The following is a 121,331-nucleotide window of genomic DNA, read 5'->3' as shown; positions in this document are numbered from 1 at the left end:
AAAGCCTCCGTCCGGCGGGGCGGGGCGGCGCCGCGGCTCCCCGCCCCCGCCGCCGGCCCGGCCGCCTGCGGGCCCCACGCGTGGGGCCGCCCCGCCTCGCGGGCCGCGGGGCGCCCTGGGGGGGTGCAGACCCCGCGGCACGGCACACTGGGCTCGCAGCGGTGCTGCGCACCCCAGGGCACCGCACGTGTGGGCTCCCAGGGCGCCGTGCACCCCGCAGCATGTGGAGGGACACGGGTGGGCCACGCACACCACCGCACGGCGTGCGCGGGGTCCCGTGAGCCGCGCGCCCCGCAGCATATGCACGGTGCAAGGCATGCCGTGCACCCCACAGCACTTGTGGGGTCCCGCTGTGCCATGCACCCCATGGTATGCGTGGAGTCCCGGGGTGCCACCTACCTCGACGCTGATGCACGGCCAGGAGGGAGCCAGCCCTGTGCATAACCTCCCAGTGGGGGACACAGACGCGCAGGGAGGTTTTCACCCTGCTGCACTGCAAGGAGTTGCGCGGGCAGGTTTTGCGCCCCGCTCCGGCCCCGGGGTGGGGGGGAACCCTCGAGGGCTGCCACCAGCCCCGGGGCTCAGCCACCAGCCTCCAGCTGCTGCAACAGCCTCCTCGGGAATCTCCGCTCCCGGCTGGCATCGCCCGCTGCAGCGACATGGAGCTGCCCCACGGTCCTCGCTGCAGCCTGCCACGGCCTCTCCGCAATGCAGCGCAACTTGAGCACGACTGGCTCTTCTGGGGGCTAAATCAGGTGATGGAGGCAGCGCGGGGCACTAGGTGGGCACAGGGTCTCGCCCTCACGGCCGGCAGATGTGCGAGTGCCAAACAGCTGCTTCTGGCCCGGGGGCCGGGGCAAGAGCAAGGCCGTGCCACAGCAGCGCCAGAGCTGGCTCGATGCAGCGACGGGAGCTCGCGCACTCGGCGTGGGACGTGGGACGTGGGACACCTCAGCCAGGGCAGCGAGGCCCCCGCGGGGCTGAGCCCCCCTCGCAGCCAGCTGCCCCTCTGTGCCCCACTGCAGAGCAGCGCTCCGGCCTCCTGCGGGAAACAAAAGCGGCGTTAGCAAGGGGATAAGCCGCTGAATTGGAAAGTGTTTCAGGACCGTTTGCTCCATTCATACTGCTAAAGCTTGCAATTTCCCTTTCTCCTCTCCCGGCCTTCCTCCCCGCCGCCCTCCTCCCCCTCGGGAGGCTGCAGCGCGGCAGGACTGTGCCTGCGGCAGTCTCTGGGCTGGCGCTAGCTGGGGGGAGATGCTGCGGTTTTGTGGCAGGGTGCATTGGCCACCCCACAGGAAAGCTGGCGAGGATCCGGCCTGCTTGCAGGCAAGCGCATCCCCACGTTGTCCGCTAGACGAGGCGCCCATCCCTAAGCGCCCCCCAAATGCACCCCAAATGCAAGCTGCTGTCTGTGTCCCGTTGCCCCATCAGGCGTCTAAGGGACATGCGCAAGCACGTGCAGGCGCACAAGCCCTACGAGGTTCACGGTTTTAGAGGATCCTACCCAATTCCTAGGAGTTAAAAAGACTAGAAAGGAAAAACAAACTGGAATAAGAACCTAAACCTGCCCACGTCAAAATGACTAGCACATTGACGGCACCGCGAACCAAAGAGCAAGCCAAAAACCGAGCTCCACGCTGCACTTCCCCCAGCTTGTCCTTGGAGCAGCTTCTTCCCTGCAAATCCGATGGCCGCGCGGCCCCAGGGCCGGCTCGCCGGGGTCCGCACTCAGCTCTCCCCGACCAAGAGGCAACGAGGCGCCGGGGAGGGGAAGCAGCTCAGGGGTGACGGGACATTGGGGACATGTTCGGAAAAGGCACAGCTGCCCGGAGCAGCTCTTATAAAAACGTGGCCGGCGTTTTCTCCTAAAACCCAATGGGGAGAAGAGGCGCCTCTCGCGCCCGTGTTCTCTCGTGGTGCCTGGCCATGCAGCGCGGGTGCAAGGCCGCCCCGGTGCCGCTGAGCGAGCCTCGGCGTCCCCACGGCGGCCAGGTGATCCCGCTGCTGCTGGCATGGGGGCCGGCTGCACGCGGCACGTCCATCCCGGTCGCGCACGCACGACGGGCGACCTGCCGCTCCCGAAGGGGAAGTCGCTCCTTGCTTGTGTGACAGCCTCGCTCGGGACCGGCAGGAAGCAGCCGGCTCCCGGTGGTCCGAAAATAGCCGAGCGGTACGGGCACACCCTTGTTTCGGAGGGCAAAACCTGAGAGGGGAGCCCGGCTGGCGAGGAAGCGGCAAGGTAACCCAGGGAGCGGAGGACGCGGGTGTATGGTCGTTACCCCCCTCCATAGGTAGGATGGGGCTCGCAGGGCGTAGGGACACCTGGTCCCAGCTCCTCCCCGCGGCTAACGGGAGCCCGGTGCCGTGGCTGACGCCTGCCCAGATGCCACCGGTCCGGCTCGTAACGAAGCGATGGGGCAGGAGCGGGAACATGTCTCCTTCCCGCTCCCCCAGGAGGTTATCCGGCTCTGCCGAGCTCGGGGATGGGGCACGAGCCGCTTCAGCAGGTCCCGGGGGAAGCAAACACCTTCTGGTCCCAGCCCCATGAGAGCATCCATCTCGGCTCCAGCCGGGGCTGGCCAGCCCGCTCCTGCCTCTGCCCGCGGCCGCGAGCGGGTGCCTGGAGGCCGAGGGGCCGCTCGTCCCTCCCCTGTGCGTCCCCTCGGCGCTGGAGACGCGGGTCGCTGGGGCACGCGCGTTGAGCTGGTTTGCGACGAGAAGCCTTGGCTGGATTTTTTTTCTTCTGCAAGTTCGACTAACCGCTTTTTAGACCCCCATAAGCTCTCAGCGCTCATGCTGTTGCGTGCCAAGGAATTTCACAGCTTGATTTTACAGCATGCAAAGCTGCTTTTGTTTGTCTGCTGCCTGCCGGCCTCGTTCGGCAGCCCCGGGCTCTTGCATTGGAGAGACAGTGAGCAATCACACCCAGCTGCTCCTCCGGGCAGCAGAAACTTCCATCATATTTCTTGCTTGTCCTGGAGTTTGGTCCGGGACTGGTCAGAGTGGGAGCATTTCGCTTTTGAAGCACTTCCCCGTAAGCACCTTCATTGCACGGCCGGGGAGGGGAGCTGGGCTCTCCAAGTTTCTCCTTGCAAAACCCCTTGAGAGAAGGGTTTTTTCACCTCTGCGCTGGCCCCAGCACCACCCCGGCATGCGTCCGGCCCCCAAAGTCCCCGGCCCGACCTGCAGTCCCAGGCGTGGGGCGCCGACCCCCCCGTATCCTGCAAGCCTGCACGCATCACACAGCAGCTGCATCCTCTGCCCAGGAACAGGCAACAGGCTAATGGCCAGGTGACCTCGGGCTTAAGGACAGACTGTGCCTGGCTCAAGGTCTGGTGAGCAAACTTAGGCAAAACCCCCCCTGAGGGCACCGCCGGGGTGACCCCAGCAGGTCCCCGCTCCCCGGCATCCCTCTGCCACGAGCCGCTGTGAATCAGTGCTTCCCTCTCCCATGGCGAAGCCCAGGGGAAGGCGCTTCCAGAAGGGGTGCCGCAACCTGATCCGAGAGTTACTCAGCGGCTTGTAGCCATCCGGAGAGAGGAACCGTCCCCCGGGTTATTTATTCCCTGCTTTCTGCTCTTGTGCAGCGCCGCAGCCCCGGGGAGCTCCTGGGGTTAGTGAACGCAAAACCAGCCCGAGGGCCGTGAAAATTACTGCCAGGGAAGAGCATTTCCTGGCCCTGCTGCGAGCGGGGAAAGGCTCCGCGAACTCCGAAGGGGGCTGTGGGGCCGGGTTACCTCCTGCCCTCGCACAGTGCCAGCAGACCCGGAGCAGCGCAGGCGCTTTCTTCGCCTGGGATGGAAAGCGGAGCTGCCGTGGATGGGATCGCTGGTGCGCTGCCTGCTGCGCCGTGTTAACCGAGAGGCCCGGGATGGATCCGCGTCCGGCCACGCAGGCCTCCCCCTCCGAGCGCCCCCGCCCGCAGCTCACGCCGGGGTCCTCCGCGCCCCGTCTCGCATTGCGGGATCGCTCCGGACTGTGAAACGTCAGCTGATGCGAAACCCGCTGCGGCTCCAGACGCACCATCCCCCAACCCTGATTTTGCTGTAAAAACACATTCTTTATTTACATCCCGAATTCGTCTGGCTTCAATTGCCAAACACTGAATGGTGTTGGGCTCTGAGGGGGGCAGCGACGCGCACGGCGGAGGCTCGGCAGGGCCCCCTGCCCGCCGCGAAGGGGCCCGGCAACACGGGACATCCCGGTTTGACCTGAGTTTCCCCCACCCGCTGGCAGTGGGAACGGGCAGGTCACGTCACCGTTCTCTGCCTCGGTTTCCCCCGCAAGCCGTCACGCAGACCCGTCCACGGCCGAGCCCTCGCCGGCTGCGGTGGGAGGCAGCATGGAGGAGCTGGGCACTGCTACGCCAGCCCTGGCAGAGCACCGGGACTAAACCCCGCCGCTCCCGCTTCTCCTGCAGCTGGCGCCACGGGGCCTCTGCTCCCGCGGGAGCCCCAAGGGGGAAAGGCGCCTTCTGGGCGCGTGGAGACAGCGGCTGATCGCTGGGGACGGACCCGGCCTGGCATGGAGCGAGCGCCCGCGGGGCTCGTCACGGGGGGCCTTACCTGCCGCTCTCGCAAGGGAAAATCCTTGAGATGTGGAGCACGTGCGGCTCTGCCTGCGTGTCAGCAAGGGAGAGACGGGAGGGGAAAAGCATTGCACCAAGCGTGCACGAGCAGACGTGCAGAAAACGCAAGGGACGTGGGCTCTCGGCGGCGGGGGCCGGGCATTTCTCTGTGCTCCCGGCAGCCGGTGTCCCTAAGTCGTAGGTGGCTTTTGTGGAGTTTCTCCTGTGTCAGTAGACAGATCACTGTCACGCAGCTGATGAGCAACATGCGGTGGCTGCGCATCAGGTGGGGGCTGCATCAGGCCACCTAATGGGGAGCCTCGAGGGCGCGCTGGCGGGAGGCAAAGCTGGGGCAGGTGGCTGGCACGTCCCTGCCCCTGCTCTCGCAGGCAGCTTGCACGTCCCTGCCCCTGCTCTCGCAGGCAGCTTGCACGTCCCTGCCCCTACTCACGCAGGGGGGTTGCACGTCCCTGCCCCTGCTCTCGCAGGCAGCTTGCACGTCCCTGCCCCTGCTCTCGCAGGCAGCTTGCACGTCCCTGCCCCTGCTCTCGCAGGCAGCTTGCACGTCCCTGCCCCTGCTCTCGCAGGCAGCTTGCACGTCCCTGCCCCTGCTCTCGCAGGGGGGTTGCACGTCCCTGCCCCTACTCACGCAGGGGGGTTGCACATCCCTGCCCCTGCTCTCGCAGGGGGGTTGCACGTCCCTGTCCCTGCTCTCGCAGGCAGCTTGCACATCCCTGTCCCTGCTCTCGCAGGGGGGTTGCACGTCCCTGCCCCTACTCACGCAGGGGGGTTGCACATCCCTGCCCCTGCTCTCGCAGGGGGGTTGCACGTCCCTGCCCCTGCTCTCGCAGGGGGGTTGCACATCCCTGCCCCTGCTCTCGCAGGGGGGCTGCACGTCCCTGCCCCTGCTCTCGCAGGCAGCTTGCACGTCCGTGCCTCTATCTTTGCAGGCAGCTTGCACATCCATGCCTCCACTTACAGAGCAAGTCGCTGGGATCCAGGCCTTCTCCATTCACTCTGTGGGAAGTGTGATGGTGCCTGCTAAAACACAAGCTAAAACACAGAAAAACTTCTTCCGAAGCTCTGTCACCCACTAAAGTGCATCAGTGTGGACACAGCTCCTCTAGCCGAGATAGGAGCCGGCAGGAGAGAGCCTCTGCTCGCCCAGCAGTCAGCACAAAGCTGAGCATCATTTCAAGGGCTGGGTTTGCCCCGATGTACTTCCCTTCCCTGACCTAGTTACATACTGACTTGCTGGCTTGCCTTGTGGCTGGTGTTTCGTGCGCGAGGCCACACCAGGCTGGCCGGCACCAGAGCTCGCCAGCGCCTTCCCCGGCCCCCACGCAGTCCGACCGGTGCTGATAGACGCGAGCTCGTAGCTGCTCCATGGTTTGGAAGGGCGGCGGTCCGGGCCCCTCCGGGTACCCTGCACCCAAGATCAGCGCACAGCCCCTCGGGAGCTTGCCTGCTGGCCCTGTCGGCCTTGGAGCCAGGGGGGACCCCGTTTTCCAAGCTCTTTCCAAGAGTAAGAAGGGGGAACTTGCAGTGGGAAAGGCCCCATCCAGTGCCCAGGGCACAGCCGGGCCCCGAGGCCAGACGGCGCCCAGCAGAGCACCACCACCCGGCAGCAAACGGGCGGCATTTCCCGGGCTGCCACTGGAGGAAGAACTCGGGGTCACAGCAGGGAAACGGAGAGAAACCGCATGGAGCCTGGGCAGCTGGACCTGCCTCGCGCCACCAGACACACGCCCAACACCGGCACCGCGCGGCCCCGGAGCCCGGCACTCTGCCGGCAGCGCTGCACATGAGGGATTGCCCTTGGCCACCCTCCTCACTGTGTTTAACCCGGGCCGGAGGAGGGGGGAAATGCATTTCCCCGCGTGGCAGTGTAGGATATGGGCAGCTGATTCGGCCGGGTCTGAACTTTGGGACGGGAGGGCTGTATAAACAGAAAGGATATTTTTATGGGCTGCGTTGTTCCCGGCACAGACAGATCGGGAGCACGATGAGCCCTTTCCCCTGTCAGTTGGCGTTTTCTCCTCCGCACCTTGGAAAGGCCCCAGAGAGCAAACGGCGACTCCTGCCAAACTGCAAGTCTTCGCAGCCACAACAAAGCGCCTCAAAATACAGCGGCGGCCTGCTGGGAGCAGCCAGCCGTGCTCCGGGCGGCTGGGAGAGGCTGTTCCCCCCGCGGCCAGCCGGGCCCGAAGCTCCTTTGCCCTCCCGGGGTCGGGAGTCTGACGCGCACCGCAGCATCGGGCGCCCTGGAAGGGTTCAGTGGAGGAGCCGCGGCCCGCGTCCGCCCCAGGCTTGGCTCGCGCCCCGGGCGTCTCCCTGCCGGTGGCCCAGGGCACCCCAGCAGGGACACAGCTCTCCAGCTCCAGGGAGACGGACACAGCCACCAGGCCTGAGCGTCCACCTCGTTCCTCGTGTCCTCGCCCAGCCTCCCACCCTGGCCACGAGGAGGAGGAGGAGATGGTGCCGCTCTCACTCCATCCGCTTCTCTGCACAGGGCTGTGGGCTGATAAAAGACAAGAGAAGCCAAGCCAGGAAGAAGAGCTCAGATCTGACCACATCCTGCTGCTTTTCCCCTCTGCTGGCTGCTCCTCTGGGCAAGAGCAAGCAGGTGAGCGTGCAAGCAGATGGCTTTTGGAGGCCCCATGCTAGGAGAGCTCTGGAGGCAAAAGGAGCTGATGCTGAGGTGCATTTGTACAGAAATGCAGCGAGCCCTGGACAGGGAGCAGAGAAATAGGAGGGATCAGAGAGCAAGATGGTGACAGGGGCCACATCATTTGTTGGCCAGGAACAACATGGGACATCCCCAGCCCAGCAGCAGGCATTGCCTGCTCCAGCAGAGGCTGAGGATCCCAAGCTCATGCAGTGCCAGGGACATCAGCCCCTGCCATCAACCCCCCGCTCTCCAGCTCCTGGCACTCTGAGCAGTGCTTGGGCACCTAACAGCAGCCCCACTTCCCCACAGCACCATCTGCCCCCCAGCACCCAGCCCACCCGCTGCACACAGCGCCCAGCCAGGAGCACCCACTCTGGCTCCCCACCACAGCTCAGGGGTGACTGGCAGCCCTGCCTTGGTCCTGAGCACAGCTCCTTCCCATTTCTCCATGGCCACCTCTGCTGCACTAGGCTGAGCCCAGGGCTGTGATTAACCCGCCCTGGGCCACAGCGAGGACTTGGGGAAAAGCTTCCAGGCTCCGGAGAGTATTGCACTACAGCCTGGGCCCAGGAGATCAGTGCAGAGAGCGCTCCCATTAGCAACATGGAATAAAAGGACAGCCCAAACACTTTGTGACGGCCTTCCCCTTGTCTCCCGGGGCTTTTAGAAACTCAGCTGCAGCATGTCCTGGCTCTCCACAAAGGGAGCCTCTTTTAAGGAATGGGAAGGGAAAAACCACCACCTTGCCACAGGGCCACCCCAGGCCCAAACAAGCACAAGCAGCCCCTTCTCCCTGCTGGAGATCAGCCTGGCTGTGCCCATAGCTCCTGATACCTCAGGTGATTTCCCTAAAGTACCAGCCTCAGCTTCCAAGGATGCTTAAAGGAACCCCAAATACAGACACAAAGCCACATTCACGGTATCGCACTAACCGACAGTTAACAGTGCAAAAAGAGCATCCTCTGCTTGGCATCTGCTGTCAAAGCTCCGGCTTGACTGAGAGCAGGCTCCTAGGCTTGCCAGGCAGGCTGCGTCCAACAGGGCTCAAACAGGGACTAAGCAGCTTCTCATTAAAAGGTAATAAAATCCTTCAGGCAATTCCTGCTGGGGCTGGGAAGGGGAACTCCTGCTGCCCAGCAGGGCAGCTCCGTGCTCAGAGCTTGGAGATCAAGCTGCTGCTCCTGAAGCGCAGCATTGCTCAAGGGGAGTAATGGGGGAAGACACAGACAGACACAAGCCCCAGACGACCACGCTGCCATCTGTGCACAGGGAAGGGCTCTGGGGACCAGGCGAGCCAACGGGCTTCCTCAAGCCTCAACTTCACAACATAAAGCATTAGCTTGAGCTCATCAGCAAGCATCAGGATCCCAGCTCTCCGTGCCCCTACCCAGGGCTCCAAAGTGCCCTGTGCTGTGATGGGTCCAGCTACACAACCACCCACGTAGTGGTGCCACACCAGAGAGGAAACTGCTGCTGAGCCACCATGACCCCACACAAGGCAAACACTGATGGGAGAAATACTCAAAACACTAGGGCAAATGCTTTCAGCCGCTAGAGAAAGCGTTCCTGCTTCCCAAGGCCAGTCATGGCCAGACACTTCATTTTAGATCCCTGGCATCGTTATGAAACCCCATCAACTTAACTCATCCACAGGGGGGACATGCCGCTGGGTCAAATCCCAGTGCACCTGGCTCTTGACAGCATCTTCTGCACCAGCTCTGCTCAGATGAGGAAGGTTCAGGGGTCTTGCCCTGGAGGTAGCACCCTGCGGTAGGAGGCTGCAGAAACACAAGGGCTGAATCCCCTCCCTCCAGTGTCCACAACAGGGCACCAGCCCCCCCATACTCCCGAACTAGGGACAGGATCAGGGACCTCACAGCCCAGGGCCTCACAACCTGCTGCTCCGAGCTGAAAAAACACACAGACACCAACACTCAGTTAAGTTGTAGGAATTTATTTTAAATAACCTACAGTTGATTAAAAGGGAATTCATGATAAAAATAGAAGATACTTGTTGAGGAAAGGCTGCAGGAAATGGTCTTCGCACACACACTACGCTAACAATGCCTCTAAAACTAATGATTATAGCAAAAAAAGGTTTCACATTAAAATTCTGCTTTTTAGTTTTTTAAAATTTTTTTACACAATTACAAAAGAAAAAATAAAAGCCCTAAAATCTTGATTATTTTTCCTTTTTGGACCGATGCTCATTTCCCTCGAAATTTATTGACCTGTGAAACTTCTTTTTACACAATAAAATCTTTCAAGTAAAAGAGGGGAGTGGGGCTTAGAAAAAAAGGCGGGAAAAAAGGTAAAACAGTCTGACAAACCTAAAAGGTAGATATTCTTGAAGTGTACAGAGCGTGCTCAGAACAAGGGGTGATGGGAATGCCATTTGTTGCCATTTTCACTTGTCTTCAAAGTCCGCATTCATCTCCCCATCACACAGCCCTCTCCCCCCACCCGCTCCCCAAATCTACACGATCTTTAAGATCAAGAAGAAAAAACTGTTTAAATATTTTAAAATAATTAAAAGAAATAAAAATTCACATTTAAAAAAGGAACACTCAAGTCAGGAGGCTGATTTCCCATCACGCTTTGCTTTGAACAGATGCGGTGGATATTTGTAATTCATGTTCCAATGCCACGACTGTTTCAAGTGACAAAGAAAAAAGATTTGGATATTTCCATGACAATAGTGACGGCTGTAATAGGTGCGTTGGGTTTCTTAAATTTTATTGGCTTGTTAAATTCTGAAATGGGGTGGGAGGGGGAAGGGAAGGGCAGGGGATAAGGAGTCCATTTTCTATTAAAATATAGAAGTTATTGCAAAACCCTAACTGTAAAAACGCACCAATATAATTGGATTTTGTATACAGTAGCTAAAGATTCCCACGCTCTCAGTGTGATGGTGAATTTGCCTGGCGGAAGGTTGACAAATCCCCCATCCACTTGCCCTGCTTCAAGAGGAAAAAAAACCACACAAACCAGACAGCTAGAATTTGGATCTCTGAAACATTTTTAAATAAGTTGTCCATAGGACAACTGGCTCAGCTCCTTTAAGATATTTCCAGGTTACTCTTTCTCCAAGATGTTGGCTGTTTTATCTGATGCTCACTTGCCCCTTTCCTCCCCCTTCCCCAGTATCCAAGGACAAGTAAGGCTCACAGTTTATCAATCTCCCTAAAAACCAGGCTACTCCCCCTTTTTTCCCATAAAATTCAGCTCATTAAAAACAGGTTAAAATTCATAGTCTTCCTCTGCCATGTCGATAGCCCAGGCAAATTTCTCTCGTTGGGTTTTGTTATAAATCTTCTCTATAGGGATTCCCCACTTCTTACACCTGCAGAAGAGGAGACACCGGTTAAGAGTCAACATGGCACAGGTGTCCAACCCCTTGCTGTCCCACTCTCTCTCAGCACCTTCCAAGCTCTACCCATGCTCCGTCAGGAGATGCTACTCAGCTGAACAGGACCAGCTTCACTGTTAGACCCCTGCAGATTTCCTGACCCATCACCTCCCAGAGCAATGCTAGTTTTGGCTGACACATGACACTTGCCTCAAGAGAGTCATTTAAAACTACTGTAAGCTGTTTGCAAATATAAGGGATGGCCACAGAGAGACCGACCTCCCTGACAGCAGAGGGGCACTGCTTTCAGCCACAGCCCTCATCTGTTAGTTGGGGAACAAGACACAGGTGAAGGAGTGGTTCCCTCCAGCACACCCTAGGCAGACACTTACCAAGCAACAGAGATCCTGGGATCCAGATAGTTGAGTTTGGAGGTGCCCAAGGCAATCTGCTTGTTCTCCTCCCTATCTGTAGCCTGAACCTCCAGCTTCATCAGCTGCTCCTCAATCCTCTGCACAGCTTTCTTCTTGCTCTCCACTGTCCTGGGGGGGGGGAAGAAACAAAACATTTAATCCCTGATGCCTTGCTGAGGCTGAGACTACTGCACTGTGGGAACCCAAAGGGACCCTGCTCAAGTTAAGCAACGTGACCAGCCACAGAAGGCAGCCGTGTCAACATGTACGGTGACACAAACCACGCAGCACATGCAATTAAAAACTGACATAGTCAAAGGCAGAGCAGAGCTCCTAAGCTGGAGTTTTGTTTTAAGGGGTTGGAAGCAAGAGCCTCAACTGAAGCACTGACACTACACACGCTTTAAAAACAGCCCATCTATTCCTCTTTAATAGTCATGCTGCAGTTCCATCTTCAGAACTCCCCTGACTCAGCACCCCTGTATCTATTCTGCAGAGCACACACACAGAGTCTGCGTACAGTGCCTGCAGCCTTGGGCTTCCAATAGTGCAGAGTAGGACTCAGAAGTGCATTTGCATTTTCTAATTCCCAGCTTCCTGGCTCCCCATAAAGATGGGGATGCTGCACACTTGATCCATTACTCTGCTTGGTCCTGGGTAGCAGGGTGGTTACTATGCCACTGGCTGGTGCTCAGCTCAGAGGGCTGAAAGACACAACAGAGACTGATGCTAGTGACCACATCAGGAGCTGCAGTGTCAGGCCACTCTATGCTCCTCAGCTTGAAGGCCACTTCTTCACACATAGGGCAAAGAGGGGACCAGAAAGCCTGAAGAAGTCTTCCCAGCTCTCTTGGATTACAGGCTGGGGAAGCAGAAGACAGTGTGAAGGACCACTGGAGCTGATGGTACTGGGAGCATTGCACAGCCTAGTAACACCAGCCTTACTTTTTAGACTTCTCATCCCTCCGGACCTTGGCATCAGCTTTGGCGCTTTTCAGTTCTCTCCTGGCATCAGCTAACTGCTCCTTCTTGGCATCAATCTAGGAGAGGCAAAACCAGAGGGCAGCACTGTGAACAACCTGCAGACAACTGTGGCAGTCACCCCTGTGCAGCATGACCCAGCGACCGAGTCTGTGACCATGATCAGAAGGTATCAGGACTCAGAACCACTTCTGCAAAACAATGAGGCCACTGGTCTTCCAATGTGCTGTGGGGTCTAATGCAGGGAAACGTTCCCTCGAAGAAACAGGGCCCCAGACAGTTCCAAAGACAAGGTGGCAGCTGGAAGCAAGCCACTGGGAACCTTCTCACAGAGCTACACCCAAGCAGGGGAAGGGATTGGCATGGCCTGGGACTGGCCAACAGCTTGTACAGCCTGCTTGTCTGTCTCCACAGTCTCCCACCAGTACTAGCTCCCTGATGGTACCACAGAAGGATTATCCTTGTTCCCTCAGTGGGCATCAGTTCTTGCCCCAAATCTTACACACTGAAAGCTGATAAGGGTTCAGGCAGCTCTCTTCTGGTAAGCTTAGGATTCAGGGAGATTTAGCATCTTGCAGCTCCTTCAACCATTCCCCTTAAGCTTCCCCCAAGCTCTAAGATCTAGGGTGGAGGCAGCCATGTTAGGTGTTACAGAAGCAGGGGTCACTGCAGTGCCAAACCAAAAGTCCTTATTGTGAAGGTTATTCTAAAGCCAGACCAGGAACAGACCTAGCCCTTTTGCACCTCATGGCCTTCACCAGAAACAATCTGCAAAGGAAGAGGTCAGGTCAGAGGGGCGTAATGTACCACGTACACAGCCTGCACTGACAGTGGCCTGGGATTCTTGTAACAGGAGTGGATACCCACTCCTGTTTCTTTATGGGGACACAAGTCAGAGCTACAGACTGTGGCTCTTAAGTTTTAATAGCAGCAGAACATGCTGCCTGGTCATCTGTCAAATGAAGGGCAGCTAAAAAGGGTCTGGTCTTGGTCTCTATGAATAAAAGATGACTCAGACTGAAAGGCAGCACTTTCAGCTCGATACTATGCTTCCAGAGTCCTCCTCTCCAAGCAGGCCCATTTCTGACACAGCACTAACCAAATCCTGACAGGGAAAAGCTGGCTCCCCTTCCATTTTACCCCAAGTGAAAGGAAATGCAAGTCCCTGGATGCAGAACTCTGAGCCCTGCCCCAACCAAAAAACCAGGGTGGGGGTACCTTGCTCTGCAGATTCATCATGGACTTCTCAAAGGTCTTCGGTGGAGCCCTCTGGTGGTTACACAAAATGGCAACCGCTCTGTTGGCACGGTTATAGGAAAGGATCTTTGCTGGGATGTTGTCATCCGCTGTGAATTACAAAAAGAAGGTGAACAAGTGGTGTCCTCTGGGGCTTAACAGCCCCAACCAGCGTCCCACTGACTGCCAGCTCCCAGTCATGGGAAAAATGACTTTCCCCTCTAATGGGCTAGTCTCAGTACACTAATCACAGCTCTAAGAGCCTGACTACTTCTACCCTGGACCCTAACACCTTGTGGACAACTTCCTTTGATAGCGGCAAAGGCACCATTTGCCACTCATTAGAGGGAGGAGAAGCACATCCATGCTCGGAGCAGGGGACAGTAGGACCACACAACTCAAGACACTGTTGAGCTACACCGGTCCCTCCACAAACAGGAAGGGATGTGCCTGCTTTGTAAAGCTGATCAAAGTACAAATTACCAGTGCTCAACACAGGGATTGTGAATGAGCAGCCAGGAAAGATGGGGCTGTAACAGATGTAGCTGCCTTGCCTGCCACCTATAGCATTTTACAATTAACAGGAAACAAATGAGAGATTTAGTAAAGACCAGGTATGTCCTAGCATGCACACTTTGGTGTGCTCGTTAGTCAACTCTGCACTACCCCAGTGCTGGGCTGCTCAACTACCTCCAAAAGATTGTCTTGCAGTAGATTTTTGATCAGACCTTAGTTGTTTGACATTTACACTGGGAGAACAGCAAACAGGAAATACTCAATGCTAAGCCAAAGAAGCCAGGTCTGTATTGCAGGATGAGATCCATTCTCCCAGACCCACCACAGTTGCAAAGACAGGACTTACGGTTAGTGAGCTCCTTGAGCTGCTGCTGTAGCGTGATGGAGGCATTGTAAGTACGGAATACCTTGGCTGTCAGTCCCTCCATAAGGTCTTGAAGATGTTTATTTAAGATACTGGTCTAAGGGAGCAGAAAGCGGATGACAGTTAGCACCAGAATCAACCACAGCATTTGTGAAGTTTCTGGACACACTGATGAAGACATGCAGCTCACAGCTAGACTCTGGCTCGTGTACTCAAGCCTGACACCCAAGGCCAAATCTTCACTGAAACCACAGGAAAAGTGAACAAAGAAACATAAAGGGTTAGACCAGTATCAAGTACCATGAATGGCCAAAAATGTTTTCTTCCAGCGTGGTGCTTTTGGTTCCCAATAGGTGAAAATGGGCCTGTCTCACCCCAGGGGAGGTGCCTGAACCACCGCAGTGCTCCCACAGAGCCAAACATGCAGTTAGGGATGGCATCTGAAAAAATGTCACCTCACACAACCATCTTTGGATTCTGAAAAGAAACCTCCCCAAGTCAGAGCCAGTCAGGTTCCCCAGGACCAATGCCCATCACTTCAGGAGCCTGCAGGCACAGTGAACAATATGGACACCAGCTGGAGAGAGACTCACTGCCTCCAGGCCACTCAGACCAGCTCTGGAAAAAAAATGCCACAGAAACCATTTCTGGAGCAGGGTGGCAGCTATTGCCTGGTTCAGAGCGAGCGTGTCCATGGTGCTCTACCACCCCCCCTCACCATTATGTGCTTACATTGAGGCGATCAAAGAGGTCGTCCTCCGGCTGTTTGTTCTCCATGAACAGCTGAAGATTCTTAAACACCTGCAAGAAAAGAAACCCCACACCTAAGGCACACAGACTGGACAGTGCTGGGAAGCAGTAACTCCTAAGGAGGTCTCCCTTCCAAGATGCCAGTTTAAACCTGTTTTCAGGCAGCACTGAGGAAGAAGCTGGATGCAGCTTCCCAACAGGCAAACGCTTATCTCTGAAGATAACACTTGTGCTGAAGGTTCCTCCCCAGCAACAGGAGTCTTGGGCATTTAATGCCATTTATCCTTATCCTCCAGGTAAGATTGCAAGAGACCTGCTTCTGCTCTGGCTTAGCTGCCCAACAGAGAAAAAGATCTCAAAGCTAGCATTTTCCCCTTACTCTCCAGCATCACTCCAAAGAGACCCCTGAGCCATTTTCCATGGAGTGAAGCATTCAAAAGCCAGTTCTTCTCATTGCTGCATTGTTTCATACAATTCCACCACAAGCAAGTATCACTGGGGTAGGGGGAATAATCAAAGCCTCTTGATTACACAGCGATCACAAATCCAAGCTCTGTTTTCTAAAGCCCCAATTCTCAGCTTCTCATCAACACACATTCTTCTTCTATAGAGACACCTAATATACAAAGATTCCTAGCTCCACAACAATCAATTTCATTGTAAGTACTGAAGAAGAGACACTGAGACACCAATGATAATAAATTTAAACAGAAAAATATTTTCTTTTTCTTTAAAAAAGGACAACAAGAATTCCAGCAGATGCTCATTTCTATAGTGGCCACAGTTTTTCTTTCATTTAATTTTGCTTCCCAAGAGGTCAACATTTACTGCTCTTTGTCATCACAATTACTGAAGTATTATACACACGGTATTTAACACGGTGCTAAATGCAGAGCTGTGGACCAGATGCAAAGCTGTTACACCCACAAAAACAGAGTCCTTCTGGACAGAATCCTCCAGTTGACACTGATGGATGGGCTTTCCATCAGCAGATGTGAAACTGATGGAGGACAAGAATAAAGGAAATAATGTTGCCTAGGAAAGAAGTCTTAGTTAGTCTTGGTTACCCATGTTTTTAAGTCAGATCTATCTACTGTGTGCTCTGGAGTATCCGGAATCAGGACCTATTGCAGCAGGGGCACAACTCTAACACGAACAAAAACACCGTGATAGAGAAATTAGTATCATGCAAGCCCAAATCTCCTAACTGCTGCTCTAACAACAGCGTCATCCAGCGCTGTAATTCAAAGTCTTTTATGCTATTACTTGTCATTTGTGCCTAGAAGTCTACCACCTACAGGTGACAAAACCAACTCTGCTGACCAGAACAAAACCTAAGGAACTCATTTAACATAGCTGTTACAATTATGCTAAGCTAGCTCTTAGCACTGAGACCACAGGAAAGAGCAGTAAAATGGCTAAACACCACAGTGCTGGGTTATGTCATACCAACAGCAGCCTTATCCCCTTCCCAAGGCACTGCCAGTAAAAGGGGAAGAACATTAGCTGACTTGTTTTCTGGCTAGGTATCTGATCGCTAACAAAGCATCCAGTTATTGCCACTATGACTGGATCCACCACATTTTTCTGCAATGCAGCCTGTGGATATGTTCGTGGAGATGCCTTACCCTCTTTTCAACGGGGACTTTGTTGTAGTATCGGATGGAGTCTTTACCAAGGAAGTCGAACTCAACCACGTATTCCTGGCCGTCCAGTTCAGGATGCAGCTTGATATGTTCTACTCTGAGAGAGCAGCAGCCCACAGTGTCAGCTGTCTCTCCCTCTTCTTTTTCATTACCAGCTCTCAGAGCAAGCTACATTTAGACCAAGAAAAGAGAGGTAAGCATTTCAAACCATCCTGGTAGTGTACAGATGGTGGAAACTTTTAGAAAGTGGCCTATAATCAGGGTGTCCCCTCTGCCCCATTTGGTTTTGAGTTTAGCATCACAAATCAGTAATTCCCACGTATGACTCCACAAAGGGCAGAGATGTTAAAAAAGCATCTTTGAAAAGGAGAGGAATGAAAGGCTAGTTACTGAGGAAAGTAAAGAAAATAGTTCGAAGCACAAAGAAATGCAATGGAATTTGCATGTCCAAGGCCATGGAAAAGAAAAAAATGGAGAAAACGCACTTGGGTGGCTAAAACTGACATTTAAAAAATTCTGATATCAGTAAAACCTCTTTAAGTTCTCTTTAAACATGCTTTAAATAACCCTACACTACAGTCAAAAGCCAATCTACCAAAATCCCTTAAACAAAAGAAATTTGAGGTCAGGTTTAATGTAAGATATTTTACTGACTTTCTCTTGTTAAGTAACTCAAGCTTTAAGATAGTTCTGGCTGATTAATAAAAATCCATTTAAAAAACATTTGATACTTTTTTAATCAAACCAATTTCCATGTGAATTCAACCTGACACAAAAAAAGTTCATCAGTTGCTCTTCATTATATGCTAAAGAAATACACTTTAAATAGCATATGACACTTTTTCTGGCTTACATAAATAATCTAAAGGCTGTACTAGGCTGCATTTAAAAAAAAAAAAAAAGTGTTTTAACAGTACTGGCTAAACCAACCTGTAATTTTTGAAGAAAACCTGAAGTGTTCATATGAAACCCAATTATTCACATCAAACTTCCCCAATTTAAATCCAACCATCTCAAACAGAAACTGTTAATTTGGTTGTTCAAGAAGCCATAAGGTAGCAGGGCAACAGCTCTCTGGGAGCCAGTTTTGAATAGCTTAAATACATCAATACAACCACAGTCTTTATGCTGTGGGAAGAGCAAGTAGCATAATTATGAACCTCATGACTGTGACCCCAAACTAAAAGGTGACAAAATAGCAGAAATTCCCAGCAGGAAAACTGAAACAGCTGGAGACAAAAGGCCCACACAAAGTTCCCAGTAATCCAACAGGGAGATTTTAGAAACAGGTCATGAATTTTGCCTGAGCAAAAACAATGCTGCCTGAAATAGCCATGTTCAGTACAATAGCTTATTGCTTTGAATTTTCAGGTAATGAGAAGGAAAGGGAGATGGGAGCCTGCCCACCAGGAAGCCTCAGGATACCTTAGTAACTGGGCTCAATTCAGACACTCAGCAGTCCTGAGTACTCCCAGCAGAGCAGGAAAGGAAAGAGAGCGTGCTGGGGAACGAGCCTTACTTTATCAATGAAGTACAGCGCCACAGCCCTCTGCCGTACTTTCATCTCTTTGGATTTCCAGTCTTCTCGATATTGATTTCGAATTTTATCTACACACTTCTTCAACCTCCGAGCTGTCTCATACTTCTGCCAGTCCTTCTCACCCTGCAGAGAAAGTTGGAATACAGTCAGCACCAGAAAACAGGCAGAGGACCAGCTCCAATCTGCTTATCGGGGCATGTCAAGTCTGTGTACAGCAAATGGTCTCACTGTACAAAAGTGCCAAGACTTCACTGCTAAAAAAAGACAGAAAAGACATTTTATGCATTCCATGCTCAACATAGAAATGGTTTCCTCTGCTTTATGCAGATGCTTGTTTTCAGCTGTGTAATTAGTCAAACAGAAGATGTAAAAGCAACATCAACAGTTCATTATTATTATATATTCAAGCCATAGCAAAAAGAAGCCATGAATTCCCAAGGACAAAGATCCTCCACACTTGTAGGAAAAATCTCTTAAATGATTTCATAAGAACTTATTTTACCACCAAAACTGAAGTCTATTTATCTTTCAAAGGGTTCATCATTTCTTTCATGGGACTGATCATTGACCGGCTACTTGCTCCCACAATAGGATTCGTCTTCCTTAATCATGAACTCCTCAGTCTTCTCAGCCAGTAACCTGGCTACATTTTTAACTTCACAATAACTAATTAGCAGCCCATGGTTAGAACTTCAGCACATGATCAGGCAGGGAAAGTTAGGGCCAAAAGTAGTTAAAACATCCACCAGAACAAGTCTGTTTTTTGATAAAATGCTTTCTTTTAGGTTTAAAGAGTAACAGACTCCTACTATGAATGATAAAAATATATCTATTGAAAAGCATTAGTGTAACATTTCCGCTACTCTCCTGTGCAGTGATTGCGTTCTCTTTTTTTTTTTTTCAAGGGGGAACAGAAGCACAGAGACTTTCCTATGATTTTCACTCAAGAGTGAAAGATGAAATAGCAGGACAGCTTTACTCCTTATCACTGTTCTAGCCGACATCTGTATTTCCTTCCAGGAGATACAACCAATAAGAAATATTTTAACTAGATCTTTACCTTAATTCTTGAGCTGGGGTTCAACATGATGTATTTGATAGAACCTTGGATGTTCTCAGTCCATGAAACTAGCCAGGTGACCTTGTTATCATGCCGGACCTCTTTCCATTTGTGTCCTGGTGGAGGAGCAGGGATCTTTGAATCCCTGCGTAGTTAGAAAACAGGGGAAAAAAACAAAAGACCAAAAAACCCTGTAAGAGACTTCCACAGAATAGAAAGAAATAAAGAACACCAAGACGCAGTAAGCACAGGGAAGAAAACTGAGGCAAAGTGCATATTTGCACAAGCAGAAGATCAAGTGACTCAAACTGAACAGTCAAAGATCAGAAGTGTAACTGCTATGTTTCTGCTAAAGAATTAAACTGTAGATGTGAACACACGTGCTAAGACCAGCTCTGATTTGTGGATACTTCAATAGCTACGCTTATCAGGAGAGGACTGGAGAGAAGTCCACCAAACCTTTGCCTTGGAAATCAAGGAAGATTAAGTACAACCTACCTAGAAGGAAATTCATTTTTGGCAATGCTAACAGGAAAGACAGAGTTTCAGCAGATGCAGGCAGTAGGGATGGGGAGAAAAATACGGTGAAAAAGTCTACATAAAGCCCACAGCAGTCTTGTCTCTGCAATCCACATATGTCTAAGATAAGCAACACATGTATTTCTAAGAGCTTGGATATCAAGCTATAGAGGATTTTAAAAAAGCAGCTAACTAGAAAGCAAAAACAAAAAACAAAAACAAACAAAAAAGGTGCAAAGCACCCAAAGCTCACTTGCTGCAATTAATGATGATGTCTTCTGGCATGATGCGTCTCTTCAACATGCCCATTTTGGGATGGTTCCCACGTCCTCGGAAAAGACCTGGGGGTTCAATCTTAAAGTTGGCAATCCTCTCCTTGTGGTTGTCCATCACACAGTAACCATACTCCTTCAATAGCCGCTCATTCTCCTCTTTGATTTTCTGGGAAAACCCAAAAGCAAAAGTGATAACCAGCTCTCCATCATGTCAAATGCTGTACCCAATACACAGAAAAGTGCAGACTGTCCAGAAAAACATTCATAAAAAGCAAGCAGCAAAACAAACAGGAAACAGAAAAGATACGCAAAAAACTGAAATCTCAACTTTGAGGGAAACAGACCAAGGCAGTTAAAGATAGCTATGATTTTTGGAGTGGAGTTCACTTCATTCACCTCTATCCACATACCAAAGTTACAAGGGCAGTCTAAGTACAGCAGCCCCACCATAGCACTGCTGCTTTATAGTTTATTTTCAGCCCCAGAGTAAGCCCTTGAAGTCCACTGGACTTTACATCTTGTTGTTTAAGGAAAAACAAACAAAAAAACCCAAACCACACACACGCACACCACTTGTTTGAACTCGGAAAGCAGGCAGAGGAATGGCTCCAGTCTGCTGCTCAAGTCATGTCAAGCCTGTGTCAGCAAATGGTTTCAGAAGTTGAAAGTGGTCTCATAACTACAGAAGTGCTGAGATTTCACTGCATACTTCTGTGCTTGAACTCTAATAATACAAAAGAAAGGCTGGGAAAAATAAAATCACTGCAGCCCAAATTAAACCATCAAGAATCTGACCCACAAAGAGCACTGATGCTAAAGAAACTAACAGAAAAAGCCACTTCTGTTCTGCTGGAACACAGCTCACGATGTGAACTGGGGAAGGCTCACTCATATTTAGCAAGTGGAAACACTAAGACACAAGCTTTCTACGCTGGTGGGATCCCTCTGCCCCAAAGACGTTTCCAGGCAGCTAGGGGCCTCACTCCAAGGAGAACTACAGCCGTATTGCAAAAGACCAACTGAGAACATGAGGCAAGTTTCTGGCTCTCATTGGAGCGACTCTCCAAACACTCATCCAAAAATTATCCACTCTCCTCACAAGCCACTGCAAACAGGAAGAACTCCTTTTTTAGTGACAAAACTGCATTAAATGGAGGCCTAGTGTTTAAAATTTACTTTCCATATATTTTATTGACGAATGTCTTCACTGTATCCTTTCCACCATCCCTGATTTTGCCCTCCAAACCCAAGGAGTTGCCAAAATGAAAAATCTATCATTAGCAGCTTAAATGAGTAGCCATTGCTTATTATTGGGCAGGGATGCAGCCATTACACAAGTAACTATGCTCCCACGCATGTATCGCCTCCGATTCTCTTTATTTAACTTAAGCAGGATAGGAGCCTTAGAGCTATCAATATAATTTCAAGTCAGGCAAAAGACTCAAGGGTGAACACAGTGCTTTGCCCTACCTGAGCTATTGCAGCAAAAATTCCAATAATTAACACAAAAGTAATAGTTATAAAGCTAATAAAAGCTGACTTACAAATGGCAAGGCAGGCAGAAGAATGATTACACAAAGATGTTTACAAGCCAGCTAAGCATTTTAAGAAGTCTCCTAGAATTCCCTCTGGTACCTGTTTCTCCTCCTTGGACATCTGTTTCCTAGCTTCCGTCTGAGCTTTGAAATACTGGCTCATGTGGGTGAAGTCACACTTGCTGAGGTTGGTGATCGTGCTCTTCTCTTCAGGGGTCATTTCCTTGCAGAAAGAAAGTAGTGCTTTAAGTTTTCATACATGCATAATAGAGCGTACCCTGCCTCAGACAGTTTAAACAGGAACAATGGATAGGTTCTTACAGTAAACTTCCCAAAGCCCCCATATTTTTGCACACGCTGACTCTAGCCAAGGTCAAAGAGAAAAGGACAAGAAGCAAGAGCACACGGGACGCTAATCTTCTAGCGATCTGATCTCTGTGACCACTGTGCAGTGCCACAGCACCTCTCAAAGTGCTTTCCCACTGAACATTGGCTGAGATTGTTGAGGGATAGTGAAGAAATCCGGAAACCCATCTCAAAAAAATTGTGTCAGCTGATTTAAATGTTTGATTTCATGGCATGGCAAGTCAACTGAGTTGAAGTTCTGGCTCTGCAGGTCTTTGGAACGGGCTTCCTTCTAATATAAAGATGGCTCTTCAACAAGGCATATAGGAATCAAATCAGCAATACCCCACAAGGCTATGACAGGCAACTGTGGCTTGGAAAAGTCTAATCTTTGTTGGTTTAAAAAGGTATTTATGATAAGGCCCTTCCTGGTGAAGCTTCAGGGTTAAATGGAAATTTCACAGCTAAGACCTGAGGCAGCTTTTAGTTGCTCCAAGTTAACCTTTTTGTGTGTGGAACAGCAGTCTCTTTTCATTGCCTAGCACTAAGACACCAGTCACATCTGCAGTCATTCCAGCCCAGGACTACATGCACACCTTTCTCCAGTCTTTGAAAAAGTTTTTCCTGAAGATCTCCTTTGTAGTGTATTCATGATCAAGCATTTTTGCAAAGAATGTGGCAACTTCTTCCGCTTTGGTGCTCAGCTTCATGACTTTACCTACAAAGAGAGGTTTTCTTTTTAAAACACAGGGTAAACTTAGGAATTGAAGTCAGAAAGAAGCAACAGTAATTACCTTAAAGGACACTATACTTTTACCACAGAAAAGTTTTTCACAAAGACGTTATATGGGATGGCAAATTTGACAGGCAAAGGAAATACAGGAGCACAACTGCTTGACTTTCATCATAAACATTTTGAAAAAAGTTTCCTCTAGAATATAAACATTATAAAAAGCAATACCAGACCAATGTGAGACAGCTCAGAGAGATGCAGGACAGGAAGGGGAAAAAGGCCTCCTGCGGGAAGCCCTATGCTGAGACCTCCCAGTGATGTCTATGCGCCGGGGGAGATACTCCTGTTTGAAGTGCAAGAGGCAAATAATTGTATTATATTTCATATTCCGGAACTCAGACATATGAAATATCATCTCCATATTTCTCTTCTACCCACAGACAGACACAGCTTTGGAACAGCCCTTCTAGCCTTTAGCTATTTCTGGCCAGGAAGAGCCCTCACTATACATACACCACAAACAGGCTGAAAGCAATGCCAGACATTTAATTCCCCTTCACTGCAGGGAACTGTGTCAGAATTTTGCTAATCGTCTGAGGCCTTTATCATGGGAATGCACTTCTGTGTCTCCAAATCATGCTTGAAAGCTAGTCATATTTAAGACTGAGCTTTTAACGAACAAAGAAGGTCACATTTCAGCTTATCTGCAAGACTGCTGTACAAAGTGAAATTGCTGCAAGGAAAAAGATTTTTGAAGACAAGGGAAAAAGAGGGCGCTGCAACATTGAAGCTGTGGATTCAACATCTAACATTCGTATCGAGCGTGCCTTCTCAGTCCGGATCTCATTCCCGATGACACATGAGGTGCCAGTGATCTCTGCGAAGGATTTTGCATGCACCTCACATCTACAGCTAGTTGCGAGGAATATTTAGACTCCCAATAGGCTGGCAGAGAGTCAGCACCTGGGGATTTTTTTTTTTTTTTAACATGTCTGTTTTACTGCACAAAAAGTCAATGGAAGAAGTGCTGCAGTTGATTCTAAGCTATTGAAAAAAGCTACAGTACTTTTGATTTAGTACATGTTTAAAAACAAGTTACATCATCTCCAGAATTATAGCATAAGCGTTATCTATAAAGCCTTAAAATCTATAAAGCCTTATAAAACAGAACTTAGCAAAAGATCCCAAAGATCTGAAAATATCCCACATTATAAATTAAACCAACAATAATCCTGCCAATTTTTAAACTGCAACTTAAAATACAGCATTTGTTTGCTTAAAACAGGAAGTAGGGGAAGGAAGAGACAGCAAGGGAAACACTTTTTCCAGGCTGCAAGTTTAGCCTGAAAGACGCTATCAGTTAGTACCACGTTATGGGGCTAAACTGACTAAAGTTGCTTCCAATTTGCTGAACAGTAGTACATGCTCCCCAGTCATCTTTATCTAATTGCTTTAGAGTAGATTTCATTGGACTTGATTTCCTCTTTTTCCAAAGGTTTGAAAAGGCTCTCAGTGATAAGGCTGTATCTTTTAAAAAACAGAGGAGAATTTTTCCAGAGCACTGAACATTAGTTACCTGACTTAAAAGCTGAAAACCAGAGAGCAACCAGGGGACATATTAGCAGTCATTGCCATGACTCAAAGGCAACTGCCATCACGTATATTCTTAACTTGCCCTATCTATGAAAAGCATGCAAGTTCAAGCCGCCTTTATGGTAAGAGTAGTAGCTTGTTTAACCACAGTCACTCGAGCATGTATCCAAGCCCTAATAGATGGCTTTGGCATTTCAAGCTCCCTTCTGAGTCTGGTGTTGTAAGCTCTAACAATAGCTCAGGCAGTCATTATGTTAGACAGAAGCAGGACTCTTACTGCAACGCAATCACGAGGCAAGGGATGGATTCCTCCAGTGGGAGCCAGCAGCCTGGCAGCTGGCTGGCTGGCCCCAGCATGATTACTGAACTCTACAAATCATCCTAGGATAATCTTGAAATTAGACAATGCCTTGTGAGCACAGACAGCAGCTCTCAGCAGCTGCTGGGTAAAGCAGACATCTGATTTTTAGCCCAGTTTCTCAAGGCAGACGTACACGATTGCTTTGTTTGTCAGAATCCCACCCCTCCTCCTCCGCAATTTTTGAGCTTATTGGTTGATTTCAATCACAGAGACAGAGGCTGCAAAAACCCTGCACTTCCTCAAGACTTTATGAAATAGATGGCTAGATAGGAGAGAAGCTTATTACTGCCTGCACTGAAGGGATAGCTATAGCATAAACTCACTCCTCCTCTTCTCTAGACACCAGGAGAGAGATCTTATATGCTCTTGAATAGAGGAAAAATTTCCACCAACTTTGTATCAAGCTTTCATCTAACATCAAGAAAGAAGTCTGTAGGAAACCAGACAACCCTGATCACAGAGCTACTTGTTTAGAGACAGTCTTTAATAGGATATGATATGTTTATCTCACTACATTATTGCTGAAAAAGAATCCCACCTATTTCTCAGTATTTAAAAACATGCCATGTCGCATGAAAACAACACGTTGCTTCTGGAATAGTTCCATGGACAGATGCCCCCTTCATCGAAAATTATGTTTTCATCCACTCAAATGCCTCCCACTTAATTCAATCCTGGGTTAATTTGATCCTTCATTTAACAAGATCACAGGACTAAAAGGAAACACATGGGTCATCAAGTCCAGTCTGCAGCAGGCATCACATCATATAATCCCTTCCACATTAACCTCTAGCAACCAGCCAGCCCAGTGTATTAGAATCCCACGCCAATTAGTCCTATCACACACAATGGCTGGCAGGTGGGACCTCGAGTTACACTTAAGGGCTGTGTCCTTGGGCCAGGTTGACCCCCTGCAATCCTACAAGATCCTAAGCATCTGTATTAAAATTCAGTTGTCTTGTATTCCAGTCACACCAATCAAGCGATCATGATTTCATCACAGATGATAGAAAGTTACAATTCACAAGACTGAAGGAAAAAAGAGCAAGCCTAAAGATGACCAGTGATTAGCTACAATCATGGACTGTACCAGTTATACACTGCCACTCTCAGGTATACAACACTCTCATAGTTAAGCAAGCTGAGAGATTTACCACCACAACAGAGGGAGAACAAGTTCATATCCATATCTAATAAATTAACAGAATTCAGCAGGCTTTCCTCTTACTTCTCCAGATCCTTCTTCTTAGCTGTTGAGGAACTTTTTAAGCCAATCACTGAAACAAAACCACCTCCTCATCCCTCCAGTCCCCAGAAGAATGCCACAATGCCCTAAAAATATTTATTTCTTGTCTCAGCCAGTGAAAATCCAGATTAACTCACCATCATAGTAAAACTTGACATTTTCAGGCAGTGGTTCATATGGTGGAGCAAATACAGGACCTTTGTGTTCTAGGAACTTCCACTTAATGCCTTCAGGGTAGCGCTCTTCTTCCCACCTTCAAGAGACAGCAATATGAATCAATACAGTTTTAGCAATTTAGTATTATATGGGTATAAGAATATGTTAAATAAAACTAAAAAGCAACCATTATTTTGCCATGCACAGAACAAGTATAAATACTCAATATGGTGTGTCACCATTTTTTTAAAAAAAGCATAGCAACACCTATGAACAGAACACCTTGGGTTGCAGGTATCTGATGACACCAGAGTCATCTTCCACTTGCTGCTCCTTTCAGATAAAGGCAAAATCACATAGCTGAAAAAGGTGAGAACTTAAAAATGAAGAAGCAAATCTTGTAAAGCAGCTAGGATCATACTTAACCAGAGTCAGTTGTGATCTAACATCAATCAGGTCCAGGATGCCTGCTCAGCAAAGCTAAGCAATGCCAGTTAAGTTATGCAGCTGCTTTCTGATGTGGACAGGTATCCCATTAAGAGCAGAGATGATAAAGATGTTCATTTATGACCTAAATGAGAACCCACCTGTTTGAAAGAGAAATACTAATGCCTGCTCTGTCATTTTAATTTCATATCCATTCTTTGGGTAACAAAAGCATAGTTGGAGGAAAGCAAAGTAGCAAAGGAAAAAAAGCATACTTGCCTTAAAGCACCTCTATAATAACATTTTGCAAATCATGTATTAGGTATCACAACATGGCAAAGTAGGCCCGCCAATCCCATATTCCAACTGGACAAACTCACCGGATCAGTATGTCTGCAGAGAAAAGGGATCCCCCCAGACCAATTTCCTCCCCCAATTCCCAGTACCCTGTCCCCAAATCACCGACACCATGCTCCTTCCCTGCCTCTACACTTTCATGATTACTAGAACATTACTGCTACATACTGCCGGCACAGGATTCCCTGCTGAGACAGGCTATTTTACTTTAGCATTTAATCAAGTGGAAAACCATCAACCTGTCACACTACTCAATCTCTGAACTGCCCAGACAACTCTGCTGAACAGCCATGACAATAAAAAAAAGCTTAAGCTTCCCTATGCCAATTCTTTTTCCTTCAGCGTCAGCCCTATGAGCAGTTTCACCCTGGGTGCAACAGCAGCTGAGAAAAGACGTGCATGTACTGGATACATCCCAGGAAGCATGATGCACTAATATTGATTACTTCATTCCTAATAAGATAACAGGGTCACTGTACAGAAGACAAGCACTATATGGAGAAAAGAGCTTCTCCTAGAAGAAGTACTCAAAATGCTTCATAAATTGTTGACATACAGGCAACACTGAAGAGCAACAGTCATATGGGACACAGCACATAGCCACAGCTAGAAAGTCATCATCTTTGACAAAACACTAGACCTGACCTTTATTTATTTATTTATTTTATGAGAAATGTAGCAGTATCTTTAAAGGCAAAGTGCAAAACCCCACATGTCAGTACAAAGAACCTGTCTGTTTGATATCAATCCTTGGCTGGGAGGAAGGCTTGAGTGAACCATGTTGAGATAAGAACTTGAAATGTTGACATCTGAAGTCTAGATCCCAAATATTTACATTCCTAATGATTATTTTCTAAATTAATTGGAAGCTAAAAATATAAATATTTTGTCAAACATAGGTCTAGGTTCTTCCACCCAGAAGCTCCTTACAGCAAAACAAACCCAACCTCCCCAAACACCCACTTCTCATCCTAGTCAAGAAAAAAAAAAATTTTTTTCTCTAACACAGATTTTTATTTCAGTAAAACAAAAGGAGGGGATTATTTGCAGTAACCACTGCTTTAGAGGACAGATTTGTCATTTCTGCTTTTTTTTATTTTTTATTTTTTTAATTTACCATTCTGCTATTTACTTGATGGGAAATTCCATTCTTCTATCTGTTCTATTCTCTTAATAAGGAAGCACACAAAAGGAGAACTAGAAAGGCAACTGTTTAAACAGATAGCTGAAGCATGTTGTGCCAATTGAGAGGGCTACAAGTAAACGTCAGAACCCTGTTGTAGTTTCTAAACCTGTGTTCAGCAGCCCAGAGATATCAAAGTTCACCATGAAAAGATCACAGATGGGTCCCAATACCGTCTCCTGTGCTCCTAAGCAGTGGTACAAGTTTCTTGATTAAATCCCATACCAAACCTGTCCTAAAGAATGCCAGGGTGACTCAAGAAGGTAGAGTTGGTGAGGGTTTTTTGTGTGGAATGAAAACACAGAAGCTTCTTAGAAGAGACCAGACTATGCCAGGTGTATGTTATTTCAAAGAAATGAACTTATAGCACAGAGTGGGAGAAGTGCTCATAAGGTATACTTCTGGATCACATATTCTTCACACCCTGACAGAGTGTGAAAATGACCTTGAAAGAGCTCCACATGGTGATGAACAAGGCCAACGCCTTGGGAATGTCTAGCATCAAGCATTTCCATACATGGGGATTAAAGTGCTCAAGGCAACAAGCACTTGAGGAAGCAGCCAAAAAAAAAAAAAAAAAAAAAAAGAATCAGACTTTCAGAAAATTGACTCAGATGGAACATAAAATGCCCTGAAGAGATGCAATTGAAGTGCTACATGGAGATGAAACCCTGTCCAGCAAAGACATGCTATACAAAGCTGCAGATGGACGACAGGAACATCAGCAGAAGGATGCAGTTACCTTCTGCCAGATTTTGCAAAACATGCTTTCAAAGGCAGTTTTTCCTCAACAGTCAGCACGAATTGCAGAGCTTAACATAGCTACTTGGGATTGTGCTGCCAAAGCAGGTGAGGGAGAATTGTATGGCTTGCCAGTAAAGGTTTGCTCTTGAAGGATATGGACTACAATAAAAAGGAGCTGTGATAACAGAATAGTAAGTTTTAGACAGAACCAGTAAGGGCTGCTGAGACAAGACCAAAAAAGACGACAGATAATAAGGCCTAAAAGGACCTTCTGCAGCTTCATATTTCTTCATGTCCCAGCAGTTTTTAATGTCAGAGTACATAAAGATATGTTGTTAAAGGGATCAAGAAGTGAATTGTTCAGGAAAAAAAAGAATCAGGATCTTTATAAGGAGGGGCCTGAAAGCCAGATTTATAAGAAAGCGTACAAGTATAGAAATAGACAGGTGCCAATGTTCTATGTGAGGAAGCTGTGGCAATGAAAGGGAAATATTTAAAGACTATAAACATTATGGAGTGCTTTTTTTTTTTTTTTTTTTTTTTTTTTTTTTTTTTTTAAGATGATTCAGTAAAAGTAATAAGGGGGTTAAGAGGCTGAACCCAAAAGGATCTGGAAGATTGCAAAGTCATTTCCTCAGAAGAAAACACCATCCCCAAAAGGTCAAAAAAATATACTACAGGAGATCAGAGGAGTGCAGAAAACACATTTCCATTTGAAGTCCTGCTGCATTAAACTGAGGGAAGTATTAAGGTATTCAAAATACACACATATCTCTGCAAACCTAGGGGTAAGATTAGTTTACATTACTGAGGATAGTTTAAAAAAGGAAAATCCAATTGGTTTCTTAGAGAGAGCGCTATTGGGGCAGCACAGGCCTGTCTCCCGCATGAAACACAAAGTTTCAAATTTATTTAAAAAGTTCTAAAACCGCAAGTGTCAGTGAAAGCAAAATTTCATTTACTCAGTGATGTTACTTTAGGATCCTGTGCAGGAAAGAAAGTGCTCCCCATTCAAAATTTATTTTCAAAATTTAATTTCCAAACAATTCAAGTTTAACTAGTCAACAACTCAATCAACTTTCATTCTTGTGCCTGAGATAGGAGCAGTTTTGTGAGGCATGCAGTTGACATCCAACGCGAATAAAAAAGGTGGTCACTTACTTTACTAGAATAATCTAGCTTTAAAAGCCAGACATCTATTGCATTTATACATTCCTGTTGATATCCTAACCCACTGGTTTTCATATTGCTTTGAGGAATGTCAGCAAGGGGCAAGTTTGGGCACAGGAATGTCAGATCTGATCATTACAGGTAGCTTCCATATTCTAGCCATGGTAAAGAACTACTTATTTCTTGTCTTAGGTATAGCAAAAAAGCTATTTCACTTTTATTTCAGAGGATGAATACACTGAATGAGATATTTAGAACTTACCAGAAAGTAAGCCAATTATTCAGAACACAAATCCTTATGCATCAAGAGAAGAGAAAGCCAACTGTTTACTTGGTCAGGATGGGAGGTAACAGAAGGAAAGTCCAGGTACAGGGAATAGTCTGTAGCATTGATATATAGTTACCATTTCCATTTTTGTTCCTCTTCTTTTTTCGGCTTCTTTTTCTTGTCCCCTTCAGGGACTTTCTTATCTTTGCTCTTAGCTTTCTTGGCTTTGTTGTCCTGCAAAATGAGGAAGAACTGTTAGGCAAAGCTACTCCCCCTCACCAAAGATGATTTAAAACTAAAGATCTCTCTTGGGATATATTGTTTGACCACAAACAACTGAATTACTGCAGCCTAACTACATAAATGTGCTCTTAGATCATCCTATTAAGTCAAAGTCCTCTGATGGTCTCACTTGAAAGTTCTAAGCCAACTTTTTACTTCACAAGTGGGACATGCTAAGCACACACACAGTCAGCTAGTTACCCTGGCTCACCTGTTAAGCTGTGAGTCAGGGCCACAGTAGCATGATTACCCAGTCACAGAAATGGCCTCCTTGACCTGCAGTAGCACACCTACTCTGGCAAATGACATAGAGCACACTTACTCCACTGTGAGGGTGCTTCTGGGAATGTACTGGCAGATGCTTACCGTAGAGGCTTTTATTAAGCTCTAGGGAATTAACCATGCTGCCAGGAAATGCTCGCAGCATGTGCTTCACATGGATATCTTCCCTAGCAGATGTGGAGTCTAGTTCATTAGTCCCAAATTGTGGCTAACTTCTGTTCTCCAAGTCCCTTTCCAAAGAAATTCCCATCCTAGGCTCCATGTAAAAGCTTTAAGCTGCTTTATAGCAGCTAATCTAGGTTTCAACTCTTCTGTCTCTGAACTGTGCTACACCATCTGTGCAATTACCAGATGTTGCTAGTAGGGCTCCTCCGCCCCTCCGAGGGGATCCTAAGCAGAAGGATTGTGAATTCCCTGGAAGAGGCTAGAAGTTCATGTCTGGGAGGCATCATCTCCATCCACTGTGTTGAGAGGAGGAGAGAGAGTTCTCCTGACTTTTTATACACTATGGCCCAGACATTAACTCACACCATAGGGGTGGATCTACCACATGCAGCTTTTGTCATGCATGGTGGCATTGGCTGCACAGCCCCCGCTTCCTTCCCCTTGCATCAGATTCCCTGCATAATCCAACACTGAATTGTCAGCCTTGCTTTTCTTGATCCCAGAAATAAACTTGTCCTTCAGTTTACCTCTTCCTCCTCTTGTTTCCTTTTCTTTGCCTTCTTGATGTCTTCCGTTTTGATTTTCTTGGGTTTATACTCAGCACTAAGAGAGAAAAGAATAGCTGATGAAAAGTCATACATATATGAAGTGTGTGCACACACACCTGTGTACACAAATTCACAATACTTCTGGCTTGTTTAAGCTGTAAAGTATATTTATTCCCCCTCTCTGAAGGCTGAATAATTGCTATGCAGCAAGACAGACTAAAAAAAACCCAACAACAACAACAACAAACCCCCACCCACACCCTAGAAAACCAACCTATTAGTATGTATACCCCTCTAGAAGTCATGGACACCAGAAGCAAAAGTCTTCCTCAGTGAAGAACCAGTTCAAAAGCATTAGCGGCTGCCCAATGACTACAGTGGATAAATCAGAGAAAATCTTACTGGCACCCCCTTCTTTTCCCCCCTTTTTTGGCCATGAGTCTGAGACCTGCCCACAAGGTCCACTTTTTGCATCCCCACTAGTTTAAACAATGGCAAAATTGACTGCTGGCAAATTCTTAATCTTTCCATTGCAGGCATGAGAAGGGAGGTCATAAAAACTTAACAGAAAGCAACAAATGATTACAGTGATTACACAAAAGACGTCACACCCATCTCTTGGAAACTGAGGAGTGCCACATAGAAATAGAATGCCACTATGGTTAAAAAAAAACTTTTCCAAGCCTTTAATTCCAGATGGGTAATAAGGTAATATAGTAATAATGATAATAATTATAAATAATATCATCATCATCATCTAACGAGTTAGATATACAGAGATGGTGACAGAACACAGCATGATATAACCGGGCTTTTATTTTACTGGGCAGGCTACTATACAGAGGGCAAACATCACATGTATTCTTCTTTAAATTTGATTTAGAGTCAAAAATCCTCAGCATAGCCCACAACTTATTTAGATCCTTTTAAAGGGGAATCATGCGAAGGCAGCACAGACAAAATGAAATCAGGCTGACAGCGCATTTTCTTCCTCCGGTGCAGTCATTTCCTCACCCGACAAACTACTGCAAACACTGAGCTAGCATTAATACCTCACTTGCTCAGATTTATGTTTTACAATCTTGGTCTGTGGGGTTTTCTTCTACTTACCCTCTGGTTTATTTATTTATTGTTATTTACTAGCACTGCAACAGCTCACAACATCCTCTGTAGAAGCAGGTAATGATATTTTTTTCCTACAGACAGCACAAACACCATCCTTGTCCTGCTCAAGAGAACTTGTAACAGCTTAAACAGTCTGATCTCAGATCCAGGCGTGCATCTGAACCAGTTTGAACTGAAGGACCTGGAATCCCACCCGGTCCCCCAAGGTTCTCTTTTTAAACTAAAGGCAAACATTCAAGTCACTAACACTCGGGTCACTTACTCATCATCTTCTCGAGGTCTCTTTAGCAGTTTGGAGTCCTCTTTGGGAGGAACATAAAAACCATCATCATCTGGTTCATCTTTAATACGCGGTGGACTAGAAAAAGAAGCAAAGAAAGGTGGTTCTAACTTCAAAGAATAGAAGTGGTTTGGAAGCCAGCACTGACTCAGTTGAAGAAATGAGCTGCAAAGCAGGCACGCTTTCCAGTCCTGGAATGGGTTGTCATCTTAGACCCCATAGCTCTGGGGCTTGTCATTCTCTGAACATCCACAGACAGCCCAAGGAGATAGTCTTTCCGGGTCTTGGTATTTGCCATTTCCCAAGCAACACCAATATCAATTTCAACAAACAACTTAGATTTCACTGTGTTTCTTCAAGGCCTGTATTTTAATAAAAATGACTGCAGCTTCCAACACTTTTTAAGTATATTTAAAGACAAAATAAAATTGAAATCATGCATGTGTACTGGCAGATAGGGACATGAAGTAGTTTGGGCTCAAAATCCTTATTTAGCCAGATAAGAGAGAAAAGGTTTGTCAGCTGAACATATTTGAAAGCTATTCCCCTGCATCTTTTGCCAACTAAATATTGAGGCATAATGCTAGCATGTGAAAACTAGAAAAAGAAACAAAGATTTGGCAAAGTTAAACTGATTAGTCTCTTCTCACTATCCAAACCACGGGAAACAAACAATCCTGTCCCTCTCAACAGACCACAGTTATTAAATTAGGCTCAATGTTTTCAGCCATAATATCCCAAGATGCTAGTAATAAAGAAAAAACAGAGTATGACTGCAAGAGAGACTATCTCTTTAAGCAAACTCATTATTTCTAGATTTCACAGATGCATTACATTTATCTTCATAAAGAAAAAGATGTTGCAAAGAGTCCAAAATTACATTTTGAAGCACTTAGTACCACTCCATTCAGGTGGAAAAACTAAGTGATATCTTGAGCTTTTCTATTCATATTCAATCAGCAATTTCTCTATCAAATTGACTCAGTTTCCAAGTCAACATGCAGATTCTACAATTGGGTGGAGTGGGAGAAAAACGCACAGCATTCCTCTTTGTAGATCACCGTCAGCAAGAGCCATTCTGGAGTCTTATTTTAGCTGGTAATGCGTCCATGAAGCAGAACAAGACAGGTTGCTCTTTCACAGCTGTAAAGCCACTGCAGTGCTGGCAGATGCAACTCAGGAAACAGATACGTGCTGCTATAAGAAGCCATTTTTATGGCATCACCTATGATTAACTAAGATTCGAGTCTGCAGCACAGACACTTGCAAAACATCTATGGAGAAAGAGGTATTTGTCCCACCTAATTTTTCTCCTCTCCCAAACAGAAGTCTAGTACTACTTAACACATTAGACTAGATAAAATTCTGTTTATTAACTTAACACTGAAGCACTTCCCAATGTTTTGTAATAATGGGAAACGAAGTATGATTATTTCAAAAGAAAGGAGCTGTGTGATCGAGCTGAACCTTGACTTGTATTGTTCCCGAGACTATAACGTTGCTCGTCCTACCAAGTCTTAAAGAATAAAATCGAAACCATCTGAGTGAGGACATATCCCTCTGGTGAACTTACAAAAGACCATTTCAGCAGGAGAAAAAAAAAAAAAAATTACTTTACTCTTAGCCAATTTTTGGCCCTGAAGAAGGCACAATTTTGATGGTTCCTCCAGGTTTTTCTTGAACACATTAAAAAAGCTCTGGGACCTGAAAAGGATCCAGTTATTTTGACACAAGAATGCCCAGAGTCTCTGGCGAGACGAGCCCGCGCATGCAACTCTACTAAACAGTAAAGACTAGAAAGAGTTAATAAAAATTACTGTTTTCTACACCACAAAACACTTGAACATTACTGTTTTCCATTTCCAGAATATCAGTCCCTAAAAGGGCCTGGAGAGGGCGCCTCTTTCCTGTGCCAAGCTTAAAAACTACAGAGTTTGCATTTTTAAATAGAAGTACAAAAATGAAACAGATGGAGGAATTCATGTCAAGTGGGCACATTCAAAATATGCAGAGAATCGCTGACAGGCAGAGACTACACAGGTGCTTTCTCCCAACCTCTCTGCATCCACAGAACACGGTGAGACTGGAAGGATTTTTATTTAGTTGATTCATAAAACTGGAGATATGGCTGAAAACTTTTTTTTTTTTTTAAAACGTGACACATACCAACTGCTTGTAAGGCATACCCATCTACCACAACACTGTGGATCAGACTCTCCCCCAAGAGAGCAGCACAGAAGCCTAAGTCCGAGGACCAGATTTACCACCTTAAAAACAATCAAAGCCTGGATTTAAACAAGTGACAGAGATCTTAGTTTGTCAAATATTAAAAAAACTACTTTCTGTCAATTCATCACTTCTGAATTTTAACATGACTGTTTAGCATCAACTGATACAACACCCAGGTCCAGGAGACTCTATTAACACTAGGAACTTAGTAATTAGTAGAATAGCTAGGCATTTTCTGAAGCTATTTCTGGTTTAGACAAGCATCCTTCTTGCCACTTACTACAAAGGCTTTGGGCTGTAGTCACTTAGAGAACAGATACTCAAAGTTGCCTTTACAAGGCTCTTTCTCCAAAAGACCAATTGCACGGTTGAAATACCAATTTTATAACTATAACAGAGGTTGTTCTAACCCCAGCTACCAATGCTTCTATGGTTTAATCTCTCCTGGGCAGAATTCAATTATTTGATACTGGGAAAACCTAGCACATGCAGGGAGACAGCAAGTGTTCAACAGCTCCCATCACCAGTTGCTAGGAAAGCAGATTAGTTACCAATTCTCTTAGTTGAGAAGGACATAACGTCAGAAGGGGTCTAAAGTGTTCCAATTTTGTTTTTCAAGATCAAGTAAGAGGATTCAAAGACTCCAAGCTTTTAAGAAACATCAAATTATTACTTTTTTCAGATCATAAACTTGATTTCTTACCTGGAGAAACCATTTTCCTTTTCCTTCTTTATTTTCACATCACCAGCAGATAACCTCATCTGAAAAACAAAAAAGCAGGAGCTGACTGGCACTGCACAGAGCACTATCTTTTTCTACCATGCAACACAGGCAGGCTATTTAACCCGCAGGAGGACCCCAATGGCACTGCTACAGGTATCTTCACCCTTATAGCTCTGACTGATCTACAAGATGCACCAAAAAGGCAACATTTTCTTTAAGTCTTAGTCAATTCGGTATATTCTGGCCCTCCAATTCTTTCAACAAATTGTAGTCAAGTGCGTAATTGGTCCAAAATACACTACTTGTCTACATTTTTCTCTGCACGGAAGAAACGTGATCCAATAGATTTTTTCCTCCCTTGTCTCTGAATCTAAGCTTGGCAAAGCAAGAAAATAATAACGGGAAAAATTTAAGGCAAGTGGGCACATCTCCATTGTGAAACTGTCTCCACTCACAATATTTGCAGAAAAAGCCCTTGTAACTTAATACCTTGTATTCCACAAAACGAGTCTTAAACTCAGCATGGGGACAGTTCTCTCCAAGCCAATAAAGACTGGGGAGTATAAGCCACATGCAACCCATTGGCTTTTCATCATTGGTAGTGCAAAACAGAACCACCCTCTTGTGTCTCCCACAGAAGACACCCACCTTCTCTTCCTTTCGCTTCTCCTTGTCTTTATCTTTGTGTTTGTCTTTGTGTTTCTCTGAGCTGCCATCTTTGTGTTTGGTTTTCTCCTTGTCTTTGTGTTTCTTTTCCGAGGAATCTTTGTGCTCACTGCAAGATAAGAGAGAAAGTTTGCAGAGGAGACACACACAAGGAGATTTGACCAGTGCAAGCAACTTCCAGTGATAAGCACAGGCGCAGGTCTTGATCCCTACGAACCCCACGAAATAAGTGATCACAGTAACAGGAAGATCCAGCAAGATCTCCTGTTACATGTTATTCATTCGCTTTAGGAGGACAAAGAACATGCAACACAGCTACAACTGCCAAGTGTTTCACATCAGGAAACCTGTATCAGCCTGGACTGCCAAGGATATTCAACAGTTGCTATGTTTATCAAGGCTGAACATTTTAGGTTGAATTCTCACCACCTCTGCTTTCCCTCTTCTCTAGTGCACACAGTGGTCACTGGAATAGAGCTGCCAGTCTCATCAGTGCCCATGTGAGCTTTTGCTCAGGCAACAGGTTGTCAGTCTGTTAACAGTTTGTTAAAACAGTTCATCTCTGGAACTTGGAAGGAGAATCACTGCTTTCTATTATTCCCAAACAGATGAGAGAACCAGAGCAGACAGGATATGTGGCATACCTGTGTTTATACAAAGTCAAATAAAAAAAGGCAGGAATAATTCAGCAGTCCTTAGTCGGAGCTGTTCCATCATCTGGGCCTCTTAAAATCACTATGACAGTGAGCACAACAGACACTGCCCAAAGGATGAGCACTACAGATCAGCACAGAGATGTAAAGATGTCTCCAGGCAAGAATCTGCTCTACTAATACTCAGATTCTTGCACTGTCAATAACAGTGCTGCCAGTTTAACATCTAAAATTCATGGGTCAGGATTAAGAGGAAAAAAATCCCCAAGGAGAAGAAAGCTGACCTTTTTTATTCCTTCTCTATCCCCTTCTGATTTCCAAGACATTTGGGTAAATTTGGATCATTTTCAAGCTTTACTTATCAACCAGAAAGACTAGAAAACATCACTGTTTTCAAATGAAAATGAGATTCTCATGGAATTACTTGACCCGTGGAGTCAAGAGTGTGAGGAAATGCTCTCCAGAGACACGATAAAAATTCTAAGAACTGGCAACGTGGATTAGCAGCACTTCTGTGGAAGCCAAGCAGCAAGCCTGTCAATTCAGCATGCCTTGAATACACATTTATAAGGCTGTACAGATTCCCTGAAGTCACCCTTGGCTCAAGCAAGCCAAAGGCACAGTGGAAATCAGGCTTTTTTCTATTGGGCACGGTTAGGCTGCAAGCACGCTGCCTTCCTCCTGCTGCCAGTTCACACGCCTGCTTCCTCAGGACTTACGTTTTGACAACGTGCTCTTATCGCTGTTGTTCTCTTGGACATTCGCTGTTTCTCCTTAGGACTACACAATTTAATACAAAGCTTTGCTAGAAATAGGCAGCTTCCTTATTTTAGTTATTTCAACACTCGAGTGCAAGATCAACTCAACCTGGAGGAATAGAGTCCTGGAAAACGGCAAGCCTGGAATGCCTGCTAGGAGGGTGTGTGGGGGTTATTATTATTATTTTTTAAAGATGCTTCAAGTCATGTTTCTATCCAAAAAAAAAGAAAGTGCAAAAGGCCTGGAAGTCTCATGGCTACAGAAAGCAAGCAGCACATTAACAAGCTCCCATAAAGCTTGTGTGTAATTAAGAGGAAGGCAACCGAAGTCACAAAAACACCAACCCACACCCAGCTGCAGAACTGTAGGGTAAAGTCCAATGTGGAGAGAGTTTCAGAGCCTCACGTATCACTAGCATAAATGGACCTGAACCTGCAAAAGGTCTAAATTATTCAAGTTCAGAGTAGCACACTCCAACACACACACACCAGCCTTCCAGGCCCAAGCAGTTAAAGGGAGAAAACTCAACCTTAAAGGAAATCTCTATATTGCATGTGCTGTGTTGCATTAAAAAAAAAAAGGTCAGTATGATCAACAGGAAGAGAAACCAGTTTCATTTCAACTCTCCAGAAACCTCACTCTGTACTACATATAAAACTGTACAGGAATATCTAAATGTTAAAAGGCAACTGGCATTCTAGAAATTCCTGTAGATAGACACACAGCACCACATGTTGCCTGTGAGTGAAGATTTAACAACTGCAGACTATTCTTACCCAGCAGATCACGTTATGTACACTGTGTGATCAAGACATACAAGTACATACAGAACATCCTGACACTGGATCTGAGAAAACCACTAGGTGCCTGCTCCTTTTACTCAGATTTAACAACCCAGCCTCTGTATCCTGTTTATTTATCAGTACCCTTGAGACTCAGGACACCTATTTCATTTTCCTTTCCTTCAACAACAGTCACTGCCCCTCTGAAAGAACAAAACTCCATGAGCGTTAATAAACAATTTTCAGCTCTGGAAGGTCAGGAAATTCTGACTCGTTATCTTGCAGTGTTATCTCTATGCATGATAGGTACCTCATTTGCCAAAGATTCAAGTCTTACAATTATAACAGAGGTATATCATCATACAAGAAAAAAAACGAAGAAAGAACACGGCAGGCTTAGACCCATTTTAGTCTCTGCAAGTCTGCCTGTGTCTATTTTCTGACTCCTTGTTCTTATTTGGTATTTAAATCCTATGCGAAAGAACATGCTTGAGTCGGACAACAGTTTGCATCTCCAAAGCTTGGCACATATTGCAATCAATGGAACTAGCTCTCTAAGGTAAAGTCCATGGTGGTGTCTGTTACTCGGGAGTTTGGATGGGCAAAAAATGAAAAGCCTGGTCAAGTTTTCAAAAGCACCATACTCATTCTGGCTAGCAGGCAAAAGCACTGGTTTTCAACATGTGCCTGGTGGAACCATGGGGAATACACAAAATGTGACTAAAAGCAAACGGATGACAGTCTACATCTGCAGAATTTCTAAACCTGAAAAAGGCAGACAATCTCACTGGCCTAGAGAAGTTGTGACCATTTTTACATGTGCTGAGTGGTTACAGGCTCTGCTTCTGGAAGAAGAAAAAAATGCTCAAAAAAATTTATGCTTACCTAAGTAGAAACCCAAATAACACCTCTGCTTGAAATGGGGTAAGCGGCCATGACTGAAAAGCTGCTATGCAATCTAATCTCAAGCTAAAAATTCATCAGTGCTCGAATCAGAATCAAGAAGTCTGGATTCCTGATTCAGTCATAGTTCTTAATCACAAGACCATCCTTCCCCTTCGCTTTGCGGCAAGGGGTAAGTTTTCTTACCTAAGCAACATGGGCTCAAATAACCAGAAGTCTTTCGTTTTAGTCTTAAGACTCCTTTTCAAAACACTAACAGTATTTAGTGGTTAGGTCTGAGGTCTCCAGTCTTTTCTCCCAGTATGTGACCAGAAGAAATTCCCCCCAGAAACCAGAGTTGTGTTACCCGCTCCAGTGAAAGAAAGAGCATAGATTTCTTTCCTGCATTCATAGAGAGGCTTTGTCAGACATGCATGTTTCTAGACACTAGACCACAGCTCCAATATTACCAACAAGTTAGCCCCAAATTTTCTGATGTGTGAAAACATGCGGGCTTGTGCTATTCATCCTCAGTAGAGCCTGTGATTTGTGCCTCAGTAAAGCTCATCTGGAAACACACCGATAACAAAGGTTCAACAAACAATCCTGAGAAGGGTAACTTCTTTCTCCCCCAAAGCAAAGCAGGTTTCCCAGATATTAACTTCAGTCAGCACACTGTGTCTTTGGTCTTTCATTTGGCTAAGATACTTATGGAAGCCTCCAGGGGAGCACCATTTACCAACCATACTAATCTCAAAAGAGAAGGCAACAGGATGCCATCCTACCCTGGAGAAGAGGTTTCAGCCTTCCATCAGAAAGCTATTTCCAGGCATCCCCCCAAAGTTATTAGGAGGGACTGGGAACAATTTGAAGATCAGAAGTCTTTCTTCCTGGCCTATTCAGAACTGGGGGTGTGGGGGGGTGAGAATCACTTTCCAACCACCCCCCCCAATCCAACATGCAAAACACCACCAAAACAAACCACCACGGCTGCATGCAGCCACATAATCGATTCACAAACCCATGTCTTATGTACACCTCTGCCAACAAACCAGGTTGAAGTCACTGAAGTAGGACAGTGAAGCTCCCCATAAGATAAAGTTCACCGCAAGTTATGCTGGCTGGACGATAATCAGGTCATTAAAAACAAACCCTCTGCCCCCCCCCCACCCCTTCACAATCCATTTTAGAAATACTCAGCCCTGTTGACACAGTAAGGCATTCCTTTCTGTCCAAGCCATTACAGTTAAACCACTACAACAGCACTGAGCTTTACACCTCAGTAAAGGTGTTTATGCTGCGCTATTTTTGTAAGAACAACCCCAAACCCCTGCAGTGCAGGACACTACATTAATAAAGGCAGAACCAGGGATTACATCATCTAAAAAGAGTGAGACACATCTCAAGATACTGGCTTTAGTTCAGACAAAGGCCAGGCAAGTAGTAATAAACCTCCTAAAGCATCACAGCCTTTTTGTTAGCTTGCATGCTGTCTTTCATTTAGAGTTTTAGTGTGAACAAGGGCATTCAAAGGCCTTGGAGAGCTCAGGCTGAAGCACACGGGGCAGTAAATGCAACCGAAGAAACCATTTCCCTTGAAGGTAGAGCTGTCTTCTGCAGCCAGGATGCCTGAAGGAAGGAAGACAGGAGGGAGCAGAGGGCGAGAAAGCGAGACCACGCACCTGGCAGCAGCTGGTTAGGCTGTATCACATGGGAAATTCACAAGTGGAAAATGTTTCCGAAGAATGGCAGATGTGCAGATCACAGCTTCCTTCTTCAAACTACAACAGCTTTGCAGTAATTTAACACTGCATTCTTCAGGTGCCATTTATGTACACTAATAATCCCTTCCCAGGCCTTTTTCATTCCAGCTTCAAAATCGCAAGCTGGGAAGGATGCTTTATCTAAAGTGTCTCTTATTTCCTCTCTCTTTTTCTCAGTTGTAATTAGCCTGTGTCTGGAAATCTGCTACTAGTAAGCATCAAAGCTCTGCTGCAAGCGGAGCTTTGCTTCCCGACATGGTAGCTGTTAGAATCCAACTGAAGCGTAAAATAACGGGGAGATGCAATTTTAGTGAAATCTAAAAACACAATGGGGACAGAGCAGAGGTTACACAGCCCATGTCTTGTTTGACACAGTACAATACTAATGGAAAACTGATCATATTCCGAGCAATACATACTAAGGAATGTCTGACTGTGCGGGAAGCGTTTTCGAAACAGAATACACACCAGTAAAGCACAGATTTTCAGCTGGCTTGCAGTATTTTAACGCTCACTGCTAGTGTTATCATACGGTATTACAGGGCTTGAACATGTGAGCCCCCAATGGTTAAGCTGGGATTTCAGCTATGCAATGAAAAAATGAAACCGCTTTTCCCAGAGTAAGGGGAAATCTTTTCACCAGTTTTCACAGACAACAGATCAGGTCTTCAGCAAGCATGACATTATGGGAGCAAGATAAAACGCTGGGCTAATCAACAGCAGTTTAAAATAAAGCAGAACAACGTTAGCAGGTCCTTTGAGATGAGGATCAGGCATAGCACGTACTTTCTATGGATGTGCTAGGGTCAGGCATACCACTAAATGAAAAAGCAACAAATTTTACTAGTGGAAGGCAGTGTCACACTAGCTAGCTGATCAAGGTCAACTGTGCACTGCAAATGGAAGGGGAATTAAAACAGAACACCCACACCGGGGGACAGGACGTGCTAGAATTTTTTTAAATGCTTTTTCCTCTCTACGTCAGATATCCCTGCCTCTCACTGCCCCAAATGCACACAATCCTTCGCAGTTAGGGTTCACATAATAAATTGTTTAGGAGGTATGCAAGAAGTCATAACTTAAATTTATCTTCATTCACCGCTAACAAATGCTTTGAATCTGCCTTTTTCCTAGCAAAACCATGAAACTCAGAAGATGCCAATGAAGATCATGTCTATGAATCCCTTATATACGTTCCATGCTTCTGTTCCTATCAAGCTGTTAGCATGAGAGATTTTGTAAATGGAGCGAATATGCAATCTGACAGATTTTTTTTTTTCCCCCTGCAGCTCAGACGCTTGTCACATTGACAACATGGATCAGTGCTGCAAGAGGAGCACAGGAAGAACAAGTCTCTCTACTCCCATTCACTGTCACAGCCATTTCTACGCTCTTCAGTCTACTGGCAGCCCACACTGCATGTACAAACCCCAAGACACCTGGCAGAAGACAGTCATTTCTGCTAACACTTCGAAACCAATCTCTCACAAGCCTTGGCTTCAAAGGGCCCACTCTTTCATTCTCTTACGTGGCTGCCTTGTTTGAAATGTTCACCTTCCACAGATCAAAAACCTACTGCCACATCAGATTTGTTTCATTTTATTCTTTTAACCATTAACATTTGTATTTAATGGATGTATATTACATTTTCTTTTTGGGGTAGAGAAAAAGAACAAAAGACAACACTTGGCCATTTTTTGAGAGTGATGTGATTTATTCTTTGGTATGGATTTTCCTCAAGTGGGCTTTACATTTTCCTTCCTCGAGGGGGGTGACAAAGATCGATCTGAGGCATACAAGTGTTGCTCTCTCCCAGTTTACTACAGCTGTAAATGAGTGGCTAGAATATAGAAGTGTCATCTTGTGAGTGGGAGAGGAAAGAAAGCAAGAAGCAAAATTAAGAAGCTCTACAAAGCAGTCCACACACTTCTGCCATATGAAATTAAGATTATCTATTTTAGGTATTTCTGAGACTTATCTTGGCAGTTTAGATCCTTCCTTCAAAGTCTGCACACAGAAAACATTCTCCTGCCTGGGAGTTTTTCTGCCTTCTTGACACAGGTTTTATTTTAAAAGCCTTGTTTAAGTACAGAATAGAAGATGAAGTTGTCAAACTATTGCAGGCAGGAACGATCTGCTTCAAACACTGCCAGGCAACGCTCTTAACCGTGCACAATGTGCACAGCTATCCTGCACTTCTTGGAGCGCAGTAAGGGGACCCTTACCACACTCTGCACAGTATGCCATGGAGGTACAAACCCAAGTTTCAAAGACAACGATGGCTTCAGCTTTCCAATAAAGCAAAATTCAACCTCTTTGACAATTACAAAATACAGAGCACATCTTTTGTAAGAACAAAGCAACTTTTCTGAAGTACAGAATAAATTTTCTGAAGATTTATATGCAATTCCAATAATTAATCGGAGGTAGTTCTTTAAAGGATTCATTTTGAATTTTAGTAGCTGGCAACAGACTTGACGCACTCTCTCCCTGACCCACTTTTTGTTTAAACCCCTGAACTTTCATATTAGGCTGAAACTCAGGTGAAAACACATTTTCAGTCAAGACAGCACTTCTCACGGTATGCGTTTCTTCACCCCACTCAGCTTGCTTCAGTCTCTCCCCATCCTGCCCCTTAACTCCCCCATGCCCGCTGCCATCCTTGGATCCACACCGCCCACACAAACTCTTGAAAGTCATCTGGCCACAAGAACACTCTCCATTCAGGTCCTTGCAGAAGTTCCCCCCCTCCTCCAAGCAATTCCCTTCTCACCAGAGATCTTTACTCCACCTCTCACCGCCAATCCATGTTGCAAGCTTGGCTATCTGCTTCATAAGACAATTGTTAATTAAATCTAGTCCTTACAGGAACAACTTACATTTATGAAATTATGTGGATGACAAAGGATTTGGAGAAGAAAGGTTTAAACTTCAATTATGAAGTTAATTACTTTTAAAAGGTTTGTTTTAAAAGTCAAGTGGACTTTACACAGCAAGCAGCCATGTACCCTGTGTGTGACTGAGCATGGATGGGGCTGGGAAGATTTTAGAGTACACCTGAAGGATTAACCAACCAAAGCATTGCCTCCACATGCATGTGTAGGTGAGCATGACCTTCCCTGGAATACCAGCTTCAGGGCTGCATCTCGTGATTCAGCAGCCTGATGTGCTCATTTTAAAGGTGGCACTGCTTGAAAAGCAGAAAACACATTGACGTTTTCAAGCTGTGCACTCAGACTGGAGAAGTCCCACCCTGTGTAGGTGCCAGAGGGACAAGGCAGTATCACAGTCTTTCACCAGAACAAGCCTTGGACAAAAACCCCGCGTGTGCATACACTCACTCATGCCATCCACATGTGTATTCTGTTACAGGGCTCAAAGATGCAGTATATTGTGCCCAGAGGACAGATGAATACTAATAGATAAATGAAAATGGCTGGAGACTTTAGGCACAACGCCCAAATGAGATACCTTTCCTACAGGGATTTCAAGGTAATGCTGTGGGGAGGAGGGAATTACTTCAAGATTAAAAATTATTACATATCATTTCATGGCAAAGCCACATCTTACAAAACAGTTTAGCCATTCTTTTCTCCTTTCTACTGTTTTGTTATTATTTACCCTATCAGTTCTAAGCAGCTTCAAGTTACAAATCATTATGAGATGGGTGAAAAACATTTCTTCCTGTTGAAAATATCCTGACCACTTCCAACCGCTACATAAACAGGGTCAAATCATTAACAAATTCTGGAATTTAAAGATAGCACTTACATTAATCCTTAACAAAAGGATGCATTTTACTAAGATTGCAGAAGAATGTTTTTCAAGTGCGGCAATAAACATTTGGAAACGCAAGACTTCAAGCATGCGCCCTAAAACTGACCTTAAGATCAGCAAAATGAGAAACTGGAAATAAAGGCAATAGACACATGAGCAAAGAAAAACACACACAATGTGTCTAAGGCATTTAGTCTTTGCTGTGGAAGCCAGTAAATGCTGCAAGTTATTTGGCCTAGAATTTTTTTTCCCTCAACAGTTTACTTCTTTTTAAAAAGAAGAAACGTTATGAAACTGTAAGGTTGTATAACTTCTCAACTAAAGTGCGACCCTGATAACACAAACCCACTGCCCAGCACAGACTCCCTCACTCTTTACTCGGTTCTTTTTAATAGAAATCATTGTTAACACAAACTTCTTTATTTCCTTTTAGATTGTGTTACAACGGCCACACGACAATTATTTAACAACATTAGCTTGGCCATAGCATAAACACTACCATTCCTGAGAGTCAGAACAGCAACTTACCCTCCAGAAACTGAATTGTGCAGATTGTACATTCAACGTAGACTCTGTGGCACTTGCTCATCAGGAGTTACAACTAGAAAAGCTTTTCTGAGCTGTGTCACACATGCGACACACTTACCCTGTGCTACACCACACCAAATCACTAAGGACAGACTTGCACATCCCAGTTTTTGCATTCAAAGCCTAGGTTAGAACATCAACTGGAACCTGGAATTCAACGTCACCTTAAGAGCCATCGGTCACCACGGAGGAAATAAATGATCATCTTCATCAGTGTGGACGCTATGGCAGGTGACTGGCATGAAACATCTTCCCCAGGTAGTGGCAGTGTAGTATATAATTCACACCAGACAAACCTGCATGCAAATCCTTTCAAATTTACTATCTAACCCAGCAGCTGAGACTAGTCCATAACAGTTGGCAAACGCAAAAAGGACTGTTTGGCTAAACTGCCACCAGGATTCTGGGGGACCATTTTTCCCAGACACTGCTATTCAGAAGGCTGAGCAGTCACATCAGGTCCATCTAAGCTGAAACAGTGGAGTTTACTCCAACACTCGAGAGCTCCACATTTGTGTTGAAAATAATCAGAACCACACATGAGAGATTACCAACAAAACTGATCAATCTTCATGCAGATGAGGTTCAACTAATTTTTAACACCTTCAATGACACTAAACTACAACAATCTCTTATACATTAGTATTGGCTCACATTTGCAATGTATGTGGCTTCAGCTACCTATACAGAAACACATGCAATTACAAAAGTTAGGCTTAAAGCACCTACACTGATATAAAGTGCACTCAAAATTCTATCCTCATTTATCATGGTAATTTTTATAAGGCTGCATGAGCAACAGTGTTTTAGCCTATGTGGACTTCATCAACTTTTTCCTCACCTATTACTGTGCTTGGACTTTTCCCGGTCTTTTTCCTTGTCCTTCTTGTGCTCTTTGTGCCGGTGTTCTCGGTCTTTGTGTTTATCTTTGTGTTTGTGAGAATCTGCAAGCAGAGAGGCAAAAAAAATTAAGAAATAAAGTTGGGAGAAAACTCCAGGCCTCCCTCATGAACCTCTGCATTTTCCCCACCCCGTTACAGTACTTTCTGTAATTCAAAACTAGTAACAAAAAAAAAAAAAAATCTTAGTTTCAGTAGTCCTAAATGGACTCACTGTTCCTATGGGACAAGTTAACTGGTTTTAGTAACAGCTGCATTTATATGATCTTTAGTCCAATGATCTTTAAATGCTTTACAGACCCTGAATAATTGCAACCCCTCTGTTAATTAGTAATGGCTATATCAAGTTCAATCTTATTTTGTAGATGGGAAAATTAGCTTTCAATGCCTTTAAGTATTTAACATCAAATAGTAGATTATAAGGATACAGGAATAGAGAATAAAGCTGAAATGTTAGGCCTGCTGGATTTTAGAATTTAGACCACTCTACTTCCACAAATGTCTAATCTAGACAAAGAGGTCTTAATTTAAGTTATCTTACACTTACCCACACAGTGCATGGCATGACAGGCCCCTAGCAAGGGAAAGGGGGTGTGGTGGGGAAAGAGGAAGAAAGTGGCAAGAGAAGGAAAAATGGATGGATTAGGGATTCCCGCCTCATGGTTCTCTGCTGCAGAGATGCTTATCTCTGCAATATCAGATCCACCAGGAAAATTAAGCATGACAGCTCTGATGAGTACGTGCTGGTGGAAAGCCACCTACAGAGGTTATGACTGGCCCAAATGAAGTGACAGGAGAAAGATGGGAGATGATACTCAAGTGAATCTATATGAATACAATGACTTTAGTGCTTTCAATTTCCACTTCCAGAGAGCCATTTTCCCATCCTCAATGCCAACTGTACAATAAACAACGAAGTTCTTTAAAGCACCAAAAGAAATAGAGAACCAGCACAGGAAAAACAATGACATAGTCTGAATTATAACTAAACATATTTAAGGACCTAAACATGTTTGCAAATGTCCTTTATAGGTCGGTCAGGAAGGAGCTGAGGCTGAATTACCATACCAAGTCCACCTCAAGAGGCACAACCATTTACGAGTCAAGGTCATTACTCCTCTGATGCTGGGAAGTAAGTGTGTGTGCCTGAAGAGTCTCCTGTCTTTCTGGGTATGTGCTTCTCAATGCCCTAAAATTAAGTAGCTCTTCAGGAAACCTAAAAGACTATGCTGATTTTGGCAACTGCTTTCAGATAACAGTGCCAGCATTTCCAGAGATTCCTGGATGTAAGGTACTAATGATTAATTAATTGTAAAGAAGTTATGCCTCTATAACAGCTACTACCCCCACGCTAAGAATAGGAAACTGCAACACAAGGATTTTGTGACTCTTTCATAGATAGGAAATGCATTGCAGAGCCAGAAGCAGATCTCACCCTCCTCACTCCAAGTCTTGTGGTGCTTTTACCACATGTTCATTTTCTCTTTAACCAACACCAGTTCTTAAGCCCTCAAAAACTTTCAACTGGTTTTGGTGGAAACATACCAGCAGTCATATTTCCACAGAATTTGACTTTAATCTACTGTTTTCTGTATCTTCAGATATTGTTTTGAGACACTTGCAACAGGACAACATAAAGCAACATATGAAAGTTGACATTCAATTTGCCTTCTGCATCTTTCCTTAATCCTCCTGAACTTCCTAGTGCTTTCATGTATACAGTAGATATATTTAAAGAGCAAGACTGAGTTTCTATATTTTGATATACAGGCAAGTGGCAGGATATGTGGGACATTTGGTATTGCAGCATAAACCACCTAAGAATTTTCAAGTACCTAAACAGCAAAATCTTTCACAGCAGGCTGGAGCTTTGCAGCAATCTCCTAGCAAACTGCGTGGGGACAGGACACCTACACTCTCTGAACTGCCAAGAAGCAATTTCTTGGTGCCCTTCTCCTTCCCACTAGGACAGCACACGTTTCATGGGCAAAAATGTTTTGGCAGCTCATGTCACACTTATGATTCTTCAGTTCAGTCTGGAAGCTCAGACTGCTTGGAAACTGCCTGGGTTCTAGTTCACAGACAGTTTGCTCACTGATTCCTGAAGCACTGGCTGAAGAGAACAACCATCTATTTACACTTGATGAATAGGTAAAACACTAGAAAAACCATCATGCTATACATAGAGCGATGTACACTCATTTTATAACATATTCAGTTTATAAGGAGGCACATACCAGCATGGAATCAATTTTTTTTCTATCAACCAATTGATGGAAAATGTGTGCAGCTGTGCTCAACGCTATTCTCTTTAGAGCTTAGAACAGCAAGATTATTTTCTGCTAAACACTGCAAAAAGGAACAGTCTTTTACCTTCATCTCCAGATTCCCTTCCACCCAACTCACGTGCTTTCCTGCTGAAACAGACATTTGCTCTTTAGAAGTAGGTCCAGGGCTATACCCTGGAAACACTGGAGTCAGTCTTCGATATCTCCTCCAACCTCTGTACTGTTTACAATGATTCAGTATTTTCAGGCAGTGAGAGTCTGGTAGAGCTGTAAAAAGGTTCCTGACCAGTGACACTAGTTCTGCTTAGTGACATTTGCCTTCCCTTAGCTTTCCTTTGCTACATACTAAAGGATTTCTAGCAGGAAGGCCTTTCACAGAGTATTTTGGCTAAAAGGCAGGCAGAAGCGGCTGGAGGTTGTTCGACTATTCTTAAAAGCAGAAGGGAGAAAGTGGCAGGAGAGCTTTAGCCACAGCACAGTTAAGACTGGAAAGGTACTTGCCTCTGAACAGACTGAGAAATACTTGTAAATTCGGTACTTCCATGCTGGTGGGTGTACCACCTCGCGGAAATACCTCCCAGGAATTAAATTATTCTACAATATTTGCCTAGTATTCAGATCAATGGTGTTCCTTTCTGACACAATGCCATGAGGTAGGTTAAGAAAGAGGACTTCAAAGGGGTTTATTAGGCAGTCTTTAGCTAACACATGCATGTCATCAGAGAGCATTAAAGCGCTCTGTCTCCTTTTTTTTTTTTTCTTCTTCTTTTTGAGGGCAGAGGTGAAAGTAGTACAGCAGACTGGAGAGTTAAAAACGACACAGGATTTTCTTTTTGGCATATCACAGGGGAACGCTTTCTTGCCAAAACTGACTTTATCTAAGAGCCCAAATGGATGGTTATTTGGTGGCTGACATGAAACAAGTTCAGCCATTTCATTCCAGTTCATGTAGCCACATCACAGAAACCCATATAGCACCATCTCCAACTCAAGCAGACAGGCAACAGATAACTGAGTTGGGAGGGAAACTTTTTTTTTTTTTTTGGGGGGGGGGTATTATGGGCCACCTCCCAACAAATCTCATCGACTCAGAAGCAATCAAGGGAAGTGTTCATGACTGCTACTGTATCTTCTTTGATCTATTCAGTGTATTTATTTCTATTTCAGTTTCCAGTAACACTCTCCCAGCTTACAGCTGATTAACAGTTGACTAGATCCAGCCTCTTATGAGCTCCAGAACAAAGTCACATGCAGCATCACACACATTTAATTTGTTTCCTGCCTTTTATGCCTTCACTTAAACATCTGCTCTCTCTAATGCTAAACAAGGAGATAAATACTATTACTTCACCAGGAGTATTTATTAGCAGAGTCCACACTCTAGTGTTAGCAAAGCTGAAACCCCCCAAAACTAGTAAGATATCTAAAGGATTTCAGAAATCAAAGAGTCTCTCTCTAGTGTCAAGGTTATACTAGGGACAGGGGTTATGCTCACTGGGCAAGGATCCATTACCCCAAAGCTCTCCCTTTAGTATCCGCTAACCCAAACAGAGCTTTTGGCACCTCTTCTGTTCTAGAAAGCTTGACGGCCCTGGCACTCGATCTCTGCCTGTTAATGCTGAGCCTGGTACACCTCCAAAAGATTACCACAGCCCCGTACTATTCCTGCTATTGCCTCCGTACCTCCAACAATCACGAGCAGCTCTGAATTTTTGTATGTTGATTCATGCTTTTAACCCCGTTTAATTAAAAGGACGCCTGATTTAAGAATGGGAAGTCCTAAGCACTTTTGGTCTGTGGCCCTGCTTTGCCCCCCCCCGCCGCTTAAGGCTCTGGGGAGAGGCTGAGTCATTACCCTCTTTGCAATACTCGCATGGGTGTATTACTGGAACAGTGAAGTTTTACTCATTATCCAGGAACAGAGCTGTAAAAGGTTAGGAATGGTTTTAACTACAGCATGACAAAACAGAGATGAAGCAAAGACAAGCAGCCTCCAGCAGGCAGTCGGTATCTGGAGAGACAAGAGTGCCAACCGATAGAAAGGCAAACAGCCCGCTTAGATACCCAGACACCTGGCTTAACAGAATGAACGGCCTGGTCACCAAAGCAAATTCGGTGGGGCTATACTGTTTTAATTCATATGAGAAACTTGCTGGCACATGACACGGGATCATACAGACTCCATTTTATCCCATTCACACTTCTCATTTTTATCCCACTTCCATTTTACCCCCTTTTCCTCAAAGAAATTTAGAAGTCTTTTCAAGCACTAAGATGTGAGCAACAATCTGGCCCTTCTCACTTCTCCTAAATTAAGTGAGATAGCCAGCAAATTAACACTTGGCAACCCCAATTTCTAGTCAACAGTAGCTTTTCCAAAAATACCTATTAGCCTTCCATATTTACTGTCCTGGGTTCACCTTCTTTAAGTTATGGTGGGCACAATTTGAATATCTCATTAACCTGCTCGCAGAAAGGCTTCTGTTGGCAGCCTTTGTTCTTTTGAAATGTTTTAGCAGGTTCCGGAAATAGCGACTTCTAAGATTTTTCCCTCTGGTTCCAGCAGCACCCCAATTGTTTCACTGTGATTAGACAGCCCAGAAATACCACCGTAAAACCGTTCTTTTAATGGTGACTTGCAGTTTTGCATAGTGATGTCAGAAACCTGGCGAATTAGCTTACATTCACAACCTCCAGAGCAGGCACTTGACTGATTATAAATTAATCCCAAATTCAAAGTTAGTCATCTTCTGCTAACTTCTTAAACATACTTTAAATCAGTTAATTTTACATATAAGCCTCTGTTCTCTAGAATCTTTTCTTTAGATAATGATAAACTGCTCCTCTTTTGTAATGGCAAAGTTATGTCAAATAAAGGAGAAATCACCAATTTTATTTGATTAGATTTGTTAGGTCTGGAACAATTCAACAATCACATGCATATTTTCTGAGATAATTAAACAGTATATTTTTCATTATTTGGGGGGGGGGGAACACACCTGATCGAGTTCTGAATATTCAGACTTAAGCCTTAGACAGAAGTGTTATAGGGCTCTAAATTTTATTAAATCAGTTTTGTAAAGTGTGATGCACTGTGTAAACTTTATACTGGCAAAAAAAGAGTCAACAGGAGTCAGTACTCAAATAACTCCTTGGTAAGCTATCAATTATCAAATCCACTCAAACGACACCCTTTAGGAATGGCTAGAAAAGAGCTTCTCAGACTAAAAACAGCTCAGAAGATGATGAAGAAAGAAGTTTCCATCTCTGAGAAGGTAGCAAAACAGAATGGCATCAGAGGGAAGCCCCAATGAAAGGGGGATGGCCCCAGGAAAGCAGTCCTATAGTAAGGGTTTCCCAAAAAGAGCCAGGAGCTTTAAGATCAGCTTAGATATTTAACATGACATATAGATATTTAAAAATAAATAATTTTAAACAAGTTAGAGTACTACAAGGTCTCAGAAAGAGCAGGGAAAGGCTTGGGTGAAGTTAGATGAAGAATGAACTGATAAAGAGGCAGAGGAGAGGGCAACCCCACAACACCGAGGACTCACCAGGTGGAACATACTGGACAAATACCTGCCAGGCCCCCCAGCAGGGCAGGGATGCTGCGACCCGCCTGCAGAGCCTGGTCAGGAGTTGTGCACCCAACTGGCAACTGGGGCAGCTGTGGGGGAAGGAGGTTTTTGTGGGTTTGGAACTATTCCAGAGAGAGAATACAAAATATTTGAGTGAACAAGACCAAAAAGTTGTCCAAGTTAGATCAAAAGCAAGTTAGAACTGAGGAGTTTTGCCCCAATTCGATCTTATGACAAGCAAAGGGCCAGGGTAGGAAGAAAGGGAAGGAGATACGAAGTGGAAATGGGTGGGAACTGAACGGCATTCAATTTGGAAGCAGCTTGCGGCTGCCATGTGGGCACCAGCATTTCAGCCCTTCCCAAAAGCCTTCTGCACCCAAAAGAGTTGCCATATTTTCACTAAGCATCTCTCAGGGTTATTTAACAAAAAACCTGGAAAGAAGTGTAGTAGCTTATTTCACTTTAGTTATAAAAGAGAAGCTGCCATTCCCTTCTGCAAAAGGAAAGGCACAATAAAAACTCAGCCCTTCATACATGTATTTTTGCTGTCCTCTGGGCTGGAAAGGCACACTAGGACTTTACTACCTTTTACACTAGCAGCAACACCTGACCATAAGCTATTAGAAAACTCAGGTAACAACTTCTGGCCATGAACCAAAGCACCATAAATGGATGGTTTATTGTTATCGCAGGGAACAGGTTACTTCCCCCTGCACCCATCTCCTTGCCCACTTATGTAAAACCCAGTGTGAGAAAAAAGAGCTTTAAGCATTATCTAAAAGCTTTGCTACACTTACGTCCAGAAGGGCAATTTAATCTTACTATCTTAAATCTTGGGGCTGAAATTTGTGCCCAAATCTTAAGACACAGACAGTGGGAAAAATTAATCATGCTCATGACTAGGAAAAACTTTTTAACTGCTTGTTACTCCACTAACACCCTTCCTGCTTTAGCTCAGGAGATGAAATTTCTGTCCCAAGTTAAGTTCAATGCCTTGGTATTTGTTATAAGTGAAGCATACAAGCTTTCAAGACGTTAAGATTACTGTTTTTTATGAATATGTGGCTCTTTCCATTACCAGAGTGTTCACCCAGCTTGAACCTGAGGCATAAGCATGAAATTCTTTACAATCAGGATAGAAGACATTTTATATAAAAATATAAAAAATAGTGGGTTGACTGCATGTATGTGTCACTTCAGCCTATCGTCTGGAAAGGAGAGGAAAGTTTGGCTATTTTGAACAGCATCTTAGAGGAGATTTCTCCAGTTTCATTGCTAAATTATGCAGCTGAAAGGGAGATAATCCAGGAACATTTGACAGCTGGTCAAATTCAAAATCTTCTCATGGGCCTTCCTGTCACCTGAGAAACGGTTAGTCCCTTTCGAGCTGAAATACCTGAGTGTTAGGCCCTTTACCACACAACTACAGCGTTTTTACTATTTGGGCTGCTTACTTCCTCACCTGATGCGATGCAAAAATAAGTGAAGCAAGAAGACACTGTATGACCTAAATGGAACATTTTAACCATTGTTTCTCTTCCCTCACAGGCACTTCTCAAAAGTTGCCTTCTTAAAACTGTAGATGATTCGGAAAAGGCTTATGTTAAGTCTCCAGCTGGCAAAATTTGTTACAATTTATTTTGTCAATTTACATTAGAGTATTTTAGTACTTCAGAGTTCTAAAATAATTGAATATGAAGAGACTATTATGAAAATTATCAAGGTTCAGTTCCTGAAATGATACCTAGAAGGGCTATGAACATTCAAACATATGAAATGCAGTTCAAGGTATCTAAAACACTTCAAATTCTGGCACAGATGATTTTGCCTTAGGCATCCAATCAAAATGATTTACTGTCGCACTGAGTTTTACAATACATAGCTTACATCAACAAGAAGAAAGATCATAACATTGAGCAGTTATCCAAGACCTTTATTATGAATAGTGACTTGGTTACCAGATTAGCTAGACTGGCAACTGCAATCCCACGTGTAAGAGGGTTGCTTTTTGTAGAGGTTCTGGTCATCTTATAAACTGTGTATTTGAGGAAGCAACTACTGCGTGGAGGTGCAAAAAATGCAGTTGCAGACTCCATACAGCTCAGGAGACCAACTGTATGGAGAAAGTGGAACAGTCTGGAGCACAGGGGATTAAGATCCTCATCGTTAGATCAGTCATAACTGAAGTCATCTGAATTTACATGTTTTGATATAACAGTTTTAAAGGAGTGTACAATAATCCCACCTAACCAATTTGGAAGAGGTTTAAATTTTTATAAAATACTTGCATCCCTGTTGTAGGAACTCACAGTATGATCATGGTATTCCACCAATGGATTGCACAGTGCCTCTGGACTTTGTTTAAACAGATTACCATTGCTGAAGCCCAGAAAGAGAGGAAAAACTAATGGACAGAAAACAGAATTGCATCCAGGTATCAGAGGCAACACCTTTCCCAGTAACACAGGACAGACTGAAAGAAAACAGAACTGGAGGTGTGAAAGAAAGTGGAAAACATCTATATGCAACTAGAAAAGTCAAAAATGGAACACACACCCAGAAGGTATTGTTCAGAGAAAAGAGATGGTGTTATCCCAAATGATGTTCTGGAGCACAAAACCATAATCTAAAATAAACTTCCCTTGTGAAACTGGATAAGTCACTTTTTGACCCAGTGGACCTATTTATGCAACCATAGACTATGTATAAGACCTATTTATCTGGAAAGGCATTGCAAGTCTGTTTACTGTGCTATCGTATTTTTCTGATAACTGATTGCAAAATATTCAGAATCCTGAAATGAAAGTTACTAAAGTAACAAGACCCATGATTTGGATCACCATCAGCCATTACCTACATCAGAATAATTCAGACTGGAAGTGAGAATCCACAGTGACATCTACTCTAACAGAAACACAGAGTTTGGGGAAGCAATGCTTCCTAAGCAAGAGATTCAATAAAAGAAACAGGATTCGAGTTTTCAGTGGGTCTCAAGGAAGAAAACAACTACAATGATATTGAAACAAGTCTGCGGGGCTTTCGCTTGCTCATTTAGAGTGCCACACTTAATGAGGTTACCTTTTAAAAGCCACGTAACATGCAACCCTTTGCCAGTGTTCAAAGGCATCTCTGGCGAAACCCTGCTACAGACCCTCTTTGGCCTGCAATTTTTTACAAATGTGCCTGTACCTATACTACAGACTGAAACAGCCTGGTCTCAATTACACAGATGCCAGATAACTATATCCAAATCCCATTACATCCCTGATGTCAAATGCAAACAAAGTTACAGTGCTGTTACAAAATTATTTTACCTCAGGTGCATCACTGTGCCAGGTGCAACAGTTCAGGGAGGTTGACACTTTCTCAACAGTGCTTAAGAAAGAAATCCACTGCTTCCTTCCATAAACCAGAATAAGACCTAAGTTTTATACTTTGCTGCAAAACAATTCAATTAATTTTGACTAAGTGCAAGGAGAATACCCAAAGCAGGTTTTGGTTTTGAAGCTTCAGATCCTCTGTCATTCATCTTCCAATCGCAGAAGAGTGGAAAAAGGAAGAAGAAAAAAAAATAGAACAGAAGCTTCATGAAAAAAGGAGTTTGGAAAAGGACAGCAGAATAATCAGTGTTTTATCCTTCCCAATGAAGCAACTTTATTAATAAAGCAAGACTCCTCTAGAATGCATTCTTCTCTTTCCAAGAGTCCAAATAAAGAAATATATCACAGACTAGGTGTCAGTTAACCTATTTTCCAGGCTACAATTACTCAGGATGCAAGAATCCTTTGACTTTACTTTTCCTTTCATAAAGGAGGCTGAAAGCAAACAACCAGGCTGAGCCAGAACAGTGGGACCAAATGACACAACATAGCATCCAATTCTGCCCTCCCAAAGCTTGAAAATGGAGCTTTTTTTGTTTTTTATAGAAAAAGTGAAGTTAATGACCTTACAACCCCTCTCCATGTTTCAACAATTACTTGAAGCAAAAGATACTCACAGGGACAGATATTAAGGCCTTTTCCTTAAAAGGACTGTGCTAGGAAACTTGGCTTCAGCAACCAGACAGACCCCTTAGTTGCTGCATTCTTTGTTAATCCTGTAATCCCAAGGCCCTGTATTCTTTGCTGCCGAACAACAGAGGGGAAGTAAGAAACCTGTGGAATGACTTGGTGAGGAATCTAAATAGAGGCATACTTAGAGACAAATAACTAAAAAAACAGCTCCAGCCTTTCTGTCCTTTAGAATAGTTCCTGTGAGCTTCCTGACAAGTTCCACTTTCTCTTCAGCAGCGTTCTGTTATGCAAGCAAGGATCTTACACAGCATTTCAAAATACAAAGTTTACAAAACAAGATTAACGCACCTTCTGCTCCACCGAAACCCCAGGGCAACTTCAATCTAAGGAAGAAAGGTAAACAATGTGACAGAACTGCTAACAGCGAGAGAGCGCACGGCGGGCATGAGACCAACTCTGCAAGCTAAGCTCTACACTCGTTTATCCCTTCCAAACTTTAGGGCTTGGTTTTGATTTAGGATTGATTCATGATTTTGGATTGATCCATGGATTGATTCAGGAGAACAGGAGGAAAACAAAACAAAACAAACAAGAAAAAAAACCCAAACCACCATAGACTGATCATCCTTATCTTGCGGTGACTGAAGCCTCCAGGGCATGAATGGCTGAAGTTAACCTGAAGCAAATGTCATTGCTGGCATTTTATCACTCTAAACAAATCTACAGAAATTAGGTAGCTAAGCAAGGCATGCTGTGAAAGTCTATTCACAAATGGAAGAACTGATATTATTCAGTGCACTTGTTTTGAGCCCTTGTTCAAATTTCTTTCAGCCACATTGGACTAGTCACTTATTTTCTATGCACCTCATTTTTTTCTTCCATTAGAGAGGTACCAAATATTCTCAATATGGATAATTAATGTAATTGAGATAGCTATATGGTGTAAAGGGATGCTGACCTCAGGAAAGCCCCTACATTGCAAGCATTTTAGCAAAGTATATAGCAAAACAACTAATTGAGAGGGAAGACAGCAGCAGTAACTCTAATGAGCTGTAAGCACCTTTTACTTGGTTTCTTCTGAAAGATGGGCTTATTCAGATATGCCTACTCCACAGCTTATCTTAGTCGCTGCTTAGCAAATACATAAACTCACTGCAAGCAGAATTGCACTAGAAGACTTTACATAAGGGACAAGACTGGGGGAGCCTTATAAAGCATGAAAATACATGCTTGATCAGTACAAAAAGGCTAAATTAATAGCTGCTTCTTACACATGCCAAAGGGCTCCCAACTGAGAGGCAACAATGAAATTTCAACCCATTATTTGCATTCAAAAATGAAAAAAATCCAATGTGAACAGAAACATGGGTTTCCAGGGATTCCCAAGATGTAAAACATTCTCATGTAATTGCATAAATAAGAGCCAAAGAATGAAACCCATTAGTATATTCCCATTAACCAAGCAGAATAAAACAGAACAGCAAGTTAAAACTTTATGGAAACTGCCAGCATTAGCGTACAACTTAAAATGCTGTTGGCAAAGAGAGGAAAGTCAGGAGTGGTCTCTTAAGAAAACAAGATAGGAACAATCCTGTTCTTGTCCTTAGTGATATTTATTCTTATAAGGCTACATTGTATTATGAGTAGAAGTATTTTTTTTCATAGCCCCCTTCATTCCAATTTTGAATACCTTGCATATTAACACACTTTCCTTCCTTCCCTTACTGGGCTAGAAATAGCTCAGCTTTTTTTTCCTGTTAGTTTATGAGTTTGTACTCTCATGTATAAACAAAGTTATGCACTGCATGCGTGCACATCTTGAAGCAGCAAAACTGAAGATACACTTTTGCCTGATAGTTTCACAAGCCATCACCCACCACAGCTCTGCATAACAGGAGTCCAGAATTAGGCCAAGAAGAATACTGCCTAGGGAAAGTCCACCGAAGGAGCAGTATGGGACTTGGGACTGTTCTAGGACACTCTAGAAATAAAGCTGTACTGAAAGCGTGTGGAAGTTTACATGGTATACGCCTGCTTCAGTTCCGGCTGTCATCATCTCCACCACCTTCTTGCTCTCAATAAGCATCGAATTCCTCCTTCTCCCGCCTCAAACTAGCTCAGAATTACTTTTCAGGGTCAGCAAAAAGGTCCAAACAGATAGAAAAGTGGAAAGTTAGACAATTGTAGCAGCCAGTGGCCCATTACAAAGCCAGCTTTGCCCGCACCTGAATATCGCAACCAGATCCAAAATGCAAAATGTAAAAGCAATGAATAGCAACAAGCTTGAGCTTCATTATCTCTTTTGTTTCAAAAGCCTTGCACTCATTACAAACAAATCTGTATTCTAAGTTGCTACCAGACATATAATACAGGACAAACAGGGAGTCTGGAGGACTTACGGACATATAAAATTATGTTGCCAGAGGAACACCCAACAGAGAATCAGCTTTGAAAAAATATTTTTTTGCATAAAGTGGTAGCTAAAGGCAGGTTTCCCCTGTGGGTTTCCTTTAAATCCACTAACACTGAACAACTACCAGAGCATCTAATCCCACCCTTCTCCAAATTCACATCACAGTTTCCTCCCTATTGTGTGAAATGCAGGTAACATAGCAGATGTAAGCTAGGAGAAGCAGGCTCAGTGAGAAAGACTGGACCAGTCTAGCATCCAGGAGCATAAGAGTAGTTGAAAATTATGAAAGAAGGTAAAATTTAAGGGGATTCAGATGGATAACGCAAGAGAGACCTATCTTGTTTTCAGAGTTAGAAAGCAACAAACCTTTAGCACAGACCCAAGGTTTAGCACAGAATCTGTCGCACAGCACTTGTCTGACACACTCGTCTCAATAAAAGACAACGGGAGACATTACGCCCTGGAAGCAAAGACAACAGGAACTGCTGCCCAGGGTCACTCAAGGCACTCGCAAGCAAGAACCAGAGGCACTCCTGCCTCCGCTTGCCTTCTGCCCTGGTTCTTCTGAAGGGCTCTCCACAGCACAGCAATTGCAACATTTACAGTCCTGTTTAGACTTCGGAGCAATCAGTCAACTGCATGAGATAACATATCCCTTACTTCAACATAATCCAAAGCAAAATGGCTCAGTTAACCCTTATTTTTCTGGTTCATAGAAGCCCTTTTCCTTCACAGTTCTTGCCGAGCAATTCGAGCTGCGGAAGTTTTGGGACAACAGATTGCTTTTCAACCCTCTCCTTCTCATGAAGGATGTGCAAGGCCACATGGCCCAAAACACTCACTTTCTGTCAGCAGCTGAGTGCAGTTACATCAGAGGCTTTCTTCTGCTCTCCATGTTAGCTGTTCCACAGCCTCCTGGAGAAACAGGCATAGCTTCTCTTGAGACAAATCTCTGCAGTTCCTTCACACCTCAGCAAATCCCAGCTTAGAGGTGCAGTGACTGTTCTCCTGTCTGCATCACGTCACGAACAGGTGGGCTGAATCATCTGCTAGAGGGTTTTGACAAAGAAGTGCCTGGGGAACAGCTCAGAGTCACTTCAGGAGACTGGGTCAAGAGCAAAGAAAATCTTTTGGTGCAATCTGTGACACATTCACACTGCAGAGAACTTCGTGTACTGTATTCCACGCGTAGCCTGAGTCACTGCCCCTAACAGAAGGTTCTTCCGCCTCCAACTGCTCTTTATACTGTCATTAGAAAGGCGTGAACAACATAATTTGTGATACGAAGTCAACAGCTGCTTACTGCACACTGTCAAACTTCCATGACAGGTGAACCAGGAAAAAGGACCAAGAAACAACTATAACTCCTAGTCCTGAGAGATCATAATGGAAACTTCAGCTGTATTAGAAAAATAAGGAGGTTGATAGGATTTGGGGCCATAAGAAGAATAAAAGTTTCAGTTCTAAAAAGTGCATTAGCCAGCAGAACTGCTCTGTTGTCAGGAATATTACACTGCAATGGTGTCAATGAGAAAAATATTTTCACTTGCAGGCTATGCACTAAGTTCTTGTAAATCACTAGCATTTTTGGATTCACTAAAAAGAAGTTGGTAAAGATTCCCTGAAATCCTGACACTGCCCCACTGCAAGAGTGATGTCTCAACAGTAGCTCAAACAGAGCCAGTATTCAAACCAACAGCACACAAGGACAGGCCTGGTATGTTTGGCTATACTGGGTCTGACCCAGAACAAGGGCTCCCCTAAGGAAAAATTTCACAGAAGATCAAAAAAAGCAGTCGCATCGAAATGCTTCCCCAACTGCAGTCAATGACTAAGACTCCTGTCAACAGTCAGGATCTCGCACGCAGTTTATGCACATGGGAGTAGTATGAGCTGTGTTTAGTGTCCTCAGAGGAGACACGCTAATGCCATTTGTTCAAAATCTTTTATTAACCATCCCTTCACAACATAAGGCAGCTTTGGACAGTGCTCATCTCCTGCTTGCTGCAGTCAGAGAAGGCCTGAGGTGACAGCATGCTTGGGAACAACACGTGGTCTCTGTAGTCCTCATTATCACAGCATAAATTGAGTCTACAAGGCAGAACATATTTGGTACAGTCTTGAAATCACCTCTGCCAAACTGTACCACTGTTTCAAGTCCTCAAGTCAAATGTTTCTGCTGCTTGTTTAGTATCATGCATACTAAACTACACTGATGGGGGAAGAGTGGCCAAAGTTTTAGACAAAGTTGTATTATTTTAATCACACAATTTGGTTCTTCACTGTAGAAGCAGCTCTGATTCCAACTTTTTTTTTTCCTTCTGCGTACAGCCTTTTTCATTCCAAATATTTTTTCATCTACAATCATTTATTTCAAGTATGTGGGCGCACCGGACAGATACAGACTGATTTCACCTCCTTTCATGTGGCTGACAAATTATGCGACCACTCATCCAAGCTAGGCTCATTTCAGCAGTTGTTTGCAAATGTCTTACCACCAGAGACAGCTTTGCCCCAACCTACTCCCAAGGTGAGGGAAGAAATGCAATTCCCACCCCCTTACAGAGACATTGTTGCATGTAATATACAAGAAGATACTTTATTCCAGCCAAAACACACAAGTAACCAAAAGGTAAAGGTTTAAGGGCAGTTGAGACTTCTGCACTTCCTGGACTACTCATGACTCTTCTGAAAGAGAATGTAGAAAGAAGCATCTCCTTTGCAGTGGCGTAGGTCTTGTCAGCTTTAACAGTATATTTTAAAATGCACAATGCTACAATTGCAATACTTAAATGGCTAATAGGTACAGCTCCTAGATAAGGTGCACCAATTCCTCTAAAAGTCCTCAATTTAAAGCAGCAGGCAGGAAATGGTACTTTAAGTCACTGATTTTAATCTTGTTATGCATCTGTAATCTGTTTATTTTGTTAAATCCAGGTCAAGTCTCACTAGCTGGCAACTATTAAATCACACTGATACAGATAATTGAATGCAAAGTGTAACCTGTTTGCTGTTAGGCAGGCTAATGTGCTGCGCTTACCTGAATATGCATAATAAAATTCTAACTTCTTAAATTAAGAAAAGCTCTAGCCAGTACATTACCTTTAAAAAACCCAAAATCCTATTGTTTTGCATCTCTGGATGGAAATCAGAATCCTATCAAATACACAAGCCAAGGTTGTCAGATTCCCTCCAGATCCAAAACTCACATCTCCCTCAATTGAGACTTATGAAGGGAAGAAGCAAATTTTCCTAGTTTGTTTCATAACTAAAGTCTATCAAAAAAGGAAGGATCCTTGGAAAGGAAACTGAACCAATTGCTTCTGGTTACCTTGCCCCTTACCAATTTTAAAGGTAGCAGATCCCATCCTTTCTTTATCTATGCAGAAATAACTAAGTGTGAAAATTAGCTATTCCTCCCCTTTCCAGCTTTCAGTTGGCTTCTCTATCATATGCCCTAAATGAGCTGCTTAAACTGAAGAGAATATACTGCAGGTGTGAAGAGTCATCAAAGCTGGGTTATCACTGCACTTCAAGTGCTTAAGTAATGACTTCTATCATATCAGAGGTTTTACTTTATGACTATGGCAACATGACCATGCTCCTTACTTTTTCATTTTTTCCTGAATATGAAGCCTAACATTATATAAATATTTTTATAAGAGGTTGGTTGATGAGAGGGTTAGAAACATGCTCCTTTACCTAAGAGCACTACAGAAGCAACTCTATGGATTCAAGAATCTTGTTATTCCTCTTTAATACAATCCAAAATGAAAAATTGAATAATATAGCTCCAAACGAAAAGTTAAAAAATATTTTTTTCTACCTACTAATTTCATGGCAGGAATTGGCAAGGGAAACAAGACGAACACCTAACAATCTTTAAAATCTGATAATTTATTCCTGCATGATTCAACTACAAGGCTAGGAAAAGCAACCCTTTAACAGCTTCTTGGCTGCCAGTTTTATTACATTAAGACAGATTTTTTTTAAGTTTATTATTCTTCCTATAAGAGTCAAAATTAAGTACATTCATATATTAAAATTTAATATGAATTTTACATTGAGGAGTAACACCATCCTAAAAGCCACAGTCACTATTGCTGATTTAGTTGGTTTGTTCCAATGCAAATAGGCTAGAGCAGCATTCGTGCATTTTTCTCCTATCTTTTCTTGCCAATGCATTTCAAGCCTGAGCTAGACAACACCACTTTTGGGGGTGAAAGCGCTGTCCAGGTTCCCAGTAGCAGGAAGACAATGCTCAAACCCTTCACAGTAAATTCTGCTTTATCCAAAACAGCAGAGAAGTCTTTGTCAACAGCCCCAGGGATTTCCAAATTTCCAATATCTGGATACACTCAACTTGTTTAAGAATGGCATAACTGAAATGCATGTAAAGTTTTAAAGTGTACCATTTATTTTTGAACTTGTATCTGTTTTACAGTTAGCAGCTATCTTCCTGTAGTCCAGTCCGCAGCAGACCAGAAAACCTCTCCATTTTTCCTGTGATCATGACTGATCTGTGATCAGCTTTACTTGATGCAATATCACTGCCCTTTTAGATCTCATAGTAATACTGGAGTCTTAAGCTTTAATTAATGCTACCACCATATAGTAATAAAAGCTTCTGAGAAAGCACATGATGAGTAGCCCTAGTACCATAAGAATGAATGCATATAATTTATTCAGAGAATCAGTAAATGAGATGAGATGCTTAACTTCACATTCCATTCCCCAAATTAACAAGTTCAATGAACAGATCAAGATCCCCTTGGAGGAAAGGAATAATAAAATCAAAAATTAAATGATAACCAATCATAAATGTAACTTGTCACTTCTAGTGACCTTGTATTTTTAAAAACCCCAAATTGGAGACAAGACTAAGTTAAACCTTAAAATATGAAATAATTCAGTAGTCTCTGCTCAAGAACATGATCTATGACCAGAATAGTCCAACACTGATGCAGGTTTTCACAAGAGAAGACTTCTTTTTTTTTAAAGTAACAGTTACCTTGAGATAAAAATATAAAACAAGCCACTTTTTGCCACTACATTCACTGTAAAAACTACTGCAATCTTGTCTGTTAGCATTTTACAGCAAGACAGCTACCCTGATATAAAAACTGCACTTTTTACAGTGAGGGCAATAGTCACAGTCAAATAAAGCAAGGAGACAGAATTTGCTAACACCAAGCTGTAAGAGTTCATCAAGTTCTCAGAAAAAGATAAGCCCACTACAGCGAAAAGAAAAAGTGTGCACTTAACATTAAGTCAGTCTGCAGTTGTTCCATCAAGGAATGCTTTAGAAGTTGCTTTATGAACTATATACATATCTGACATATAAAACTAATTTTGGTAATGATTAAATGCAAGACAAAACAGCAGTGGCCAACAGGGAGGAAACATCATCCAACTCCCACTATACAACGATCCTTGACAACCTGTTTCTGTACTGATACCCTTTAGGAGTACCAGTCTGCCTTAAGTAATTTGATCTGAATTTAGTTCTCCATGTTATGTAAAAAAAATTCCTATCATAGGGTTTAGGAAATCACATGCCAGTAGTTAAAAAGACAGTACAAACACTGCCTAATAGTGTACTATTCTTAAGATTGGGTGGGGAGAGGGGTTAAAAAGTTAAGAAATAGCTTAAGTGATGAAGAACCGAGCAAATGTCACTGACCAAGTTCAATTTCCTGACCAAACCACACTGACTTCAGAGCATAGAAATAAAAAGCCTATGAGATACCTAGAAATGCTACAAATTCTCATTCATTTTTAAGATTTCAAACAGTTCAGGAGTGCTTAGAGGAAAGCCCTTGTGAATACTGGATCTCTTCCAGAACGAAAGCTAGCAGAAAACTTACCTTCCCAGTCTTCAAAGACATTGAAAAAAAATCCTCACACACATTATACTTGTTTGTGGTCCACACAAAACTAAATTTTGTAATACTTTTTGCTGTATTGGGAAAGAACAACTGAAGTGAAGACTTTTTGACTGTATCCTCCAATTAAGTTAACTGCCAAAGACAAACTTCACAACTCTGAGATTAAACTGTTAATAAACACAAAAAGGCACTATGAAATCTCAGTTCAGGAAAAAAAAGCATATTTATTTCGGTTCCATTCAAAAAGTAAATATTTGCCATGTGCAAGTTAGCAGACTTCTTCCCCAGGACATCTTCACAAAAACGAAACTCAAACTTGCTGCCCTCCCAAATCACAAACACATCAGTGTTATGCAAAGAGGACTGCTTGAACCACATGATAACAAGTTCCCTTTGCATTTTAAATCTTGTCACCTTGGATTAGAGCATGAGGCTCCTGAGCTGGGGGGGGGGGGGGTGCGGGAAGAGATGGACATTTACAAAATGTGGGGAGAAGGGAAACATAGGAACTTAATTTAACAAATGAGGTTCGCATCTGTTTTGAGCACTCTTTCATTATCTTAGGAAATACAGCTAGAGGGGACTCATTTCACCAAACAATATTCCACAGCTTCTCTATAAAGGAATCTATTTAAAACACACTCTTACAGAACTTCAGTGCACCAAGACCTTGTAAACCTCCTCCTGATCTTTCAGAAATGCACGTGGCCAGGGCATTAGCCTCTTTTCTCATTTTAACCAAGTGCACATATGAGTTATGGGCAAAGCCCAAGAACAGATCAATTCCTGAAAGATCCAAGCCACCTTCTGAACTAGCCATCCCTACTGCCAACACCAGATGTAGGCAGTTTGCCAAACTGCACATGGAACAGATCCAGACGGCACGCAAAGACAGCACCAGCAGCTCTGAGCAAAAATCTATCAGATTCCCGAAAGTCAAACATTGAACTGGATGAGTGCTGTAAGAGTTGCCTGCTCACGAATGCAGAGAAAGACAGAACGCTTTAACTCAGGCCACGGTTCAACAACACATTCACTTTTTTTCTCTTCACAGATGGGTTCCCACTCCAGCAATGAGGGGCAGGAGTACCACAAGCTAATGGGACAAAAGCCTCAACAAGAGGGCTGGGGAGGGAAGGGGGCAGACACATGAGACAGGGAAGGCAAGGGCTGGGAGAAGTTTCAGACTGACAGCTTTACACTTTTATTTATGAAAGAAGAAACTGATGGACTGTTATCAAGTGCTTCCATCTTTTGCATACTATTCAATTTAAGAATTAAATTACTGGGATAGCCAGCTTATCGCTAACTGCCCTGTCTCCATCCACCACAAGAGAAGCCACAGTCTGGTCAATCAAACCACACCGCGCTGGGCTCTCCCAAGACCAGACACTGTCAACAAAAGATGCCAAGCGTATAGCATCAAGTGAGCTCTGAGCCATATCTTGACTTTACATCTAGACAGTTAGTATAGTTTAAAACCTGGAGATTAGTTTGCTTTAGATACAGGTGATGCTGAACAAGCCCATTTGATCATAAAAGAAAAATGTTAATTGTTTATGACAGCTATCAACTCCAGGAAAAAAAAAAAAAAAAACATTTTGAATTAGGAGACTAACTACTCATAAAAACAAGTATTTTAAGGACAGCTTGGTTATGCTTCCTTAATAAAATGCAGGCAACATACAGCTATAATATGATGACTCAGACAAGATACTAGCTCCTCAGAAAAGCTTCCTGGTTTTGGAGCAGGAAGAACACAGGAGGACATAAGAAATCAAAAGTGAAAAAGACTCTTGAAAATGCATGTAATCCACATTCATTAGCAAAGATATTCTGGACAGCTGAAGCAAAATTTCAATCTGCTGGAGCAAGACAAAATAACCCAGGCACCTAATGAGCTCCAGTATGACAGCTTGCAAGTATCAGAACTAAGAGCAGCAATATCCCGACTCCGATTCATGCCTGTGTTTCTTTGCTGCAAAAGATAGAACAAGATGACGTCCACAACAGGATTGTGCAGTCCTGCAGAAGTATCAAAGTCACTTTTGTTAAAACCTGTCCATCTCTTGCATTGAGTTTGTAGTTACATGAACCTATTACCTCTCGATTAGGCAATTTACACTTGTGCACTGGAAAAGAATTTGCACCTTCTTCAACTGCCAGACAGCACTCAAGTCTTTTTGCCCTCTATCCCTAATGTGTACTGGTACCAAACTAAAGGAACCTAATCTTCAGTCAAAACCAGTGCTAAAAACTATGCACTAGAGGGGAAACACCAATAAGGAAAGCTTCCTCTGATCCCTACATAAGGGGGTTTACTGTTCACAAGAAGTGTTACGATAGACCTAACACATTTTAATAGCATCAGTGACATTCTCAGTCCTCAGAAGAGGAGCAGGCAGCTTTTTAGTCCCCATCTGGTGGTCATTAACTCTAGAGTACAAACCTCAGAGTACATCATTAGTACTGCTCTATGCCTCCATTTTGTACATGCTGCTTGTGTTGTAATGAATCATACCCTCACATGGATCTTTCCAAAGAGCTCCTGCCTCCAGTTTCCCAAAAGGCCGGATTAAAATGGAGAGTGCTCGTCTAACTTGTAAGTGTACCTTCTTAGGCAAGTTAAAACTGGTACCTGCCCATCCCAGCTGTTTTATCTCTCCAATAATTGATCTTACTCATATGCTTGCTAGGATTCTCAAACTGGTAGAAGACATAATATACTGCTGATGCTCTTCCTATTGCTCAAGGCACAGTTAGGAGACACTCAAACCGAAGTGGCACATATGGTGCAAGAGACTAGTCTGAAAAATACTTGACACCAGACCCCAGTACACAGACCAGGAAGCTGCTGCTCCATACAACAAATCCAGCAGTTCCACTAATTGAAAAATCCATCATGCAGCATTTTAGTATTTGTGAGATGAATTAGTACCACAGAAAAAGAGCAGGGTTCAGCTCCTGAGATGAGTACTTCATTTAAGGAAAAAAGTACAACATAAGCTAAAACTACACCAGCTTTTTTCTTTGTACTGGCCTGCCCTAAGCATCTCAGTTCCCAACTGGAGAGAAAATTAAGAATTGAAAATAAAAGTCCGACTTGGAATTGGACCTTAGTCCTAGCCAGACAGCTTTATATCTATTTCTGTGCTGGAAGAAGTCACTTCCTCCCACTCTGTTCTTGTTCTCTACCTCTGAGAAGAGCTTAATACTCCCATCTCCCACTGTGTTGCCTATTTAGACAGTACGGCCTTTGGGCAGGATAACAACGTATAGCATAAAGGACCCTAATCCCAAGCATAGCATCCAGATGTAACAGAATGTCCCTCCCCTGTGCTTCCTGCCCTCGGCTTCAAAAGATCTCTCTCCATATTCAAACCTTCATCTTCCCATGGGCTGTCAGGCACACAAAGCAATACAGACTACGCTGACAGCTGGCAAGACAAAACCAGAACATGGAATAAGGAATTGCCAACTCACTTAACTACTAATCTTTCCAAGGACAGAAAGAGCTCACCTCTGACTCACATCTACTAGAAAACAGATCAAGGAACATAGCACTCATATCTGATTATCAGGTGTCCAAACCATCTCAGGTCACAACCTATGCGACAGGTATCCCCTGCCACCATTTGTACCTTTCTCCTCATAAAACTCTGCATGGAAACCACAAAAATAGAAGCCTCTCTGTTACGCTGTCCAAACTTCAGTAACCTCTGCACTTCAGTTGTAACACCACAACATGTTTCTCAACTATATCTCCCAATACCTAAAAATCCACAGTACACACTTACTAAAGATTAACTTACTACATTTCAGAGGAATAAACAAGAGTGCCCACTGTTTCCTCACACCCTCCCCAAGGCTTTTTTAGACCACCTCAAACCATCTCTCTAAAACAAGAAACTGCAACCTCAGAGGAAGATGAGCAGCTGTTTTGACAAGTCTGGCCCCTGTTCAAATATTGCAATATAAGACTTGAGCAGTAGTGCACTGCCATCAATAAAAAGTTCAACTAAAGCACATCACCCTGGCCCTGAAATACAGGTCATCTTTCCCATGTTATGTACAAAGGAAAAAATTAATAAGTTGCCATTCAAATCAGAATGAAATCAAATGATCTTCTATCTTTCAACAGAAGAAAAGCTGCAAATAAAGGAAGAAAATGGGCTCTTGATAACACTCTGCAAGTTTAAATGCTCATGAGTCAGAAGCAGTGTTAGGCCAGAGTAAGTAACAAATGCCAGGACAAATTAAAAAGCTATCTAGGCTTAGGCATTGCTCCATTCCCATTATGTTCTGACTCTTTACCATGAAGCCGGGTCTCTGGTCTATGTCTACTAGAAAAATCTTTTAAAAATATGTGAAAATTATTCCATTTAGAGATTGCTGCACACTTCTTCCAGCTGCAAAATTACAGACACTTGGATAGACACAAGACAACATCCATATCCATGTAGTTTACACTGATTAGTTGAGAGGCCCAACATTTCAAAAGTTACAGAGCATTTGGAAAGCTCAGTCCAGAGCAGCCAGAAAAACAGTGCTCACGCCTTAGCCCAATGGGTTTTAGACAGGACAAGCTATAAGCAGTCTTACCCCTGCTGAATACGAGACCTCACATTTCATTTCTTCCTATCGTTTATTCCATAACTAACACTGCATAATTCTCTGCTAGTGAGGTCCCAGATGTTAGCTGCAAAAATTAGTAAGATGCTGAAAATCAACAATTAGGATTTTAGAACAAGCAGCAAGTAGTAAAAGGAAGGCACAAGATTTTTTTCTTACTCTATAAAAATTTTATAAAATAGTATTATAGGAAAGTAAGGGACATTTCAAAGAAGTAGAACTATGCCTCAGCTGAGGAGGTAAGAGCATTTCTCCCACAAATGAAGTTGTACTATCCGCTAAAATGCTATATGTCTACTTAGCACAACTGACAAAGCACACACACAGCCAGCATATCTTCACTAAACAGTAGAGCTTTAAGGGAGACAGACGTAGGACCTCACCAAAGGTGAGCTGTACAGACTGATCAAAACATTTTGGTGAAGCTGCGAAAAGACTCCAAGCTTTCCTGAGGCAGAAGTCAATCTCTCAGCCATGGAAAGATCCTTCTAACTACAGAATAATTCTGCTTCAATGCTGAATTCCATGAATGACCATCTGTCTTTAACAGACAACCATCTATGCGGGACATAATTACAAAGGAGCAAATCTACATTTTCCAGTGGGCACCATGAGCCTCAGTGCTCTGTGATACTCCTAGAGAAGCAAGATGTTCTCTCTGTAACACACCCTAAAAAACTCTCTTCTTGCTGATGAAGGTGTGTGAGGTAAAAAATACATACATGCACACCCACACACCTCACAACTGCACAGAAGCAATATGGTAACAGCTTGAAGATGCACAAATACATTCATGGTAGGGATAGTCAAAAACACTGTTAAAGAATCAAAAAAAAAAATCTACCAATAAGCAGCTTTGTGGAAAGCAACTCTGGGAACTAAGAGATTGACAGGATCCCTCTATTAAAACAACATTCCACAGTCCTGATGCATCCCCTCTTTACATTGCAACCATCCCAATTTCACAGATTACTCCCTTCAAACTTAAAGGGGGATTTATGTAGTTTAAATGGAGACAAAGATATGTTTTTTTCTTGAACACGTATTGTCTGCTGAGGCTGAATGACAAGTAACTACACTAACTTTCCTATTATGCCTCCGATATTTGAGCCTGCACTGCCCCCATCCCATCAAGATATGCATTTCAGATATTTTCCAACCCCTGACTCCAAAGATTTCTGAGGCAGGAGTAAAGCATGCTCAGTGCTGCCTTTCCTTGTGACTCCATGTTGGAAACTGGCCGTTTTCAAATTCACAGCAGTTTTCAGTACAGAATGTCTCTAAGCTGAACTACTACTGGGTCTGTCTTCTAGTGAAGCCATTGGGATTTCAGCAACAGTTATGAACAAAGGAAACTTCCACAGGGTCAAACAACAGTATGAAATGTAGTATTCATGTGGGCTGTTTGGCTATTTCTTCTTTTCCACACAGAAATGTGTTATTCTAGCAGTCATAGAAGCCAGGGGATGACAGAATACATCACTGCACCTTTGCAAGGAAACTCTAGCAAATTTATGAGAGGCAATACATACCCTAAGTGCTGTCCCTTCTCTGCTCATCTTTCCTCATTGCAGATCCCCCTCCACCTCTATCGTTAGTTGTTAATGGCCAAGGTCTCCTACTTCCCCAAGTGGATCAAATCTGGTGATCTCCACTGGTTTTGCTAGAGAATCTCCCAGAACATTGTTTATTGCAAGAACTGGCAAAAGTGTATTATATTTCGTATCATCCTTCCTGCTGACACTGCAGTACAGGAGGAGGTTTAACAAAAGACTTCTTTTATCTCAAAAAAGTTTGAGAATCACTGATGTTAAGTATGTGTTACAAAACAACAAGCTTTGGGAAGACCGACTGCAAGCTCAGTTCTTTCCACCTTCATTCTTGGATCTGGAGCTCTCACTTGTTCATCAGCTAAGTAGCTGTAGAAGAAAAACTTAGAATCCAAATCTCAATTTGAAAATACGCATGTATACTGACCCTTCTAAAGCCAACAGAAACTTCCAAGCATTCTTTATTGCTTGTGGGACAGAAGGACATAAGATTACCTTTTACCTCTTCTTTTACATCACCTCTTGAATGCCCTCTCACTGTGACACCAGTAGATGCTACTGCAACTTCACTCTTATTCTTTATGGTTATTATTTTTTTTAAAAAAACCCTAATATTTGAAATGAAAAAATTTCTAAGTATAAATCTGTTTAATCCACTGGAATTATTTAGTATTTATGTCAGCCAGTGCATTTTGAATGAATGCTGTGTTAAAGATGCTATAGCCTTGTGCATACTCGGAAACCAATACTGCAGCGTGTTCAGCTGAACTACTAAACAGCAGGAGCCATAGAGTAGAAAAGGCTCTCTCTGCTCTGCCCAGAACAGCACTTAAACACTGTATTAATTCAAATGTTAAACCAGTGACAGACAGTGGGAGCCACCAGAGGCACATGTGGTGGGAATTTTTAATAGGAGATCCCTAGAGTAGACAGTTAATACCAGAGTAAGGACAGCAGCAACTGGGAATACTGTTTAAAAGGAACCATTCTATTGTAGCTAACAACTTGTTTTTAAGTTGTGATTTCCTAGCCCTTTGTTTTGAAAAGCAGGTCAGCAACTAACTCACACACTGCTGAAACAACAGCAAGTCCGTATCCTTTCTCTTGTTCTCTTAACAGGAGAAAGCATTTTGAAATCTAGTGATGCTACCTATTTAAACGCTGACAGTGCTAAACAGCTCAGAGCTGATAGTCATGCCGGGAGAAGGCATGGATGGGCGTATTTGTCATATGCTGTCTCAGTCAAATGAAACAGCCCCAGAAAAGCAAGGTGATAAACACAAGTTTCTGCAGTGAATATTCTCTTTCAGATTTGGAAATCTAAGACACAAGCCTTTAAAAATGCAGGTAGCAGTGGAATATGTAATACTAAGTAATATTCCACTCCCATGATTTGGAGCATGAGGTTTTCTATAAAACTTGGGACAGTTTCTATAAAACTACCAGCCGCAAAGGAAATTCAATCTAATAAGCTAATAAATACTTCTGAATGACCACATGTCTTGCAAGGATTATCTGAAATTATATTAGCACAACCAGCTCAAGCAGAATTGAAAGAGGAACTATCCCATCTTGAAAAACTACAGAAAAAAATCTGCACTCATTTCTTATGTTAAATTATCCTTTTCATAAATAAAGTCACTGTATCATTAAAGTCCATCCCTTCAATCCAATAACAGAAAAACAGATAAACTGTCAGAGCTTTGCTGATTTTAGCAGACCTATGACAATTTACACCGCAAGTAAAGATCTGACAGAGTCTCTCTTTAATAGGGCAGTGACTTGTGCTATTTCAGCAGGTATTACTTTAACAGGAATTCAGTGAAATCATTAACAGAGGAATTTGAGTCAATGAGATGTTAAGTACTTGCTATAATTACATATTATTGCAGTTTCTGCTGACAGTGCAACTTAGGCGGTTGGAATTCAATGAACTATCCAACAAATATCTGAAGTCACCGTTGTAACTGAAATTAAATCTGAATTTGTGTTCGAATCCTTTAATGAACTGTGTGCCTTGTTTAAGCAAAGCCATGTAAAAATTCTCACTTTTGCATAAATATTGGTTCCACAGCTAAAACTATTTAAAGTTTTAGAAAGCAGCCCTGATAACAGGTTAATAAAAGATATCTCCTGACACTGTAGTTAAAGGGCGAACATCTTATGAAAATTTGCTAAAAGTAAGAAGTGTATGGGCCATTAGCCACCAAAACAGACCTTCAACCCTTTTAGGTAATTTTGCTGAGTTTTAACAAAAACAAAAGTGGCTGCAGCTAACAGAAATGCATTCAACTCCCCACTCCCACAAGACGCCCATTAAGTTTTAACCTGAATGCTGAATGTGTCAAAACAATTAACACAACAGACCTCAGTCTTTAGCAAAGCCATTCTGAGGCCACCCCTGGGCAAAAAACAAAAACATCTTATGTAGCACCTGATATTTAAGAGCCCCTTACCAACAATATTTTAATTCACTTTTCACAAGTTTTACCTAAACCTGTCATTTCTGAGACACTTCAGAAATGATCAGCTTGCTGCAGATTATTCTCATTTATAACAATTTGCAGACTCCTTTAGTAAAACTACACTGTTATATTCTGCACCCTCTGCACCAGATAGCTGTGAAGAAAGCATTGAAAACCAATGCTAGAACAAAATGAAGAAATTTTGCTGGAAGAGGGGTCTAATGTTAAATACTTTTAATAGCAGAGACAAGCAGACTTAAAAGGACCCAAGTATTGTTCTGAGTACAGGCTGTGGGCAGCACTTCTTACAATACAAGCTCATCCAACACCTCAGTTTGGAAGTGAAGGCAGGGAGCCATTCAAAGCCTGAGTTGGAAGGAATAGATCACATTCCTTAACATTCACATGTCCATGTATCACAAAAAGGGAAAGAAAAATTTCAGTGGAGATACCAATCTGTTTCTAAATACCATTAACTACCTGTTGTTTTTTGGATCCCCAGCCAAACATGTGACATTTTAAAGTACTGATGACATCATGCTCCCAGGGAACATGAAGTCAGTTTTGCCCTGACCTGTGCAAGATACAGAGCACAGGAGTTTGGCTTCAAGCTTCCTAACTTTATCTCTCTCTCTTTTTAAGTACAGTGGCTGTAACCTACAGCACCAAGGTATGCACAGAGCCCTACGTCAGAAGCAGCCCTGTTCTCAAAAAAACAAACCCTCCCCATCCAGAAGACACCAACTAAACAGAGGCAAGTGGAACAAATCTAGTCTTCAGCAGATTATTTCAAATCCATTAAGAAACTTTAAGGTTCTTTTTGTCTTGCTGCTTGTAAGTTTGTTAGTATTTAAATTCCCTCCTTTCTATTCACCCGCACCTTCCAAGTGCCCAGCTCTTTCACCGTAAATGAAACACAGACCTAACGCAAAACAGAAAACATGTGCTGAAATTCCGTAACTTGCAAGGCATTTGCTCAGCACTCTTGCTGAGCAAAGTAACTTAATTTCTCTCTCGCTCACTCCCCTTCACATCTTTGCCCTGATATACAAACCTGCCATATGAATGCACAAGACAACACAGAAGTCTGCCAGTTTCTGATAAGATACAGAAGCAAGAACAGCAATGACTTCCTCCCTCCCTCCCCCTCAAATATACTACTAAAGCAAGCCCCTCATTCCATCATGTTTGACTTCTGGAAGCTATTTCTAAGATGCTGGACAGCCACACTCACACTCGAACCCTGTTAATATATTGTAATGTTTACTACAGTGATATTGGCCTCAAATTGCATCTTAACATTATTGGTCAACTCAACCAGAGGGAAAACATCGGTTTGGGTGCTGACTTAACTTCTGTAAAATTCAGCACCGTTTTGTATAAAAAGTTCTGTTCATGGACTGATGAAGAGCCAACACATGCTGTTATACTGCAGGAATAGCACAAAAAGCATTTCACAGTTAGTGCAATTTAATAGCTTTGGACCAATTTTTATTATTTTGCAAACAAATTTTATTTTTTACCTGCTGCACTCTGCAAACACAATAAGAGAACTGAAAGTCAAGATAAATTCCTTTTAGTCTCAATACTGTTTGCTGTAGTAAGAGGTTGTTATAGTTGAACATCCAAACTTTACAGGCTAAACTAAACAGGATCCAAACAGGTTTTGCATCTGAAGTGATTTGCAACTTACTGAGGAGAAGATGGGGTGGGGGGGCCAGGGGAAGATTTCCTCCCTCAAAAGTTTGTAGTTGTAACTTAAAATTCACATCTGTTAAAAAGAGGCTATGCTTAATGACCAAGCTGTACTTGGAGATGACAGTTTTAGACTATCATTTCCCTTCTACAGTGCTGCAGATTGTGAGGATGAAACTTGAAAAAGGCTCATTGTTTCAGTACAATATTGTTCTCGGGATGGCTTGCAAAGAGCCACTGCTAGAACTAAACGTTGAAAAGTCTCTGCAGCGCATACTGCTACTAAAAATATAGTTAAGGTGGAAAAAAAAATACCTACTACGGCCAAATTAAACAGGAGGGAGTATCTGGATATTCAGAAGGAATGCAATTTACCCAAGTTGAAATTTGCCCAGACACTCTTGCCTAGAGTGATTTGGCTATTTAATGACAAGAAATAGCCAGGAACACATATTTACAATTGGCATCCTCTCTCATGTCTAATACTATCCTGCTACCAATGAAACTGGTGTCTAATCAGACCAAGAGTCCTAGCTACAACCAGGGTGCTCCTTGGTGACCTCCAATCATCTAACAGATCCACTCCCACCCACCTTACTTCAGTTGCAACATCTTGTGTGCTCAAAACCCAAGGCAGTATGCCCATTGACCTAGATATGAAAGATATTTGTAACAACAGGAAACTTCAAAGTGCTTAAGTTACTCTATCATTGATACAATTTCCAGAAGTAACCCAAAACACTCTTTATTAACAGAACTGTTTACTGCTGATACAATCAATGCCTAGAATTAGTCAGTACCAGCAACAAACCTTCCCTTCCCCCTAACGTAAAGGGAAAAGGCAGCCTAAAAGGAGACTTTGGCTCTATGGTAAGAGCTGTCTGACAATAACCAAAGTACAAACCAATTCTAAACATATGGATAAATTAATCTGAGATTCCTGCCATCCCCTCATCTTTGCCACTAAGTAGGATCAAAACAAGAATAAGAGCTAGAGCCCTCACCTATGCCTAAAAGAGAACTGATATTCTCAGATCAGTGTGTGACAGTTCTGACACAAAAGTGCAAGGTACTCCTGTGTAGAGGAAACAAGCCTGGAAAAAAAAAAAACACAAAACCAAACCTCAGAGCAAAGGGAGGTGACAGGTTTTCAGGAATATCAGTCTTGGTCACAAGGTCAGAGAGGACAGTGTCTACTCAGCATTATTTCCTTACAGAACTAACAGGGTTGCACACACCTTTCATCACTGAAGAGGATTTTGGATTTTAGGGGCCTCTGATCAGTCACAATGATGTTTCGCGACAGCCATAAAAATAAATACAACAGAAGGAAAAGAGTACCAATACCTATACTATGTTTGCTGTGTTTGATTCACCAGTAATGCACTTTTTAAAATAAGACATCTAGATGGAAATCTGTGTAAAGATTTCCTCCAACACATGGGAGAAGTCAAAATTAGAGGAGTTTTAAGTGCTGTATGCCTCAACCCTCATAAGAATAAAGCAGCATACACTCATAACGGAGAAGAAAAAACCCTCTTAACATGTTCACTAGCAGTTGGAATGGAATAGTCAAATATGCATCACTTCCCCATTTAAATCAGTAAGTAGCTGAAGCTTTCCAGGGGTTACTTTTCCCCAAATAGAAGTGACCCTTCGGCAAATATTTCCCAGCATAAGGCTACAAGTATTCAAATACATGCTTACATTTATGTTGTTTCAAGAATTCCTACTGCATTTTTGGGGAACTCTACTTCCTCCCTTTCTTCTGTTAAGAATTATTCATAGAGCTCTGCTGTAGCTTCGGAGTTGAAAGAAAAGTTCAAAAACTGTAGATTTGAAGCTGCATGCTCCTATTGCACACACACAATCACACCAATGAACGGATAGAGAGAGGAGCACACAAACATGGATCTTAAGTATTTACATGCAGTAGCTTGCAAAGCAATCAGGCACACACACATTGTGCAGAAAGGTGTGCTGAAAATCAGTGTTGCTGTAATGATGCCTTCAGCCAAGCTAGGGTATCTTCTCTTCAACCCTTTTTGTCATCTACCATCTCACTAGTTAGGGGACAGCTCTGAGCTCCTCAGACAACCCCACCAGTATGACAAAAACACATGCATGCAAAGGTAGGTTTTTACCTCCTCTTCCACTCCCCACCCTCCCAAAATCTGCCAGGCTGGGGAGAAAACAATTTGCCTCCTAGAAAAATGCATCAACACTCAAAAAAAGCCGGTAGCCACTAGGCATCTTAAAAAACATAATTATATATACATACAGACAACATATGTGTAAAAAAAATAATAGAGCTCCTATAACCTTTTCAACCAAAATGAACAGTCAACTTGCAAACTTTCTGAAGTGATGCTGTCTACCGTTCTGGAATTGTCTACACTGCCTTTTATTTTAATGTGGGCTTTTTTTTTTTTTTAATTAAAACGCCCCACCCAAAAAGGTAAAGTTACATCAATTAAACAGCAAGGAAAGAAATAAGAGTGATCTTAAAATGGATGCAGCAGAGTCTTTTAAAGAGCAACATGTTGCAATCACCTTTCATTTTAGGGGAAGGGAGGGATTCCCTGAAAGGAACAGAGCAGGGCAGCAGTGGGGGGAGGGAGGCTGCGATAAAAACCAGCTCGGGGATTTAATTTAGCTAAAAACTTTGCTTTTCTGCCTGCTAAGAAGGGGCCGTGGGCCGGGGATCGGTGCCCGGCTCCTCTGCGGGAGGCTCCTTCTCGGCAGCTCAGGGAGGAGGAGAAGCAGAGAAAGGCACACACAGCAGAGAGGAGAAAAAGAAAATGGCGCAGAGACTAAGTCCCGACCATCGACAAGGCGACTTTCCAGGGAGGAATCGGGGCCCAAGGGGGACCCCGGGAGGGCCGATGGGCGCGGATCGGGGGCCTCCGCAGCCCCCTCTCGGGGAAGAGGGGGCCGGGGGGGGCCGGGGCCCCCGGCAAAGGGGCGCTCGGGGCGGCTCGATGGGAACAATGGGGCCGGTGAGCGAGGAGCCGGGACTTAGTCTCTGGGACGCCATGTCTGCGCGCGGCCGGCGGGCGCCGCGGCCTCACTCACCGTTCGCTCGGAAATCCGCCTCGATCTGCGGGAGAGGGGAGACAGGGAGACACACCGTGAAAACGCCGTCCCGGCACGGGGGGGATTCTCCTCCTAAGGGGGGGGGGGCACGCTGGGGTTTCTCTCCCCCCCTCCTCCTCCACCCGCTCAATTCTCATTTTTTAGGAAAAATTAAATAACAAATGAGAAATAACCAGCCCGCCGCACAAGTGCCCTCCGTGGCGGCCGGGAGGAAGCTGCCCCCGGCCCCCGCAGAGCTCCGGGTGCCCCCCCCCCCCCGCTGACCCCCTCCCCTCGGCCCGGGCAGGGGTCGCACACGGGTCCCTTCCCCCACCCAGCTCCAGCTCCGCCCGGGCGCAAACCCGCCGCGGGGGTCGGGCGATGGGGCGCCCCGCCACGGCGGGGGCAGGCCGGCTTGACAGGGCTCTCCGCGGGGTGCCGCTCGCGGAGGGGCAGGCCGGGGCGGCACGAGGGCAACGCCGTCCCGCTGAGGGCGAGGGGGGCTGCGGCCGGGCCCGCGGGGGGCGACCCTGAGGGGAGCGAAGGGCCCCGCGGCCGGGCGCCCCCGGGGAGCGCGGCTCCCCGCCGGGGCGGAGGGGGCTCTCACCTGGGAATCGTTGTGCAGATGGTCGCCGCTCATGCCGGAAGGCGCCGGAGGCCTAGCGGAGCGGAGCGGAGAGGAGAGCCGAGCAGCCGGGGAAGCGCGGAGCCGAAACGCGACGGAGAGCGCAGCCTCCTGGCTCCGCAGCCGGTTGTGTAACAGACTAAGTCCCGATTTCCGCGCACTGCGCAGGCGCACCGCCTTTTAACCGCGGGGCGTGGCCGCCGGAATGTTAGGGGGAACGTTGGGCGGGGAGCCGGGAAACGGCTGTTCGGTCACTTGCACCCGAGCCACGCCCCCCGCGCGCCGGGCGCCGGTTATATTTGCATGCGGACCACGCCCCCTCCCTTGCCACTTCCCTCTGAACGCAGCCGACCAGCCACCCCCCTCCCGCGCGCCTGGAGCCGGGTCTCTTTTTACATATCCGGTCCCGCCTCTTCCTCCCACTCCTCCAATCGCGCGGCGAAAAGGGGGTTTAATTTGCATATCAGGCCCCGCCCCGCTCCCCCCCCACACACTATTGAAGGAACCCAGCGCATTGTGTAAGGGACCGGTTCCCAACTGGGCGCGGAATGCGCGTGCGCCCCATGGCACCCTGCGGGCAGGGGCGCTCTATTTGCATACGACGCCCCGCCCCTCGTGGCGCAGGCCCCGCCCCAGGGGACCGCCGGGGGAGTATGGCGGCGCCCTGCCGGCAGGAGGGAGGAGCGGGCCCGGGGCCGTCGCCAGGGGCAGGGGGGCCCTTCCCCTCCCCAGTGCCCCCGGCGACCGACGCAGTTACACTGCCGGCGCCCTGCCGGGCCTCCCGGGGCTCCCGTTACAGGGCCCGGCGGCTGGATTTCCTCAGGGGCCTCGCCAGGCCTGGCGGGCCCACGGCCCTCCTGCCTCGCGGTGCGGCCTGTGTGAGCTCGCGGGCTGGGGACGGGCTGCCGGCTCCGCTCCCGCCAGCCCAGCCTGCACCAGGTGCGGCGGCAGCAGCCAAGGAAGGTGTCGTCCCGGCCGGGCGACTCCGCGGGGTTGGTGTCTTCCCTCCCGGAGTGCTGCTGCTGGGTGCTGGGGCCTGGCTGGCCTGCCTCTTACACCGGCTCTCTGCAGGAGGAGCTCCGCCAGCCCGCCTGAGTCACGCTCCCGCAAAACCTTTGGAAGCGTAAATGGTCTGATGTGCGGGTTGATTTTGAGCACTTCAAAACGATGCGGCTGTCGGTTCCTTTTGGCAGGAAGTGAGCTGTGCTTGCTGTGCGCATCTGCCCTGTAGAAAGGCTAAGCGTGTCGCTGACCTTTCATTATTAATCTGACTACATGTTTGTATTGGGGTAGAACACAGAGGCCACAGTAACCGTAAAAAGATGGTTGTGTACTAGGTGCTGTACGAGTGTCCTGTATCCAGATAAAAATGATGCTAAGCAGGCATGCAGACTGGGTGGATTTGGGCTGAGATTAAAGGCAAGGACAGTGAGCAATGGTGTATTGCAAATGTGAGTTTTCTGCTTTAAAAAAGAATCAGTCAGCAAGATTTTTCTTCTTATGTAAACAGCCCCTTAAATGTTTTCTCCTATGAGGGAACTGAGGGGAAAAACAAAACAAAAGCTTTCTTTTCTTTTAGCTAATGTGAGAATGAATCATGTGCCTCCCTACAGAAACAAGACACCCTCCCCAAACCTAAATCTGAAGACATCTATTTCTGGTCTGCAGCAGCTCTGCTAAAGGGGCTTTCTCTCTGGTGTGCTTAATGGCAGGTTTAGTATGCACGGCTGCTACACGTCTCACAGGACTGCCTCCAGTCTTCTTGGAGCTTCCATCCAGCGCTGCAACACAGACTGCACTTTTTCCCGACTTCTTTACACAACCAGGGCTTTGATTTGACACTAAAATAATCCAGTGCTGCCAGGCTATCTGAAGCGATACATCAAAACGTAAGCAGCAACAGCAGCCACCTATTTGCACTGCATATTTATATCCTGTAAAGGGAAAACTCTGTCACTTTCTTGCTGTCTTCAGAAGAGGATCTGAGGACTTCCTTTTTTTACTGAGAGCAGGCAAGTATTTCTGGCTCTAGAGCTGTTTATTATGCAAACCGCTTTAGTCACTGTTAGATTTTTAAGTATAAACATAATGAAAAGGCTGTTTAAGAGACACCTCTCCTATTGGAAGAGGTGTTTGCCCTTAGCTTGCAAAAATAGAAGGGACCTTTTGGAGGAGCCTAGGCTGCTAGCCCATCCTCACTGCCGTGCAGAGGTGTAGGGGAAACCAGTGAGCAGTTGTGTCCTCTGATGTGGGACAGCTTGGAAAGGGTCTGGTACCTCCAGCTCTGGGCATTAGAAATTCCTAAAAGCTCTTTCTCTTGAAGCAGCAATTTCATTTTATATCTTGTACATCTCCAGCTCCCCAAGAAGCCTTGCTCGGGTGGCCTTGCTCTCTCACAAGAGAAGGACCAGCTGCAGCACCCCACCACGCTGCAGCTGCAGCCAGCCCTGTTCAGAGGAAAGGATCACTACCTCTTCGAGCAGCTGCCATCTTCAGAGGCGCTCGCAAACACCCTTCTGGTTGCAAAAGGGAGGCCTCTCAAGTGGCACAGGAGGTGCAGGGCTGCATTGTCTGCAAGTGTCAGCTGACAACCAGATACCATAGCTCTGAATGTAGCAGGGACCTTCCCAGGTTGTTAGCTCTGACCTAATAGACACCACTCCCATGGCAGCTGGGACAGATACATTAGTGACAAGCAAAACCTTGTGTCACTGCTGTGAATACCGCCTATGTGGTGAAGCAAACCTCTGGCGGAGATGTCCATATCCAAACCAGGTACAAGAGTCTCCCAAAGATCATTTCCCATCTGCTGCATTTTGTCTCCTGTCTCCCATGGGATTCAGGGAGAATTATAACTTGTTCAAAGGTGTATTCAACTGTAACACCTCTGTGGCTGCATCTGTTGCAACAAACTGTTTGGGAAAAAAACAAAACAAAACAGAGCTTTCAAGACACCATGCAAACTTACAACCTGCATTGTGGCGCTCCAGGAATCTTTTGCTCAACTTAATGAACACACTTGCAACCCCCCAGTGACTGTTGACACCCGCTTCGTGCAAAGCTTGCATCCGTTGTTGCTAGGGAAGATCCAAGCAAAGGAAGGGAAAGGCCCGTACAGGACATACTGCCATATAACGGACCCTTTCTATGGCAGAGGCTGGCAGTGAGAGGGTTAACATGATTAGGCTTGCTTCTCTGGCAAGACTGCACACCCCATGAAGATAAATGGGGGAAGTTCACACCTCTGAGTGCTGTTGTCTCGCTCTGTCTCTCTGAGGGCTCCCTGGGATGGCAGTACATCACCATCAGGTTAATGTAGCTTAGGTGATTGCTTGCAAAAAGAAATGTCTGGAAACTACATGTTTAAATTAAATCATAAATCGTCCTGAATATAAAATCCTGTAGGAAACCCTTCGGTTCTTGGTCCTGGTGAATTGTGAGATTTGATTGATTTGGTGTACTTGGGACTTCTTGCTGTGATCAGACTCAGGGTGCCCTTTTGGGGAGAGGGAGGTGGGTGCCTTTTTCCTGACCGGCTTTGCAGCCAACACAGTGCATCAGAGTAAGATCCTACTCCGGCTCCAGCCTGTGTCCCTGCACTGTGCACAGAGGAGATCTGTAAGTGCAGGAAATCCCCTTGCCAGACCAGGCTCATGGCCGCGCTGTGGTTGCAGCCTCCGCTTCTGCAGTGCTTCTCTCTAAAAGCCGAAGCAGGGAGTCTGGGAGACAAACAGCTTCCCCAAACCTGTGTCCTTCACTCTGCAGTTGGATCCCTGGCTTTTAGGGACCTCTGCAAAGGCTTTGCCAAAGGTCACCCCAAAGGCTGCGCTGGGCTTTGGCTCCAGGGTGGGCACTGCCCCAAGTGCACGCAGCGGAAGCGGAACTCCTGCCTGCTCCGGGCGTCAGCCTGGGCATGGGCTCCGGGGGGACCTCGGCGCTCAGGCCAAAACAAGAGGCGGCTGGGGCTGAGTCTTGTCTGCGCTTCTGGGTCCTTCACTCGCCAGCTTCCCACGTGGGATATGGGGTGGCAGCGTTGCAGCTTGTCACCTTTGCTAGGCCTTGGGATGGAGACGGGTGCAAGTGGGGTCATTCGACAACAGTTACTACTCAAAGTAGGTCACTTGCCAGCACTGGCTGGGAACGCTGGAGCAGGTGGGAACTAACTCAGGCTGTACTGTTGCTGTTTCAGACCTAAGAAGCTGAAGGTAAATGCAAAATGAGGCTCTAGGACCTATGTAGGACATGAACTCTATGCATCCAAACCCCTGGACCCCCGATAGCCCTCTTTCCAAGCCATTGCCTTGCCTTTAGCCTCATACGAAGCTATTTGCACAGCTTTGCTTCTGTTAATTCTCTTTTATTTTCAACTTATTTTGTTATGTAATGCATTTTAAGTTTAAATGAAAGCAGGTTTTGTAAATAAGTACAATTATTTCTTGATACTTTTGATTACAATATTAAAAATTCAGGTCTTTGACCCTCTTTTGGAGCACAGGAGGAGACACAATGCTGCCAACCCTTCTGATGTTATTAGCAGTCCCAGGATGCCCAAGTTTGCTTGCTTTGTTTTCTTTGACATTACTTCATAAGAATCTCAACCTTTATTCAGAGGCAGCAGCAAGTTTCTAGCCTTCATGTTTTATGGTAAGGGGTGGGGGGGGAAAGAAGCTTCTGAATATGAAACCAGTCCTTTCTGCCAGCTGAGGAGGTAGTGAAAGAACAATTACAAGACATGTTTAAACCCTAAAATCTCATTTTTAAGATGCTGTCATAATTTTTGAGTCTTAACGCATCATTTTGTAAAAACTTTGATTAGGATGCCTATATTACTAGTCTACAGTTTTTCACAACTAGAGAGACCTGCCTGATGTGCCGGATTCCAGATCAGTATAATCCTGAACACCTGTTATCTCTAGAACAAAGTGACACTTGTACAAAGTAGGAACAATCAGATATATGACTTCCCTCATTTTTTTATTAGGATAACTTGCTCAAAACATTCATACCTATTATGTACTGTTGAATGTTTGGAAACAGAATGATCTCAGTGGTTTGAAAGCTTTTTATTTTCTGCTTTAATAAACCACAGCAATTATTCACAGTTTTATATGTACGACAGGGGAGCAAATTAAGCAGAACCAGCAGATACCATTGTGAGTGGTAGCTTTCAAAGGTCAATCTTAATTATTGAGTTTCACCTGGGAAGGGAGAGGCTTGCAGAAATCCGAGGAATTATTAGTTAGAAAATAATAGCCAATATCAATTGTGCTGTATTGTGAGAAAGGTTCTGTTTGGTGCCCTCATTTGCTGAGGTTAAAGGAGCCAGGAGTGCTGCAAAGGTTGGTGTACAATATAAAAAAAGGGATGAAGAAAAGAATGTTTGGATCATTTTCTAAGGAGTAAATAACATGCATTTTCTCACCGAGTCAGTTAATATATACAAAAAATACGTACCTGTTCTGTGATTGTTTATGGCTGCTGTATGACCATTGCCTAACACAGAATACAGTCCTGTGCGTGTATTCCCCTCTGCCACATTGCCTCCCTGCTACTAGCAAATAAAAATGATTCTCCTGCTTGAGGAAGCAACAAGAAACCTGTAGGCAGCACCTCGCTTCAGCCAGTCCTCCTAGTTTTACTGCGCAGAGAAATGCCCTGGATTTGGAGACCAGGCTGCCCATCCCCTGGGCTCGCAGCAGCAGCGTGGGTGCCTCGGCAGGCCCAGGGCACACACGGAAAGCCACCATTGCATAACGTGGCAAGTGTAGGAGGCAACAGCATGGCTCTCTGAAAGCTGCAGTGTTGCAAGGATAACTGAGACAGGGAACCGTTTCATGTAATCAGTGCCCCAGAAAGAATTTCTCCTGAATTTAGCCTAGCTGGTTTCACTTCTTTGTCTCCCTTAGCTGATTTCAGTTGCTATTTCTTACACAGTAACATAATTTTGTGATGCAGATTCCCGACATTGCAAGGAAAGGGTCCAAACATTTCTATTCATATCAGAACGGCTATTAAAAAAAATACTCAGAGTTAAATTTGGTACCCACAGTTAATAAATGGTGCTCCTTCACAGTATAATGAGATAATATTTCTCCTGTCTGTAGTGTTTTCCATCCAAGGGAAAAAAGAATCCCCATTTTGGGAAAGAAACTGCTCACTTGGAGTGCTTCCATTTCTGGAGTTGCACCACATGAAGAATGCTGGGCCTAGCTCCAGGAGAGCTGAGCAACCTAAACCCATCCAAGATCTACGGGAGCTCGGATACCCATCAATCTGAGTGCCAGGCCAGACGTATCCCAGAGACAGCCCCTTCTAAGCTGGAGAGCACTTCTGAAACACTGCCTTGAGGAAAAAAAAAGTAATAAACAAAACACAAACTTTGCACAAATCCGTGGCAGAGCTGAAAATATAACAGAGGCTCTTGGTTCCTGGTGAAAGCTTAGGTGCCAGTGTGAGGCAGCACTTGAAGCAGGTATGACCAGGGAGACCACAGATACCCACTGTTAAGGCCGTCTGCCTTTCCCTGCTTCTCCCAAAGCTGCTACCTCTGCATGCAAAATCCTCCTCCTGGATCTGCTGCCGCATACACATCTGCCCACGTGCCATCACTTTGCACCTGAAGGACCCGCAGACTCAGGCCAGAGCTCTTGCTTTAGCCTGAGGGCTTTGAGATAGGCTAAGTTTAGCCAGTAGCTCAGTCTGAATAACATAGCAAGAGCCCCTAAGCTGCAGGGAGCTTAGCCCCTCTTGCGGGCTGGAGGGGAGCTTGAGCTAGTATAGGTGCATTCAGGCTTCAAAGCCTGAATGAGGTGCAAATACCTCATCCTTAGTCACAGAGGCAACCTGTGGCTCTATTAATGGCTTCGTTAGCTTTGGCAGCAGTCAGCACCGCTGCCTCCTGGGGAGGAGGAAAGGCCCAGCACCATGCAGAGCTCAGTTCGTGCCCCGGCACAGACTTCACCTTGGGCCAGCCTCGCCACCACAGCCACGCTTGCCAAATTGCTGCTTTCACTGCGGCAGCAGCAGGAGGCTGCTGTGAAAATGCTGCACCTCAGTCTATGCACTGAGCCATCAGTGAGTGTCCTTACACCAGTGAAGAAGTCACTTACATACCCCCTCCGGCACAGGGGTGGGCCCAGCCAGCACCTACAGCTCTTTCCAGATGTCTCAGCTCTCTCCACTCTCAGTAGTGGCTCTAAGACTTTGCACCACATAGGACCTCAACAGGCAGGCACAGTGTCTGTCCTCTTCCATGGCTCTTCCCAGGCTTGGTGTGGGCATGGCCACCTCTTACACATTAAGAAACCAAGCCAGAAGGACTAGCCCAAGCTGAGAAGCAGTAAACTCCTGGTAGGGACAGGCCCCACCATTTCCCATAGAGGAGCCACCCCACTGGGGTTAAATAAACCCTCTCTACCAGCACTACACTAGGGAAGATCTGCCCTATATTACTTTGGGGCCTCTCTGCTGTCATTCTTCAGCTGGCAAATGAGGATCATGTTTCCTCCAAACCACACACAGGTGATGGGGTGTGATGTGCAGGTGTGGGAGCCTCTGCTAATCAGATGAGAATGATTCAAGGAGTCAGGGCGTTTCCAGGTTTAGCCTCATCAGGCTCAATAACTGGGCCATTACTGAGCAGAGGTATTTCAAAGCTGGGTCTGCTAAGCATCACCCTCTCACTGAATGTGGGCTAGAGCTTAGCATCCCCTCACAGTCCTCGTGCATCCATCAGATCATGCCCAGGTTCAGTCCTGGGTGCAAATCCTTGGCTATGAATCAAGACCAGGCAGCAAAACACGGGCAGAGGCAGGAGCAGACCAAGGGCGTTCCTGTACTCCCTCCCAGCTGGAGCACCCAGGGTCCTTGCACAAAGCTTCCTCCAGCGGTCCCAGGGTGACAGGACATCCCTTGCATCCTCAGTCTTGGTGTGTCAATGCTAGCAATGGGCATCAAGGTCCTTGAACTGAGAGACCTGGTCTCTAGGTTTGTTTTAGCCCAGCCATCCCCCAGGGTGCAAGAGCCCCATGCAGGCCATCGTACCCACCTTTGGGAAGCCCTGGAGCGGGTCGTTTTGGCTGAGGGCCTGGGGACAGCGCAGGGACAACAATGTTCCTAGCAGAACAGGAACATTGAGAAGCAGAGAGCGTAGAGGTGCACACACCTTTCCCCTGGTCCTTTTTTAGCTCCTGCACCAAAAGCATGCCACATTTCACTCCGACCCATGGACAGGGACCGCTAACATGCTATACATTGAGATGAAGTGTCCACATGACAGCATCATGTCAGGCAGAAAAGATTTTTGGGGCAGGCTTGTGTCTAAGCCCTGCTGCAACAAGTACAGTCCTACTATCAGGTTAAGGCTGCTAATTCTCTAAAAATTCAATGAGCTGCTATTTGAAGTTTTTAACTGACTCTTTAAATGAGACTTTAAAGGCTAACTGTTGGAGTGGTTCTGACCAAATCTGTACATTTTATGAAAAATAGACAGCTCTGTTTCAAAAGGTTTATATCATTGGTTTTAAAATTATTTAACATGGTTTTAGCTGGAACACAAGTCTCACCTAAAATAATTTGCAACCTTAATATTGTAACAGAGCTACCAAACCCTGAGAGTGAACCTGATCTGGAAATCCATCAGAACCAAAGGTGGAAATAACTAGTGTAGAGTAATTTTGTCAAAGAAGAGGTAATGAAGATACTTTGTAAGGAAACACTAATCAATCTCAAATCATGAATGAAAACCCAAATGATCATGAGACTGATTTTAAAAATAATGAGGTTTTAATTAGAACAATATTTGGTTTCCTTTTATTTGTTAATTTTTAAAAGTGAGTTGTAACCTTCAGGGGGGTTTAGATTCATAAACTCCTTGGACCCTGGTAAATATTTTCTTGTCCTAAATAGGTCTTCATAAAAGAGAAATGCAAGGTGGATGTTGCCAATGCCAAGGATTTCATAGCCTGTTTCAGAAATCCACATCTCAGTTATAATGAGACTGGATGTAAAATAATAAACTTAATTTGCTTTTTAAATTCTTAGCACTGATGCCTTGAAGGTGCTTTTTATTGTCATTTTGTATGATGAGGTGGAATAGGAACTTAGGCCTGGTCTGCTGAATATAGCTGCACTGATTTGACATAGTAGCAAATCAGTTTAATTAGATCAGTGATTAGACCTTGTCTGAGCACTCCTTCATGTTAGGGGAGGCTTAAACTACAGTGGAATTACACCTTTAGGTTGGAGAAAAAAAAACAGCTGCTGAATAAAAAAAAGGTTTGTCCTTTAACACCTTTAACACCTGGTGCTAAAGGTCCTTTAAAGGACCTTCTCCTTTGGTCCTTTTTCTGGACCAAACTACAGAGCTGGCAGGTCAGCTGTGAGGAGGTGCTGTAACCACCCATGTCTGCGGGGCCGAGAAAAGGTGGTGGGAGAAACTTCTCACGGAGGTAACCTCTGGACCCAGATCACCACGCTTGTGCCCTTACAGTACACGGAGCGAGCAGCCCAGAAGAGCTCGGATCGCAAAGAGCAATAGGACTGTCCATCAGATCTCGTCTTGGATCGTACCATCTCTCTCTATATATACATATACGTGTGTGTGTGTGTATATACGTATATATATGTATAGATATAGATATACAGAGAACATAGACAAAAATCATCACGACTTCAGAGAGCTCAGAAGCTATGGAGATAGCACAGAAATAAGATGTGGGTACCCAGCTATCTAAGCTATTTAATTTAAGCTGAGGCGTTCTGCCTGGTGCCGGTGAGGATGCTTATTTCTTGTAACTGTTGCGGCCGGCTCTGTGCAACCAGCCGCCGGTGGCCACTCGGGAAAGGAGGGCGTTGCGGGATCCGAGCTGCTGCTCTCCGCTGGGAAGCATCTCCTGGTCTCTCCGTGCCTTTCCCCCTCGCAGCCACGCGACAGGCTGGCGGCAGGCTGGACACAGGCAGCGGGGGCCTTTCCAGGCTGCCGTCGGGATTGTGCGCCCCTGCATCCGTCCTGGGGATGTGTTAGCGTCAGCCTTAAGGAATAAAGTCAGGGTGGGCAGGTGCAGTCATAAAGAGGGGCTGGAGCAGGATCTGCTTTAAACCTCTGTACACAGCCAGCGAAGCGGGTGCGTTTCCGTGAAAGCAGGTGAGCAGCAAAGCGTAGCTCACGTCACAGCCCGACTGCATGGACGGGAGGCAGCCTTTTAAATAAAAATAACAGGGAGCCCACAGGAAAGCGTCTCGCTGGCAGCTGGAGCCGCCGTGCGGAGAGAGCAGCAGCGTTGCTGCCGCGTGCCCAAGCCCTCAGCCCCCCTGCATTTTGGCTGGTGCGTGACGGGCACCCATCTTCACCCAGGGCACGTGACAGGTCACGCTGGAGGCCAGCGCAGGTGGCGGCAGGGACCCACGCGGCCTTCGCGGCGGCTGCGCTGATCCCACATCCCATGGAGCGGCCAGGGGCTGCCGGCACCAAGGAGGTGGCTGGAAAGCCCTAGCAAGGGAGACACGAGGAGGGCGACAGCAACATGAATCAGGGGGGGACGGAGATGCTCGGCAACCGCTTGCTGCTTCCTGACGTAAAGAGAACCCAACCAGCAGGACCCTTCCTCACTCCTGAGCTGAGGCCTGACTTCGGTTTCCACCCAGCCCCCAGGAAAGGCCTTTCCTTTTCCTTGGGGTGACCCAAGACCCCGCGATGTGGCTGCAGCCGGGCTCCAGGAGCTGCTCCTCCTGCCAGCAGGGGACAAGGAGGGACTGGGGCTCCTCCACCGCCTCCTCGCCGAGGAGCAGTGACTTCTCATCCTGCCCACGCAGACTGCAGCCCTGTGGTCCTGGGAACTGATTTTCATCATTATGCTTGGAGCAATCTGGATGCAGGTGAAATAAATAGACGTCTCCTGGCCAGCTGTGGAGACAAGGCCAGATCCAGAACCCCTTGAAACCAATGAGAAAAACTCCTTAAAATTTCCAGGAGCCCTGGACGGGGTCTCCAGCCAGGTGCATGGAGAGAATGGGATGGATGAGACTGGAGCAGCTGCTCGGATGAAGGGAATGACATGGCCTGGAAGGGACCAGGTGAAATCCTGGCTCCGGGGAGTCTGTCTGTAGGCATTTTGGCATTGACTCCAGTAAAACCCATTTAAAGTGTAAGCAAATTCAGTGCCTGGCTGACTCCATGCTGATGAGCATCGGCCTGGCTCAGAGAGGTACTGAAGGGTTATCCAGGGAGGACGGGCAGGGTGGTGGGCGCACGAGATGCTGGGCAGCATACAGGCTCTCATTTCTATGGTTTTGCATTGCGTGCTGAAGTCAGCCAGCCTTCATTTATATTACATTAAATAGTAGTAAAAACACAAACTACCTAAGATGAACCTTGTGGTGCAGGCTGCCCTCCCGCCCAAGGTGGTGTCCCAGCCACGGGAATGTCTCACTCCCCGGAAAGCAGCTCTTGAACCGCTGCAGTTTCCAGCCCAGCACACGAGAGGGAAGCGGCACCAACGTGGGGCTTTGCTCCCGTGCCAGGATGTGACGATTCAGGAGCTGTTTCACGGCAGTTCAGCCGCGTGGTGGTAACCTGGCAGAGACCGCTTGTGAGTCATGCTCCAAAATATTTCCCAGGCACTGGGCAAGCGGCCAGGCCTGGCTTGGACAGGAGCACGGCGCCGTGCCCTCCCTGCGATCCAGCCCGTGCACTTAAGGACCTGACCTTACCCCCTGTTAGCTGCTCTCCAAGGCAGCAGGATCTTCCTGCACCTCCAGCCCTGGAACGAGCCGCTGCAGCCTGGCAGGACCCGTCACTGGAGCAGGGGCTTCATTCATAAAACCGGTGCTGGCGCGGGATGGGATGCGGGAAGGAGCTGGAGACAGCAAGGGGGAGCACGGGCAGCCTTGTCCCGGTGAAGTCAGTATGGAGGGCGCGTGGGGCACGGGCAGGAGGTGAAGTGCCGTACCCTTCGCGCGGCAGCCGCCCCAGGGCCCCTTCCCATCCCGCCGGCTTTGTGGCTCAAAGCTCCATGTCGGCCGCGGCTTTGCATGGCTCATGGCATGGCTTGAGGCCAGCGGAGGAGCCTGCCGGCACGCCGACCTCGCAGTGCCAATCTGCCTCTCTACTGGGTATTAAATGTGTACGGGACAGGGTGAAGAGCACCCTGTTACGCCAGTGCACAGGACGAACCTCAGGGCACTGCCTGCTCTTCTGGCTGCTGGCTTGCTCGGGCAACGGGAGCTGCAGCAACCGCGGGAGCTGTGCCGGGCCTCAGTTTCCCCATCTGCAAAATGGAAGGAAGCTGGTCCCCTTCTTAAAGGGCTTCAGAAGAAAAAGCCCCACAGATGATTGAGATTTTACTATTTGGATGGTGAGGGAGGACAATTCAACAAGCCTGATGTGCCACTCAGAGAGGCTTTAGGTAATGGGAAATAACAGTGAGGAGCCCAATCCTGCTCCCGCCAGCGGGTCAGGACAGGCAGCCTGGACTTGGCTGTCAGTTTGCGGTCGCTCACCCGAGCAGGGCAGACGGCGGGGAAAGCGCTGCCAGTGCTCACGACCATCCTGCCGCTGAGAATGAGCAGTGCCCTTACAGTGCCTCAATGGACCTATTTAAGCAACCCACGGCGCTGGCACGACACCCACACGGACAGTGACGACACGTGAATGGAGTCATTGGGAACGGGAAGCAAGAGCCTCCTGCCTCCTCTCTGCCTGGCAAGGAGAGCCAGGGCGCAGCACCCGGGGTAATGCCTGGCCACGGCACTCAGGGACAGTGGCCAGGGCTCGGAGAGCCTTAGGTGTCCTCTTGGGGCATGGAAGATGGTGGAGCCAAGCTTTTGTTGAAATAACCTCCTGTGATCTTCCGCCTTGCAGCTCTCATTGACTTCTGGGGCGGCTATGCAGTCGCACAAGCAAAACCCCTTGCTGCAACTATTTAAATCCCTCAAATCCTATTCTCACGTCCACCATTTGTTGGTTATTTTTCATCATTTTCCTGATTCCACTTGCAGTAAATAACTTCTATCAGTACCATAACTTCTATCTCAATAACTTCTATCAGGACAACTGATGGTGGGAGGGTGGTAGTAATGAGGAAGTGAGGAGGCTGGAAGTCTCTTAAACTGACTTTGCCATCAGAGACATGTTGGAGCAATGTTCTGAGTTGCTTTGGAATAAGGAACTACAGGTGCAGCTCCCAGATGCAACTTGGAGCAGCCCCAGCCCCAGGCCTTGCAGCATCACGGCTCCTTCCTCAAATCACTGAGATGGGCCATGAAATTGGGAGACTGCATCAAGTTCAGTTTCTGGATTTTGTGTAGCGGCCTTCAACCATCCAGGCTGTCCTCATCTGGAGCCTAGGAGATCTTGGAGGCTCAGCAGTCACCTGCCCCGGGTGCTGGACCCTTCCCAAACCCCTCCTCATCATGAAGGCTCATCACACCCTGCTGCTCTGGCGCACCCTGCTCTGCTGTAACTGCACCAGCAGCTCTGGAGTTACTCCTCATTTACACCTCATCTGGCCTCATTTTTTGCTCCTCTGTATCAAATTGCAAGCGCATGTCTAAGAACCAATTATTTTCATTACTGTTATAAAAGATAATAAACTTTAGCAAGGCCTCTAAAAGCCCCAGCCACTCTGTTTGTATGTCTGAATAGTCACTTGGGCAAAAAGCATTAATAAAGTCAGCATATACAAGCTGGTACAGGCGCCCCCAGAGCAGTCAGGATATGGTCACATTGCTTAAGAGGGTGAAGTTCAGTTGCTTCACTGGTAATTTAAATACAATGCAGTTGAATAGCACCAATTAAAATAGCCAAGAGCAAGAGACCAGAAGGCCAGGTCTCTTGGAAGGAGCAGCAAAGCAGGTGGAGGTGTTTTCTGCTTTAGATAGGAAAGGATCTCTGCTGACACCTAAGCATGAACCCAGTTCTGTGGGCAAAAAGATGCTTTTGTCCTTTTTCATTCAGTCTGTTCCTGTTTTGACCAAGACAACTCCACCAGAGTGAGTCCGATGCGTCCCGGTGTGAGAGCATCCCCCAGAGAGGATGCGTGCTGCGTTTCCACTGTGCCATTATTGCTACAGCAGTGCAACTTCTGCAGTGTTGGATCCCATCAAATGATGACAGGCAACTGCATGTGCCTGGCCACAAAGTCCCTGCTGGGACATGGGAGACAGGAGCCACCGTGGTGGATTCTCAAGAGACCAGGATGGGAATCGCTCTTTCTCCTTAGCTCACCTTTCCCTTATGGTCCCACTGGGACCAGTCTTCTGGGCTCTGGAGAAATGGTTCAATGCAGAGCTGTGAAACCCCGTCCCATCCTTTGCCACGTCTTTGTGCGTGCACAGCTCCCCCAGGCCTTGGGTGGGCTGGTGCCTTTCTCCTCTCAGTGAAACAGCTCCTTGCCCACTCTGGGAGGTTTCAAAGAACTGTGCTCGTCACTCAGCCTGGGGGGCTTTCACCAAGCTGAGCCCACCTCCTGGGCTGTTTTCAGTCCTTAGGGAGGATGGAGGTGTTTCTGAACAGATCCTTTCTCCTCCTAGCTTTACCTGGTGGTCTCTCTGCATGTGCAGGCACCCCTTTCCCACTTGCTATGACACCTCTGCCCCCTAAACCACCTCACTGCTGTGCTGTTGCCAGTGGGACTGCAGGGAGGGAGACGGTGGCATTTGGTGGCACTGGCTGGGAGGCCGTAGCCGATGGCAAGGGCAGTAATGTGCTAACAAGGTGAAGGTCTGACCACATCTTCCTGGCCCTGGTTCAGACTAGGCTCTGGCTGGAGTGCACAGCACTGCCGCAGGGAGCCGAGGGCTCAGCGCCTCTCCGGATCGGATCTGAGCAGGTCTCAGATCCTCACCCCTGCAGTGCAAAGCCCCATTTGTGCTGCTCTGGTGGGACAGGTGTCCCTGCAGGAGACAAGGCTCCTTCCCGGGGCTGAGCTGTGGTGTCTCCTCTCCCCTCCATGCCCAGGGACTGCACTGCCCAGGCCGCCTGCGGGAGGGATGGAGCTGCTGCAGCTGCTCTTCTCCCTGCCCCGACCGACCACGGGTCCTCAACAGCCTCTCCTGCTTTCTCTTTTCTGAAGACTGGCTCAACACAGAGACCTTCCAACCACCCCTTCCACGGGGAGCCCACAGCCGCGGCACGACCCCGGCTGAGGCAGGCAGGGAGCAGGGCTCTCCCACCGCTGCCTCCGACCCGCACCTCGCGCCGGGTCGCGGTCACCAACAAAGGCACGAGATGCCCCCAAGTACAAGTGCGGCTGGGTGGAAACCGTCGCCGTTCTTGGTCCCATGACCTCTGGGGCCGCCGGCTCCTATTAGCATAGTCTTTGTGCCGGAAGGCGCTTTTCCAGGTCCTAGCGCTGCCGGGCGCGCGGAGGGTTGGGGATAGAGGGAGCTCTCCGTTACGGCGAGGGTTAGGGACGGGAACGGCCTGCTGAAGGCAGACGTCTGCGTCCCGCTGCTCCTCGCCAGCGCGCCGGGGAAGGCGGCGCAGAGGGGCTCTGCAGCCCGCGGGACGCGACCGCGGAGCGCCGCAGCGCTGCTCGGCGAGGGCGGCGCGGGGGCCCAGCCGCCCTGCTGCCGGCCCGGGCGGCGAGGAGCCGCGGCCGCTGCCCTCCGGCGCCGGCGGGACGTTCCCCCGCGGCCGCCCCGGCGACAGGCGAGCGGGAGGCGCGGCTCGGACGCCGAGTCGCCGTCCCGCTGCGGCCGGAGCGCCGGGACAGCAGCCCCCGCTCCGGCGCACCCCTCGCTGGCGCCGGGGGAAGGCGGCGGCCGGAGCGGAGGCCTCGGCCCCGGCTCTGCCCCGCCGCCGTCGGGAATTCGGCTTTGGAGGGCTGCGCGGGCACGGCGCTCCCTCCGCCTGCTGCAGCCCCGCTTCCCCCGCGGCCTCTCCCGCAGCCTGCGGCCGCCGGGCTGCGGCTCCGATCCGCCCTGGCGCCGGCCCCGCCAGCGCCGCTCCGCTTCGGCGGCCGGGAGCGGGGAGCAGCGGCGAAGCGGTGCCGCGAACCGGCATCGGGCCTCCGCTGAGGGTCCGGCGCCTTGCGGACGAGCGGGCTGCGCCGTCCTGTGCGCGGCTGCGGAGATCTGCCGCTGTTTGCCGGCAGAAACGCCCGGCTTTGTCAGGGCGTGGTGCTGAGCTGAGCGCACCTGCCTGGTTTTTCGCGCTTTCAGAGGGATTTTTTTTTTTTCTGTAACTCAAAACTTTTAACTTTTTTTTTTTTTTTTTTTTTTTTGCATTTCATTCATCTTGGTGGATGAAAATAGCCTACGCAGTTTCAATTCCTTTTTTTTAATCTTTGTTTTTTAAATCATCGGTTTCATTCTCAGACAACCTCTTTGCTGCAAAAAATAAATGCGTCTTTAGATTAAGAGCTCTGTCTTCATTTAAAAGCTACTGGGAGCGCGGCCCAAATAAGTGTTACCTCCATGCGCCTTCTGAATATAAATCCTGTCTACGCTCCCTGACTGCCAATTTCTCCCATTAGCCAAAATCTGACATTGAGTGATAAATTTCAAGGGCTTCTTTCTGCAATTAATAAACTGAGCAACAGATGCACTCCTGAATTTCCAAAAAACTCACGCTGTGACCAAGGAGCAGGGCTGTACAGCTGGGGAGGTTGCTTTGCATGCAGAAGAGAGACGCACCATGACTCTGGGCTCAAACCCACCTTGACCATGGAGCCCAAATCACTGCCTCCCCATCCCTCTCTCTTCCAAGGTCGCGCACAATGTGCAAAGTTTCTAGCTAAAACATAAAGATTGGGCGATACTATAATTCCAGATAAAAATATGCACTCAGTAGTTATATATAGCTATGTACATATGTGCAAAGGCAACAAAACATATGAGCAAACACACAATATGGCCATGTCTTTAAAAGCAAGATAAGGAAGCTGTGTCTATTAGCACAGGAAGAGAGCGGGGACACAATCGGATATTGCAGGCGAAGAGCAACTGTTAAAAGTGACTGAAATCAAAACTGCGACAAATCTTTCCTGGCAGGTCCAGGCTACAACCTTTTTCCGGCTGCGGGCTGGCGGGCAGGAGGAGGGGTGGGAGCCGGCGTTGCGCCCGGCCGAGCCGCGGGAGCGAGCCTGGCACGCGGGGACAGTCGCCCCGGACCGGGCAGGTTTGCAGGCTGGTCTTGCCAGGGAGCGAGGGGGGCTCCGAGCTGGTTATTAGTCACTCCATGCATTGCTGTGGTCACCCCTCACTTCGTGCCCCGACACCGGATTCGCGGCTGCTAAGTGCCCCCGCTCGGGCGGAGGCCAGCTCTTCAGACGCAGCCCCCCTGCTTTTCGGTTCCTGGCTGAGTCCTGGTCCGCTCGGGCCAGCAATGAAAATAAATGTGAAGACACAGCTCTGCTCTCGGACAGGCAGAGCAGACGGTTTAGGAGCTAAGATTTAGTTACAGCAAAAACAAAGTTGTAACAGGAGTCAATATTTTTCTTCTTTTCATTTGCATTTAAAATGTCACTGTGGGGGCTTTATTATTATTATTGTAAATGTACACCTTGAGCTTTTCAAATTGTGATCCTGCCGCACGCACGGAAATTGGAGCTGATCTCCCGCTGCACAGAAACTGCCCATCCAAATTTCGTTGCCCCAAAGAAACTAACTACGGGGGGGTGTCACCCTCCGCCTGAAACGCAAATTATAGATCCATTTCTGTGCTCAGGTCCACTTGGACAGGCTCTTAAATCAATCCGGCAACGTCCAAGCTCCTCCTGAATGCTTCCATTTATTAATAATTAATTATTGCATAGCCCAGAGCAGAAGTTTCTATTCTAAATTGTTCTTTTTGCCAGTAATTTTGGGGTAGCACCCATGGGATGACTGTCACAGCTGGGACTCTCTTTTTAGGGGCTGTACAAACAGGGGACAGGAAGATAATTGCAGCCCTGCCCCAAAAGAGTTGATGGCCGAACTACAAGCCTGATTTTTCAGGAGGTTTCACTGGCTCCTCTGCACCCAAAAACCTTATTGCAGTGGCATGAGGACCTCGTATGAGCAACGCGTGTGGCCAGAGTATGTGCAGTTGTTATTACACATGAAAAGAGTCTGGGTCCTGGAAACGAATCCTTGGATTTTTCCCAGGGCAATGTGCTTTTAGGAGAATAACAAACAGAAGATCGCAGGGGGCTTTGTCGGGTCAGGCACCATCTGGTCTCTCATTCTTGGCTCCAGCGAGACTGAAGGGCTTGTCTTCAGCCCACCATTGCTCTTGGAAATGGTTAGCATATGTGTAGGCTCTTGGCATCCCCAAGCGCTGGCCAGGAAGAACGGACCCTTTGGGAACGCCTTTGTTGGGGGGAAACTGAGGCACGCAGAAGCAAGCTGGCCTCACGCGTCCGTGTGAACCTGATGCCACGATGGGGAAAGAGTGGGTGGCTGGAGAGTGAACAGAGGCAGCCCAGTGGTCAGGGCAGCGGCCGCAAGCATGGTGCTTGGCACAATGGGAATGCCACCAACGGGTGCACCTGCGTGGTGCTTGGTGCAAAGGGAATGCCACCGATGGGTGCATCTGCACGGCGCTCGGTGCAATGGGAGCACCACTGATGGGTGAACCCACGCGGTGCTTAATGCAATGGGAACACCACCAGTGAGTGTACCCACGTGGTGCTCAGCGCAACGGGAACACCACTGATGGCTGTACCCATGCGGTGCTCAGCGCAACGGGAACACCACCAGTGAGTGTACCCGCGTGGCGCTCAGCACACCAGGAACACCACTGATGCGTGCACTTGCACAGTGCTTGGTGCAATGGGAACACCACCAATGGATGCACCTGCATGGTGCTTGGCGCAACGGGAATGCCACCAATGGATGCACCCGCAGGCTCCCTCCTCCCCACGGCCGACAGACGAGCCCTGCTCCTCATCCCGCTGGCGATGACGGGTATCGTCTGATCGCACAGGCAGGCTGGTCCCTTCCTGGGCAGACTGACACAGCTTCCTCCGCTGCTGACGGATGCCAGAGTCTCGCAGCTCTGCCGCGATAAACAGCTCGCTCTTGGCAGGTTATACAGACTCGCTGCAGAAAAGGGCTGGGATTTTTGGTGGTGCTTTTTTCTCAGATGTTCACATTCTTTCCTCCTTGAAAACATTCTATTTCCTCCTCCTCAGCAGAAAAAAAAAGGCTGCATGAAAGGATCTGGAACATGCTAATAACTGCACACGCCTCTCGGGGCATGTATCAATCTTCCCAGGATGTTCCCATGGAGATGACCTAATATGCTGCTCTCCCCTCCTTCCATTTCAGAGCTCTTCAACCTGCCGCACAGGCAGGAAAAGTTTATAAAAACAAATCCCTGCAAATGCGGCTTGCAAACCCTCCCTGGGAAGAAAGATGCGCAGCAGCCGGGGCTGCCCGGGGACCCCTGCTGCAACGGGGCCCTGTACCCAGAGCCGCCGCGTCCCCGAGCCGCTGCCGCCAGCGAGGCAAAGCAGTGACGGGCCGAAAGCTTCAGCCCCTTGGGAGGAAGAAAAGACCAACGGAGAGAGACGGAGGGGGCTGCGCTGCTTCCCCCTTGGCCCAGCGGTCCGGGGGGCAGCCGTGGGGCCGCGGCGAGTCCCGGGACATCGCTGCAGCCCACTGACCTGTGCCCACGCTCGCCCGGCACAGCTGCCCCCTGTCCCCACGGCGTCCCTGCGGACCCTGGGTTGAAAAGCAATGGTCTGAGGCTTGCTATCGCGGCCCCCGGGGGGCAACGTGGTGTAAAGTCACGGCTACATCTGCTGAGCAACTGGTAACCAGTGACTGACCACCCTTACGGTTAGAAACTGTCCATTAACAGCTGTGTGCTGCTTTTTAAGGACACAGTCTGGAAAGAGGAAGAGGAAGATACAGCTGTGGAAGGAATGCATCCTCACTAAATTAATTCTTGACTTTCTCAAGTCACTCTGGATGCTTTAGGCTGGGACTACGCAGCTACAAATTCCCAGGGACTGCATCGTGGGGCGGGCGTTACAGCTTCAAAGACCACTTTGTTTCTAAACATGCCTGGGCTATCGCTTTCCAGTTTTGAAGCCGCTAGGGTGTACCTAAGCTGCTTAGAGCAGTTTTAAAAAGAACTGCCGGCCCCAGAAGCTGCATCTCTTACGCAGCCCCATGACTCTGGATGTGGAGATCTCCAAGAGCCACTGAAATGCTGGGTCGGAGCCCCTGATGCCCCAGGGTCACATCTGGGGGCTTCATGGAGGCAAATATATTGACCATGTCCCACATCAGTGCAGAAGCACCCTGTTGGTGCCAGGTGACGGTCCCATGGCACACGATGATAAGGCCAAGGGTACCCAAACATGACTTGAACCACCTAGCGCTCTTCCTATGGCCACGGGTGACGGGCTGGCAGGGAGCAGAGGAAAGCGGAGAGGCTGGGAGGGACACCACCGGGACAGCGTTTGCAACACGGAGGTAGGAGCTGCTCTGAGCCCCACGTGGGACCTGGCGCATCTCCAGGCACCAGACTGCCGTGGTATTCCCGTGGGAGCTACACCTCCTCCCACCCATGGGTGGGCTCTTTGTGCCATGCCCCTCGCTTTGATCTCTGCTTCTTCCCCTAAATCTGTCAGCTGGCGACTCTGCCGTAACTCCCCGCGACCCACTTCACAGGCTGAAACCCTCCTGGGCAAACAAAATATCCTCCCCGTCACCCTGGGCCCCTGACAACGCTATCATTCTCCTTAAGCGCGTGTTAAAGAGGCTACATAAAATTAAAATGTATCTTTTCTGATGACACCAAATCCTAGTCTTAAAAAGTAATTTGTGAGGGGGACATCAATCGTGAATAGCTAGCGTTGCTTTTGCTAACTCATGAGAAAAAGTCTTTGTTCTGAAATCTTGCCTATGGTGCTATTGGCGGCAATCACTCTTCCGAAAACCGCACAAAGTTTTAGCTTAACTCACTTGCAGACATCGCTTGAGCCATCGTATCACAGACAACGCTGCCAGTTTCCAGGTAGCGTTTGGCTAAATGGACTTGGACAATAAGGGGAGCAAATTCAGCAGATGCTGTTCCCCTTTCCTTGATGAGGACTCTGCTTTCACTGCAAACACATCTGAGGTTCAGCTGTTGTATGGATCAAGTCAGCAAGAATACAGCTGCATTTAGCAAGATTTTTTCCTACAATTCTCTGGTCCCCCTCCTTCCCCGGAAATCATCATTTAAGGTTACAGTTGTGAGATTTAGCTTTTAAAACTGGGAATTCTCATCACATAAGAAAACACTTGCAATGGAGTTTAATGAAATCAGGTATTCAAATCTCCTCCTGCAAGGGGCTTTGAACACCTAATACTTGTTGTATGCTTTGAAAATCATTGCCTTAGGTATGAAAGATCAGCTCAAGTCATCCCTGCTCTTGTTCAAGTGTTAACTGCATCCCTGGGCTCCATCCCCTTTAGCCCTATCTGCCCGCATCAGTACATATATCTGTCAAAAATATAACACAGTGTAGTCTGAAATGCCCTTTTCCCTCTGGTAGCCCGCTTGCAGCTAGCAGAGCCACTCCGCTCCAGTTCGGTTTACACCAGGCACGCTTGGTGTTTCAAACATGGCTTAAACCAGCTGCTCAGGAGACCAACGAGCTGAGCTGAGCTGAGCTCGCGTTTTCTGCCTCCAGCCCCTTTCGGTTACCAGAGCTCAAGCCTTCTCGCTGGCTCCCTGGGAAGGGAAACTCTCTAACTTTCCGCCTGGGAAAAACCCTGGGCGAAGCCTTCCCACATTCTCCCTCGGCACTGGGGTGCGGACGGCTGCTCAGACCTCCTGCTGACGGGACACGTGTGCTGCGGAGTCCCACCACTCTCCATCTCCACCTCGCACCATTCAACCGCCTGTTCTCTTCCTGCAATATTGACACCTGATGCAGCCACATGGAAAGGCTATATTCAGCAGTCCGAGGAGGCGGCGGGGAGCGGAGCAGCCTGCGTGCGGGCCGCGCAGGAGGGAAGGCTGCGGCTGAGCTGTACCGCACCGTCTGCCAGCACGCGGAGGGCTGCAGCGAGGGCCTGCACTTAGGCAATATCGCCTCTGTGAACCTGTGTGCTCCCTTGCTGCATGGGTATTGCCACACAGCAGGATTTGCACTTCCCCGGTCCTGGCGGTGGGAACCATCAACAGGGAGAAACAAATGTGCAGACCTGGAGTATGGACAAAAAAAGCAGCGGAAGGCTTTGCTATCTCCTAAACTCTCTTTGCCTGAGTCTTTCTGCCTGCCCGGGGGGACTTGAGGGAAATAAGGAATTTTTTTTTACTGTGAGAGTGACTGAGCACTAGAGCAAATTGCTCAGAGAGGCTGTGGAGTCTCCGTCTTGGAGATGTTCAGAAGCTGTCTGAGCAGGGTGCTGGGCAACCTGCTCGAGGTGACCTTGCTGAAGCCGGTGGGTTGGACTAGATGATCTTTAAAGGTCCCTTCCAACCTCAACCCTTCTGTGACTGTCCGATTCTGTGAAATCCTTGAGCAGACCAAGAAAGCCCTGGCAGCCTCCGGGGAGGACCAGGAGCGAGAGCTTGGAGCACCATCTTGCGGCATGGTGCCGTACAGACCGTGCGCTGCTGTGCAGGCTGCGCTGCACACTGCTCCGCCGCTGCCCGGTGCCCTAGGACCGCGTCCTGCTGTGCAGACTGCACACTGCTCTGCTGCTGCACGCTGCTGTACGGACCGCGCGCTGCTGTACGTAGTGCAGGCTGCTGTACGGACTGGACTGCACACTGCTGTGCGGGCTACGCACTGGTCTACTGCTGCACACCGCCATACAGACTGCACGTGGCTGTACAGACTTGCCTGCACGCCGCTGAACATACTGCATGCTGCTGCATGGACCACAAGCTGCTGTGCAGACTGGCCTGCACACGGCCATACGTACTGCACACTGCCGTACAGACCGCACAGTGCTGCACAGACCGGCCCGCGCACCGCTATATGCTGCCATATGGACTGCACGCAGCTGTACGTACTGCGCACTGCTACACATCCTGCACGCTGCTGCATGGACTACAAAGTGCTGTATGTACCGCACTCTGGTGTGCTGATTGGACTGCACACAGCTGAACAGACCGCACACAGCTGTACAGACCAGAGGGCATGTGGCGGTACTGCCTGCACACAGCTGTACGGACTGCACTCCGCTGGACAGACTGCCACTGCACACTGCTCTACAGGCTGCAATAGTGAGGGGCAACATTTTCAGAGAGCGCAGCGCCTGCACCCATCTGCTCTTCCCTCTCAGGCTGAGCAATGCCTGGCACCAGCAGATCTGTAGCTGGGGAACTGCCTGTCACCACCTTTAGCCACAGGAATCTCTGTACGATATTCAAACTAATTCATGTTGGCTGAAAAGACCAATCCTTTGGCTTCTCATCACCCCAGTTACTCCTGGGCCAGCCTGCTAGTGTCCTCCGTGCCACTGCAGCTCTGGCAGAGCTGGGATTAGCCTGCTTCCTTCCCTTTCCATATGCATAAATTAAACCTTGATGAAAGCCTGTGATGACTTTCACACAGAAGAAAACCTCTGCGAGAGGGGCACTATCCCCAGGTTATTGGCTCCGTCTCTTTTCCTTGAACTCCCTGACCACCCTCACCTGCAGACTCACGGCCCTGTACTCAGCTCTGCAACACTCAGGCATTTCCTTGTGCAAACAGTTATTCCAGGGCTGCCAGGCTTTGGGATTTGGCTAGGAGTTTGTGATACTCTGGGGGTTTTGTAAAGCACACAGTTTTAGAGTTGAATCTTTGGGCCTTTTTTTTTTTTTAAGTAAATAAACAGAGAAAAGAGAAGGAAGGTTTCTGTTGTCTTCTCAATGGGAGAAAAGGGCTCCAAAATGAGAGCCGGCCTGGAGCCCGACTGCATCTCCTGCTCCTGCTGATGGGGTATTTTGAAGGCTACATAACATCTCAGACCTCCTTGTGTGCCTGCTGGAAAGCAGACAGGCCAAGTTATTTCATGTCTCTTTGCCTCTGTTTCCCCACGGGATGGTGAGGACCATAGTGCTCACCTAAATGGGTGTCAAATGATCTGGCATGTAGCGATGGAAAGCCCAAGGGTGAAGTTTATTGTAATGAAACTCTTGCCTCTGGAATGGAGATTTATGCCATACCATGCAAATGGTAATGGAGACCAGGGTGCAGGGGAAGGAGGGAAGAAATATCACTGCACACTTCCAGAAGATGGCACTCTTGGTCTTCAAATCGAGCCCTGGCTCTTAGAAGATGGCTCCCTACAAGCAAGCCAATAAATAGCACTGGATAGGCTGTCAGGCTGCATGATTTAGGGACCAGAAATAGTGAAACTGTGGAGGTTTCTCAGAAATTAATTTTTCTAAAATGGGAGAAAGATGAACCTAAATAATTTTTTTCTGCTGCCCTAGCAAGCCTCTTCCCTATGAGGAAATCAAATTGAACTCCTTTGCTGTTGCTGCCCCAGCGGGGTCAAGGTGGCCTAACGGAGGGAACAATCCTCTTGGTCTGGTGGCATCGGTTAGTGATGGGTGTGCTGTCGTGTGCTGCTGGCGCCAGTCACAACAGCATATCGCGTGCAGCCTGGCTCGGACTGGGGCATCTCCCACTCACTGCACCATTGCAGCGGTCTGCAGGGTAGAGCAATCTAACAGGTTGCAGGAACGTTACTCAGCAGGATGCAAAGGCTTCAGCTGGTACCAGCCAGCCAGGGCTCATAAGGAGGGAAGAGGTAATTGGTAAGGTCCTGAGCATAACTTCCTCTTAATTCTAGGTCTGCAGGTCCTGTTAGTCTGGCTTATATATCAGCTCCAAAGACATAGTTTAGGTTTAAGTTTAAGGACATGATGTGCATAAAATGCTGCACAAATAATAGCTTTCTATTCTCCCTCACTTTGGCAGCTTGGGCACAGATTTACTGGGAAGCACAGATTTACACGGTTGTACTCCCTTCTGCCCCTCCCCATACACATCGGGGACATATTTGCACTGAAACTTTCTGGATTTCTTTAACTCATGTGCTGTTACATTAGGGTTTCTGCTGGGTGGAAGGCAGATGAAGATGGTTGTGCTGAGCCCTGCAAGCCCAGGCAGGGCAGAGGTGAGGGTTGTTCATGACGCTTTCAAGGGCTGGCTAGCGGCAGCCTATTTGCATGAATCACACAGAATCACAGAACGGTTGAGGTTGGAAGGGACCTCTGGAGATCATCTAGTCCAACCCCCCTGCTCAAGCTGGATCACCCTAGAGCACGTCGCACTGGATTGCATCCAGGTGGGTTTTGAATATCTCCAGAGAAAGAGACTCCACATTCTCTCCGGGAAACCTGTTTCAGTGCTCTGAAATGGCAGCGCTGTGGCTAAAAGGCAGAACAAGCGTTGCACTATTCTTACTGCTACCCCAGTCTTCAGGTCTTAAGGAAGGTGGTGGGTACAAGGTGTCAAGCACCTCTCAGGGCATGGACATGTGTTCAAGCCCCTGAGATGTGCTGTTACAATGCACAGGATAAGTTGCGGTATGGACTTGTCTGGATGCTCTGAGCCTGTGGCATAGGAAAGACGATGTGGATTAATAATCAAAAGGGGAAAGAGAGATACCAAGTATCACAGCATAAAAATATGACCTGCAAAAAAACTACAAAATACTGCTCATGGGCTCATGCCCTTGAGGGCACCAGTGACACTGGGGAGATTGGACAGGACCGTGATAAGAACGGCTGTGCTGGATCACACCAAGTCTGCCTGGAGCAGTGTCCTCTTCCCTCCGAGCTTGGGGCAGATGCTCAGGGAAGGAGCAAGAGAAAAAACAAAACTGCCTTTCTCCTCCTGCCACCAAAACCGCTCAGTGTAAATTATGCCCTAATTATTGAGCACCAACTGCCCCCTATAAATTACGGATCTGTCACTGCTTGTTCCCTTGGGAGGTGCTGGGTAATTTTTGCAGCATCTCTGCAGCTGCACTCCTACCCATCCAGCAGTACCTGTGCTGAGAAGTCATGCTAAAACATTTTCAAACTGGGATTTTTTATATTGTTGCATTGCTTTTAAACAATTTTTATGTAATAATTTAACAATTATTTGCTGCTGTTTTGAGTGTCCACTCTTGGTTAGAAAACCTGCTGATAATGCACTAATCATGCTCTGTCCACCTACATCCTCTCTTCTCTGCCACCCTGGTAATTGGGTATGTTGCTACTGTTTGGCCTCCGGTAATACATTACAACTTGGTTTTGCTGTGTGTTGCTCAGCTGTTGCCATTTTACGCCAGAAGTGGCTGCATTTCAGTGGGCAAGGAAGTGGTATTTACAAAGTAGATAGATTTTATTGGGGTGGAAAGAGAGCATAACTTGAACAAAGACAGGCTCAGTTTGGGATCTGGCAGGCATTGTCCAAACACAGAATAACGTCCCAAAGAACGTACATGCTACATCTAATGTTTTCAGAGTAGGGAGAGCAACGCATGACTTGGACAAGTCCACTGAGCAAGTCAACTGCAGGGCTGGGAACGGAGTCCCAGGGTGATGGGATAACTGCCAATTTATGCTGCTTCTACACGAGGTTCTTAATTACAGAGATCAATCAGTACTACAAAGGAAGAGTCATGTATGATCTACACCTCTGTAAAACTGAAAGATGAGGGGTTCCAGACCCAGGGTATCCTCTGTAGGTCTAGTCCAGTGATAGATAAGAATGAGAAACCTTATTTAGGGGAAGGCAACATTGTTCTAACAGCGATTGTATTTTTATTAAAAGAAGAGTTAGAAGGTAAAAGAATGGACTCTATAAATGCGTTTGTGGGCAAACATCAAAGAGAAATTCTGTAAGTCAGAAGGTGATTTTGGTTTAAGCTCAAAAGGTTAGAAACTTGATCACGACAGATTTGGATGGAGAGTCAGACATTTCTAACCACTGAAGGAAGGTGATTTTAGAGCCGCCTTTCTGGATAACAGGATACCTCGAGCCCCAAGGAGCCTGCACTGTTTTAAAATGGACATTTAGAAAGGAACACGGGACAGGACAGGGGAGTTCCTAGAGCTGTTAAGGTGGGAACACAAGTCCTCCAGTTCCTGATGGAGCCTCCAAGGTGTCTGCAAGGAGTTTTGTAAATAGACTCCATCACTGCTTTTTGTACATGCTTATATTTCTGTTAGTCACCGCCGGATAAAGGAAATTTTTCTCTCCTAGATGAATAACTCATTTCTTAAAGTCTATTTCTTCAACTTTCTCTGGATCACTGGGAATTTGTCATAGCAAGAGGCAGCTGGTAGAAAAGGGAGGAGTATTGTAGCTCCTTGGTGGCAGTGACTTACAGCAACATAAAGTCACTTCACTGATTTGGTAACATGGCTGGATTGGACAACCTGGGTAGTCCTTAGCTGGACATAAAAATATCACCCCAGAAAAGGGGGAAAAAAATCTCATGCATCAGGTTTTCTCCTAACCCTTAAAGGAGCTATGGAGTACTGGGTGGACTTGAAGAAAGTCTGCTGTGATGTTAATAAAAGGAATGACACAGCAAAAAGACAAAAAACGAGCAGACAGGTTTCACCTTGACTCAGCCAAAGCAGCCGGTGCCCCAGCCTTCCCAGCGAGTGCAAGAGCCATTGCTTGGTGTGACTTATCTGCTGAGCTAGTGCCAGGTGCACATGCAACTGCGCAGGGGCAACCTCCAGGCAGAGAGGACTCCCCTGCAACCAGAACCACCTCCGGCACAGCCTGAGTATCCTCTTCAGTGTCCTAACGCCTTCTGCTCAGGAAGCAACTGGCTACAAAAGCACAAGTGACCAGAGCCCCACTACATTCAACAAGTGTTGAGTGAACTCAGCCTCCTCTGAGTTTCGATCCAGTCTTACCAATTTTTTGGTGAGCTCCAGTGAGCATCATCTCTAGAGTGTTTTGGCTATGATCTTTAGGAGTCCAGGACTTGGGATCTTTCTCTAGGACACTAACTTTCAGGCTCTGACTCCAAGCCCAGCTCTCAGGATTTTATCTCTAGTCTTTTACTCGCTTCTACTAATCCTCCAATTCCTAGTACCATGAATGGACCAAAAATCTCATCTTTTATTAAAATGAGAATTAAAAAAGGTAGCTCATGAGTACAGAAAAAAGAAGCTTGTTGTATAGCATGAACGTCTTACGGAGACACTCAAAAAGCAGATGGCAAATTGAAGAAGCTATCAGAAATAAGGCTGAGAGGATCTTGTTGAGGGGAACCCAGGGACATCCATGCTGGGAGCAGCATGGCCCGAGTGAAAGGGCTTGGGCAGATGACAGGCTCAAGCACCTAGCCTTCATCTGAACCTGATCTGCTGACTCCACGGTGCTGGCCCACATGAAGCCTCTAAGGTTGTACAAGAGGAACCAGGCTTGGCCACCGCCCTTTGGACAGCCTTGGAGCTGCACACACACACACCCTGCTGCCCTTTCTATATATGCTTTTCTGGCAAAACCCCAAAGAGACCAGGCTGGGATTTGCCAAGAACCCTGGACTGGTCTAAGCCAAGTCTCTCAGGCACACTGGAGGCGTGTGTGGGGGAGGCCTTCGAAATCAGTGCCTGAAAGGTACTTTCAGACCAATGTAGGAAAAGGCAAGTGATGTTAATGCTGAGCAGCCCTTAACGCTTAGTGACTCATACTGTTCTGCAACACAAGTATGAATACTAACAGGCTGTGCAGGATTTCTTAGGGAAAGACCCCCAAAATACACACCCTGTCCATTCACTCCCAAGCTCTTCGGGCAGTGCCATCACCTCAGTGACATGCTTCATAACATCTTTCCTCTTGTGGAGAAGAACATACCTCCTCTCAACTGTGCAGTCTGGAAAGATAGTAGAGCGCTGCCTGATGTGTCATTTGAGAAGTTCCTTTCTCCTTGAGATTACATGATTATGGGTATAATTGTTTGATAGAGTCACATCATTGTCCTCTCGCATGAGGTGAGGGAACTGACCATATCTCTTTGTCAAGAGGGAAATCCTAGGAGTCTGTATTAGCCAATTACTGTACCTATAGATGTTATAAAAGGTATTTTTGATGGATGAAACAAAGCTCAGAGATCTAGGGGCTTAATACTTGCCATTTAATCCCCTCTCAGAAAAATCCCCTTTTCCTTTTATGAGGGCTAGAGAAATTCTGATTTTGTCAACTCCCCACCCATGTTTTAAAATCCACAGTGAATTTCCTTTGTTGTATTTATGTCTTTCTCTTGCTCTCTGGACCACAGGCTTGATTCTGAAATGCAACGCTGCTATCCAGCCATGGGGTGTAACGAGTTCTGGTGAAGGTTTGCAAATGCCTATGAAAAATGGCCAACCTGGGAGCATTTCACCTGATCTGAATTACATGGCCAAGACATTTGTGCAATGTCCAGTGCTGGAAATATGAGAAATGGACTAGTTTCCTCATTGTGCAATTTCAGGACTGTTCCTGACAAACGAAGCCGTCTGCTTACCTTAATCAAGGCATCTTGTTATGGGCTGGTCCTAGGAGTAAGTATTAAACATACTGTATGGTGGCATTATTTATGACTTGCACTGACACTGCATCACTCTATTATCCATACTTATAGAAAAAGACCCACTGTAAGTATAATTAGTTAATAAATCACTATGAGTGATAAACAGAATGATGGATGCAGGTTTCAGTTGATCACTTTTTTATTAAGGAGAGATAAATCAGCATCGTATTGTTGCTGTAAACCTTTCAAATTGGTCAAAAATCTTGCCATGCCAAAATGCAGCAGGGAGGTGATTAACGTGTCAATTGTGCAGCAACAAATTGTACCTGATAATTGATATCAATCAATCCTTTTAATTTCTCTTCTATGTAATGGGTGTTATACGTCATTCTGCTTTCCTGCCTCTTCAGCATGGCTTCTGCAACCTTACCTATGTCCTGAAAACTCTAGGGTTCCCCTCTAGTCTCAGCCTGTCTCCCTGTGTCTGGTTGCTACAGCTCCACATGCTTTTCAGCGTTCTCCAACTAACCCAGCATTGTTCTTCATTACTGGTGCCCCAGTCGCCCCTGCTCTCAGGATGGGATAGTGTAGCCACCTTTCAGTTTTATTTTCACTAAAAAGCCAACACTCAGTCAGAGGTATGGTCTTATCAGGGTTGGTAAAATCCTTGTGAAGGCAGAGGTTGGGGAGCAGCAATGCATGTTAACAGATCTAGGCAGGCCCAATACTCTGTCCGGGTATTCACCCTGGTTGACTCGCATGAAGTCTACAACTTGTTTGACCTGTTTTATCTAATATAGGGTGAGAAAATGGCTATAGGGAGTGACATTCCTTCCTTGCCAGGAATACAGCGGTCAGACAGAGGACAGGGAAGCACCATGGTTCTCTGAGGGGAAGGAAGCAAAGAGACACAGACAGACCCTTGGCTTTGCACAAAAAGCTCTTTGGTCTCCTGGTGACTAGCCACTGCCGTAATTTCCTTAAGGCAGGACATCTTCATGGTGCCACAGGAAAAGAAACAGAACTAAAGCAACCAACCTTCACAGCGCTCAGGGAACAATTTCTATGAAGAACAAGATGCCAGGGACAGCTTGTCCTCCAGGTGCCCTTCAGGCACTGCTCCATGGCCACCAGCCCTGGCTCTGCAGCAGGGCATGAGGCTGCTGGGGGCCACGAGCAGACAACTACAGCGGCCTTGCCCCCTTAGGGTTTTCCCTTCAATCACTTACTATGCTGTTTGGCCACACCGACGACCCACTGCGCCTGGTGACGATGTCCAGGTGGCCTGTGCTACCACGCTGTGCTTGGAAATGGGGAGGCAGTACCAGCAGGTCCCCGATGCCTGGCGCAAGATACCACGGGGTCAGGGTTTACACAGAGGCTGCTACTTTAATTCACAGCTGCAATTAGATAGTGATTTGATCTCAGTTACCAAGTCAAATGGTTTCCAGTGCAAGATTTTGCCTGCAGCTAAATGCAGGGGACAAAATTGCTTTGGAATTGCTTTCAGCTACTATTTTGCAAGTATAAAATGCAGAGGCTTGGTTTGGAGCAGGCAGAGAGTTTGGCCTGTGGTGTGTGTTCAAAGGAGTCAGATGTGTGACTGACAGAGCCGGGAAAGAAAAGTAGCTGCTTGGTTTGCCAGCTGGAGTGAAGTCTGAGTACCCAGCTATATTTAGTGAGTAGCGACATGTGCCTTTCTGCCACGATCCCAAGTGAGTCTGTGAGACCACTCAAAACTATCAGCCTACCTACGTATTTCCATGGTGAAGTCCAATCATTAGGGAGAATATTATTAGGAGTAATGACCTGCTTTTTCACATGCCCACGTATTTACAGTTCATCCCCAGTGCTCCAAGCCCTCGCTGCAGCCTGTACAACGATCTGCTGGAATTAGCAGGTGCATTACATACCCTTGATGACGTATCCACGGAGTCACAGCAAAATGAAGCTGAGCAGCTTTTTGCAGTGTCTGCATGATGAATATGGCCTGACCTTGGGTCACGCAAGTGGATCTTCAGGGTGGGCTGTAGATCACATCCTCAGCCAGCAGGTATCTACATGGAAGTAATGGGAAACTTCCCTCTCCATCAGTGGACGATGTGGCCTGCAGCTCCCATCCTCACACTAACCTGTCCTCCTGCCCCATCCACATGCAGCCTGCAGCTCTGGCTCTTCCTGCCTATTTCTGTTTCATCGTGGTCTCCCTCTGTGTGCATCCTATCTGTCAGGTCTCATATCCCCATGACATAGCATCCTCTCTTATTATACTTGCCATTATACAGAGAAGATGAATATTGCCCCATAAATGCCTCTTAAGTTAATGTAAAACTACATCTCGCTACATCATGTATTCAACAAGCCGTCATTTTCCTCATAAATTTTGAAGAGTGTTTTAGCTTCTTGAAACGATTGGCTTGTGCGTCCGGCTGAGAAATAATCACAGCCCATGGCCTAGGCTGGATGCGGGGGCTGTAAATCAATCTGGGGGCTGTGCAGCCACTCTGGCCTCCCATTCCAAGCCCCCAAATTTGCTGCTGACTGGCTTTATGGCATCAGCTCAGCAGGAACGACCCTATTCAACAGCCAGCCTTTTAAATCAGCACCAGACAGGTGTCACTCTGCAAGTAATATAACCGCACTTCTCTCCCATAGCGAAAAATTAGAGTTTCTGGTGTCATAGCATTGGTCCATCACAGAAGCAAACAGGCTTTCTACAGGGACACGTTAGAGACTGCGGGACTGCTGCTCTCTTTTACTGCGACACTTCTGGTATTTCCACTGCAGCTATGGTGGGTAAGCACCACTGGAACCATCCAACTTCTGAATTTTCACTAGATTTTCCATTCTGGCACAGGACCATCAAGCCCAGCAACCTTCCCATAGCTTAGAGTTACACTCAAAGTTGCAATTTGTGTTAACCCTTTCCAGTAGGCTTTGGATGCTCAACCTGAAAGAGGCTTTCAGGGTTTACTTACAGAGCAGGTACTACTGATCACCTTTGACCAGACCTGCTCCAAATCACTGTTTGAAAAGCAGGACCCTGCAACAGCCCCATGAGCTAGAGGGACTTCTACCCATGGGGTAGATCCCTGGGGTCTTATTAGAAATTAATATGTCTTATCAGAAATAATTAGAATGTGTTTTTAGAAATAAGGTAGTGAGCTGCTCACTCCTATATTCCTCGGGGGCTGATAGAGATCAGGGAAGGAAAATAAGCCAAACCCTCCTGGCAGACCCTTTCTTGGTAGCCACCACAACCTTTAAACCGCAGCGGCAGGCTGAGCTTTGCAGGCAAGCGAACTGCCAGGCCTCCCTTCGCAGTCATTTCCCGCGACAAAATTCATCAGGCACTTTGACACGAATAACTGGCTTCAGCTTCTGTGTTTTGGGGAGGTTTGTCAGGAACTGCACAGGAATATATACACTGGGTTTGCCTGAAGTGCACTTAAATACGTTGTGGGATTAGTCCCTTATTTCTGTGTGCAATCCGCAAGCAAAGCCTACAAGGCAACACAGCAGCCTCCGCTGCCGGCGGCGGCGGAGCCCGGCTGAAGCCGAGCGACAGCAGGCTGAAGGCTGTTTTCTCCACGCTTTTCCCATCGGGCAGAACCCCCCTGCCTGCCCTCCCTGGCCGGGGCAAGGTTTGCCCCGGGGGCGGACGTGCCCAGGTCTTTCCCGTAGCAGCCCCCAGCGAAGCACCCCGGAGGCCACGGCATGCGTGCCCTGCTCTCCCCCCATGCCCGCCTGCCCAGAGCCGCCTCTGGAAAGGGAAAAGCATTCCGCCCCCCACCGCCACCGCCTCTCTGCAGAATTGCCTTTTGGGAAGCTTCAATAACACCAATTCCCTCCTGCATTCAAGTACCCCTGAACGAATGACCCTGCTAGTGGTGCAGTTTTTCCCTTCGCCCTCCCCCTCCCCTTCCCTCTCCCCCTAACTTTGATTTGATCAGGCCAAATCTGAAATGATGTGTGAAAGTAATGATATTTTGTAATTAAATCTCTGGTGATGGCGCCTCTAATTTGTGGTACATGCATTGTTCATAAGGAAAAAGGCATCAATTCATTTTCTGACTGGCTACTCCAGGGACTCGTAATTAGACCCAGTTCATCTCTTGCTGCCTTGCATATTAAAGAGCTACTGAAACGCAAAGGGAATTTGGGAAAGGTTTTTTTTTTTTTTTTAAGCCTTCTAATAATGTTAGCTCAATTAGAAACACTCAGGAATTAAAAAAAAAAGAAAGTTCTGGATCATACAGAAAAACAGCGACAATTTTTAGCAAGTTGTACAGGTCAGAGGATTTGCTGACCCACCACTTAGACTGGGGCTGTTTTACCTATTCTCTTAGAGGCTGTGGCATTTTCGGTCTGACTTGTGAAAGAAAAACGTGCTGCAATGCTCCTCTTCTAAGATGCTGCTCTGCTATTTCTCCAAAATAAACGGGACAAAACTTTGGCTTACTGTGATTTGAAGTGGAACATCTCAAGGAAACACGTTAAACAGCACAATGTTGTAGAAAGGGAAATGAGCTGGCAGACTTTTGGAGGTTGTTTTGTAGGGTCAATACCATAAATGCTTGTTTAAATACTGCATCGTTGTATAGTCACAGAACTTGCTGGGGAAGTTTTACAGGAAGTCTTGGCTCTTGGATGGAATATACTCACTTACCTGTTGCATTTGCTAAATAACAAAAAAGCAAATTCAATAGGTATTAGCAATTACAAGCAAAATCTCCCAAAGATTCCCCAAGCTTCCCACTTACAGCAGCCTGAGAAACTACATTCCCATCCCACAAGAATTTAAGAGAATAAATTCTCTCCCTGAACTAGCATAAAGTTGAATTCTCAGAAGTGCTTGTGTCCTGGTCACCCAAAAAAAGTCACTTGGGTCAAAGTATTTTGATTGGGTCTTTCTAATGCTTAAATGAAGTTAACTTTGTCAGTGTTTACGTCCCAAGGGGAAGTCGCTTCAGTCTGAGAACGAAGCCCTTTAACGCAAAGATGCCAAAACCAGACAAGGACAATTTCAAGACATCTCCCCACCCCAGTCACTTTTAAAGGAAAAAGAAAAAAATTCTGTGGGAAGTTTCAGAGCTGGGAAATCTACGTTTCCTGACAAAAAAAAGAAAAATAGGCAACCCCCCCAGCAGCTTTTGAGAGCCCCCAAACACCCCACAGTGCCCTATAGCTCTTTTAACAACTCTTTGCCTGGGACAGATAACCTCTGTTTTGGTAGTGCCGCAAGTTTGACACCTAGCCCAGGTCCCCAGCGTCAGCGGCCCCCAGCCATGCTCTTTTTCATGCAAATGAAATGCTGTGGGGCTATTTTAAGCCCCGCATGTCTGTGCCGCCCTGGCAGGGCCACAGGCAGCCCATCGCTGCAGCAGCGCCCAGCCGGGACGCAGGGTCTCAGCGTGGTGGTATATACTCCATCAGGAAGGCTTCGCCTGGAAACACATCCTGACACTTCTTTTAGCTGAGGTGTTGCAGAGATAATGAACAACTATTATAACAATTCTGTACACTTTTAAGCTGAGAGCTATTTTTGATAAATTCCTCTGCTTTTATAAGGGGGACCCATCTTTTCAGTCTCTTACATGACCAAACTGGGTTAGTGCCTCTGCACTAAAGCAGACTTTATCAGACCAGAGGCTGGCTCAGGGGTCTGAGTTGTCCATTGGTGTTGGTTGGAGCAGCTCAACAGCACCAATACAAGAAGAGAATAGGATATTTGGTTCTTACATAGAGGAAAGGTAAAGGAAATAATCATCCAAACATGATGCCATATGATTTCCACCCTCTGAGGTAGAGCTGCTATCATGCAATGTCTCCCATCTACAAGTAGGCTCTTGGACTTCATGAAGGATAGTCTCATCCTAACTGCAACGTTGGGCAGCCAAATATCTATATCGCACTCCTCCCACCAACATGCTTCCTGGTTTCAACTGAAAATTACATCCGGAGTAAGGAGGGTTTTGGTCCTTTGTTGGGGATTTTCAGACTTTGGGTAGCCCTGGTGGAGCAGTGATGGTCTCTACTGGGCTGGGATACCCTGGACAAATGGCCAGCACAGTGTGGCCCTCTCAGTGAATCGGGTGCTGTAGAGCAGCACCATGGGGAAGTATCACGCTGTGCCAGTAGTGTTATGGCACCAACCTGCAGGCTGAAGCATCCTAGAAACGTTAGAGCTGATCTGCACCTTCACCCCAGGCCTGAGGGGTACCAGCACCAAGCGTGTGTGTGTGCACGCATGCTGCACAGAGGACACGCATAGTACATCCACCTAGAAAATTTGGAAAACAGGCAATGTAAGAGTGAATTTGGAGCAGATGACAGCTTCTTTGCCAAGGGTAAAGCACAGGAAATGGCTGCTCTCTAACCTGGCCATTAGAAGGCTGCAGGCAAGCACAAGGTGCTGCAGAAGGTGGTGGTTTAGTTAGCCTGCCTACCGCAAGTTTTATTTGCCCATGTATCTGACCCAGCCTCACAAAGCCCTGCCATGAACAGCTTAGATTCTCTGCCTGAGCAGTCCTGCTTCTTTAAAAGGAGTTTTAAATACCTGCTTCATGGCAGGGCCAAACCACACAGGAATGGAAACCCTCCTTCCTCACCAGGCAGCTGCCCCTCACATCCCACCGCCTGCCCGAAGCCCCTGCAACCTATTACAGGCTATGGCCATACTGAGGAATTGCTAATGCATTGGGCCATGGCTATCATTTCTAACAGAGGAAGGTATCAACATTTCAAAACAGTTTAATTATTCTGAGAATGCTTAGCTATTAGCAAAGACAAGAGAGCTCAGGGCTATTTTTCAGCATTAATTTTCCATTTGAAATGAATTCCTTTTGGTTACACTTTTTAAATGTTTCTTTTAATTAGACGCAATTACTTCAGAAGAATTGCTTTTATTTCTAAGCCTGAGATCTCAATGATAAAGCTGTTAACTGGCCGAGCTGAATGCGGTGTATGGCTCATTTAGCTGGTACACTAAAGTATATTGAACTAGGAAATTATACAGTGAATCAGCTATTAATTCATTTTATGATCCTTTCACTCTAACATCGTGAATGAGATCTTCAGGGGGAAATTTAGTCACAATACATATAATTGTTCAACTATATATATGCCACTGGTTTACTACTCTAAGATTACAGGCATTGCAGAGCTAATCGGAGTGCAACTGTGCAAACAGCATTGACTCCTGACTCCCAGCGCTGCAGGGAACATCGCCAAAGCTTGCAAGGCAGGACATCCAGGAGGGCCCCTGTACCCAGCATTAGCAAGGGGATGAGTTGTGGGCATAGCGAGACCTGCCACAGGGGTGTGGCATTGCACCAGGAACGTGCACATCACCAGCAGGGAGTGGGAGATGAGCTCAGACCCTTCGGTACCTCTTAGTCTGCCTGGGAAATCTGTGCCTGAGCTGAACCCATTTTTCTTAGCATCTAAAATCCTACCTATAGTGGTACTGGTTTCTCAAACAACTGATGGGCTCTAAGGCTGCCATAAACTGACCCTGGCCACACAAGAATTCATTAAAAAAATAGCTTGGCGATCCAAGAGGACGTGAGGACCAACAACGGGCATTAATCCTAGAAGGTTTGGGAGCCCCTTCTAGCATAGCACCATTCCAACAGCAGTAGGGTATGGCATAACTTTGCAGGTTTGTGCTTCAGCTCCCAGCACTCCTTCCTGCAGGAAACACCTATTGCCGTCCCCTTCCCCAGCACAACCAGTGTGGGAAACATGAGCTCCCGTGCCCAGAAAATGATTTGCCAGCACATTCACAAGCCCTACTAGCATTGCAGTAGGACTGGGATGCATGTTAAGCAGTTGTACATACTGCAGAGTCACCATATGGGTATCTCTGTAATTGAAAATGTAATGTAAACCTTGGCATCCAGTGCCTTCTTCTGGAGAAATCATTGTGGAAATGTCATATAATTAATGAATTGCATCAGCCAGCAGGGAAAAAGACATTTTAACCACAGGATCATGGAACTTTATTACTGTAGATGGACTAAATCTATATCTTCCGGCATAGATCAGTCCTGACAAAAGTCTGAGGCTGCCAACTGGCCAGGTTTGTTTTTACTAGCTTAGCTCTCTTATTATTTTAATGAAGTCCAACTAAAGCTGCATAGAAGCCAATTTTTCTAAATCTTGCCAATAAATTAGAATGAAGATGTTGTGTATGAAGATTGGCAGGTGTCTCCCTGCAAACTTTATAAAGCTTCCAAGAACAGTCCCCCCTCCTCCCTCAGCTTTAGCAAAAGCCATAGCCAGGCATTGCCCACGGAAAGCAACAAGGCAGTGGAGTTTGCAGCAATTAGCAAAATCATAATTAGTGCCAGCTCAGCACCTAGCAGCAAGGATGTGTGCAGAGAGGATCCCTTTGAGCCTGAACTGTAGGTCTAGAGCTTGCAGCAGTGGCTCTGGGCTGGATTTGCAGCCGTGTGGACAAGGGGATCAGATCTTGCACCCCAAGGATGACACAGCCTGCATTCAACCAGCATTCAAACCTAAACCGCCAGAGACGGCAGCCAGATTTGGTGTGAATGGCAAAGCAAACCCCACTCCTTGCAGGACAGATCCTGTCTGACTGTGTGCACATGAGCCCAAGGAAACAGAGCATGCAGGGGCTGGGGGGCACAGTGCCACAGCCAGAAGCAGTGGAGCTTGTGCTTCCTTTCAGGAAGGAAGGAAAGCAGCTGATACACACTTGGTCTGGGAGCTAAATGGCAAACCGCCACAGCTTGCATGGGAGGAAGTCATTGGCAAGTACTGCTTGCTGCAATCTGGGCCTTTCCGAGCACAGAGCACTTGTTCTGCAAAGCACCAGGAGCTCTCGTGCACTCCCCAGCAGGAGCTGGCTGCCTGCGCTCGGAGAAGGGTGATGGAGGTCCATCCTCCCCTCGGTCCGAGCAGGGAACAGACCAGGTCCTCGGGGTGCAAACTGGTATGCTTTATATTGCCCTCCCCACATCACACAGTTATCTCCAGCTGTCCCCAACCACCTTGGCCCATTTTGGGGGGGGAATCTAGCTTGGCCAGTCTGTCACCACTGTGGTTTGCTACAGACAACAAAACTCGAGGGAAGGATGTGTTGCAAAGTGCGCATTCATCCTTCCACACAATTAACACATCAGGCTCATGAGTGAGTGACACTTGTTGGTCTGAAAGTGTCTGTCTTTAAAAAGCAGCAGCTTATTACACTGGTGCAAACAGGCCAGAGCCAAGGTACATGCACACTCAGACAGATGAGGGGCTCCAAGACAGAGACTGTTTCCTGAGCTCAGGGCAGGACCAGGGCCCTGAATCTGAACACACACAATATCTGACCTTGGCAGTTAATATAGTTTTTTTTTCCCCCCTTTTTTAAAAATCTGAATCTCTTGCAGAGGTATTACAAAGGTATAACAGAGGTGATACGAACCTGCATAACAAGGACTGGTTAGTTCAAATCGAAAAGGAGTACAGTTAAAGCGCTAGAGCCCTGCCCAGCATTGATTCTCTGTCTTATGCCTATTCAGCTCTAGCTAAGGGGCTTTTTTTGAACATTGCTCAAAAGTGTTTGCTTAATCCATAAAGTGATAGTGCACAAGAACATGCTGTTTCAGGAAGCAAAACTACTGGAGGTTATGGTAAGACTATGCATTAGTAAAAATTAATGAGTTTACTTAATTAGCCATATAAATTAATACTAATGTGGCACCTTTCTTTAACTATATTTATCAATTAATGAAGAAGCTTTTTATTGTTGCCATTTCACATGTTTCCCTAAATTTAATTGGAGATAAAAATTTGAGTAAAGTCATCTTTCAAAAATTCAGGAAGAAGGCCTATCTCCAAAAATACATCCTAAGTTGGATGGTTTTCACTAAGTTTTTCCTTTAAGCTTGTGTTTGTTTCACTTGCATTTGTTATTCAAGCTTATTTTGGCAGCAGAACCCATCTGAACATTTCCCTTAGTTTTAAAAAGGTGAAGCTACCCAAGTTTTGCATAGCTTTATAGCTGAATGGGCCGTGTCCATCTTAAACATGACAGAAGTAATCTTTGGTTATCAAATCCAATCCCTGCTACCACACACAATTGCATCTTATCACCTTTCATAAAACAGTGACAAGGGGGAAATCCCACAGATTCAGTTTCAGAGATCAACCTGCATCATCCCAGTCCCCATGCTGACTGTGCCAGATCTGGACCTGTCAAGGGCACGTGTGAGGATGCTCAAGCGCACATGAGGACGCTTAAGGAGCAAGAAGCCTCCTCTTTGAGGGCCACAGTCACAAGCTGTATATCAGCCTGGAATGACTTATTAGCCACCAAGCTACAGCATGCCAGATAGAGATGGACATGCACACAGTCATGCTCTCCACAGCTCACAACGCATTTGTGGTATTCTTCTTCCCCTCCATTGCCAGAAGCCTGACAGTGTCTCCATAGGCACATTCCCTCTGATTCATGGTGCTGCTCAACTTTGTATCTGGCAGGGGACAGATACATTTTTAAAATTATAGCTAGGAGTAAAACACCCCCTTTCTCTCTGAAGGCAAAGGTGAACAGCCCATTGAAACATGTGGACCCATTTTCCTTTCTCATATTCCTGCTACCCAGAAACGTACAGCAACGAAAGATGTGATTCAGTCTAGTTATCGAGTGCTGGGCCTTCACATTTGTCTTCTAGTGTCTCTTAAGTCTTCCTTTTCTCTATTGAGTTCCATCTCATTGACTTCCTATAAACACTAATACAGAGCCACAAGCATGGAGACATGCCTGGAATACAACCCACACACCTCAGACTGCCACAGTCTGAGCTGGGCTCAGAAAGGTCAGTGGGTGATCCAATATAACTAGCAGAATATTTAAAAATACAACTCTCCTCCCTATTCCCCTCCCCCCCCCCAAGCTCTTGGCTTTTTGTTCATAAAGTTTACAGGTGACCTTCCTCCACCCACCTTTTAGGATTTTTCCTTTCCTTGTTTTCTGTTTGAAGTAGAAGCTGAGATTTGTGCATGTTTAAATACCAGAAACTGGAATCTTTGTGGAAAAAAGCCTTCCTGCTCTAAAGAATTGAAACCACCAGGCAAGAAGAGTCTTCACATGACACTGAAGCACTGTTAATACTAAACTACTTGTGGAATTCAAAGCGTGCCTCTAATAAATCACCAGTTAGCTGTCTTCATCTAGTGTCATCTCCTACCTTGTTTCAGACAATGGTCTTCCTCCCTTTTTGGAGACATACAAGTTCCTCTTCCTGTTGGGCTTGACAACTGCCAACCTTCTCACCCATCCTCCTTCCATCCCAGCCTCCCATCCATCCGCTCTGGTGAAATATTAACCTGGAGCGGTGAATGGCTTTGCTGACTGCTACATAAACAAGCGAGAAAACTGCCATGTATCCATCAGTCTGCCACAGCGTCTGCTCCATTAACATCCAAATGTGGCTGCCACCAAGCAATTGCCACGACAACAGGAAAAGGGATGAACAGAATTGCCAAGGAAGATAAACAAAATTAAGAGCAGGAGCTGAAATGAAGCTGAGAAAGGAAATTGCCATGGGTATGCTACTGAGACAGGTTACACTGCTATTGCACTCACTGCTCCATAATTTTTGCTGTATGAGATATCACTATTGGCTCATCTTTTTATGTGCATCCTGCAAGTCATTGCCTCAGTGCCAGCTGTGCTTCCTCAAGCCCATCAGTTAAGGGATATTATGCTTTAATATTCATTTAAATTTGTATTGTTCCTGATGGACTGTGGGAGAGGTCATATATAGGGAGGATATTAAAAAATGCCTGCCTGAACTAGTTAGCTCTTTGGGCTTGCAAGTAGTATATTTGCAGAAAGCAGACAGGCAAGTAAGCCTTCTTTCTCCTTAAAACCCATTAGCTTACAGGAGACTAAAGGGGAGGATTTTAAAACTGAAAATCTAGCCAATAGTAATTAGGACCAAGAAGTCATGCGCATGGTAAAATTGAACCCTTTAGTACGGTTAGTATCATGCCTCTGATGAAACTTTCATTTGGATATGATTAGAAAGCAGTGTCCTGGATGGTTATGACTGGGGTGGAAAAGTCATGAGGCTAAGATTATAGAGTCAGCAAAATCCAAACAACCAGGAAACAAAAGTTGTCTTGGGTTGGCCAGTGTAACCCCACCAACACATGCTGGGCATTTCGTGTTTGACTGCATATCCCAGACCTTTCTCACCCTTTGAAAGGATGCCTCCTGGAAGATGTGTCAACTCTAAGACTTCTCAGACACCTCTTTGGAGAGATGCCTCTAACACAGCGACTGGGTAGGAGCCTGCTTCTCACACCCTGAGGTCACACCAGGACTTTCTCCTTCCCCTCACAAGGACAGAGGGGGGATTGGGGATCTCAGAGCAAGCAAAGCAAAAGATCCTTACCCTATACTTTGTGGAAAAGTAAGGGAACTAGAGGACTGTGGTGAATAAGAGGTGGCTGCCATGTGACTTGAAGATATGCTGGGCAATTTCTCACCCACAGTCCAAAAATCAGGTTTCTGCGAGCTTGAAATTAATCCAAGTCCAAGGTCTGCATGGTCCTTGGACTGATGTTTTGGGTGAATCCAAGGGTTTGCATGTGATCCAAAAAGCTCAGATTTAATCTGCCTGTTGATTTACTGTGAATCTTTTGATTCCTGGTCACCAATAGACCAGGACAGCTAAATTGCCCTAAAGCCTTATGCTTCTGGAATACAGCATTGAAGTTTTAAGCACAGACCTTCTTGCAAGCACGAGTACTTCCTGAACCCAGCGCTGAGCCAAACAACAGCCTGGCAGGGAAGCAGTGCTACTATTTGTGATTTTTCACACCTTCAAAACCTACACCAGCTCCCACGCTCTCCTCTGCTTTCCAGCAGCTCTTTGTGGGATTAAAAAAAGAATGTGATAAAACATCTGATGATGCAGGTGGCACCATCTGCTCTCTCACCAGCTGCTGCTGCCACTTAACCATCCTTTTCTATGAATTATTAGAGAACCAAGGTGACCATGTATGAAGAAGCTTTCAGGGTAGACCCAAGGCAGGCAGGAGCAGGGTTCTTGTTAGCAAGTCCTGCACTTAGAGGCATCAACCATCATCCCTTTCCTATAAGCAGAGTCATGGGTATGATGAAAAACTCAGTTTAACCTGTTCCCAGAGCCACTGACACAGCTCTATCCAGATTTGAGCTGAATACCAGGCCTCTGTGCAGAGCATGGGGCTCTATGCAATCCAGGGCTGGGATTTTCCATCCCCACAGCCCATGCTTCACGAGTACTTGAGGAGAGGGA

At 46.2% G+C, this 121,331-nt stretch overlaps 1 protein-coding gene across 2 annotated transcripts; it reads right to left on the bottom strand.

Annotated features, from left to right (window-relative positions):
• Positions 1 to 9,171: 9,171 nt before the first annotated feature.
• Positions 9,172 to 78,764, bottom strand: TOP1 (DNA topoisomerase I). 2 transcript variants are annotated; one of them, XM_013947148.2, is made up of 21 exons: positions 78,613 to 78,764; positions 78,006 to 78,030; positions 46,351 to 46,453; positions 36,288 to 36,414; positions 35,619 to 35,677; positions 32,669 to 32,764; positions 31,261 to 31,336; positions 30,141 to 30,238; positions 25,838 to 25,953; positions 22,364 to 22,485; positions 21,523 to 21,645; positions 19,866 to 20,053; positions 19,094 to 19,238; positions 18,013 to 18,156; positions 16,476 to 16,661; positions 14,830 to 14,898; positions 14,080 to 14,194; positions 13,200 to 13,327; positions 11,946 to 12,040; positions 10,980 to 11,129; positions 9,172 to 10,581 (listed from the first exon to the last, which is right to left on the bottom strand). In XM_013947148.2, the coding sequence occupies exons 1-21, from the start codon at positions 78,643 to 78,645 to the stop codon at positions 10,479 to 10,481; spliced, it is 2,301 nt and encodes a 766-aa protein (XP_013802602.1). In that variant the 5' UTR covers positions 78,646 to 78,764; the 3' UTR covers positions 9,172 to 10,478. The 2 variants fall into 2 exon arrangements, with proteins under 2 accessions (XP_013802602.1, XP_067164014.1); XM_067307913.1 differs by lacking the exons at positions 9,172 to 10,581; positions 11,946 to 12,040 and having other exon boundaries at positions 10,993 to 11,129.
• Positions 78,765 to 121,331: the final 42,567 nt, after the last annotated feature.

This window comes from Apteryx mantelli, chromosome 18 (assembly GCF_036417845.1).
Source record: "Apteryx mantelli isolate bAptMan1 chromosome 18, bAptMan1.hap1, whole genome shotgun sequence".
Classification (NCBI taxonomy): Eukaryota; Metazoa; Chordata; class Aves; order Apterygiformes; family Apterygidae; genus Apteryx; species Apteryx mantelli.
The sequence above is the reverse complement of the archived record's forward strand: the minus strand, read 5'-3'. Positions and strand labels throughout refer to the sequence as shown.

What these genes read in the sequence shown, in the direction of transcription:
- TOP1 (XM_013947148.2), bottom strand. Translation starts at nt 78,645, where the DNA reads ATGAGCGGCGACCATCTGCACAACGATTCCCAG. An exon ending in GAGGAACAAAAATGGAAATG is followed by an intron (nt 25,954 to 30,140) that starts GTAACTATATAT and finishes TGTCTCTTGAAG; the next exon opens with GTGGGAAGAAGAGCGCTACC. An exon ending in TGTCCAAGGAGGAGAAACAG is followed by an intron (nt 20,054 to 21,522) that starts GTACCAGAGGGA and finishes GGGTTTTCCCAG; the next exon opens with AAAATCAAAGAGGAGAATGA.